Source organism: Zootoca vivipara, chromosome Z1 (assembly GCF_965207765.1).
Source record: "Zootoca vivipara chromosome Z1, rZooViv2.hap1.1, whole genome shotgun sequence".
In the NCBI taxonomy this organism is placed as follows: domain Eukaryota; kingdom Metazoa; phylum Chordata; class Lepidosauria; order Squamata; family Lacertidae; genus Zootoca; species Zootoca vivipara.
Window position 1 is genome coordinate 43,136,631 of NC_142583.1, and position 144,179 is coordinate 43,280,809.

The following is a 144,179-nucleotide window of genomic DNA, read 5'->3' on the forward strand; positions in this document are numbered from 1 at the left end:
TATTATTATTTATAAACAGGGAGAGAGAAAGATCATGAGATCAGTTGGTGATAGTGGTTCTCGCTTTCCATCAAGGCATTTCTGCTTCATTATATGATGCCTACAACTCATCCATTCCATGATACAAACCTAAACCCCTGGATTATTTCCATCCCAGGACTTCTGTTACTCTGGAAAGACAAGAGCCATTCCATTGTTAATTGACATGCTAGTAGGAAGAAGGGACTTTTGAGAAGTCCCTCGCCCCTAGTTTTCATGTGGACAGTGCAACTGCCTAAAGCAATTGGGCCTTTCTCCTCATAGCCAGACTTGCCAAGACTTCCACATGACTTGGAACCCAGATTGTGCAGAGTTCTGGGTCATGATGAAGTCTCCACAAGGACAGTTGCACATGCAAAGGCTCTGATGCTACAGATGGTCATGATTTCCTTCTGAAGGCTAGAAGTTGGGGCTAATTGGCACATCCCCACTCCTGTGCTGAGTGTTAATGAAGACTTGGGCTTAAAGAGATTCTAGAAAGAAGAATAAGAGATGACTCATGGTTGTATGGAGGAAAGGAATCCAAGCATCAAACATTTACATCTGCATTCAGATCTTTATTCCTAACAGTCCCGGGTCCTCTGACTACAGCACATTGTCTACTGTGTCATTTTCTGTGTGCATAATTATTCACACACACACACACACACGGGAAACTTTCCTATTAAAAATACATACTGAATACACTAAAATTACTTGCACTGCAGGGCAGTAGAGAGAGAGATACATTTCCCTAAGTGCTTTGGAAACCAAGAAAAGTGGCAATGCATTCTGAACTGGTATATAAATTGACTGGTTTTTAAGATGCTATATACTGTATTAGGATAGTTTCGGGAGCCTCCCCAACTCTTTTTCAAGCACCTGCCGTTTCGACATTTCAATATTTTCTTTGGAACTGATAATTAGCATGCCAGTGCATAGCAGCAGTGACAGGTAAAATTATCCTTTAAGAGCATTAAAATATTCTCTGGATAAACTATTATATTAAAATATGTCTGAGCAGTATTTTTTTTCCTTCTGGGTCATAAAATTATTACTTTTAGCCAGCAAAAATTACTATGAATTAAGTCATCATTTGTATTTTTTTAAAATTTAGATACAATATAATCTTTGGGAAAGTAAAGTGCTTTAAAATAAAATCCCTTTGCCCTTTGACTGCCCTGCAAGCTTCAAAATATCGGCTGACAGACATACAAATGGAGAAGAAGGATGTTTAGGTTTTTAAGGCATTGCAAAGCCAAGACATCTTCTTAGAATTATGTTTAAGCATGGCTTGGATTTAATAACATGCATAAACAGGCTGCTTTCAGACAGTGACTCTGTTTGCCTCCCCCAATTTAGATTGTTATGTACTCAAAAGATATAGCACAGGAAAACTACTATCCATGAAGGTACTGTGATGCATAAAGCATATTAGAGAGAAGGAAATTCTGAGGCCATGGTGAATTGAGTATTCTTATTTATGATGCTTGATTCTCACAGGACATATGGCACCTGTGCACAACCTCACTCACCTGTCGTCATGATAGACAAGGGGATCATGGCAGGACTAAGACAACATAAGAATTATTGAACCGAATCTACATTATACATTGTTTTCTTAGATGCTGCCTTCCAGCCTTCCTGGCTCAAGTGGGCATACAGGAAACAGGCATGTAGATAAAGTCCATTACCCCAGTCTGACAGCCACAATTGTCCTCTGAACCATTCTGGGCATATTCCTCAAAACCAAAAGCAGAACTAGATGAAAAGTTAGCAGACGATGCCAGATTTCATAGTTTCATGTTACTACTCACTTTGCAAGACAAGTCAGCTAGAACACTCTTCAGACATTGTATCAGGCTAGGATTGGGAATGCTCATCTTCTAGGAATTCATGATAGGTTTTGAACTAGCATGTGTGGATTCAACTGTATGTTTATTATTATTATTATTATTATTATTATTATTATTATTATTATTATTATATTATATTCTGGCTTATATTTCAGCTTAGTCTGAAATATGTGAAATCATTATATAGAGTTTCCCTATATCAGTTAGCCTAGTTTTGTGGCTCTCCAGGGCAGGGGTCATTAGCCATGGTTCTCTTGCATAGGTACCCCAGGCTCTGAGTGTTGGGTTTTTTGTTTTTTTGTTTTTAGTATTTAGCCCTCCTAGAAAGAGAGCTATGGGGGCAAAATGTGAAGGCAACTGATAAGCAATTTTTGTGAAATGAGAGCCAGTGTGGTGTAGTGGTTAAGAGCGGTAGACTCCTAATCTGGGGAACCGGGTTCGCGTCTCCGCTCCTCCACATGCAGCTGCTGGGTAACCTTGGGCTAGTCACACTTCTTTGAAGTCTCTCAGCCCCACTCACCTCGCAGAGTGTTTGTTGTGGGGGAGGAAGGGAAAGGAGAATGTTAGCCGCTTTGAGACTCCTTCGGGTAGTGATAAAGCGGGATATCAAATCCAAACTCCTCCTCCTACTCCTCCCCCTCCTCTCTCTCTCTTTGTGTGTGTGTGTATGTATATATATATATATATATATATATATATATATATATATAATCAGTATTTTGTTATCTCCATAATCACACTGTAAGCCTAAAGTTGTTGGGGCTTGCCACATTTTAAATTTTATGCTATGCCACACACCACACTGCAGCTATTTTGTGACTAGAGTCCCCAGCACCTTTTCAGTATTTGAAATATGCTGCTCTCTTGTCCAAAAAAAAGATCTTGGGTAATGAATGGTGGAACTCTGGCCTTGAACATATTGTTGACTACAATTCCCATCATCCTTAACAATTTGCTATGCTTACTGGCACTGATGTTGAAGTCTGGCAACACATGGAGGCATATAGGTTCTGTATACATGTCTTTGACAGACCTGAGATCTTATAAATGGACTCGTTGGGGATTCAGTCTAGGACTTTTATACATGCTAAGAATATGAGCTCTTTCTGTATCTGTCTGTTGGCCTGAATCTCTCCCTCTCCCTTTCTGAACGATAATATAAATAAGATTGTTTTTCATACAGGATTACATACCACTAGGTCTTATTTTCGGGGTATGGCTTATATTGCGCAAATGCTTAGAAATCCTGCCACGGCTTATTTTATGGGTATGGCTTATTTTAGGAGAAACAGGGTACATGCTCACCAATGAAGCCCTTACCACTGAAGAACCACATTGAATCCTTTCACACCTAGAATTATGGCAACATGCTCCTGCTCACAGAACATGACTTCCAAACAGGTTGACATCTTTGCCTCTCTCATTTTGCAAAATCAATTATTGTTTTGTGTGATTACTACTTGAAGCCACTCCAGCCATTCACTTCTTCTACATAGACAATATCCGACACTGACACATTTTTCAATTTCAGTTTGCAGCATTTCAAGGCATCCTGGTGATTTGAAAGACATAGCACAAGATTAGATTTTTGGCTGTAATGTGCCATTGCCTAGGTGTCAGGGTCACGAAATAGCATGATATGCCTTTCAGAAGCATTGCTATACATCACAAAATGCTGCTGACTTTTTTATGCTGGCTTGCAATACACACAGTTTTTGTTCTACGGTGCACTTTTATACCACAATAGCCCTGAAAATGCTGCTAACATTTAATTAGGTAAGTAAATGATTACTATTGGAAATGGCAATGCAGATGAGAACATCTGGGACTTAGATGATTCAAATGTTCTTAAAGCAAACTTGTAACTCACACAGATTTCTTTATGCGTGCATGCACACACACACGCACACACATATATGAATTTATAGCAACGATTGCTTAATTTATACATAAATTATATAAACTGAACTGGTGATCAGCCTAGACTAATTAATTGTTTTTCTCAACATGAACTGCAAAGTGAGAGCTTGGTTTCTTATGACAACCATATTTTTAATTCCAAACTTAAACAGAGGAACATTAAACAGAGGAAAGGGCAGAAGTAAATGAGATGGCACAGAATTAACAAAACTGCTGAAGGAGGGCCAGTAATGGAACTGTTCATATTTCAGCCTTATATATACACCTGAATCTGCCTTAGAATGAATGAGACCACTCTGAACTGAAGAGACTGACTTAGGGGCCTTTCCTATAACCTCTCACCATACCATTTAGCTGGAGATGTCAGGGATTGACCTCTGGACTTCCTGCATGTGGAGCAGATGCTCTGCCACTGAGCTATGACCCTTTTCCCATCCTCTAAAGCTGCAGGCAACCCTAGGCACAGGTCTCCTGCAGTTGGTTGTGACCTTCCTTCACATGCCTCACAGCCCACCTGGAGACCTGATTGCCACGAAGGCCATATTCACACCATACATTGAAAGCACTATAATACCACTTTAAACACTTAAATTCTGGGAACTTTAACATGTTGAGAGTGCTGAGAGTTGTTAGTATACCTCTTTTCCCCTCCCAGAACTACAATTCCCATAATTCTCTGTAAAGAAGGATTGATTGTTAAACCACATCTATGTAGCTTTCTAGCAAGGATTTTCAGATTTTCAGCTGGTCATAGGCACCCTTAATAAACTGCAGCTCCCATAATTATTTGGGGGAACCTGTACACCGGCTCCCTCAGCATATAGAGTGAGATGAGCACCGCAACCCCAGAGTCTAGGGTTGCCAGACTCAATAGAGGACAGGACTTCTGTGCCTTTAATTGCCCGGCTCTCTTTTGAGTCTGGAAACCTTAAAGAGAAACCAGCAGACCCTTTGTTTAATTTCCAAGCAAAGGGTCTGCTGGTTTCTCTTTAAGGTTTCCAGACTCAAAAGAGAGCAGGGCAATTAAAGGCACAGAAGTCCTGTCCTCTATTGAGTCTGGCAACCCTACCAGAGTCGTCCGCGACTGGACCTAGTGGTCGGGGTTACCTTTACCTTTACCTATGGTGTTTTAAGGTGGTAACATAGTGCTTTTAATGTATGGGGTGAATGTGGCCAAAGTAAGAGAACAGAAGAACTTATGAGAAAACTGCAGAGGGAGAAACACAACAAGGCATGGCTGCCATTCCTCCCCCTTCTGTGCAAGATAGTTAAATGCTAAATGTGGATTCAGGAAAGGCAGCTACATGGAGTGCAGGAAACTGACTCCTTTGATACGTGCAGAACTCTCAATAGAGCTAGTCCATGTACATTCTCTCTTTGATGTGTGGTAATTTTCAAAGGAGAGTTTGCATGGATTTATAGAGATAAGAAAATCAGAACCCTCCACATTTAGTTAGCTACAAATCACATCAGCACCTACAGCTTTCTGTGATTATTTATCTGCAAGCGACAGCATGCATTGTTTATTACAAAGCCTGCTCATGAGGTATATTGCATTTATGAATTATATCCCCAATTAACCAAAGCCATGGAAAGTGCATCAGTAACATATGCATGGTTAAAGCTTCTAATCTTCAGCCACATGGCTGCACAGTATATTTCAGGTCATGCTGAAACCTTGAAAGTACTGCAACTAAGGGATGCTCATTGAAATTGGACAATTCAGAGCTCTGTAATGCACCCAACAATTGGGAACATGGTAATGACTTGTGATTCCTGTACCTGCTGATTCCTCTACTTGTGGTTCCTGTACCTGTTGTCTTTCAGCCTATGACCAGATAGCTGTTGTACATCTGTTTCTGAGCAGAAACTCTGAGTAGTGGAGGCAGAAGGAAACGGAGTGGCCTGATCAGTAATGGTATTCAACCTTTCTGTTGAATAGACAGTGTTTAGTTAATCAGCCTGGGTAAGATTTCCTTAGGCCAATCATAGAGTTGACAGTGGCTTGAACAACTTGCTGATGTAGGAAATCCACTACTACAACATCCTTGATAGAAAGTCATCGAGACTCTGCATAACAATATCTAATGAAAGGGAGACCACCCACCTCTGGGGCATTCTTCCTAATGCTTATTCAAAATCACATTTCTTGTAATTCGAACCCATTGTTTCAGGTTTTACCTTCCAGAGCAGGACAAACCAAATTTGCTCATCGTCTGTGGGACATCCCTTCAAATACCTGAAGATGACTTTCATTTCCCCTCTTAATCACCTCTTTCCGAGGCTAAAAATACCCAGCTCCTTCAACCTTTTCTTTCAGGATTTATCCATTTCCATCTTTGTCACCCTCTTCTGGTCATGTTCTTTGGTCCATATCCTTTTTAAAGTGGACACAGTACTCCAGCCGGGAAAGAAAGATGCCTGTATGCTGATTTCAGGGAACCACATGCAATACAGAGGAGGCCACATTCACAACATATGTTGAAAGCACAAGTATGCTACTATTAATATGCCTGCTGTTGTAAATATTGCCAAAATCTCAATGTATAGCATTGAATATTGTCCTTCTGCCAGCAGCTGAAGACTGTTTTTTTATTCTGACAGACCGTTGGGAACTGTCAGGGGGACCCCCTACAGGGAGCCTCCCCCAGTCATCCTGACCTGCACCTCGCCCAGTGACAGCACAAGCAGCGAGTCGGGAGGAGGGAATGAGGAATGGAGCAGTTTGGAGAGAGGGCTCAGTGAGGTGTCTGAGCCCTGGCAACGCTATGGAGAACAGAGAGTGCAGGAAGGGCTAGGAGACAGGTCAGAGCCCTGGCAGTGCTCTGGTTGAGGGCCAGCGGATGAGGGGCTCAGTGAGACGTCGGAGCCCAGACGCTGCCCCAGCGAGCAAGAGGGGAAACCTCTCCTTCCGGCACCCAAATTGAGGTGCTCGCCCACACGTAGGGCAAAGGGGTGGCATTTTGGGGTGCCCAGGCTCTTATGCTGGCCGAAAAGCAGGCGTCAGCCATTGACGGTTTCTGAATCGGACTAGGGGGTAATGTTTTCTGTTATCTCTGCACTGTAAATAGTATGCACAATAAAACTCTTAAAGACAGTGTGGACTGGAGCGTCTTTACTTGAGAGTAGCCGCAACAATCCCCTGACAGGAAATGACTGGGGGTTTTCAAAAAAAGAAAAAAGAAAATGGCTTTTAATAAAGTTGTTTTACTTTTTATAATCTGTAGTTTAATAGTTTCATTTTATGTTGTTTTAATTTTGTTACAGTTTAATTATTTTTAATGACTGTTATATATTTTTAGCTTTTTGTATTTTATCTATCTGCTTTTAATTTGTGTAAGCTACATTGAGTCCCAATCTAGGAGAATCACACTGAATAAAGAGGAATGTCATTGGCCCCATTTCTGTCGGTCTTCCTATGGAAGTAAAATCCCACAGAAATTCTTTCAGATTGCTAATTTAATATGCACAAGCACTAATTGGTTTGTATTCCAAGAGTGTGGTGAAAAGCTGCAGTTTTGTCCCCCCCCCCCCTTCCATTTTTTTTAAATGTCAAACCTGAATCTTCAGTAGCACCCTTGCTATGTTAACACTTGGCAGAAATTCTGTAGTGTTCAAATAAGGTTTTAAGTCAAATATCTAGAAACAAATGAAAGCTAGAGATGAGCAAACATCCCACTGTTTGCCTTGATAGTTCAGCCGCTTTCCCAATGATAAATGGTTATTCACAGACTAATGATAATTCTCTGAGCATGAGTTCCCAACTTTTCCGCAGTAGAGTGGAAATTATTTTCTATTAACTCTGAAATGGCATCTGTTTCTTTTACGTCAGTTGCAAAGATCTCTAGAGGAGTAGTTTCAATGTCCTGCTGAAAAGACACGGTTCTGTCTCCTGCAGGGCGGCCCTCTGTACAAGTTATTACTCTCCCTGAACACTTTGGGAGTAGGGTGACTTAAAAGTCTAGGGAAATTTTTTGCAGAGAGTAGCAGTTCTGATGCAGAACTGAGGAAGAACAAAGGGATACAGTGAATACTAGGTGACTCTCAGGGGAATCCAGCAGCAGTGAGTAGGCTTAAGTGTAGCTAGTGAAGTACAGATGAGTGAGAAGCAGCAGAAGTTGAGATCTAGCTTCTAGATGCTCTTTTCCTGGATTGCGGGATAAGTTATTGACAGGGAGCTATTATTCCCCTCATTTTCTTAAAGGCTGTAGATTTTTCTATGCAATGGAAACCATTTTAGAAGTTATCATTTTAGATTATTAAAAATCTTAGGCCCACCTTCATGTGCCCCTATTTACAAACATTAGGCAGGTGTGTACCTGAAGAGTCTTTTTGGAGGTGGTGTCCCAGCTTGGTGATGACATCGAGAGCTCACTTTCATATTTTCTTTTGAGGCAAAGCTAGACATGACAATAATTTTCCATTTGCAGTTGCACATGGTTGCTATAAATCCCAGGGGGGAAAGCTCCCATTTACACCAGTAGGGACTTCCTTCCTAGAACTAGTTAAAGTATTTTGGAGAGAGGGAATTTTTATCAAGACCACAGTTCACAAGGGAAGGGTTACTGTCAGGGATTGTGCAAAGGAGGAAAGGTGGAGACCACCTCCCCATCCTGACCCTTCTAGGGAAGAGGAAGACAGTATAGATTTACAACAGGGGTTTGAAGGATGTCACAGCTCAGAGGCAGATGAAGGGGAAAGTTGGGAAATTGTGGGAAAGCCAGAACAGCTGGCTGACACGACATTAGAAAGCATTCCAGACCCACCATCTTCCAGCTGGTCTTAAAAGCAGGAGAGCAAAGAACTCGAAGATAGAGGGCACTTGCAGCACGCATAGGGGAGGTGATGATGATGATGATGATGAATGAGGAAGTGGGAGGGGGGATTCACTCGGCACAACGCCATTATCCAAGAGGCTGGGTTCTATAGCCTCTCTCTGTAAAGATTGAAATAAAAAAGGATGGTAAGAAACTTTTCCTTGTCTTTATACTTTCCTGGGCAACCAGCCAGGAGCTGCTGACAGCATCCTGACAGTTACCCTTCCTCATCATATGCCTCAGTCCTTATGGAAATTGGCCCACACTTACACAGCCAATAAAAGTCATCCAAGCAACTTATGTCATGGTACTTCACCTACAAATCTTCAAAGATTCTGAATCTGAGCAATATGATGCACAGGGGTGGAAGATAGAACTATGTTATGCTCTGTTACCTTCCATCTGTCCTCTTACGTGTCTTCCTCTTGTAGCTATTACCACCTTCCCTTGTTCCCTATATTTTGCTTAGCTTACTTGGACTCACTTTTTGCCTTCTCTTTGGACTATGCAGTTAGTCAAACCCTATGATGGCTGAACTTTCCATTTTGACAGCCCTGCCTCTGTTCCACTGGAGGAACCTGCCAGACCTGCCAGACCTTCCAAGGGGAGAAATGTAGCTAAATCATCTTCTAAATACATCTTCAGGTCAATGTGACATTGAACTGGCTTTTGGACACATAAACATGCAGAGAAAGGATTGTCCAGACAAACATAGTGTTATAAAAGGAGTGAGTTAAAATATGAAGGGAAAGTTGCCTTCTGACCTTTATCTTCATAAGTGATAACTTTCATATAATGACCCAAAGGTTAGCTGAACTGAAAAGGTCATCTGTCAGTTCTCACTATGAAGACCCCTTTTCTAGATATTCAGCTACTGTTCGTTCTAAACACCTTTTCACTGTACTGTGTGTGTGTGTGTGTGTGTGTGTGTGTGTGTGTGTGTGTGTAGTTTATTCCAAAGTAAAATTTCCCATTCTGCTCTTTAAACGGATATTGTTGAATTGACACCTCAATCTCTGAGTGAGGGAAGGACGTTTGCCTGCTCCTCTCCCAAACATGAAGGATCACTGACTTCAGATGGAAGGCAGTAGTCAGCTTTTACAAGAAATGACCAGAAGAAGGCTGCGATGAAGTGGGTAGAAGAAAGGTAAAAGGTCTTCTGGAGATATGCTTTGAAGTGTTGAAAACTCCCTGGGGATAAGTCAGTACTGTGTGTACAAAAATGACATTCCAGAATTAGGCATTCAAAAGAAGAAGAAATAGCTGATGCCTGGGTTAGGAACTGATAGATCACTACAGATGGTTTAGGTTGTTTGGTTTAATGGGCCAAATGTTGCCAGATGGCCAAAGAGATCCATGAAGTGAGACAAATGTTAGTTGTTACAGGGGTGTTCCACTATTCTCTCAATAGCAGTAGGTAATGGAGTGATATTGAACCTAGGAAGAGAAACCAACTGGTTCAATTAGTGTTGCATATAGGAAAGTAATAAAAGCAACATGGCCACGTTTTGCACCAGATGGTTGGTTAGTGGCATATCTAACCTGAAGCCATGTTTCCACATTTTTTTTTATATTAAAAAAAACACCCTCTAATACATGTTATAACTAATGCAGCGCTACAGACTGCATCAATTATTTTTCTCAATGACCAAGGGTTATATTATATTAGTATTAGTATTTGCACAGAAAACAGCTGTAGACTATTGAATTCCAAATTCATTGCACATTGTCCAGGATGAAAAATAAATAGATAAAAAAAAATGAATTCATGACAATTGAAAGCACATCCTTCACTTTACATTGCTGAAAAAAATACTTTATTTTATATGTTACCTGAATTATTTATTCAGTTTCTAGACAACCCAAGTATGCAACAACACAACACAACACAATATGTAAAGGTTGAAATTCAGATAGCTCCTAGATACTGTCCTGTTACAGTTAATTGTTGTAGTGTTCACACTAATAGCTGCCCCCATTCCCACTTTTTTAAAAACCGCTTTCTTAAATTCCTGCTTCTTCAGTGTGGAATTCCTGCTCTTCAGTAGGAATTGATTTAAAAAAATCTGGAGTAAAAATGCCTGTGAGAACATAGCTACAAACATGACTGTACTGTGGCCATAACTGAAGGGGCTGACTACATATTACACACAAATGCATGTCTCAGACCTTAGAAGAAGAGAAATATCTTGGTGGAGATCAATCTGGAACCAAGGAGGAAAGGGATTCCAAGAAGACCATTTCCCTGTTCCTAGCTTCTAAAGCTGCTTTTCTTTCTTTAATATATTCAAGCATCACATAGGTTTCTCTCACATAGGTATGGTATGTGTGCAATGTGCAGTAGCCATGAAACAGTGATGGGTAATGACATTTTGTTTCAAAATGACAAGATAACTGTCAGGGCTGGTGTGCGGCTTCCCACGACCAAAGACCATCAAGACTCAGGGATGGCTTTTCAGAATTTAATACTATATACATATGTACAGTTCAGAGTTCAGAAAGACATGACCGCCTATTCCGAGTCAGAATACGGAACTGGCATGTGTCTTGATCTACGCCAACAAAGCAACTTCGGCCCGCCTCATTTCCTTCTTTGCTCCTGACACTTTCCCTGTCTACGGACCTCAGGGGAGGGAGCGGGACCAGACCCCTCCCCCGAACTGCTAAACAGCCTCCCTGATTCCCCTACTTCCGATACCTCCCCTGCAGAGCCCTTGCACCACCTTCCGGCTCAAGCTCCAGCCAGCCCTCCTCTTGCTCGGATGGTCCCCTTAGTTCCTGTTCCTGGGAGAACCTTCTCCCCTCCCAGGGTCCCTTGACAATGACTAACCTCCTTTCTACACTATTAGTCTGTGCTGTTAAATTGAGGCTTCATATTGAGAAGCAATATCAGTGGTGTGGCCAGAGCTTCAGCCTCAGGACTGAAGAACAGGACCCTGCAGACTAGGGTGCCTCCAAATGGCCATTCAGAGAAGAGCAGGCGATGGGGGAAGTGGCAAACAGGCCTTCTCCTAGACACTTCAGCTGATGCTTCTCACAACACCCTTTCTTCTTATTTGTAAAAGCATGATATAGTTTATGAGTCAGCCGGTTGGGCTTTTACATGGTTTACTTGCTTGTTTGTTTGATCTATGTATGCCAGATGTTGGGAGAAGGGCTTTCATGTCCTCCTTAAGAGCTTCTGGAACCATTTTGCTGGAGACTAATGGGGACAGAATGTTGGACTAGGTAGATCTATGGTCTCATCCAGGAGGGCTCTTCTTATATTCCTACACAAGGACCCTCAGAATAAAAACTGATACAAATTGATAAGACAATGTAACCAACTGATGTTGAAGAAGCTGCCATGTCTGCTATGTTGAAAAGGCTCAGAATGTGTTAGTGGTTCCCTGAAAATATTGCCCGGCCAACACTAGAAAACACTTTTTTGGGAGAAATATTCATCTGTCTGTCTTTACAGCATGCAATGTAATTCTCCTTCTATCTAGAATGTCAATAACACCTTAAATGTGACGGGTAATTGACAGTATGAAAAGCTCTTCTGATCTAAGCGGCAGATTTAGTTTGTTGTGCCACATTAAAGGGCCAAGCCTTAGAAGCAAATGAATTCCTTTCAAAGTAGCAGGCCATGTTTTGTTTTGTTTTCATACCCTTTTTAAAAATATGCCCATGCTCCCATTCAGAAAACACTTCAAAGCATTTGCACTCTGTAGACCGAACAGATGGGTATTGATGGACATGTTTCAGTATATTTTCTAGTGAATGTGAGGTTCAGTTTCATGTTGAAAAGAATTAAATCAATGAAAAGGGGCCCGTTTGGTTGAAGGGCATTGACGAAACAACTTCAGACTGTGCAAAGCCACCGCCACCCACCTTCTTACTTGCAAATAGTCTCAAATAGAAGAGGAGGAGGAGGAGGAGGAGGAGGAGGAGGAGGAGGAGGAGGAGGAGGAGGAGGAGGAGGAGGAGGAGGAGTGTGGATTTGATATCCCGCTTTATCACTCAAAGCGGCTAACATTCTCTTTTCCCTTCCTCCCCCACAACAAACACTCTGTGAGGTGAGTGGGGCTGAGAGACTTCAGAGAAGCGTGACTAGCCCAAGGTCACCCAGCAGCTGCATGTGGAGGAGCAGAGACGCAAACCAGGTTCCCCAGATTACAAGTCTACCGCTCTTAACTACTACACCACACTGGCTGTAGCAACTCCCTACCCAGCCTGTCTCAAAACCTGAGAGTGAATTTCTTGCCTAATGAACCAAAGGTTGATGCATAAGACCAATCTTAGCAGTGGTTACAGGTAGGTAGCCGTGTTGGTCTGACGTAGTCAAAACAAAATTTAAAAGAAATCCTTCCAGTAGCACCTTAGAGACCAACTAAGTTTGTCATAGGTATGAGCTTTCATGTGCATGCACACTTCTTCAGACCTATGACAAACTTTATTTATTTATTTTGTCTTAGCAGTGGTGTAATGGAGGAGGGTGTGTGGTGTGTGTGTGCGTGTGCACGTGCGCGCGTGTGCACACACACACACACTTACTTCTTAGACTTTTTCCAGAACATCTGCCAGAGCACCAGAATAATCAGTGGACCTTGCTTACCCTGAATGAATATGTATCTCTGCAAGATTTCTCTGATGTCTTCTACCTTCCTTCCCTTACACTTAGGGCTGAATCACATCTGCATGCGATGAGACTTTGAATATTACTAAGTTCACTTTCTCACATCACTTGATGACTCACAGACAATTGTTTCATCTGTCTCCACTGATAACCATTGTGTATGAACTAAGATGATGCAGTAGTAATGCCCTATGGCAGTAAAAAGAACATTATTTGACCTCTAGGGATTAACATGCGTATGTGAGCCTGTCGTCAATACAGTAGACCCATATTTCTCACCTTCCCTCCAAACATCAGTGTGTGTGTTTTCTGCTTGTTCCTTTCACTCTCAGGAATAGCAGGTCCTTTGCTCAAGCTACAGGACAGGCCTGTACATTCTGTGGTCTTTCAAGCAAGGAAGCACCAGCTCAGCTGCCATGCCAACTGGGCAGCTATCTCCTTAAAATGGTGTACCTTTAAAAAAAAAAGTGTGACAAATCATCCATAGAGTACAAGTATATTCCTGAAACATCCCACTCAGCTTGGCTCAACATTACCATAGGTAGATAGCAAATGGTCTACAAAATTATGTTCTAATAGCTCAGATTTTCATGGCACCATGGGTTGAAATCCTCTCACTTCATCTCTTTTCATTCCCACAACAGTCCACATATACAGGCTGTTTCAGCTTGCATAGACCCCTATCAGCCCATTTCAGGGGCCAGGCCAACATGTGCAGCTGCATAGCTCTTTTCAAGCTATCAGATTAATTTAGGGGGCTTTTCTCCACAGTGTTTCCCTGCAATCTTACCTGTGTGGTACAGAACAGAACCAAAGAAAGCATGTGGCAAGCTAGTATTAAGAGCATGTGTCCAAGCTCCACTGTGGGGCATTCTGCACAATGACACATGTTTTCAGGAAGACTTCAATTTATAATGGTGGCAAATGGGTGCAGTTACAATACTTGGACATGTCACCTAACTGAGGCAAAGCATAGATGTTCGAACCAGTCTTTAAATGGCATTTTACTGTTTCTCTTGCACCTCTAACCCTGCTTTCTAGATAGAAGTCCTAACACAACTCATAAAAAAGATTCTCATACAGCTAGGGATCAAAATACAGTGTAAACATGGAGTCATTCCTGATCTGTTATTTACCTGCCATTGTGTTTGTGTGGCTTTGGTTCTTGTTAGAAAGAAAACATACAATTCCCCAAAAGGAAAGTACTGTAGTGAATGTGTGTGTGTGTGTGTGTGTGTGTGTGCGTGGTTAAGGGACTTTTAGTCCCAATAGAAACCACTTTACAAGTAGCTGCATTATTGTGTGCAACAACATAGCCATTTTCTGTAAAAATAGAAGCCTGCAGAGAAACCTCTTTAAAGTTATTAAGTGAAGTTACTTTGATCAGACAATTTCAGAATGTTCTGCAAGACAGTTCAGCATGCGGGGAGTCCTGTTCCTTTCAAAAACTGATGTGTGCCTTCCTTTTTTCAAGTGTGTTTGAGCATTCTGGAACTTTCTGTTCTCTCTCTGCATCCAAAGAAAGATGACAACGATGAATTTGGGGAACTAATCCAATGGGTAGTGTGTGTGTGTGTGTGTGTGTGTGTGTGTGTGTGTGTGTGTGTGTCCACACACAGAGGTCTACCCAATGCCTGTTCCACCTGTCTGTGACACCAGAGCAGCTAAGCCAATGACAGCCAGAGGGCTTGTCTGCTAGCCCCGCCTTTGCTTTAACAGACAAAAATGTTGTTGTTGTTGTATGCACAGGCTTTCGGACTATAAACTGATTTGTAACTGAGTTCAGTTAGTTAGATTACAGGTGCAACTTTATATGTATTTGACATAACATAGTTATATTAGAATACTCTCTGAGAAAAAATAGAAACAAACCATAATTACAATAAAACAGTAGTGTATAAAGACATTATTGTATTTAATGATATAAAATTTCTGGTTTGGTTGTTGGGGTCCCACTTCCAGAGGCATTTGGCAAGTACATAACAAATACGCAAGTAAATAATTTGCCGTAAGTTCTGATGAACCGATGTAGGAAGATTTCAAAGAAAATGCAGAATGATTTAGAAACTTCTTTAATTATACAGAAGAAAAGTAGATTAAATATTTTCTCATATTAGACTTTCTCACATCCCATCTGCCTCTCTAGAACCAATGCGGCAATCATGCTTCATGCCAAAGTCTTAATGACTCAGTTACTTCCCTCTTTCATGATGTGAGTCATCACAGGACCAATTCAGTTTCAAGTATTATCAGTCACTAATTGGAGGGTTAGTCTTACAAATGAAGTATAAAGCAACATCTTCAGCATGTGGGTCGTGCAAGACGCTGAACAGAAAGTGCCTTCAAGAAGAAGGACCAGTGCTGCGATATACACAAAGTCGCAGCATCTGTAACAATTAACATTATAGAGTTCCTGTGATGTAGTCTGCAGGCTTCTTTCATTCTATAACTTCAAAACACCACAACATATATTGCCCGTTATTAGCTTTGAGCATAGAGTGACAACTTCTGAACTGGTGAGCCCTGCCACAATATAAATAGGTGGGAAATTATTTCAAGAGCCTGATCTATACTCTGCAGTGCGGTATCAGCAGAGCGTATATTCAATTCAGCAATTGCCAAAGCAGTAGTGGTAAGGCTGTAAGTACTTCTTTTTTGGCAAGACAGAGTTTTAACTGCAGAAAGCAGATGAAATTTCAGAGAATTTGCAATGTGTATATTTTTTGTGTGTGTCCTAATATACATTTGTATATACATTCACATATGGAGAAAGACTGGGGGAATTTGCCAATGCACTTCAAGTTTCAGATTCTCGAAGTATCAGCTATTGGGGGTTAGGCAAATACTTCTGAGAATATCCATGATGTATTAAATGCATTTCACTAGACACGATACTTTCCTAGACACATATCCTATCCTATCCTATCCTATCCTATCCTATCCTATCCTACCCCATCCCATCCCATCCCATCCCATCCCAAACCATTCCATCCTAGAAGCAGTGTTTTCCGATGCCCATTGGGAGTGACAGGGCAGAAAGCATAGAAGCTAACAGCAGATGCAACCTTAGCCAGTGATACACATCTAAGACTATCATTGTACTCCATCTTCGCCCCATGCAGAATTCTATAAAGGTAACTCTGAGATGAAGGAATCATCCAATCATAGAATTGTATAGTTGGAAGGGACCACAAGGTTCATCTAGTTCAACCCCTCGCAATGTAGGAATCTTTTTCCCTAGGGGGGGGGGGCTTGAACCCATTACCCTGAGATTAAAAGTCTCATGCTCTACTAACTAAATTACCCCCGTGAGTAGTTTGGAAGCAGGCAAGTGGGGACTGGCTGATGGCAGACTGAAGTTGGTGGGGCATTGCCCCATTCACCTTAATAGACCAGCTTCCATTAGAAGATGCAATGTGTTGTTGCTTTTTCAAACATTTGCGCATTGCATCATCATCGTCATCGAAATCATTTTCTTTATTTTATGCAAACTTTAACAGTGCTAAAGTAAATTGATATCGAATTCAAAAGTCATAATCATTACCCACACTAGCTTTTCTATGTAAAGTTAACTATACATTGAAATAATTAAATATTTTGCTTTAGTGTTCTTAGTGAGTTCACACTGCTATATAGTTCTTTTTTCTTTTCTATTTTTGCTATTCTTGTTGCATGGATATTTGGATACTTGAGGATTTAATCTGGTCTGTATTTTGAAATGAACCGATCTGATCAACACCTACCGTGTTTCTCCAAAAATAATACACCGTCTTATATTTATTTTTCCTCAAAAAACACACGGTGGCTTATTTTCAGGGGATGTATGATTTTTTAATTACATGTCCAGCCTAGCCTCTTTCTTGGCGCCCTCCAGAACTGCGCCTAACACTACCCGTGTTTCCCCCTTTTTAAGACACCGTCTTATTCTTTTTTTTAACTCAAAAAAACACATGGTGTCTTATTTTCAGGGGATGTCTTGTACCTTAAGGCCTCCTCGGAGGGGCCAGGCAGCTGGCTGGGGTGCTGCTGGGCGCTCTGTGCGACGCTGCTGCAGCAGCTGGTTCCAGGCACCAAGGCAGCAGGCCGCTCCTCTCTGCAGCTGCCAGTTCCGGTGGCGGGGCGGCAGCCAAAAAAAAACCAAAAAGAGGCCAGGCCGCTGCGCTCCGCCCAGCGCTGCAGGGCGCTCCGAGCGCTTGGCGCTGCGGAGCGCTCCTCTTTGCAGCTGCCGGTTCCAGTGGCGGGGTGGCAGGCAAAAAAGAAAAAAAAGAGGCCAGGCCACTGCGCTCCGCCTGGCGCTGCGGAGCGCTCCGCTCTGCAGCCGCCGGTTCCGGTGGCGGGGCGACAGGCCGCATCGGGCAGGCAAAAAAAGAGAGGCCAGGCTGCTGGCTCAGGCGCGCGGAGCACCCCGAGCCTCTGAGAGCCAGCAGGACGAGGAGGAGGCTTGCCGGGTCGTCGCCCAGCAGCGCGCGCAGAGCGCCCCGGGCCTCTGGCAGCCAGCAGCAGCAACAACAATCCCAGAGGCTCAGGGCGCTCCGCGCGCGCTGCTGGGCAACGACCCGGCAAGCCTCCTCCTCGTCCTGCTGGCTCTCAGAGGCTCGGGGTGCTCCGCGCGCACTGCTGGATGCCGACCTGGCAAGCCGCCTCCTGCTCTTGCCGGCTCCCAGAGGCTTGGGGCACTGCACCATGCCTCAGCCCCCACAGCACTGAGCGCGCCTCCTTCTCCTCCTCTTCCCCAGCCTGCGCTCGAGGCCACGGTGCGTGCAGCCGCCTGCTGCCCAGACTTTTTGTTCTCCGCCCCTCCGTCTCGCCCACCTCGAGCCTCACATTGTTCGCCTCTTCGCCCGCAACTCCCTCCCGAGACGCGGAAAGCTGCTTCGCGCGGCAGCATCTGCTGAAAAGCAGTCGACTCTCGCGCCCCCTCGCCTTCCCCCCCCCTCAGGAGTCCAGCGCAAGGTCCGGCACTGAGCTCTGCCTGCGGGGCCCCGAGGATCTGCGCACACCCTTGACTCCCCCTCGGCGGCCCTGCTCAGCGGCAGCCCACGCCGCTTGCCGGACACCCCTCTTCGCTGTGACTTCTTTCTCTGCTTTACTTCTTATTTCTATACTCTTGCCGCGGCCAGCGTGCTGGGTCCCACTGGCTGGCTGGGGCACTCAGCGGTCTCGCTCCTCGGAGGTATGGCTTATTTTCGGGGTATGGCTTATATTTCCTAAACGCTTAAAATCCTGCTATGGCTTATATAATGACTACGTCTTAAAATAGGGGGAAACACGGTATGTCTTATTTTTGGGGTATGGCTTATATTGTGAAAATGCTTATGAATCCTGCCATGGCTTATTTTATAGGTATGTCTTATTTTAGGAGAAACAGGGTACTGGATTAATGGGCAGATTGCACTGCAGCTGTCCTTTGGATATCACACACCACCTTTTTCAGTGAGTTCTCACTTCAAAATATGTATTTTAGATTGATAGATTTAGAAAGGTCTGTTTTGAGAGTAAATGCATTTAGAATCCATATTTTGTGGGGAAATACATTGAAAATATGCATTTGAGTAAAATGGATTTTTTTTATTTCACCTATCCTCCTTAGTGTTTTCCCCCTTTCTTTGTTAAATTTGCTTTAAAAAAACCAAACATTTATTTTCATGTGGATTTAAGCAGAAGCAGTACTGTATAGACATGGACCCATGAAACCAACATAAACAGGAAATCACCCACTCTTAGTTTAAATATCAGCATACCCTCCAATATCTTAATTAGGCTGGGAATTGGTCTTGGGAATGCATTCAACCTATATACCAAATAAGCAATGAAATGTGCTGGTTGAATATATGTGGATACCAATTTATGTATGATTTGCATCTTCACAACCTTTTCTTCCAACCCTGAACAAGGGGAAATGTGTTCTCTGTGATATCGGTTGCCTCCACCATTGCTCACAAGCCGGGAGGCACTTTTATCCACTTATTCACAAGCCAGGAGGGACTTAAGAACTACAGGATATCTTGGGAGGAAAGAAATAAGACTTCTCAAGCCTGCCAGCCCCTGTCACTTCTGCGGCTGTATACCAGGTAAGTCTATCACAGTCTTCCAATTCAAAATATGTACTTGAAAGTTTCAATACAAAGTGAGTAGAGGAAATAGCTGTTACATTAAATACATCATTGACTTTTCTAGATAACACTGTTACAATCCTACAATGCTGGTGTGACTATAGGAGAGTAGCATTGAGAGAAAGAGCAGCAGTGATTTCTGTGGCAATTGTGCACAGTGACAAGCCTAGGAGAAGGAAGTGGGATAAGCCTAAGCAGAGAAAATAGGAGAAGCCCATAGGACAGGGTCTTGTGGTAAACTGGGCTCCTGAATTTAAGAAGAAAGGACCCACTAGGTCTGCTCTGAAGCAAAAGTGGCCTGGCCTTCTGAGGCCTCAAGGGTGGCGGGTTAGAGGGGGAACCAGCTCATTGTGAGGTGTAACAAAGTTGCAAACAGACAATTTATATTTATGTACGCTTAACCCATTAATATAAATTTATATTATAAATTTATATTTATGTACGCTTAACCCATGACCCAGGTGGCTCTGTGGGTTAAACCACTGAGCCTAGGGCTTGCTGATCAGAAGGTCAGCGGTTCGAATCCCTGTGGCGGGGTGAGCTCCCGTTGCTCGGTCCCAGCTCCTGCCAACCTAGCAGTTCGAAAGCACATCAAAATGCAAGTAGATAAATAGGAACCGCTACAGTGGGAAGGTAAACGGCATTTCCGTGTGCTGCTCTGGTTCGCCAGAAGTGGCTTGTCATGCTGGCCACATGACCTGGAAACTATACGCCGGCTCCCTCGGCCAATAATGTGAGATGAGTGCGCAACCCCAGAGTCGGTCACGACTGGACCTAATGGTCAGGGGTCCCTTTACCTTTACCTTACGCTTAACCCATAGGTGGGTAACCAATGATAAGAGCCTGGTTCACATCCCACCAGAAGTGAAAAATTACTGGGACCATTAAAATCTGAATTGGCTGTTTCTTCTTCTGCGATGAAGAATGCAACCTGTGCCAGCCATTTTTCTCTTGACAGGTTTGTGAGGGCCTCTTCAGTTGTGGTGCCTTGTATGTGGACTCCTCCCTCCGAGGTGCCTTGCTTTTCACCAAACCCTTTCTGGCACCAGGAAATGCCTTTTTAGTTGTCCAGGCCTTTCACAACACACATGAAACTGTTTTCAAAGGATGCTTTTTTCTGATCTTGCTTCCGTTGTCCTCTTGATTTTATTGTCTCTTATATTTTTAATGCCTTTTGCAAGCTGCCTTGAGAGTTTTATAAACTCATAAATTGTTTAAATAAATAAATGGTTAGGAGAGGCTTATTTTTTTCATGGCTTGATTTAGGATCTTTATAATTGTCATTTACATTTTTAATGTATTCTGTTATGTGATAGATGTGTTAAAAGAGCAGAACACTGCCAAAATAGACAAGGGAAAGAAAATGGAATGGGCAGTCTGGGAAAATGAGAAAACAAAATATCAGCCAATTCTAAAACGTTTTTGATCAAGATGCCCTTGCTGAGTTTCATGTTATACTATACTTCAAATATCTTCCACGAAATTTGATATTCTAGGTGACTTGAGTTCTGAGTGTGACAACATCTTTAAGACCAATGCAAAATATATCAGTTGAGTCAATATTGTGTGGTGGATAGAGTGCCAGACTACCGTAGGAGTGAGGAGACCCAGGTTCATATCCCCACTCAGATATGAAACTCACTGAGTGACCTTGGCTCAGTCACAAACTCTTAGTCTAACCTGTCTCACAGGTTGTTTTGAGGATGAAATTGTGAGCAGGGAGGTTTGTGTGCCACCTTTTGCTCCTTGGAGGAAGGATGAGGTATAAATGAAATGAATTATTATTATTAATATTATTATTATTATTATTATTATTATTATTATTATTATTATTATTATTATTATTATTATTTGGTTGCCCCAGCCAATCTGGGCAGCTTCCAACAATGTATTAAAAACACAATAAAACATCAGGCATTCAAAGATTCCCTGAATAGGGTTGTCTATAGATAAATAACGCCCTACCTTGGCAAAAGAACTAAAATAACCATTTCTGTTTTCTGTTCAAGACAAAAGATTGTGTTGCAACTCCTCTGAAATCCATAATGCCTGTTTTAGCCATTACAGGAGATAAACTCATATTTAAGGACATGCAGATGTGACGGAAAACCAGTTACAACACCTCAGGGAGCTTGTACATGTTTCAAAATATATGTTTTCCTCCCCCGTTGCAGTTTTGGTGTTGATGTTTCATTATTTTATAAGCATTTCCTTCCTTCCTTCCTTCCTTCCTTCCTTCCTTCCTTCCTTCCTTCCCTCCCTCCCTCCCTCCCTCCCTCCCTCCCTCCCTCCCCCCTCCTTCCTTCCTTCCTTCCTTCCTTCTTTTGAGTGGTGCTTTGTACTCCTCACTCCTCTGCTCCCACAAAAAGTGTTATCATTAAAAATAAGTAAATGTCAGCATTTTTTTCTGGTAACAGCATCAGTTAGAAAGAGGAGGAAAGCACAAATTGTGGGTTAAAAAAGAAGTGTCCAATACATAAAAGGGATGAAGAATTTAAACAGATGGTGTCATTGGACTATATGTGTGTGTGTGTGTGTGTGTGTAAATATATATTTAAACAGCTTCCAACTCGGATATATATATATATATATATATATATATATATATATATATATATAAACGGCTTCCAACTCGGATTGTGAATATGACTCTCAAAGCATAACTGCAGACAGTTATAAAAATAAAGTGACTGTGAAGAACAGTTGCTTGGTTTTCGTTTGGTGATAATGTGCTGTACTGGTCCTTTAAACCTACAATTGGAAGTGAGGAGAGAGCAGAGGAGTTTTTAAACGGGAAGTTGGCCATGGCACAAAGAGCGATAGAAACTTTCATGCTCAGTTTGTCAGCTTGCCAGTCCTGCTAAACTGCAAATGCAGTACAATGCAGTACACCCACTCCAATGTAGTACATCCACAGCAATGTTGGATTTGGGCCATCAGTGTCATGGCAGCTATCCTTTGGAACTTTCTCCCTTTTATATCAGGCAGGAGCCTTCTCTAGTGTCCTTTTGGTGTCTTTTTAACACATTCGTCCTTCTACAAGCCTTCTAAGTGGAGACTTTTAATTCCATTGGGTATATGTATCGGATTTGAATGTAGATATTTAATTGTTTATTGCAGGGATTGAGGACCTGTGGCCCATCAGCCCTAGCCAGCATCTCCAATGACCAGGAACAGCGCCGTCTTAAGCGCCCCCAGTGCCATGGTGCGCCGGATCCCTCCGGCGTCCGCCGGATCCCTCAGGCGCCCTCCCGCCCCATTCCGGCACCCTCCCATCCCGTTTCCCAGCGTGGTGGGCGGGTGGGCGTCGTGCGCAGCGCGGGTACAGCAGGCACTGCTGCGCGGCGGACCGGTTGGCCAGCGGGTGGGCGCAGCTCGCGGCGCCCTGACGGGCCGGCGCCATGGTGCCCTGCGCCACCCAGCCTGCACGTAGGGCCGGCTCTGACCAGGAAGGATGGGAGTTATAGTCCAACAAATATCTGGAGGGCATCATATTGGCTACTCAATCTAGAAGTACATGTGCATAACCTCTTTACATGCTTCTCAGCTTGTAAACGGGAGATATACTCTAACAACTGAAGGGCCAAAGGTTTCCCATCCCTGGTTTTTTTATTGTAGAACTAGCTGGCCCTGCCACGCTTTGCTGTGGGTTATTTGTGTGATTTCCCCTACCCTGTGCCGATCCATGACGTATCCCTGTGATCCCCCCACTCCTCCCCTCACCCCCCAGCTTATCCCTGTGATTTCCCCCCTCTCCTCTCTCCAACCCCCCCCCCCCCCGGGTTATCCCTGTGACCCATTCATTTTGCACACAATCATTCCCCCAATGTGCGTGTTCTGTAAAATTTTGCCCTGTCCCAACCCTGACTACCCACGTGTGTTATGTGAAATAACATTTATTATACCCAAAGGCCCTGTAAAAGGCCCATATTCAGTTGATTCTATGCTGCAGCCTATTCGGTCCCCCCATCCCCCACCCAGGCAAGCCCCTAAATCCACTCAGCCTAGTCTGCAAAGCCGAAGTGAGATACTGTGGAGAGGGCAGGTTTCATCCCAGTGTCTCCCCCCACCCTGTTCTGACCCATTACCTATCCCTGTCCCCTATTTGGCCCCCCCCATCCCCCCGGCAAGCCCCTACCTCCACTTGGCAATGTTGGGCCTTGATGCTGCAAAAGGCCTATTTTCAGTTGCCTGGGCCTTGTTGCTGCAAAAGGCCTGTTTTCAGTTGGTTGCTGTGGAATTTTGTGATGTCATCTGGTGGCGCAGCTTTCGAGGCAGCAGCGGGTGACCTGCCTTTCTATTGGATGCTGCTGGAGTCTTCAGAGCTTCTGCTGGTGACGTCTAATTTGGGCGCCACTTTTTTGTGTTTAATCATTATTTTAGATATGAAAGGTTTGCTTTTTTGAATTTTTTTATGCCAGATCCCTCACTGATGGGCATGGGACGTTGTGGCCAAATTTGTTACATTACAGTTCAGCGGTTACGGAGAAAGGCTGTGACCTCTGTGCACGCAATGCCTACATTTATATATATATATATATAGATTAACCTGTGGCCAAAGTATAATGCTTCTTTCTTGTCTCCAGGGGTTCTCTTTTTGCACATTTTAGAGTGTACAAAACAGAGAGGGTGGTTTCACGGAGAGAGGCAAAACAGATTTCAAAGGAAGGTGTGGGGGTTTAATCTCATAAAATGATAAAATAATTGCTAATCATTGGTGGGAACACTCTGCTCACTCTACTGTTTGGATTAAATTTAGCATATGCCCAGGAGAAATATGGTACTATGGTATATCAGGCAGGGGTAGATGCTTGGTTGTACTTCTGCAGGGCCAGCTCAATGCATTTTGACACCATAAAATGATGGTGTGTGTCCCACCCACCTGCCAAGGAAAATGGGGTGAGTGAAGGTGTACATTGCAAACAAGAACAAAGTGAAGATCTGCATTGGGAACAGGGGAGGGGGAATCACTTCAACCTTACCTGATGATTGAAGTGGGAATCAAAGGCTGTCATGGGGGTGTGGGGAAGAATCCAACTGAATCATGCCAGGCATGTGCAGAGCACAGGAGACACCAGAGAGCAGCCCCTGCCGTTTCCTCCCCAGAGGTGGGAGGAGACCAGCAGCGCCTCCTGTTCACTGTGAGGTTGCTGTAGAGGTGGCATTCTGGGGGATGCGGAGGAGGAGGCAGATCTGACCTCCAAGGAGTGTGCCACAGCTGTCATTGATACAGGGACAGTGGCGGCAGCAGTGCATTCCTTGGAGGCTGGATCTGCTGCCCCTGTGGATCCTGCCACCTGAGGCAGTCACCTCACCTTGCCTCATGGGTGGGATGGTCCTGCACTTCTGAATGCAACAGAAGCTGGAAAGGCAACCGGTGAGGTATAGTTGGCATCGCCAATGATATTTACACAGTAAACAAAAATGACTAACCTACGATTGAGAATGAACCCATGGGGTATATTTCCATTGGGTACTGTCAGGGTTGTTGTGGCTACTCTTGAGTAACGACCTTCCACATGCTTGTCTTTCAGAAGCTTTTATTAGTGCACATTATTTACAGTGTAACGAGCTGCTGGTTTCATGTCTGCTCACTCCGAATCAGATTCCTGCACTGGCGACCGTCGCGTTCTAGACCAACATAAAAGCCTCGGAACTGTGTTCCCTTTTCTCCGCCTCCTCAATTCCGGTGTCGGGGGGGAATGGTCTGCGGACTGACTGACTCCTGTCCCCTCTTTCTCCCTCCCTCCCTCCCTGCCTGTGGAGCAAGGGCTCTTGGATGTTGCTAGAGGGCTGGCACTCCCTTTCCGTTTCCTGGCTCTGCCCATCAGACCCTTCGCTCTCGTGGCTGCTCGGAGACGAGCTGCTCCTGATAGGGGGGGCTGCTCTCTGTAAGCCTTCCCCCTTACAGGTACACATTGGTGTTATGCTATGGATGCAAACTGCATTCTGCCCTATTCCCATCTGCAGTGTGGAGAGGTAAGACTGAAGTATCAGCATTGTGTTTCTTTCTCCCTTTTTAAAGTCATTCAATTTAATTATTTGGCTGTTGACACCTAAAGAAAAATGATGTGGCATTCCCTTTGTTCAATAAAGTGCATATAAGTCTGATTTCTTCCCCACTGACATAGTGATCCCTGAACACTTCATAGTATATTTATGCCTTCATTTCAGCAAACCTGTATGGAAAAACACAGTATGACTCGACATGAGTGGCTACTTTTTAATTGGCATTTATTCAGCTTTCTCTCTTTTCACACCTCTGGTTTATAAGTCTGTGTTAATAATTTCATTCCTTGCATTCAAAACACTTGACTTTGCTCTCAAGCTAACACACCTTGAGTTAATCAGGTTTTTCTCAACACAGGAGGGACCTTCTGGTCTGGATATCACGGGGAAATGATAATAAGCAGCATAATGGTTTCATTCATTATCCAAAGATAAAAAAAATTAAACAGTGAAATGATCAGACTGTCCCCATTCCAGTTTCTATGACACCTGCCCAAATAATACACAGACTCCAGCAAAATATTTATTTATGGCCTTGCTTATTTATTCAGGTCATGCCACTGAGTCCTACGATTGTTAAAACATTCCCTTCGAAAATGTGACACTGGTTCACTTCCCATCAAAACGCATGGGTCTTAGGCAGGCAAAGCATTTTGAAGATCATGACCAAAGCATTTTAAAAGAAAACTGAAGTTAATGTGGGTTATTCTTGGAAAACCAAGCCTGCATTCCTATGCACCCATTCCTTATGAACACAATGGAACTTACTCTGAGTAGACATACTGTAAGCAACAGACCTCTGGCTTTACACATGGTGGTGAGTGACAGCATGTTTCTGATGTGCCTAACCTCCTTCCATCACATGTGAACCAAAGCATCCAAATGCATGCAAAAGCATGTCCCACCTGTGCAATCCATCTGCCTCTTCTTGATAGCCAATGCTTAAGGTTGCAGCCTAGAGCTTATGCATATTATTTTTAATTAAATTTATTTCAAAACATCCATTATGTACTTTAGCTGCTAGGTGGCATTGGACACTGTTGTGTCAGGGTAGAGTCAACTAATCTCTGTCGTTTCACAGAATCATAGAACTGTAGCGTTGGAAGGGACCCAGAAACTTTTCTAGTCCATCCCCCTGCAATGCAGGAATCTCAGCTAGTTCATACATGACAGGTGCCCATCAAACTTCCGGTTAAAAACCTCAAGTGAAGGAGAATTCACCACCTTCCGAGGGAGTCTGTTCCACTGTCGAACAGCTCTTACCTTCAGAAAGCTTTTCCCCTCAATGCTTCTGTAAAAGAGGAATGCAACATTCACCCAGGCTAACCTAAATAGCCAGAACTATTTATGTTTTCAAGAGGCATAAATTGCCTTTGTTGTATTCTGTTCCCTTTTTTATGTTGTTGCAAGTCTGGATGCATTAAACAGATGCTTGATATATGTGACAGCAGAACAACTCTGAGCTGGGGAGCCAGATGTCTGTCATGCGGATCTCAATGGACATGAAGCCTTGGCTCTGGAGTTTCTCTCTCAGTCCCCAGATGGAGGCCCAAGTGGAGATGCCATTCCTTGCTTGACAGTTTAGCTAGATGATTCTATCACCAGACCACCAGGCCTGAATCCCCCCCTGGGGCCAGGGGCCATTCTTAAGGGAAGAAAGCTAAACTTGTGGGAGAGGATCAGAGGGAGTGGACATGATTTATTATTCTTGTTTCACTAAACATCCATTCACCTTCTGGTATATATAAAAAAAGACAAGATAAAAATTGGTAAGGCTATCCATAGGCAGAGGGGTGTTTTCTGTGTGCAAGTGTGTGCTACTCAAGACAACCTTTGTGATTGTATAGCTCCTTCAATAATCTGTCAAAAGCTGCCATCGCTGGGTAAAGAAGAGCTGTTCATTTCTGTATCTCATCTTGGATTGATGCATGTGCCACTCCACACACACACCCCCCAATCCTTCAGCTCAGGATAACATTTGCCCTTTCATGTTCTCAGTTTAAGCCACTGGGAATTGAGAGTATTTCAAAGGATAATTATACCAATCTGCATATAAAAGGCTGGGTGTCCTACAGAGGCTTCAGTCGAAAAGCAAACTCTTCCCAAAGATGAAAATGAGAAATGAGAAGTAAATCCCAAAACTAAAGATTCAATAAAGTTAATGCATTTTTCATCTGATGGGGTGAATGCGGGTTTGTAAAGTGACTGGGAGATTTGCTAAGCCACTGCCTTGAGTCAGTCTTCTGACATAAAAAGGAAGCTGTAATGCCCCCCCCCAACTCAATCTCTCCCTTGGTTTGCGCTAGTTTATTGACCTTCAGGGCATGCTGCAAGGCATATTTGTTTGCACTAGATGAGAAGGAGGATGGAGGGATTCTGTTAGAGGTCCTAAATGGGATTCCTCCCCCTCCCCCTTGGGATATTGTTAGGTCTCCTGAAGGGAGGCTAAATAGTATTGTGATCAAGCTTGAGCTATTTAAGAATTGCTCCATACTAAGGAGCTCTTGTGATTTAAGTCTTGTTGATAATTTTAATAAACAATACATTTTAAACTTGCCTTTACTATATATACACTATCAGAATACAGGAACACCCCACATTTTATAGTTGCAGCTGCAAAATGGCATTCCAGCATATCGGATTGAGAGACAGGCAACCCATACCGGTAGTATGACTTGAGATCCTCATTTTCACCTCTAAATTTGATCCAGGGCCCCAACCTTGCCTTTGGCTTTATTTTATTTTATTTATTTAAAAGCACTTAATATTTCAAAAATCCCTAAGCCAGTTTTTAGTCTGGTCAATGTCATCTAGCATTAGCAAATATTTTCTTTCCATTTCATGTAAAATAAGCAGGCTATGTTTTACATGAACTGAGCTGCTAGGAGGCTATTGCATTCCAAGATTTAAGTCACAGGCTTGGACAGGCGTTGGGCTTGTGTGATCTGCTGTGTGTGTGTGTTTGATACTAAAACCTCAAGATCCACCAATCAGAGCATGGTACAATAGAAGCAAGCTTACGATTAAAGAATTCTCCATCCATGAGTTTGTTACAAGTCCTAGTAGAACTAACCTGACCTCACCATCCTTCTGCACAAAAATCTCCTCCTTGTTACCAGCAAGAATCCTTCATTTCAGCAGTATAATTGAGGGACAGTGGAAATCATTTTCCCCCCAGTCAACTATTGTTAAACAATTAATAATATGAAATCCTTGCCAATCTACTATAAATCTACCAACTAATCTGATCTACCTACTGTTCTCACCTGCTTTCAGATCACCTGCTGAGACCCTCCTTTGTGTGCTGCTGCTGCTGCTTCCAGAAGTAGGGTTGATGCTAGTGGAGGGCCTTTTCAATTTTAGAATTTCCTCCCCAAAGAAACCTGCCTAGAACTAATATTGTTCTTTTCAGTGCCAGGCAAAACCTGGTGACCTTACATTTTAAAATTCAAACATATGGTATATTCTTTTATATTCTTGCTTTTATTCTGCTGAGTACATTACACTGTACTTTATTGTTTAATTGTGGAATGCCCTGGATGTAGATAGAGGTACCTAAGTATTTTAAATCTCTGCATCTGAGAGTCCTGCCCTGTTCTCTGAGCAGAAGAAAATATTAATATAGCAGAAAATAGTAAATTCTCTTCCTCCTCTTTAATAAGAATATGGAAAAGATATTCAAGCTAATTACACTGGCATTGTTTTCAGTGTGGCTGGAGGCAAAAATAGGCAGATCTATAGATGTGGATTTTAGCTTCACATAGTAGGCTACACCCCACCCATTCAAAAGTCAAATGTTTCTATAACCACCTACATCAGGGGTCCCCAGACTTACCGGGCTTTGGGCCGGTTCCCACCGCGCCGATCGCGCGGCGGGCCAGAGGGCGGGGGAGTGTGCGCCCGGGCGCTTACTGGCGCGGTGGCGCGCTTCCAGGTCGGAAAAAGAGCCGGAAATCATTTGTGTGCATGCGTATGGGCCTCCCCCGACCCGGAAGTGCACCAGAAATGACCTCTTCTGGGTCGGGAGAGGCCCATACGCATGCGCACAAAGGATTTTTGGCGCTTTTTTCCGACTGGGAAGAGCGCCGCCGCACTGCGCACCGTAAGAGCGGGCGGCGGCGAGCGGTAGGGATCATCGCAGGCCGGATTGGGAGGCCAATTGGGCCGCATCCGGCCCCCGGGCCGTAGTTTGGGATCCCCTGACCTACATCTTTCCATCCTGCATCCAAGCAACCAAGCAGCATTATCACACCTCAAAGACACATTCCCACAAAGCAAAAGCAGTTAAGGAGGGTGCAGAGCAGGGTGAAGAAGGCATGCAGCCTGGGGAGAATCATAAGGGCAGAATAGAGGGTTTGGCAAACCTGAAAGTCTCTACTCTTGGTAGAAAGTCTGGTCTGTGAATGCAACAGAATAAAGTGGGAATGAAGAGGTAGGATTTTGAGGTATCAGAGTGACAGGTAGAACTTCAGATTGCAAGTACCCTAGTATGACATGCATTTATTTCTTTTTGAGGGGAAAAAAGCAAAACAATTTCCCCTTACCGGTAGAAAACTAGTGCAGTAGGGACTGGGCCCATCTAGTTTCCCCACCTTGCAAATATGCTAGTGTTTTAGTTTTACTCGCAATGATTTTTTTCCCCTTATTGGTAAGGATCATTCAAAACAGCTATTTCTCATTTTTATAGAATTTGAAAGTTTCAGATTGCTCTTGAAGAACGTACCTCTGTTCTGAAATACATTGATGAGCTGTAATAGATATTGATTGTCGTTTTTTGAGAGCTATTTTTGCATTCTTTTTGGGAGGAGCCCCTGAGCCTGTTTTGCAGTTGGTTTATGCCTTGTACAACCCCAGCGGAAGACATCTGTCCGTGACCATGCAAAGGAGAAAGAGCATTAACACTGTCTCTTTTGATGTCTGTTGATTCTGTCTAATTTTGGAGTGATTTTATTATGACCCAAGACCTGGGTCTCTTTCTGGCACGGAACGGAATCTGGCACAGGGGGCATCCAATATTAATTAAGCCTTTGGGGAAGATTATCATCTGAAGCCATTAACCTTTAAACAAGCTTTAAAATGCAAAGTTGAGGAAAAAAATCAAAACCAAGCAAACTAATCTAGTGCTCGGAAAATGTTTATGATGGTTCTATTCCTCATGGGAGGCACAGAATTGTTTTTAGTCTGACCATCAGAAAAGCAGGCTTTGCAAATGAAATATGTTTATATGTCACAAACCTTGTATATTCCAGGAACTATATAACTGAAGGCTGTTAGCACAAAACGTGATGCAGTACATGGTGATCCCAGTCTCCAACATGAAAATGTGCCTGCCTGTGCCAGCTCTTAATTACTACCGGTAGCTCATTAACACTCAGGTGTCAATTGCTGGTGGCAAAGGCAATACCCAAATGGCATGGTTGCTGTCATGCACAATGTAATTAAATTGACCTCAGCGAAAGGAGCCCAGCAGTTCCCTGATACTATTTGGACACTGGTTTCAGGCACTATTCACAATAGTGTAATTTGGTGAATCACAAAGTGTAATGAGGGAATGACTCTGGAGAGCAGAAAATTGTACTTGCATATGTAATAATGACTTTAAGGACAATTAAAGGAATATAATCACTGCTGTGTTTTGTTCCAAGCTAGTAAGTGCAGTAACTAGTTGATTTTGCATTGTTGATTTAAAACTCTCACTGCTATTGGGGAGTCACTTTTTAAAGTCATTTTAAACCCTCAGGATTAACATTAAATGTTTTAACGCTAATTGAAAAAGTCTTTAGTAGTTCCACTATAGGCCCTGGCTTCTACTGGGTTTTCGTGAAGCGCTTTTATTTGCCTATCACCTCCTAATTGATAGTTGTGGTGTGTGTTTTTTCCTGTTCAGACTATGTGCACTGAACTTATTGAGGATGAATTTTTAAAATAAAATAAATGTATTATTGCACACATGCACATCGCTGAGAAACGTTTTCTGTTAAAACACAGTTTATATCAGTCTTCTTTGTCAGGCTGGAAACTGATTCCAGTTACATTCCAGTTAGATCTATGGAGAAACTGCCTTGTGATTTGTGTCCTATAGAGCAGGCAATAACTGACCACCTGGATGAGCCCGAAGCTTATGGGTGGGGCAAACCCAGGGGGAGACTGGAATTAATTCCTGATTCCTTAGTCAGACTGGGCCTTGGCATTATATACAAAGGATGTAGAACTGGCCAAGGAGGAGAAGGATCTTTCACTGCAGCTGTAGCTCTGAGCAGGCAGGCTGAAGCAAGCATACTATTCCTTCCTGTTAGGGATGCTCTGTTAGGGATGGGTAGAAGTCCAGGGCCCCACAATGCAAGGGTGCCAAATGACTATGAGAGGAGGCAACGGCAGAAGCTCATAGGGCAAACAATGTGACATCACCATTGGGATCAGAAAATGGTGCACCAGGGCTGATGTCAATGGCTGGTACATATCTTCCTCAAACATTTAGTCAGGTATGTGCACTACACAGAGACCTGTCTTAAACATACCCAGTGCTGTGGTGCAAAGCTCCCTCCAGCACCCCACCCCCTGTTTCCCATAGTTTTTTAGGGAGGACGGCACTGCCAGCGGGGCTGGAGGAGGTGGGCAGTGGCTGGAGGGTGGCTCCTCCAGTGGGGAAGAGGCGGAGGCTGGGCACAGTGCCTCCCGGCTCAGCTGGACGCTTCATACCGCGGTGGCCACAGCAGACAGAGGCTCCGGGCGCAGCGCTTCTTTGATGCAGCATGGTGGAGGCAGGCGAGCTGATGCCGGGAGGCGCCGCGTCCAGCCTCTGCCTCTTCCCTGGCACCCTCCATAACTTGGCGCCCTGGCTCCCTGCGCCACTAGCCCCTATGGGTAAGACACAGCAAAATGCTGCTGCTGCATGCCAGAGGCACCACAGGTAAAGGAAGGTGTTTGGCACGGCTGGATCCTCAAACAGCAGGCACTTTGCTGAGGAGTGCAGCCTCCCAAATAGCTGTTTCTTGGAGGGGGAAGGGAATATGGACAAAAAGAGTCTGGTTCTCATTTCAAATCACTACCAGGGAAGCTGTGGGAAGGAAGGAAACAGGTGGCAGCAGCAGAGCAGCCAGGGTGGCGCATGATGGGGCAGGAGAGGGTAGAGAGGATGGCAGTGCTTCCAAAGAGCACCTTGCCCACTTTCACTCCAACCCAGCACAGCTATTGACTCCCTGAGTTAATTTCCCTTTGACTTCATGGTGGATGTTTGGGCAACAGGCTCCTCCTTGATCATGCCATGATAGGACTGCATTTACACTAGTATTTATTACTGGATTGATATTGCTACTAGTGTTGTAATTGTTTGCTGACAAAATGAAAGGGGGGGCAGTGAAGTGCTCCCTGAGTGGGGCATACAAATATACTGTGTTGCTGTTGTTTTTATGTGTTTACAGCTGGAGTTCATTACTTCTGTTAGTTGCCTTTTCAGGGTCACTTTTCCCCTTTCACCATGCGGCACTAACCCACTTAGGAAGATTCTAGTCCTCTTGAGATACTATTAAAATGTAGTCATGTTGGAAGGGCTTACAAGCAGTGCTTTTTTCTTTAAAAACGTTGAGGGGTACTCTCATTTTCCTACTCATATTGAAATACTGCCCCTCAATGAGGCCAAACTTAGATTCACAAAATCTTTAGGGGTATGTGTACCCCTGCGTCATCCCTGGAAGAAAAGCACTGCTTACAAGCCTCTCCCTAGGAACTTCCTCCTCCACTGATCTGAGCGGAAAATCCTGCTCCTACAGGAACTCTGTGTATGGTTTGAAACCCCAAAATAATCTGGTTTGGGAGCATGGACTATAAGACATGCTTGGGATTTTACACATTACATTCAACAGGTGTACAATCTGTGGACCTGTGTACACAAGTAGTTGAGCTGTATATACTAATACATTTATTCCCGTGTACTTGGAACCCTAAAAGGCACTTCCAATCATGCTTTGACAGTGGAATGAAGCCTGCTGCACCAGCTGTTCAAGCAAGCTCCTAGGGGAAAAGCAGAAAGCATATTTCTACTACCACCTATCAGCTCTGCCCACCTGTTAAATTTGGACCAGAAGGCTGTGACTGGATAAGGATCTGACCTGCAGAACCAAAAAGGTTTTCTGCCCCTACCATACAATCATTTAAAATTTGGTTCTGCATTTCTCACACCTAAGAAAAGAATTCCTCACTACCGGGTGCAGCATGGCTTGTAGTACCAGAGTCAATGCAAGCAAAAAAAAATATTATCCATGAAAAATGTGCAACCCACCTCATAAAGTGTTTCTGAGCTGGAAAAGAAATAAAAGAGGCTTTGTTTTCCTTGTGAATGATGTAAACAGATTTGCTGACAAGTTTATGCAAAGGGAGAAGTCAATTCCAGAGGCATTACAAAAATCTAATGAATAGATGAAATCATTTTCTTGATTATGTATTTATTAAATATTGAGAAATCGGGGGGGGGGGATGATCTAAAAGAGGGAAGGCAGGGAACAAAAGGAGAGCACTCCCTTGAAGATTGACAAGCAGTCACACAGAGATGGTTTCCACTGAAGTGCTAACAGCTCCTGCAGGTGGGAATGAGCATGCTGAAAGGTAGACAGCCTAAAAACAGGAGGAAATCAACACCTTTTGGTTTTTCCCTGGAGAAAAACTGCTTAGCTTAGCTGCAATAAACAGTGCTAAGGGAGAGAAGCAGAGATGAGAGGAGAAGAGGGGTCAACACACACACACACACACTCAAAGTTAGGATATTATGAAGATGGGAATCTTGTGGGGGTTCTCCCCCACCCACCCATTTCTACAAAAATATACAAATGAGCCCTTTTTCTACCCATCTCAAGGGCTGACATAGTTCTCACCCCCCACCCCTTATGGGAGCATTTGGATCCTATGTACTCACAGCAACTTCTGACATGCCTGCAAAACACCCTCCTTTTTGCCCTCTCCAACATCAAAGCCTGAGACAGCTTTACAGCCGAGGTCTGCAAATTTAGACCTCCCTCTCTAAGAACAGACCTCTTTCTACACCTTCAAAGAGGGAGATCTGAAGAATCTTGTATCCCCTGAGATGCCCTCCTGATGACCACCAGCTTGCAGCCTAATGTATGTTTTTAACAGATGCATGTTGGGGGGACAGGGAAAAATTGTATAGCAATTTTGCTGCCATCATTTAAGATATATTATTTATTTACCTGGTTGTCTACTTCCTTGGTTGTTTGGATGGTTATAGAAATCTGTATTGCTTCCTGGCCAGATTCCCTAAAGCAACTTACAACAAGTCACAAAGGACAATCTCATTGAAATGTTACAATTCAAAAACTGAAATGAAAGGCCTCATTTTGGAAAGATTCTTTAGCAGAAGGATGTGATAAAGTAAACCACTAAATGAGAGCTTCTTCCAAGATTGTCCTGATTTTATTGGATGTATTTACAATGATACAAGGAATGCAGAGAATGTGTGTGTGATTGATTGATTGATTGATTGATTGATTGACTTATAATGGCAAGGACTGAGAAAATGGCAAGGACTAAATGGAAAATGGAAGTAACTCTCTATTGATGATTGGCTGAGGGTAATGTGGGATGCAGGTGACACTGTGGTCTAAACCACTGATACTCTTGGCTCAGAAGGTCAGCAGTTCGAATCCCCACAACGGGGTGAACTCCTGCTGCTCTGTCCCAGCTCCTGCCAACCTAGCAATGCAAGTAAATAAATAGGTACCACTACGGCGGGAAGATAAATGGTGTTTCTGTGCATTCTGGTTTCTATGACGGTGTCGCACCAGAAGCAGTTTAGTCATGCTGGCCACATTACCCAGAAAGCCGTCTGTGGACAAATGCCAGCTCACTCGGCCTGAAAGCGAAATGAGCACCGCAACCCCATAGTTGCCTTTGACTGGACCTAACTGTCCAGGGTTCCTTTATCTTCACCTTTACCCTTACCTAACCTTTTACTGTGGTGCACCATGCATGAAGGCTAGAACTTGATTAACAAATAATGGAAATTTATTTCTGAAATTTTGGAAAAGACAATTTAGTCAAAATAGATCATGTTATATGATATTATATTGGCATTGCTTGGAGATATATTCTAATGGGAAATGTGAAAATAATATAATCATTTATTTATTTAAAAATGGTTTTTCTGTTTTTTAAAAAAATCACTCATAGATAGAAACTGGGGAGCAGAAAAAGAAAGAATGGGTATTTAAAATTAAATGCTGAAACCCAACAGCTACAAAACAAAAGCAAACAAAATCTCATCTGCCTTTAATGTCCGCACTTTCAAAACCGTATATAGCAGTCTAAAGTTCTAAGAGGCCCTCTTTATGGTCATTGCTGTTTTGTCCTCCAGTGGAATATTTTATTGCTTTGCTTTTACTGACTCAGTATCTGTCCATGCTGTTCTAAAAGGTGAAAGTTACTGGAGCTGCATCTGCAATATGGCCTGGAATTATTATTCTCCATGGAAGAGCAATTCCCAATAAGTGGGTCATAAAACAATAATGCTTAAGTATTTTAAAAGAAATATTTCTGTTCCCAAGATTGCATTAGAATTTTGGTCCATGCTACACTCCTCTATTGCAAGCCTCCCCTACCACCTCAAGGTTGCGATTTTATAAATGCTTACATGATGTGAGCAAATCCCACTGAACTCAATAGCACTTACTTTTGAGGAGACATGCATAGGATTGCACTGTTACTACCATTTTGCAATGATCTTTTAGAATGTCTGGACAATTGTCTTTAAGAATAACCTATCGGGATGGTAGTTTGGTATGTTCTCTTGCATTCTGTATTTTATGCAACTGTTTCAAACAGATTGTTTGGTATGCTAAATCTCCCCCCCCCCAAATGTTTTCATTGCTGATAGGCTTTTGCCTATATATGACAGCTAATAGGACCTAGGGAAGTCAACAAAACCCGAACAAATGGTTAACTTCACTTGTTACTACAGTATACAGTTTAGTGCTACATTTGTTTCCACACAGTGAGCTACTATATGGCACCATGCAGTTCCTTGGCCAATTTATCACTATGCCTATATAATTCATGGATTTTAGATTGTCTTCTAATACAGTTCAGGCACAAATAATTGAAACCATTAGAACAGCTAGATCAGTGATGGTGAGGTGGTAGCTTTCAATATGGTGCTGAACTGCAACTCCCATCATCCCTGAGCACTGGGCTTGCTGGATGAGGCCAATGCATAGCTGTCAAGTTTTCCCTTTTCTCACGAGGAAGCCTATTCAGCATAAGGGAATTTCCCTTTTAAAAAGGGAGAACTTGACAGCTACGCGTCAATGGGGGTTGGAATCTAAAGCCACATTCCCCATCCCTGAGCTAGGGTGGAAGAATACTGGTGCTTTGCTTTCCTGATTTCAAAAGCTTTAGTTAGCAGCAGCTGAGAGAAGGATGTATGGACACAATCAGAGGTAGGTATCTGTGGAACTGAAATCTTTTTGAATTCCTGGCCTAAAAAACTGATCATTCCACAACAAACATGGAGAAAGGTAGATTTGTCATAGCACTACCCGAACTAGCTTTACTGGTCTGGTTGTATAAACAATCATGCATCTTTGTGGCAAGACAACTTTATATAATTACCCAACTCAGTTGAATCTTTAGTTTCTAACCCATTGGTAGAAACCTTGGCCTCAGTCTCAAGCCTTGTCCAAAATGTATATTTCAAACTTGCAAATTGTGCTGCCTAGATTGGCTCTGGGCAGATGGCTCTTGCTCAGAACTTCATTGAGGCAATCCAAATGCATTTCTTGTGCATGTCATGACCCTTTCAACCCATTGGATTGATAACTTGGACTTAATTTGCAGTCTGAATCCATATTTTGTCTCAGCCTTCATGGCTGGAATCCTGACAATACCATCATCATAATGTCTCCTATCCATCAGCCATTAGCAGAACTAAACCAGTCACAAGGCTTTTCTCAAACTTGTTCTTGACTCTTACTGTTCCCACATGGAAAAGCATAGTTTAGCTTTGTCTGAGGAAAAAATGATATTCAGTCTCATATATATATATATATATTTACACACACACTATTTTAATCATTTCAGGGAAGGTGAATGAATCTGAATAAAATATGATTGTGGGAATTGCACACTGAACTTGTGTGGTTTTGAGTTTACATATTTTAATAGCACACAGTGCACACGGTATGTTAAATATGCTCTAAGCTCTGAGAAGAATTAGTTAGCAAGTCCCTTTCACATAACTTAAACATTCCTGGGGAGAAGCTTGGGAGCTGCATAAGGTGAGCACCTGCAGAGAGACAGACACTCATTTCTTCCCCTCTGCACATCAACAGACACTTGCCCATTAACACTCACAGTGAGAACAATCCAATCTTAATAAAAAGTTAAAACTGTGCAATCAATCACACCAAGAAATAAAGCTAAAGGTGACGTGACCACAATACATTCAGCTCTATGCTAATTTAAAAGCCAGTGCTCTACTTTAGGCTGCAAGCCTATGCCATTTACCTTGGAGTAATTCCCTTGAAATTCAATAGGACTTCAGCTGGAGCAGACCTGGACTGGATTATGTTGTGAAGAAACCAACAAACAGTACTGTCAAGTCTCAAGAAGCTGTTCATAGTGGATTAATGCTGGCATAATGAAGTGCTTTTATTTCTGGCAACAGCACTTCCACAATGACACAGAGATTTTTATTTTAAAAATACTACTTTAGACAATCTGCAAACTCAGGCAGGTGTGTTTCTATTGGCCCAAATTACTGAGTTTTGAAATTAGTTCCTCTGACCCCAGATCCTAAAAAAATTCCCTGGTGCTTTCTCTCTGAAATATTGGTAACTCATCCCTGCAATGTCAACACATACATAAAATTGGCTTGTGGTATTATCACTGCGCAACTGTCTGAATACCACAGTTCAAACGTTTTGTTCTTTCACTGCAAACCTTAGGGATGCTTCAAACCTAACAGATTTCCTGCACAGATGTTACTCATGTGTAATAAGAAAAATATGCATACATATGTCTTCTCTGATACATGCTATATATGCAGCCAAACAGAGAAATATACAAACATCACACATACTCTTTGCAGGGAATAATCTGTTGCTCATTATAATGTATAGCCAAACCTGCTTCTTCCCACACAGATGTACTTTCCAGTTACTGGTAGTAAATTGATCATGTTTGAAGTAGTCCCTGGGGTCAGGACAGAGATTAATCTAGGGGAGGAAATATTAATATAGAACCAAATAAATGTAATATGGCTTCTGCATGTGCACCGGGACTTCCCACTACCCATCAATTTCCCAGGTGCAGCTCCCTGTGGGTCCAGGAACCTCTCTGGAGCAGCACTGGCATAGCATCAGGAGCTGAAGCCAGAAGCAAAAATAAGCAATATATTGAGAGCATTCAGGAGAACATGCATAGATAGATAGATAGGTAGATAGAGTTTCTATGTGATGCAGGTGAACATTATAAGCAGCCTGAAATTCCTGTGGCCCATTTTAATGTATCTTGAGACTGTTTCTCCCAACATGCAGAAACATACAAAAACTTCTAATTTCTGGAAATGAAAATATAACAGAAACACCCAGTATCTCCCCCCCCCATACATATACACCCTGCACTCTATAGCATAGCTGCCAAGTTATCCCTTTTTTAAAGGGATTTTCCCTTATGCTGAATAGGCTTCCTCACGAGAAAAGGGAAAACTTGGCAGCTATGCTCTATAGTATCAAGAGCTACTCTGGTTATCTGTAGGACCACAGTGAGCTTGCTGGGAGGAAATGATTGTGTGCACAGCCAACATTGCTAGGCAAATGTCAAGAATGCTTTGAGGGTGTTTCTTGCTTGGCAGGGGGTTGGACTGGATGGCCCTTGTGGTCTCTTCCAACTCTATGATTCTATGATTTGTGTTCACTGGATTTCAGAATGCTTAGGTCAGAGACTGGGAACCTGGGTCCCTCCAGATGTTGGACTAGAGTTCCCATCATCCTTGACCATTAGCCATACTGAAGTTGTTGAAGAGAACTGTACACAGAGACCATTGATTTATATCCCCATAAGAGAGTGGCGCTGTGGTTAAACCACTGAGCCTAGGGCTTGCTGATCAAAAGGTTGGTGGTTCGAATCCCTGCGATAGGGTGAGCTCCCGTTGCTCAGTCGCAGCTCCTGCCAACCTAGCAGTTTGAAAGCACGTCAAAGTGCAAGTAGATAAATAGGGACCGCTACAGCGGGAAGGCAAACGATGTTTCCATGTGCTGCTTTGGTTTGCCAGAAGCGGCTTTGTCATGCTGGCCACATGACCTGGAAGCTATATATGCCAATAATGTGAGATGAGTGCGCAACCCCAGAGTCGGTCACGACTGGACCTAATGGTCAGGGGTCCCTTTACCTTTACCTTTAAGAGAGTGATGGCCAAACTTGGCCCTCCAGCTGTTTTAGGACTACAATTCCCACCATCCCTAGCTAACAGGACCAGTGGTCAGGGATGATGGGAATTGTAGTCCTAGAACAGCTGGAGGGCCAAGTTTGGCCATCACTGCCATAAGAAGACACACAGTCTCATGAACTTTATTAACAAACTCAAATTCTAAAACAATTTCAATTTGAGAAAGCTGTCAAAATATGCAATTGCATGTGACACAGAAGAGTATCTACAAAGACACAGATAATTAGGGCCAGCCCAATACATTTGGGCAGATGCTGTGAACGACAAAATGATTCCAGCTTCTGCCAGGGAAGAAGGGGTGAGTGAAGATCTGCATCAGGAACAAGAAGGTAATAAAGATCTGTGTTGGGAAGAAGGGTGGGAGCAGTGTTTCCTATTCACCCAAAGGCTGCTGTACAACAGGGGCTTAGGTTGGGGTGTGGGGGTGCGGTCCGCCCCGGGTGTCATCCCTGAAGGGGTGACAAAATGACACACCATGGGGTGGGCAGTTACTGTGGGGCCTGGCCTGCAGTGTGCCCAAGCCACACGTCTCTCCTGGGAGTGACACGGTGGCTCAGCTCCCGCTCTGCCAGAAATGGCAGCGTGGGGCTTGCGTACGCCAGGTGGACTCTGTGGGCGGCTCGCGCCACCCCTTGTGTGTGGATCACCTTGCCCCTGTGGGTGCTGGAGCAGCTAGTACGACCCTTCTGTACAAATGGCATTGCGGGAGAGAGTTGCTGAGGAAGTGGCAGGTTTGGTACCTAAGGAGCATCCCACAGTTGTTGCTGCCACCATGGAACAGCATCCCTTGGAGGGCGGATGTGCTGCCTCTGTGGATCCTGCCACCTCAGGTGGCTGCCTCTCCTGCTGATAATCAGCAATGGATTTGAACTGTCTGTGAGAGGAAGACAGTATTTATGTGCACACTTCCATTCATACCAGTGGCATATTAGCAGACAAGTGGGGTGCAGGATAAGATGGGAGAGCTCTTGAAAATACTTTCCATCCCTGGTTATATGAAGTCTTATTGGAATACTGGACAGATTAGCCTACACATTTTTTATTCTCCATTTAATCCACAACTCCCAGATACTTTTGGTCCATCCCTGAAGTTTATTATTGATTTCAGAATTGTTAACACAACCCATTAGAAGCTGCTGTTGACCAAGGCACATCAGAATTAATGGGAATCACACATCTTGTGATTCCACTCCCTGGAAGGACCACTCCCTGGAAGGATAGATCGTGAAGCTGAGGCTCCAATACTTTGGCCACCTCATGAGAAGAGAAGAATCCTTGGAAAAGACCCTGATGTTGGGAAAGATTGAGGGCACTAGGAGAAGGGGACGTCAGAGGACAAGATGGTTGGACAGTGTTCTCGAAGCTACGAACATGAGTTTGACCAAACTGCGGGAGGCAGTGCAAGACAGGAGTGCCTGGCGTGCTATGGTCCATGGGGTCACGAAGAGTCGGACACGACTAAACGACAACAACACACATCTTGTTGGGATGTAACAGTATTTCATTTCACTGAGGTTCACATGTAAAGCCTACAACCAGAGTGTTGGGGCCACTTTGATACCCACAGAGCTACAAGACAGACTTCACTGTTCCTTTCAAGAATGGTAGCTATGTTTGCTTGTTGCTTTCACAAGAGTCCTGCAGGTAGACGAATCTGTGTGTGCAACAGGTCACTTGGATAAGAACTGATGGATCAAGGCACTTGGCCAGTAGTGACCTTTGGCAAACTTTGCAAATTTTCCATAGAGTGTTAGAAGACCACCTGCCATGATGGTGTTGCTTTACCTCCAGAGTTGGGATACAATATGCCTATAAATAGCAATTGCTGCGGAACACATGTGGGGAGAGTTTCACTGCACTCAGATCCCAAGTGCAGGCTTTCTAAAATCATCTGGTTGGTCACTGTGAGAACCGTATGCTGGAGAAATGGGCCTTTGACCCAATCTGGCAGAGCCCTTTTGTCGTACCTGTTAAGTTCTTGCCTAAAAAATAAGGGATCGGACTGGAAGTAGCACTGCCGCCATTTTGGAACTGGGCAGAGCATGCTCAGAAGTGACTTTTGATGCTGCTCTGCCCAGTTCCAAAATGGCCGCCACACCAGAAGTCACGCTGCAGCCATTTTGGAACTGGGCAAAGCAGCATCAAAAGTCACTTCTGAGCATGCTCCGCCCAGTTCTAAAATGGCCACCGTGCCAGAATAAACCAGGGGGAAACAACAGCTGGAAAAACAGGGGTTTCCCGGGGAATACAGGAGACTTGGCAGCTATGCCTTATGTTCATGAAATAATGGCAAGGACCAGTTAAATCAGATAATTGGTGCTTCCAGCCCATTACTGTCCACACTGAATGGCAGCATTTTTATAGGGTTTCATACAGGCATATTTCCTGCTGCCAGGGTATGAACCTGGAAACTTTTGTATGCTAAGCATGTGCTCTGCCACCGAGCTAAGATTCTTCCCTATATATGCTGCATGTGTGTGTTTGTGAACCATGAGTGAGGCAGTCCTAATAAGAAAAAGAATTGTAGATGGGCGATAACTAAAATAAATAAATTAAATAAAAGCTTGACTATGCTTAACAAGAAGTATATTGAATTATGTTCAATTGTATTTAGGCTGCAATCCAAACTCCCTGCAACCCCCGACCTCATGCCTTTGGGAGCCACAGCTGCTTCTGAAGTCTCATGGGTAAGGTTGCCACCTTTCTTCTGGCAAAATACGGTACAGGGCAGGGCAGGGCAGGGCGGGGTGGTTGGGGGGCACCTTTTTTTCATCTAGTGCTGAAGTGGCTTCAAAGCAATCCATTAAAGTCTATTGCAGCCTAATAGAACGGCTCCGAATTTGTCACGCACGCATGCACGCATAAACATGAATTTGTAAATCTGTCTGTGCTCAGCTACCCCCTCTTCACTGGTTTCCACTGGTGGGGGGTGCTGCCTGCCCACAGATCTAGAGGCCAACCTGCCTCTGCTCAACCCAATCCTGGCATAGGCGGTAGTGGTGGTGGTTGAATTGTTCTCCATTAACTGAGGTTGCAGTTGCAGCTTAAGCTACACAACAGGAAAGGGCTAAATCTTGTTTTCCATCAACCGTAATGTAAGAACTATTTGTCTGACATTCAAACAAAGTATAGTTTGGAAAATGTTGCGATGAGAACTCTTGCTACTGACTTAAAATTACGGTGAATGACCACAGCTCCGTGTTAACAGCTGGGGCTTTGAAAGCTAAAGGTCCAAGGATCTTTACCTGACATCTCAAGTAGGGCTTGGAAAGGATGAAAACCTAAAGAGCCACTGCAAGTCAGTGTAGACAACACTGAGCTAAATGGACTAATGATTCATTATAAGGCAGCTTTCCAGGGTTCCTAACATGTCAGGCTGCATCTGTTTACAATCTCTGTGACATAACCAAAAGCAATTATAATTTAATTGTGTTGGCCAGGCTCAAGGCAATCTACTCAAGCTTTAAACCTGGACCTGCTCAATTTTTCACAGCTGAAATCTCCGCACATTACATTGGAGGCTTCTGTGAAATTTCTGCCAAGGTGCAGGAGAATCTTGCTGGACAATGCAGATCATATCATGTTGAAAGGAGGAAACTGAGGTTCTGTGCCATATGCAGCTTTGGGGCTGAAATACTAAATGCCCTTTTACATACTTATTCAATATTGGAAAACTTAAACATCATTCAGAAATGCAAGGAATTGTTTAAATTATTTATTTTTCCTCTAGGGAAAGATCCTAAAAGTAAAAACAAAAGAAAAGAAAAAATATTGGCTTTTAAAACCACTCTTCTATTATGGGATTTGGGGCACATTCATATCATTTTGATGAAAAATCCAACCCTTGATATGCTATCTAATAAGTGGATGCAAACTATTCTAAAAGTACCGTAGCTGCATGTTATTATTTCCAATACCCCCCAGGCTGCATTGCTACAAGTCTACCATGCTTGAGAAACTTGCATCCTGTCCTTCCTTCAAAGAGTCCACAACAGACTTTTCTCTTGTACTTAGGTGGTTTCCCATCCCAGCAGCTTACGAGTCTTAAATCTGCTTAGCTTCCGCTGCAGAACTGCATTTGTACAACGTCAGATATTGGACACCTGTGCAGGCATTTGGCATTCAGAAAGCTAGAAGGATCTGTTCTCTTTAAGCAGATTATGTTGGTTTTAGTTGTGTTGGCTAAGTCCTTTAGGATCACACCTGGAACTTCTGTATCTTTCACAGCAACTTCTCATCCTGTATTGGAAGCTGCTGTGAAAGAGTCTTGGGATGAGTGAAAGTACAGAGAATTAGGAGTCTTGAAAGAAAATCAAATTCCACCTTAGATGGTTCACAAAGAAATCAGGGGGGGAAATCCCAGTTGCCTTTATACCTACAACAAAACAAGTCAACAAACTTAGCATTTAAGCTAATTGAATATTTTACACTCTTGTCTATGCAATAGCTAAAGCCGGGGTGGCCAGCATGGTGCTGTGCTGATGAAATTGGACTACGACTTCCTTCTAACCCAACCTGTGCAGCCAATGGTCAAGGATTATTAGAGCTGAAATCCTGTAGATCTGGAAGTCACCACATTGGTTGCTGCTGAGCTAGAGGAATATGCTTAATTTCTCCAGCTGGTCATACTTCTCTAAAATTGTTTCTTCAAAATGAAGAGATTTTACCACATCAGTCTATGTGGTAAATTGTTTCACCTGCATAATGTGCTAATGGTTTAAAAAAAACAAAAAAAAAACATAGGTTTGGGTTTCTGCCAGGCCACAAATACCAGGAGACACTCTGCTAGGGACACATACCAGAAGACACCTTGTGGTAACAAAAGGTAACCACTGACAGTAGTAGATCAGGCTACCCTACAACCAGATGCCCTCCAGTCGCTGTTGGGCTACAAGACTTAGCTTCCATGACAATTGGTCATGCTGGCTTGAGCTGATGGGAGTCCTAGGCCCAAACATCTGTAGGCAACCAGGTTGGGGAAGGAAGTTGTCCTTGAACCATTCCCCTTTGTAGTAGTTAGCATCTTCTGCTTAGGCATCTAAAAGCCCAGCTCGGTCATGTTTCCATCCACAAGTCTCCCACTGACCTCAGTTGCATTGAGCATATACAGAAACAGGAGAATAAGGAAAGGCGAAAGCATGAAATGAATTGATGCATGCCCATGTCTTCTACTCATAATCCATTATAGAGAGAGATTGAATAAATGCACTAGAATAGACAGATGAAACAACAGCATTATGAATACTTTCCCCAAAAAAGTTGCGGGCAAAATGTGAGGGAGATTTTCAGTAAATAAAAACACCTTTAATAGTCTATAAAAAAGAAAAAGAAAAAGTGATATTTTTTTTTCTCCACAGGACTAGAAACAACCCTAATTTACAGTATACACCTCTGTATAGAGAAGCTATAAAAATAAAGCAAAACCAGTTCCAGGAGGGGCATTCCATTTCTTGCCTTAAAAGCACGCTCAAGTTGACAGATTTCTTCAAATGAAATATTCTTCACACATTTCATTATTAATAGCCCATTCCCCCCCTCCCCGCCATAAAACTTAACAAGGCATATAGGTGACCAGAACTCCCATTACCTAAAGCTAAAGAAGAATTTACGGCTGTGTTTGTTCGCTCAAATTAATAGTTAATTTGTGTGCTTTCTTCTTCTTCTGTGATTCATATATAATACACATTGTTAAATGGATCCCAAGAAATCCCTGTCAATATATAAATAATTTAGAAATATGCACGAAAAGTATTTAGCAGGAATATTTCTTTCTTTTTTGTTTTGTTACGAGTTTGGAAACTAACATTGCTTATAAGTCAACAACTTTTGTACACACAGTTCCCATTCACACAATGGGAATACAGCAGAAAATAATTGATGGGGTAAATTCTGGTAGCTACTACTGGTGTCAGTCTGCTCTGCAACAATTTGCAGCTCTTGGGACTCTGATGCACTTACACACCTGGAAGTACAAAGATATGCTTGCAAACAGTTACCCCCACCACAGAAGTGAATGGGGAAGTCTGCCTTCAGGGAAGCTTCATGTGTGCATTGCTGTATACACAGACTCCAGAATAATAATAATAATAATAATAATAATAATAATAGTGTAATAGTATTTTCACTCCCCACCCCTCCACCCTTACTTATACCGAGTCATATATACCCTGTGAACAGAATTCATTGTCAGCAAGGAAGCAATTTTATGGTCATAGGGTATGAACTAAAAGCTTCCAAAATAAAAAGAAGGGATTCTTATCCTTCATTCAAAAGGGCACTGCATCCATTACCTCCAACTGAAACACAAGACATGCTTTTATGGTTGTTGTTTTCCTGAACATTTGACAGGTAGTCATCAGAAAGAAAAAGACAGTAGCATTAGGACAGAAAGAACAAACGAAAAACCTCACTGCATTTGACCTTTCTTTTTTCCAATGGTACTTGTAATCAGAGGCCATGAAAGTAAAGGAAGCCTTTACTTTGTAACATTTTGAATTTTTGACCATTTATTCTTTTTCTGATAAAAAAATATCCTTTCTGAGACGCTTCAAACCATCGGAACTACAAAACGAGAACACAGGCAGGACTAACCTGCTTACCACTGAAGCTGGTTCTGACTACTCCTAACTTCAAATCGCTTTTATGTTAAAGAGAAATTAATCAAATTAATGGCTTGCCAACGTGTATGACTTTGTGGTTGGTTCTTTCTTTGAAAACCACTGCGAGTCAGCATGAAAAGATGTATTTGTGCAAAACAAGATTAAAGGGTGATATATGTTGTCAGCTACGAGTCTGGTGGCGCATGTGTGTGTGGGGGGGGGGGAGATTGCCTTAAAATAGTTATCTTCACTTAACATCATATCTTACATTGCAAAATGTACAGACACCCAGTGTACTCTTTAACAACATATACATGTGAGTTTATAGAGCCTTTATAAAAAGTTTTTTGATTCCAAATTAAAAACCATAGAAATAGAATCAAAATAATGGAGGTTGATATATATACTTCGATAGTACATAGTCAGTGCTCATTTTCATAATTATTGACAGCTGTATCTTTGGCATTGAAAATTCAGTACAACTTTCAGGAAAAAAAATGTTGTTGCTTACAGCTTTTTTTTTTTTTAACAAGGACAAACAGGATTGACCAAAGTACAAAAATTTGGGAAGTATTATTAAAGATTTATTTTATTTTTAGGCAAGGATAATTTAAGGACCCTGAATTACCTTCTCACTTTAGTGTATGGTGCGGATTGTATGAATTCATTTAAAAATCAACTAAATGGTACCACGTTTCCCGGAAAATTATATGTAATATAATATATATATTTTATATTTATTTAGAAGCTTTGAAATAGTACAGTAAACACTTTGCAACACGGTGTATAAACTACAGAATGTCTTTGATATTTTGTGGGTCTGCAGATTAACAACATTTCCATGACCCACGGGTGAAAAGAACATGATTCACAATTTCTTTTGTAAAGTTGGAATAGTCTGGGGGACACTTGATCACACAAAAATAATATAAAACAGTCAAGTTTAAAACAGTGATATTGCATTTATAATGCACGTTTCCTTTTTTAAAATCTGTACGATTGGCTTCTTGTGGCGAATATAAACATCTAAAGGGCTCAGTGACATTTTGGAGAGAGAAAGAGAAACAGAGAGCGATATAGTGCTGTAAACAGGCACACACTGATCAGGGAGGCAAAGTCAGTTGCCCCTTGAAGTTTCTACAGTTCCATACATTTCAACTCATTTCTCAGGCCTGCTGAGAGCAATTAGGTCCTATTATTGGCCAAGATGTCTCCAACAGCACAGTAAATCTTCAGTTTTACACAGAATTGGATGGCCAAGATAATGACGTTGAAAAGTTGATGCTTTTGTTGGTCGACTTTTGTGCAAATCATGCTGCTTCAGGTAAGTCCCGTAGAATTGACTAGCATATCCTTTTCCGTGCTGTGGAGGGAAAGAAAGAAACTTCTGAGAAAACAAAGAATAATTCTGTGGCATGTTAACACATAGTTGGTGCTCTATATTAAACAGAAGAAATAGCAGTGATCAGAGTTCAGTAAGCCATAGGTAGCTGTGATAACTGGGCTTTAATGTTCCATTTTAGTAGTTATTTTGATAGGCAAATAGTAAAGTTGTTACAACAAAGTGGATGTAGTTAAGCAAAAATACAGTTGTTTTTTAAGCCCCATTTGTTATACTGAACATATTTGAGCATGTGCTTTATTCTTCCCTACTGAAATCAATAGATCATGCAGCATAAATCTAGGTAAATTATGTCCAATTTCCATAGGGGTTTGCTCCTAAGTATATTTAAGCATGGCAAATTTCTTGATTTGTATAGGATCAAGTTGAATTATAGATTTAGGAGAGGAGAATTACTGTGATTTTACATTACTGAAACCCAACTTCTTGTTATGACTTCTCTGGTAGCCATGGTTATAGCTATCTATGTAGAATTGTAACCTGGACTGAAGAACATGGACAATCTATACAATGTATTGTTCCAATCACAATCTATTTCTGCATGATAGTTCTACTATTTCTAGAGCAGCTTGCCTCATCAATCAATCATATTCAGAGCTGGTAGTGCCAAAATTGCACACCAGAGAGACAAGGGGAGAGTGGCCTGGTTCACACAGGCTCTTGCTTATCTCAAGATTGCATTATTGTATTCCAGCTGCTTTTGTTTCATGCCTTTATAGCTTGGTTATATGTCTGGGATGGGGTGGCCTAACATACTATGGTTAAGGATGTGTACTGGGTTTGCACAAAGCACCAAGAAATAGTTAAAGCGAACTACGCTCTGTATGCCAGCAACAAACCATGGCTTCATACTGTGGTTTGTTCACAGTAAAGAAACCCTAGTTAAGCTGCTGGACAGGGCTTGGACAATCAAACAAACCATAGTTTAAAGAAACAAAGTTTAGCATTATGTCCAAACCAGGCTAGTGAAAGCTTTTACAGTGGTATCTCCGGTTACGAACTTCATTCGTTCCGGAGGTCCGTTCTTAAGCTGAACCGCTCATAATATGAGGCGTGATTTTGCTAATGGTGCCTCCTACTGCTGCCGTGCTGCCGGAGCACGACTTCTGCTCACATCCTGCGACAAAAACTACTTTTTAACCCAGGAAAATCTTCTCAAAAGTTGGGGGTCGTCTTATATGCCGGGTTGTATTTCTTATACTGTGAGTATATCCCAAACTCTATATTTTAACTGGAAAAGTTGGGGGTCATCTTATGTGCCCAGTTGTCTTATACACTGGAATATACGGTACTTCCAGGTTAGCGAAGCTCGTAACCCGAAGTGTTCGCAACAAGGACTGTACGTAATACGAGGTTCCACTGTACATCAACCACATTCACCTTGAAGACACTAAAAATAAAATTTCAATGAAAACACCAATTCAAGTGATATCAGGTATATGTATAGGAACCTACCCTGGACCTAGGATTGACTGGCTAATCAATAGCAGCTCTCTAGATTTATGAGTCAAACTTTTCCAAGAACTGCTATCTCAGGTACTTGGAGTCACCTGGGTTCAATAGTGGGATACTATAACTTCAGAGCCTGTGAGCCACTGCCTCTCCTAAACCTACAATTGTTTTAGTTACAGGTAGGTAGCCGTGTTGGTCTGTTGTAGTCGAAACAAAATAAAAAATTTAAAAAAATCCTTCCAGTAGCACCTTAGAGACCAACTAAGTTTGTCGTTAGTATGAGCTGCAGTATCTGAAGAAGTGTGCATGCACGAAAGCTCATGCCAATGACAAACTTGGTTGGTCTCTAAGGTGCTACGGGAATGAATTCTTTTATTTTTTATTTTGCTTTGACTACAATCGTTTGTTTAGGAAATGACTGCTGGAATCCTAGTGAAATGGCCAGAAGGATTATAAGGGGATTCAAATGAAACAACTGGACTTGAGGAACAAACTCCACTTGTTGTAGGCTCTGTCGTACTCTGTTTTTTGATAAATAATCTGGTAGGCCATGGCAAGGATTCAATAATGCTTTTTGTGCATTTTAGATGACGAAGAAGCACACTTTCACTTCAATATAGCACTTTGAAACCAATTTGCTTTCTCCTTTCTCCTATTTGCTAAAGCTAAAGATCCCACAACAATCTTAAACTGGTTTTTCCTTCCCTTTCTAACTGAACCATTATCGTAGTCACCAACAGATATATGTATTTTCTGGGACTGACAGAAAACGAAAATATGTTGCACTAATCCCACCATTCAAATCCAGGCATTTACTGTCATGCTGAAAATTGACCTTCTTTTTTGTGGGTGAAAAGGGCCAGCGCATTAGCCGACGGGTATCCAAATCTGCCAGCTATGCTAGCCGTGTGTTGTTAGCACTAGACATCAGCTATTTTGACTGTAATTGGGAGCAAAGGTAACAAACAATTTGTAGCGGCATTCAGAAAAGACACCAAATCAAATTCTCATCTGAGTCGCATGCCTGCAGCTAAGATGAGAAAGAAACTTGTTCTCTTGAAGTGTTCTTTTTGAAAATATTACACTTGTGTCAATACACGGTTTGCCATCAAACTAACAAAGGCCACATGGAAGAATCATCATTAGCATGTTTATGGGTTGAAATTTAACCTTCAAGGTTTCAGTATCTTCAGATTATAAGGTGTGGGTTTTTTATTATTTAAAAAAAAGCTTCATTGTGAGGGAAGGAAATACACAGAAATCTCTAAAACTGCTTTAATGAAACATTGCTAAATTAAAACTTTTTTTCAGAAATATTGTTGAACACTCTAGTTTGTTTTAGACCTAAATTGCTTTGAACCTTAACTTGTTTCAAACACATTTTGATCTTGTGTTTTAATTGTTGTAACGTACCCTGGGACCTTGGGGTGAAAGGCAGGTAATAAATTGTAATAATAATAAATAAATAAAACAAATATGATATTATCAATATTTTTAAAAGAAACTATGGCAAAATCATACAAAACACACCAAAAGGTTGGGATAATATTTAGTATTATTATGCAGCTTTAGTATCTATTATGTTTATACTTGTTTATTTACTTCATTTTACCTATATCTTTATTTATTTATTTGCATTTTACTTTTATGTAGCCTGTGATTTTTTTTTCCTGAAGGGCAGTATAAAAAAATTACATATATGCATATTTATATTTATTTTAAAAAAGCAACAAATTTACATACATCCTTCTCCCTCAAAGGCTTACAATATATTTTACAATCTAAATAAAAAACTAAAAATAAACAACAAAAAGCAGTAAACTCAAACTGATATAGGATGCTCTATCAAGGTTTATCACTTGATAAACTTGACACTTTATGGATTGTAGGTGAAAGAATGAAACTCTTCCACTGAAAAGCAATAGGATGAAGATTCCCTTCCTTCAACAGGAGCTTTCTGGCTATTTTGGAAGGCATGACTGGATGTAGTGGAGACACCATTAGGCTTTCAAAAAGGCATTGTTTAAACATTTTATATTAAATTTTAAATGAACAAAATACATGATGATTCTAACTGCCTAGAACCCAATGAAATCAGTTCCATGAGGACAAGACTATTAACAACAACCATCCCACATGGTAGCAAGTTTTGAAAGTAAGGGGAGTTTTTAAAGGAGTTTGTGATGTGGTGTGAGGATCAGTTGCTCAAAGAAAAAAATCCCACTGAACTTCTTGCAGAACTGTAAACTGCAGTTCGGATTTCAGTACTATGCGGTAAGCTACTGGTACTAGAATAGGAAAACTGAAAGTACGTAGACTCTGTTCATTATGTATTGGAATACAAAGCAAGAAGCGAACTGAGATACTGTTTCCTCTTTAGTGTGGCTTTACTTTACATTTAAAAAAAGAAAGAGAATGCCTATTTTCTTGAAGTGTTGCTTTTTGCAACATCCTACAGCTAGTGTTGACATCACAGTAGCCAAAGCCATATGGTGAATCTGTTGTTTAGGTAGTTTGTGGGATAGAGGTGTTGGGATCAAAGTGAAATGTGTTTTCATAACCCACAGCTGAATTAATACATGCAAATCATGTATTTGCAGAAGCAGAGACATCAAGAAATCAAGTTGTCAGTGAATGTTATTGTTGTGTCCAGTTGTGGCCCTCCCACTCACCCACACCTCATGGAAAGCACTTTGATCCTGGAAAGGCTAGAAAGTGATTTTTTTTCCAATTTCCCCCTTTCTCTTCCATCCTACCTCACACTGTGCCAGTTGGTCTCTGGTCTACAGTCTATGCAGCAGGGTTTTGGGGGGTATGAGTGCAGGAGCCTGAGAAGGGAAATTAGCAAAAAATAAAATAAAAAATCCTTCCCCCTCCAGAAGAGGAGAGCCAGGGAAGGATGTAGCCTATAATGTCTGATCCATGCAAAATAAAACATGAGGAGATCCATGATCTCCTTTTTAAAGAAAACTATTAAAAATACTAATGCAGGAGAAAAAGAATCAGGGCATTGGGAGTAGGAGGTGTGAAACCATTCCTCCAGATGCTTGCTTACTGAAGCTCATACTGTGCCCCCTGGAATGATACGTAACAGGTTCCATACAGGAATATATGTCTTTTCCTCATTGGGGAAATTAGCAGCTTGTAGGGGGGGGGATTATATTGGGAAAACAACACAAGTTCTAAAAGCTTCTGCAGCCCTGAACAATGAAGTCTCTTCTGCCATGTCAAAGACTGACAGTAATTATGGCACAAGCATTTAAGGATTAACCCTCACCTAGTCTGAGGAAGTGGACTCTACTTCATGAAAACTTGTGCTGTAATTAGTTTTTAAAGTGCCACAAGACCATTTTGTTTATGTTGCAACAGATTAACAGCTATCTTGCCGGAAACTGCACCCCTGAACTGATTTACCACCCTGGCTGCTTTTAAGATTAAAAAACAAGAAAAACAAGAAAAAGAGAGGCACTCACAAATAAATAGTACGGAGACTTTGATGCAGTCTCTGTACAACTTTCCTTGTGGCCACTTTTATCCTCTTCTAGTCCAGCTGCTGCTGTAAAGCTAAGGCTCATTCTAAGCAAACCACAAGCTGTAACCAAGGTTTGTTTTATATCTTAACTCTCTTAATTTGTCTTGGGGAGACAAACCATGATCTTGGGTTTGGATGGGATGGTTTAGTTTATGGAAGCACAGTGGCAGCAGGACAAGAGGAAGAGAAACACAGTTTGATCCTCTTTCTGGAAGACTCACTTTTGCTAAGTTATGGTTTTGCTTAGTGTTTTGTGCAAACTGGACAGCTATTTACTGTTGGGGAAGCCACCTATAAAGCACTGACCAAATCAAGCTTTATATCTATTTATTTATCTACCTACCTACCTACTCACACAATTTCATTACAGCGGTGTCATGACAATGCTGAATATCCCTTTCCAGGGGGCACTATCAATTAAAAACCAATTTAAACACTCATTAGAGTATGCTGTTATTAAACTAACAGACTGTAGGCCTACTTGATTAGATCCTGGGACAACAATTCTTGAACTCACTTAATCCTCTGGAATTTAACAAAGTTACCATGCAATCCAAGGGCGGAGACTCTACGGCTCTACAAATATTGCTGAAGTCCCATCATCCCTGAGCACTGGGCATGCAGGCTGGAGCTGATGGCCGCTATAGGTTCTCTATCCCTGTTATAAATCATTGCTTGCGTAGAGTTGAAAGACAGACAATAATCCCAACAAGAACACTCCCTTAACATGATGGGATGAAGATAGTGTTAAAATGATAATGTGGACAAACAGTAGGGTCAGTACCACTTGAAGGGATGGGGATGGAGTTAGCATTTTCTATAAAGAAACACACTGAATTGTGAATCACTCAAGACAGCCAGAAAAGGTGCATAGCCTCAGAATTCTTTGCTCGCTGAGACAAAGGTATCTATTACGGACAATATTATCCAATCCCTGTGGGAACTGCTTTATGGTTCAGAGAATGATTAAAAAGTGTCTTGAAACCAGCCTGACCATATGGATGGGGCCTGATTGTATGGGTCTTTCCAATGAAAATTGGTATCATGGAAGAAGAGAGATGCTGAAAGTCTCATGTAGTTGAACCCTGCCCACAAGGTTAGGGCATTTAAACATTCTGCCAGTCTGCAAGAGCTGCTCATAAATAAACAGTTCCCCCACAACTGGGAGAATCTCTAAAGATTCAGAAACTCTACGTATGAATCCTGACTGTGTGAAACAATATCTGATTTATTATGAGACAGAGACAGACAGACAGAGAATTTATTATATAGTTAAAAACCAGCATACTCTATTTAATACTACAAGTACCAATAGGGACAAAATAAAGTAAAACAAAATGGTAAGTAAAACTGAAGGCTTAATAATTTAAAAGAGAGATAGGAAGCATATATATATATCCAGTAGGTAAGAGTGACTGATTTTATAGGCTGACATGCAAAATTTTGTGACTAATGTTGTAATCTCTGGTTTTCCATCTTCTAGAAGTAAACTAGACAATTCCAAATTAGAACTTCTGGACATTCTTCTAAGAAATGTGGCAATAATCTTTCTATGAGCATCCTGGTAGTAGGGGCAGTGTAAAATGATATGGTCTCCATTAATTACGTGAATGTTCTTAATTACTTATGTGGTCTTAATTAATTACATGAAATGCCAGTATCTGTATAATTCTGATTAAAGACTAGTACAAGCTACACATGTGTTTTCATCTTGCATGTTTTTGCTGTGAACCACCCTGAGAATATAAATGGGGAACGGGAGTTGGGAATCAGTTTTGGATCTCTAATGCCAATAACAAACCCAGTCAACAACCCACCACCACCTGAGGTTTTGCACTTAGCTCGTAATGGGCTTGGCTGTCATCATTTAAGTCAATTACTGCTGCTCATTTCTTTCTCTAAGCAAGCTTACCAAATAATGCAGGGAAGGAATTGCATCTGAGTCTCCACGTTGGCCTTAATGGCTAATGCACCTACAGCCACCAGGAAGCAAGGAAGTAATTGCCTCTGTATCTTTAGTGGAAGTGCAATGAATGCACCTGGCCATGTCTGCGCACCCATTCTGCAATACTATGCAGGTTTGGTTTGGAAAGGGAAGAGATAAGACCAAAGGCTATATGGGTAGGGATTAGTGGCAGAGAACATTCTGGGTCCTGGTGGTAATGAAGTCCAAATGAAGGTGTTTTTGTGAAGTGCAGATTGAACTAAGTCTGGGGATACAAATAGTTTGAGAATGTCAAATCACAATAAGGCAATTAACAAGTATTTCCTTACAATTGCAAGAAATAGATGTCAATGGTATGCATTTTGAATATTATCACTATCTCAAAACGAACTGGATTCCAGGAAACATGATGTTTACCATTCATTTAGGTGCTGCATGTATACATAGGCAACAACTGCTAAATATTGGAGTGTTTTGGCAGTCAGAGCCATACACACAATTTGGTTTTACCGAACTAAACTAATGAAGGATGAGTAGAGGGATTCACACAACAAATGGAGTTGAAGTATGCACATTTAAGTCCATTTACTCTGATGGGAATAAACTGGCATTAATCTAAGGATTTTGATTCATCTTTATCATCATAACCATCATAACAAACACCACCACCCCTGCAGATCTTGGGGATTCATGGAGAAGAGATTCTTAGACATAAGCTGTTGTAAGAAAAGTCCCTTCTGAGTCTAATCAATATTGATTTTTTTTCCCTCGAGTAATAACACACTTCTACTGGTATTTTATTTTCCTTTTTGCTTGGTCTCTGAGAGCTCACTGTTTGCCTGTGTTCCATATAGGTAAAAATGCTCTTTGGAATCTTGATTAAACTGCCTAAATTTAACTGCCTAAATTTATCTATATAAAAATATGATGCATGTTCATCTGTTGTAAACTCCTTCACTGCTTCATTAGTTTGGTCATCAATGGGATGATTCTGAACAGTTATTTATATTGAAAGAAAAAAACACACCTGTATTTAAATTCTTCTAGTTTCGGAAATTCAGCAGTTCAGAGTACAACGATGCCTTTATCTGACAGTTTCTAAATCACCCCATAAAAATAATTATGGCATTTTAAAAACTCTTAATTCACCATACAACGAAAGTTAGCAAATATCCTGCTGAATTAATTCCTTTCCACAAAATTTAAGAGAGCTTTTTTTCCACTCCAAACTTCAAGTGGAAGAATATGACCAGCCTCAAAGGTGGGGTCAGACCTAAATGTCTCACTTTTCGGCAGGCATAGAAATGTGCCTGCACGAATCTCTGTCTGAACCTGTATTATTATCCTTACTTTACAGTTGGGGAAATAGAGTCAGAGAGGTTATGTGGAAAGAAGGATTGCCATGTGGTTAAAGCAGGAGATAGGAAGACAATATATCTGAGCTATTTCTGGCTTTGTCTTGAGGTTGGGGGAGGAAATCATCACTAAACCTCTCTGTCCATGATTCCCCCATCTGTAAAATGAGAATAATAATGCTTACCTATCTCACAGAGGATCTGCTGGCCTTAAATCACTATTCTTTTATAATCCACTTTGAGATCCACAAATGGCAAGGCCTAGAGAGGCGGAAAGCATAACGGTTATTGCAAGAGTTCACATCAAAAATAAAGAATTCTAGGTCTCGAGCTCACACTATACTGAAGCTTTTTACAGTATCCCCATTATGGTTCACCGAAAAAGAATCGAGAGGATAGCTTTCTGTTTATCCCTTGAGTCTGATGCCTCTTTTGCTTCATTTCTTATTATTAAATCATTAGCAAAGTTAAATAAAATTGCTACCATATTTGCACAAGAAACTAGGTCCTGTAATATGCGTCTAGGGGGACAAGGGATTAACAATCAGTTACACAGAAGAAGCAGGAGGAGAAAAGGCTTCTAAAATCTGTTCAGGCTTTTTCCACCTTAACACATTTATTCCGAGAAGAGTTCGGATATTTTAAAGGCACAAATCACAGTATGGTATATAAAGCAGTTTCTATCCCAAAAGGTGATGGGTTTTGAGAATTACATAGAGAGGGCAGGATGTAATATAATACAGTAACCACCAAAAACATAGCAAATGTGTCTATATAACAATGTGTGCATTTATTTCTATGAATGTGAGAGTCTGTAAAAAGGCAGTGACAATACGGATAGGAGAAAACTAATGAATCCCATTATCAACAGGGAAATGGGGAACCCTACTTTTTATTTAAATGCTTGTATATAGTGATCTGCCAGATCAAAGCTTCATCCCTAGGTACTTACTGGATGTAAGCTTCATTGAACATAGTAGCTGTTCAGATGTTTGGCCATGGCTCCATAAACCACGGTTTATGATGCATGGCCACATGCCATGGCAGCATATTCCTCACTATCTTTGATACAGAAATCCTGGCTTGCTTTGGAGCAGAGTTACCCATTGCATCTGAATCAGGAAACTCTCATTTAATGTTGTTAAACAAATCAGAATATGAAGCCAAGATCTGATTTTCAACAGGTCCTGCATGCAGCTTGTTCACAACCTGTGGTCCAGAGCTGTGATGCTTCATAAATAGACATTTCAATGTCTGGAAAAATAGCCATAGGGATTATTTGATGGAAATTGGTAAGAGAAAAATGCAGCCCTACTTATGGTAAATGTTACCAGCTTGTGGCTGTCCTCATCTCAGTAGGTTAGATCAGGCAAAGGCAGAAGATTCTTCCTGCCTTTGTAGAGTTTTCATACAGCCCATGTTCTAAGCACAGCATGTACAAAAATCAGCTGCTGCAGCTCAAGGGAGTCCATGACTCATAATTAAGTATTTATTCCTGTTCAGATCTGACAGTGCAGTGATGGAGTATTTGGGTCATCCTTTGGGGGCTCCTGGCTGATACTAGCAGGAAAGAACGTTGCAACCATCTCTTCCAAACACCGAAGCAGACAACTTGCTACTTGTGCGGAGCCAGCAGCCGACAAGCAGCAGAGAAAGGCTGCTTCAAACCATATTTAAGATCAAATAAAGAGCACCTTTCTCTTTTAAAAATGTTGAAAATGTACAATGGTAAAAGGAAAAGTTAAGCTCCTTTGTACATTCAGGAGTCCTAGGGGACTTGTACCCAGGCTAGGGAGATGCATATTCAATTGTGAATCCAGGTGAAGGACTTTTGAAGAAATCTCAGTGTATTGAAACCCCAAGGATTTTGCAACAAATGGCAAAAGCCCCCTATCCCTTAGCCAATGTCCATTTAAAGTGGGGTCATAATTTCCTCTGAGAAGGCAGATCTGCTGGTCACACAAAGAGCTCTCTCTTTCTGTTCCCCACACCCTGGTATTTTCCTTATATGGCAAACTTGGGGAGAAACATTTCATTTTTGGCAGACACGCTGTCTGCAGTGTTGTGGGATGTGTGTGTGTGTGTGTGTGTGTGTGTGTGTGTGTTAACATCTGAGCTTTTAAAGCATCACACAGCATTTTGGAGGCCCCCACTTCAGTTCATGACACATAGGAGAGATCTTGCTTCATTTCAAATAAGTCCCAGAACTGTCTTAAATAGCCCACTTTGGTTCAGGATTTGCCAGAATCCAATGCAACCCTGATCCCATCCCAAAACAGATCAGGGCAAAGATAGGGAGTGACTTGGAAGATGTAACCTCTACTTGACAAAACACTAGAAGCAGCAGCCATTCCACAAACTCACTCTTCATTCCTCTTCAAAAGCAGCACAAAGGAAAGCAGTCCAGCCATTTTAAAAGCATTCTGTAGCCAGACACAACAAGACAAGACAAGGCCACCCTTTAAGAGAGCATGCAAAAATGTGGAAATGTTTATAACAAGAGGGGAATTTTGTCAGCTAAAGGAGCACAGTTCCAAATGTTCAAAAGAAAGATATTTTGCTATCATGTGTTAGGAACACCAGAAGCTGCCTTATAGCGAGGCAGATCATTGGTCCATTTAGTTCAATATTGTCTACACTGACCTGCAGTGACTCTAGGATTTCAGTCAAGAGTCGCTCCCAGTTGTACCTGGAGACTGAACCTAGGAAGCATGTTCTACCACTGAGCTACTGACCTACATGATGCAAGTGGACAGCCAAATTTTCTTGGATGCCAGTGGTGGTCACTATAGAATAGATTTCTGGGACAACTGATTTCTATTTTTTTAAAAAAAGATTCAGGAGCTGATGTCACAGTTATTTCAAAAGAGACTTACAAAGGATCTCCTGAGATCTGCATATGGCAGGGATTGTTTTGTAGAGACAAGAGGATATTCTAAATTGCCTTGGATGCTTTTACATACAACCAAACTGCATAGAAGAGCAGCTTGTGTATACTATGTACGTGATATGAAGTCAAAACCTGGATAATCTCCTCAAATGTGGAGCAACTGCAGAATGGGATTGCGTGAAACAGTGGGATAAATTTAAGGAGGGTTTAGACACCCTGGTCTAATAAAAAGAAATCCTATGGACGTTTTAAGACCTGACACCAAACCATACAGCATGCAAACAGCTTGCAGAACACCCATTCCCTTACTCCACAAGGTGGAAATGGAGCTGGAAAGGATGGAGGAACATGGCATAATTAAGGAAATCAAGCCTACCTTGTGGTGTGCACCAAAGTTCCTAGTCATCAGGGGAGAGGTGGGAAAAAGAAGAAGATCCGAATTGATCTTTAAAAGCTGAATGAAGACGCACTCTAATAAAAAAATATGTACTTCCAACACTAGTATCTTTCCCAAAAGTGACAGGAATTTGTATACCTCAAGTGATTTCTGGCAAATACCTTTGACAAACTAGAGTGCTAAATTGATTACATTCATCACACTCTTTTTGAAGGCTTGCCATTTGGTACAACAAATGCTTCCAAAAGTTTTCAAAGAAAGGTGGCAAAACTCCTTAAGAGATTTCAAAGGAGCCGTTGTCCAATGAATGGGATCCTAATACATGGCACATCAATGGAAGACTATGGCAAAATCCTGGCAATTGTTTAGAATTAGATGCATGAATCCTAGCTAGGAGAAACACATTATTTTGCAAGATGAAAGAAGAGTCTATAGAGAAGCTGTGCTTACAGGTACCATATAGGGTAGGCTAGTTTTAAAAATCCTTTTAAGAGATTTCTGCCACCATCTCTTCTCTGCATAGATTCAGCAGACCTGGATGGTCAAAAGAGGTGAAAAGGAATAGGGTGATCATATTCCATCTTTGAGATGTTTAGCTTGAGGGGCCATAAATGACAAACAGGTGGGCTCAACCAATTAGATGAGCACCATGTGGCCAGAAAGACACTCTTGGCACCTTGTGGGGAGCTAGCAAATGAGGTCAAAAAGGTGTTAATTAAAATGAGATTGCTCAGGCTATTCTCTCATACTCTGGCATATCAAAGGAGCTCTCATATCAAAGGAGGTCATTTATTTGAAAGTGTCAAGAAATACATTCATCTACAACAGCACTGACTCACAAAACCTTTCTAGGAATGGAATACTCATTAGGCCATTATTTGCAAGCCATCTCAACAGAGGACTAGCCACCAATCTATTACTGAAATCTGTAGCATCCTAGTTTTTGAACCAGATTAGGAAATATAAAGGAAACAACCTCCAAGTATGTTCCAGGATTTATTCAAGCAGACACCTTCAACATCATTTGGTGGGGAAGCAGGATATACATTTAACAAACAAATAAATATAGTCATGAAGTCTCAAAATGCAAGTAGACACTTTAAAAGTCATTCTGCGCCAATCAAACACTAGTTCTTTTTTCCATCTAGCTTTTAACAGTGCTACTCAGCAGCATAACTACTAAATCTGTGTCTATTGCTTCCTTGCAGTTTAGTAAACAGTATGTCCTAAACAGACTCACTTAGCTTGCTAGTACAATTTGGAAAGGGAAATACCCAATGCCTAATTTTGGGACTATAGATGATCACTCTTAGCTACAGCAATAAGGCCAGACTGTAAGCAAAACCTAACCTTACATTTCACTACCAGAGAACAGCAAAGTACCCAAGCCAGCTAAGTTAGTTTGGCAGTTGAGACAGCAAACACCATAAGCTCCCAAGGCTTATGATTGCCTGAGGTTACCACCTTCCTGAAGCTAAGCAGGTCTGGGTCAGGTCAGTGCCTGGATGGGTGACCTCCTGGGAGCAACATGTACACCACCTTGGGTTCCATGAAGAAAGGATCCATAAATGGAAAAAATAAATAGAAATGTAATAAAGTGAAATATTAAAATAATGAAACAATATAATAATCAATCAATAACAAATTTCTGTGTTTCATGTCACACAAAATCAACTGCCCTGATCCTGAAGCTGAGGCTCCAGTACTTTGGCCACCTCATGAGAAGAGAAGACTCCCTGGAAAAGACCCTGATGTTGGGAAAGATGGAGGGCACAAGGAGAAGGGGACGACAGAGGACGAGATGGTTGGACAGTGTTCTCGAAGCTACCAACATGAGTCTGACCAAACTGCGGGAGGCACTGGAAGACAGGAGTGCCTGGCGTGCTATGGTCCATGGGGTCACGAAGAGTCGGACACGACTAAACAACAACAATGGTAACATTCACACCATCTGAACCTTTCCATTATCTAACTACAGTTCCTAGGGTTCCTTGGGGAAATCTGTAACTGTTAAGGTGGTACAAGAGTGATCTAAATGTATGGGTGTGGATGTGACCTTTGCCTAAAGGTAGCGCTGCCTCTGTCCGTTGATACCATTCCCATCCAAATAGCAACCTCAGCATTAATCATTACGTGCTTTACAACTAAAGCACCAAGCAATCAATGACCCACTACATTACTGTTTCCCAGCATGATGTCCTCGACTATTGGGTACCTGCTTTTCAAATAGATTTTAAAATCAGCTACCCCCAACATTGCCAACAAACAGATTCCCATTAGTGTTAAGACGTGGGAAAGGAAAATAAAATAATACTAGCTACTTATTTCTCTCAGGACAGTGAAGTACACCATGACAAAGGGAAGGCAATGCAGAGCCTCACTTGTCTCCAAAAACAAAAATTAATGTCCAGCATCCAAAGACCTGTCCAGGCTTTCACAGGCAGAGAAGCTGTTTCCCTTTTGAACACCACTCAATGAAATGATGTGGCTCAAGCCGCATCAAAACATCTCTTCCGATTTTTTTTTTGTAAATATACGTTAGGTGTATTACTTTAGGACAGGGGTCAGCAACCTTTTTCAGCAGGGGGCCGGTCCACCGTCCCTCAGACCATGTGGGGGACCAGACTATATTTTGATGAAGAAGAAAAAGAACAAATTCCTATGCCCCACGAATAACCCAGAGATCCATTTTAAATAAAAGCACACATTCTACTCATGTAAAAACCCACTCATTCCCAGAATATCCATGGGCCAGATTGAGAAGGCGATTGGGCCACATCTAGCCCATGGGCCTTAGGTTGCCTACTCCTGGTTTAGGACATGCCAAGGTGAACATTCAGAACTGTATGAGTGGCATCGATCTTCAACTTGTTTGTGTACTTTCTTGATGGCCCAGAACCCCTACCCAGAGGGTGGGGGGCTGCAGTGGAGAATGAAAGGAAGTAGGATGGTATCAACATGGATGGTTGTAAAAGAGGGTTAGACAAATTCATGGAGGATAAGGCTATAAACGGCTCCTAGCCATAATGGCTAAGGTCTACATCCACTGGCAGAGACAGCATGTGGAATGTCTTAATTGAGTTGATACAGCAATCGAGAAATTTCATTGTTCCCACAAGGGGATATGACAATAAAGATTTATTCTATTCTATTCTCTGAATATCAGTTGCTGGGAATTACAGGTGGGCAGAGAAATGGTGATGCTGGAATACGTATACAATGTTGGTCCTTATAGCAACATTATTCAGTGTTTAAAAAGCAGCTAAATGTAGCAGTGAAGAGCCATTTCAAGCCTTTTCTTACTGTGACCGCTATGTGCACTGTCACAATGCTAGTTATTTAACAATACATTTCCTGCTACAGTTCAAATGAAGAGCAGGAAGGAATTTCTACTTTTTGGCTCATGCTCTGAAGACAAGGGTGAAGTTAAAAATAGGCATGTTGCCACACTTTGCAGAGTTGGTTTTATATGTATTCTGGGGCGGGGGCTGAAACACACACAAGCACAAAACAAATTAGCAGAAAAATGAAGCATGATGAGGAAAGAAACGAGAAAGGCATCAAGGATGGCTGAATGGTGTCAAACACCACAAGATCAGAGCTGACTATATGCACACACGCTAACCATGAGATCCATTGTTGTGCAGAGGTTAAAGTGTAAGACTTAAGACTGGAGAGACATAAGTTCAAATTCTTGGTTCATTGAGTTACTGACAGCATAAAGAAATACTAGATAGAGAAGGCAAAGAAGAGCCTTTAGAAATATGCAATAGGAAAACCTCTCAGGCTGTGATCCTGGGTGAACTGAAATATTAAATACCAAAGAAAATTCTTAGTTTTCATCTGGTAAGGCATGAATTTTATGTGTATTGAAGAAGAAGCTATGATACACTTCAGTTTAAATGTATTCATAAATGCTAATGCATGCTGGAATGTGGGCATGCTAGAATTAAGTTTGTTCTGGTATAAGCTTCTGTGTGCATGCACACTTCTTCAGATACGTGCGCATACATGCACACGAAAGCTTATACCAGAACAAACTTAGTTGGTCTATAAGGTGCTACTGGACAATTTTTTAATTTTTATTTTTTATTTCGACTGCATCAGAGCAACATGGTTACCTACCTGAATTTAGAAGCATAAGAGAAAAGACAGGGTATAAAGTATTTTGTTTTGTTTTTAATTAATTAATTATTATTATTAGGTAACTAGCCTTAGGAAGCATAAACACACACTTCAAAAATGGTTCTGGGGGCATGCTAGAATTAGTATATTAACAGTTTTCAATGCCTTCCACGTTTCGTTTCTTCTTCTTAAAATGTATGTGAAGTATAAGCTGCTAAGGTAAGGTGCCATGTCTTAAAATATACTCTGAGTATGGCTTATATTGCCTCAACAAAAAGTAATTTTGAGCAGCTCTGAATTTTAATATTAATTTGTTTTTTTAAACTAGCTTCCAATATGTTTGTTTTTTTAATATGCTCATACTTGATTGTTCTATTGTTTTCACTGTGGTTCTGACATTACATGGTATTTTACACTGATTTTTCACCCCATTGTATTGATTAGTAGTGTCTTTTCATTATATTGATTAGTACCAGAAAAGGAATAACCATTGGGAGGAGCAGAGAGAAGAAACGACATGGTGCACCTTTAGTAGCAAACCTGGATGCTTTCCTCTGACCCACTTGTACTAAAACATGTCTCTCCCGATCGGTCTCTACAGCCACAGCAGGCGCTGTAACTCTCCAATGGTTTGACTTTTCCATTGTCTCCTGTGAAAGATGGATGCCAACAACGGTGTATTTTGTGATTAGCTGCTTTGGGGATTTTTAATGTCTCTGCATATGACATTGCATTGAACAATGTTCATTCGTAAGATTATTGCCCTCATCAAAAGCTCTAATTTTGTTTGTTTGTTTTGAAAAACAACAACTTTGAGAATTAACATTCTGCAGTTCAGTGGTAAGACACATGCTTTTGTAAGCAAAAGGTCACAGATTTCCTGACATCTCTAGTAGAGCAGGAAAAGACTCCTGTTTGAGAGCCACTGTCAGTACTAAGATAGATGGTCCAAGGGGGCATCCTATGTTCCTCTGAGCATGTGAGCTATCCATATAACCAATACTCCTTGCCATCACCTATACTCAAGTTTTCTAACATTCAAGGCACCTACATGGCTCTGCCTGTTACACACCATTGGCATAGCATAGGGTTCAAACTAAACATTTGATATACGTACAGCATGCAACTATGTATTTTTTTCATTATTTAATTATAGGTAGTGGGGACTGAGATACTTACTGGAAAGGCTGCATACGGGGAGTGAGGATATTGCATCCTTCCTCCATGTAATTGGAGTTAAACTGTTTACCCACCTAAACAGTTAGGAGCAGGGCCATCTCTAGGCCTGGGCTGGGTGGCGCAATACGCCAGGGCGCCTGGCCACCAGGGGCGCTGCTGCGCCCGCCAGACAGCTGATGTCTGTGAGAAGGACTTTCCTTCCTTCCGTTCTGTGCCGCACCCGGAGCCTCCATTCCGCTGCCCGTCCGGAGGGCTGCCTCTCGCCTTTCCCGTCTCCCCCCTCAGCAAAGGGGCCCTCAGGGCATGGCGTCGGGAGCTGCCGAAGTGCCAAGGTGCACCGCGACGCGCATGCTTTGCTAGACCCTCACAGCGCGCGAGGGCTGCCAGGAGGTGGCCGCCCGCCGAGTGCAAGCCCCGGAGCTGCTGTCTCTTCCTCACCGCCAGGAGCCTGCGCCTGTCCTGAGCGCAGCAGCAGCAGTGCCGAGGAAGGGAAGCATGGCACTGGCTCTCTTGGGCGCCGTACGGCGCACAACTTACTTTGGAGTATCCCCCTCCTTAAAAAAGGTCAGAAACTCTGGGAAATGGGGGCCGCTGGAGGGACCTTTGCACCACAGCGCCGGATGGGCTCAAGACAGCCCTGGTTAGGAGCCTTAAAAGTAAAGGTCCCCACTGACACAAAGGGGAACATTATTATTAAGGCTCCTAGTTACGTGTAGTGGGGTGGAGGTTCACTCTAATTATGCTGAGGTGGTGAGATATAAGCCTTATCCTCCCTAGGAGCTGCCTTCCCCATAAGTGTTGACCCACCGTGTCTGTAATTAAGTAAGAAAAAAAACTAGGTGCTTAGCAGCCGGATGCATCTAGTTTGCCACGTGGCTTCCAGAGTAAAGGTAAAGGTAAAGGGAACCCTGACCGTTAGGTCCAGTCGCAAATGACTCTGGGGTTGCGGCACTCATCTCGCTTTACTGATCGAGGGAGCCGGCGTACAGCTTCCAGGTCATGTGGCCAGCATGATTAAGCCACTTTTGGTGAACCAGAGCAGTGCACGGAAACGCCGTTTACCTTCCTGCCGGAGCAGCACCTATTTATCTACTTGCACTTTGACATGCTTTCAAACTGCTAGGTTGGCAGGAGCAGGGACCAAGCAACGGGAGCTCACCCCGTCGCAAGGATTCAAACTGCTGACCTTCTGATCAGCAAGCCCTAGACACTGTGGTTTAGACCAGAGTAGCTGGGAATAAAGTCCAAGAGTCACTTTTGAAACTCTAAGGTAAGCTGGCAATGCTCACCTTGACATGTACAATTATTTATAAACTGTGTAAAAATCAAATGAGAGCTGTGAGCATCAGCTCTCTGGGTTGTGCAATAAAATAATGATTGCAGTAATTGCTGTTTTCTCCCCCTTTGCAACAAACATCGTTGCTTTCATCTAAATAAATAAATAAATGCAACAGATCATTTCATCTCTATTCACTTTACCAGTGGTTTTGTCCATACTCAAGAGGTCAAAAGAAGAAGAAGAAAACACACACCCAAAAGCTATCTTGCCCGCAGCAGAAATAAAACCCCATCCTTCATCTTGCTGCATGTAAGTGCATGTGTAATATTGCTGCCCAAATTAACTCAAATCCATTTTGGTGACACTGATACAAACATAAGCAGGGATGCGAATGGCACTGATGGACATGGCACTAACCATCCAGAGCTTTTTATCCATCAAAATGACTTTGATGCTGATGCTGTTACCTCCACCATCAAAATGGGGCAGATGGCTCATCTAAATGCAAATAGGTCACTTTTTCTGTCAGAGCACATTTGTGGATACTGGACCAGCAATCAAGTGAATTTGCTAAAAAGGGTTACGAGCCAAATTCTGCAGACAGACAGACAGACAGTTTCGTCAATTCCAGCACAGAATATGTCCTAGCAGTCTAGATGAGTGTGGTAGTCTAGGCTATTCAGGCAATCTAGTAGAATTCTGATAAAAGGACAAGAAGTCCTCTTTATGTTAGCCTTTTTGTAAGAACTACATTCTGGGTCTAAAATCTAATCTACACTTACCGGTACCTGCAACTAAGCATCACTGAACTTGCTACTGAGTTAATATTCATTTGTCTATGCTGTTCATATGCACTCATTTCAAACACTTAGTACCACTAATTTCCCTTAGGAGAGCTCTTGACAATTAAGCAAGCATTTAATGTTTAAAATCTAATTTTTGTGTTTGCATGTCACACACACACACACACAGTCATACCTCTGGTTGCGTTCACTTCATGTTGCGGATATTCGGGTTGCAAATTGCCCCGTGTGCATGCACAGAAGCAATGTGCGCACTTCACACATGCGCAGAAGCGCTCTATCATGATTCGCGCACGTGCAGTAGCGCCACTCTACTGATGGACTTTTGAGGGTGCAAACAGCACCCCAAAATGGATTGTGTTTGTAAGTAGAGGTATCACTGTATGCATGTGTGTGTGTGTGTGTGTGTGTGTGTGTGTGTGTGTGTGTGTGTTTGTATAGATAGATGAGAGAGAGAGAGAGAGAGATGAGAAGAATCTCATCCTGATATTCCAGATGCAGCATAAAATGTTGTGGTCAGTAATGTGAAGTAATGTACTTCAGCTGGTTCCTAAATTTTCAACACCCGGGGGATGGGAAAAGTTGTGTAAAGAAATACATAAACAATTATCCTGACCATGACCATGCCACACATTCCATAAAGCACATCACAAACTCAACAGTATATCACAAATAATTACTGCACACTGATATATTACTGTACATTCATATTTGACATGTAGCCTCTGATGTTGATTATCTTGCGACAGCTATCCCATGCTTTCAGAGGCTTTAACTGATTATTCAGTGCTTCTGTTATGGTGACTCTTTTAAGCACAGTGCTTCTGTTATGGTGACTCCTTTTAGCACATACAGTATTCAAGATCTCTCTAACTAGCGGCAACATTTAACTAATTGCCAAGCTTGCATAGAACTGCTCGAAATACCTGTTAAAAGAAAACCTTAAAGAAACTTTCTAGAAATGAGATTAATGTGACTGCAATTAATTTGGAGTGCAATCTTATGAATATCTATTCAGAATTAAGTCCCACTAAGTTTGATGGGGCTTACTCTCAGATAGGTGGGTATAGGATTGAAATCAAAATGTATTAACACAGCTTTTCTACATCTTCATGTAGCACCATCCCTATCCTTTTCCTAAATGCAGATCTTCCACTTTATTCCCCCAATGTAAACAATACAAGTTATATGCAACCAACCTGCCCAACCTTCACCACATCCCCATCATGTTCCCAGATCTTACAACCCCATGTTCTACCATCTCAGCAGCCTGTCCAGCTGGGGTGATGCATCTTATTTTTCTGCCTGAGGTAAAACAAGAACGTGCTGCTGTACCGCTTCTGCAGCCTCCCTTACCTGGATTGCAATGCCTGTGAAACAGTGATGACGTATTCTGACAAAATCTCGTGAGACCTTGTGCGAGTTCTCATGAGATTTCTGCCACCCAAGGCAGCTGCTTCACGTTGACTCATGGGCAGACCAGCCCTGCTGCCCATATTTCAAGCCAACATGCCTGCATGACACTTTCCCTTCTGGGCCCTTAAGATTCTTCACTTCAGTCTATCATCTCTCATTGAAGATGCCAAAGGGCATACAACTACAGTTCTGCCCCTTGGAATTATCAGTCCATCACATATTTGGGGGGAGGGAAACAAACCCTCATTATTTATAAAGTTGTTGCTATTAATAATATTATTGACTTGGCTCACAAAAGTGACTCAAAGTGACTTACAACACAGTATGAACATGAAAACAAATCAAAACTTTAAAAATTCATGCATATAAATAAAAGACGGGTTTTACAGGACCTGCCCATTAAAAGAGGCCACAAATACTCAAAAACATGTATTAAATTGTGTCTGCTGTTCCTGCTTGTGACCCATGACACACATTGCAGCTACTAAGCACCCTCTTCAACTTCTTCCAGTTATGAAGCCACCATCCTACCGTATTCTTCTTTATAAATCCTCCAATTGGGGCTATGTGGTGACCGCCTTACATTTTTATGTATATAGGGATACACATATACAATATAAAACTCCAGTTTGTCCAATAAACATATCATCTCTGCTTTATTTATTTTATGCCATTTATTAAATATAGATGATTTTGGTCAAAGCGCACAATATTAGCCACAATATTAGCCACAAGGATGCAGAAGAATGTTGAGGTACCAATGAAATTAGTACTTCTTTAGCCTCCATTTGACATGGGCAGCTGAAAAAAAAGGCCCTCCAGCTATTCCATCTAATCAATCTAAGGTGGTGATCCGGAAAGGTACCACCAGGGCCAACAGTATTCTGATGTGGTTAACTAGCAGACTCAAGGGAGCTAATAGAGGAAAGAAGGCTTCCTTCAGAAAACGGAAGTTGTGTCCAAATGAGAAAATGTATACAAATTTTGGCAAAAGAAATGTAAGCAGTCAATGAGGGGAAAGAAAGACGGAAGGAAGGAAGGAAGGAAGGAAGGAAGGAAGGAAGGAAGGAAGGAAGGAAGGAAGGAAGGAAGGAATTTAAATACCGTACATTAAAGCAGGAAATTGGCTAAGGATGTGGTTGGACCTTTGGATGACAAGGCAGTTGAAAGAGGTAAGGTTAACTTACATCCCTGCCCCACCAACTGCTCCACTCTGTCACATAGGAGTGAGACCACCTACAAGCAATAACTCATGGAAAGTGTCCTTACCCTTGTCACATCCGAAAGAAGCAACCCAAAGGGATATCATTCCCTTCGGAGTTGGTCCTCTGGACTTGGGTTGTCAGTGGGTGTTCTCCAAATAGACTTGTATCCTGAAAAGCATCTACAGCAATGGAAGTTCTTCCTCTTCATGGGTAGGGCTAGCTCGCCAAACCATCTGATTACTCCACCAAGCTGTTCTCCAGATGCAGTAGAAAAGTTCTGGAAAAGCTAACATTCATAGCCATCTCCTGTCCAGCCATAGTCCTGCTACTGCTACCTATATTCTTAGTGAACCCCACTGCATTTTACAATGGAAATGCAACATTTTCCTTGAAGCACTAAGTTTGCCACTCGGTAACAGTGAAAATATATCCCATAGGGCTAGCTGAATACTATATGCACATCAAAAGACGAATCTCTCATTTTTTCCTATATTTTGCTGCATCATGGATCCAACATACCATTGCAGTCATGCCAGAGAAGACCAAAACATACCCTCCAACATTTCTCAATCTCTCCCCCTCCCCACAAGCACACACACATCTGGCCACATAAAAATCCTCCCCCAGGCAACCTGAAGCGTCAATAGACATTCAAGTGCAGCTCTGCAGAGATACATGGACTACAGTGCTATAAAAGCCCAATTTCAAACCAAATGTGATAAAAGTCCTAACAAATCCATTCTCAGCCTATTCAATTATCAACTTAAAATGCAATTTCTGAAATAAACATGGGGGGAATGACATGAAAAAGCAAAGAGTAGATCTACATATTTGGGGAAAACAGGTTGTGCAGTCCTCCAAGAACAGTAACCAATTTAAAATGCAACTGGTACTGATGGTGTCAGTGATTTCAATGCTTTTTAAAAATCTCCGTGTATGGAAAGTTAACATGGCAAAGAGAATGTTTTAGCAAATCCTTCTGTCTAGCACCCAAGTTTTATTCGTGCTGCAAGTTCCTTTTTTCTTCTTTTAATCTGCAGGAAACATCAACCCTGTTCAGGCATGGTGCCTGAAGGACGTTATATGCCAGCCCTTCTTGCAATGCTCCTGCCTGACCTTCCCATATTATGAAGAAGTTTGAAGGCTCCCATACTCAACACAGGAAGGTCTCTGGCAGGGATGCTGCAGGTGGGACCTGCATGCACCCTTTGCTTAAAGGTACAAAGTGCGTTCACATATCCACAATGATGCTTTCCATCCATGCTGGCTGCTATTTATTACAGCGCAGATCTTCAGATAACAGCATTATCATAATCCAACCAGTGATTCCTTAGACTTCTGCACATTTGAGTTACTCGTCCTTCTTTTCTTCTTTTTTCCTGTCACTTCTTTATCCGCTTTGGTCTTTGATTTTGTGTTCAAAAGCAAAGCAATTATATCGTGTTTTGAAGTGCTATCCGATCAAATTTCAGCCCGTCCTTCTAATTTATCAAGATTATAGAGTACTTAATTGCATTCCGCAAAAGATTTGCAATCCTTTCCAAGCTTGTATTGTTTAAATATGTGATTAGCATACTCTTCACTGCAATGTCTAAGTCACTGATGAGTCATATTATGCCTGAAATAGGCCACTTGTTATCCTCTTCATTGCTGACACTAGGCCATCATAACAACAATTAGTGTGCTTTGTTACCGCAAGCTATATTTCTGAGCTCTTGTTTTATTTAACTACAAAAAGGTACTGACACAATGACTTTGATTTGGAATTCGGCAAACTTAATGCTTTAGATTTCTGTGCCCCACACAGGTAGGCCTAACAAAATGTTTACTGCCTCCTGGGTTTAAGATGGCAAAAGGGGCCAGACAGCTCTGAATCTTTGTTAAAGGACATGCTACTACAAATATAAACAACTCAATTCTTCTTATAATTTATAATTTAAAGGCAGTTTACATAAAAGAAATCAATTCATTTTGCTTCTTGTAAAATCACAAATGAGGAAAAGAGGCTACTGAGTACCAAGAAGAAAAGGAAAACATAACCACCTGGCATATTTAAACCATTTTATGTACATTCTGTCCAAGCTAAATTCTGCTATATACATTAAATTCTGTAGTAAATTAAGAAATGATGTGCAGGTTGTAGCTAGCTAAGTTGCTGTGTTCGCTTGAGAAACTGGACAGGCTAAATCTGTGGTAAAATATTTATTAAATTTATATCCCACTCTTCCACTCAAAGGAATGCCCATCACCCCCTCCCTCACCTGGTATTTGTTGGTTTAACAAAAATGATGCAATTGCTAATCACATAATTAATGCAACACAAGGTGCTTGATATTTTAAAATTTTACCTGAGGGCAACTTTCACTTTTAGCCAGCTTTGCATGGGGTCAAATGCTAACTATGGATTGGGGGGCACACACAGAAAGGCATATAGCCTCTCCTCTCTTTTTCTGATCCATGCAGATAAACTGTAGATGGGACAACTGTCTCCACCCTGCTCATCATATGGTCAATCTGATGACTGAGGAGGTGACAATTTGCATCTCCATTAGAATCACCAAGTGCTGTGTCTACTTTGACTTTTTATGCCAGTTTCTGCCCAAATTGGTGTGCTCTGGGTGGGTGGGTGAAAAAAGTGCTTGGAGTGCCAGATCAGAGCCAGGAATTAACCACATCAAATGCAATGTATAGTATGCTATGTAAAGTTGTCAGTTTCAGTTGGTTCAGAACATGGCAGCTGGAGTGCTAACTCATTCAACTCTTGGGAGTCCCCTAATACAATGGCTGAATTGGCTTCTGGGCCACTTCTGGGGACATGCTGAAGTGCTGAATACGTAGCAGTAATAATAGTAGTAGTTATTAATTAAATTTGTACAATGCCATTCATCGAAAGATCCCCAGGGCAGTTCACAATAGAAAAACGTAAAATGAGAATACAAACACAATGCAACAAAAACCAAAACAAACCAATAACCCCCCTCCCAAAAAACACATTCAAACAGTCCCTCCTGCCTTTTAATTTGATTCTGCTTTAATTCCTGATGTATTCCAGATAGATTGATTAAAATGTTTTGCTGTAGAATCAGAGAAATGGAGGGAATCCAGTAGCCCTTCTAGTCCATCTCTGTGCAGGATGAAGGCAATCCAGAGCTAGAGAGAATTCCCAGCAAATGGCTGCACGGTCTCCATTTGAATTTTCCTTTCAACAGAGCCCACCACTGCCCTCAGTAATCTGCTTCCATCATTGAACTGCTCTTACCATTTCTCCTAGTACTCAACTGAAAACCATCCTCCTGTAAATTCAATCCACTGAATCTAGTCCTTCCCCCGAGGCAGCAGCAAACAACCCGTTTGACTTCACCTAGGTGTGACAGCCTTTCAGGTATTTGAAGATTGCCATCTGTTGCAGCCAGCAGAGAGGGGCATGGCCATACAACTGACCTACCCACAGCAAGATTGCTGCAGCTTAGCAGGAGGGAGAGAGAAATGGGTGCAGTGGTGGGTTTATTAAGAGTGCCGGCTTGGCTTGGCTGATGTGCTCACACAGTGCAGACATCTCCACCACCTCATTCCCACTCAAGCTGCTGCTGCTGCGTGGTCTGGTCAACTTTGCCTTTCTCATTCATTCCCCACCCCTCACCTCTCCTGGTCTTCTCTTCCTCACGATAAACCTATGCAGTTCCTTCCATTTTCCCTTCACAGAAACAAAGTTGCCATGAGAATCTTCGGCTTTAAAAGAAATCAAAATGCCAGTTCAAGCATGCAAATATGTTTGCCAAGAAACTGCAATGTGTGTGAATATTTAATTCCAATTATGGGAAGAAGTTGCTGATGATACAAGCCATGTGGGTGGATAGGGCACAAAAACGTATCTTTGGTTGTGACAATGTCCCTGAAAGTACCCCAGATCTAAAATACATTTAACTCAGGCACAATCGCCTGCATAACATGCTCATCACAACAGCCCACATGCCAGTCATGAGAGTGAGGCTTTAATGTGGATCAGAAGCAAGCCACAGAGTAGAAAATGCATGGTAGATGAATGACAAATGTAATGCATGCTAAACCTAACAACTTTGTTATACTGAAGACTTTAGTCCTGACTTATTCATGTTCTTCATTATATAATGTAGCACTTAACTATTTTCGTTCTTACTAAAGTAGCTTCGGCAGTCATTTAGATAGATAAGCTTCATTTTCTCCTTTTTAGTTTCGACACTACATACATCCTTTTCCATTTTTCTCTATAGGTACATAAATTAAATACACACTTATGGCAAAGTGAATGTTATTTTCATTTGTGCTTTTAACCCCGCAGATAAATCTTCTGCTTCACATTTTGAGAAGGCTGTTCTCCATCACTTTGCCTCAAATATTATTGTGTGTTCCCCACCACTACCTTCCCGCAGATGAGCAGAAGCATAGCACTATATGATTTACTGCAGAACATTATAAACCAAAACTAACACAAGTATTTTCTATGGTGATTACATAGGAAACTGACTTTGACATGGTTAGACTATTTGCCCATTTGGCTGAGCATTGGTTAATGCAGCCTTTGCCATACTGATGCCCTGCAGCAGTTTTGGTCTACAACTCCCATCAGCTCCAAGAAGCCCTACTGGGTGAGCTGAGGGAAGTTTTAGTCCAAACCATCTGTGGGGATCAGCGTGACAAAGCCTGGTCTAATCTGACTGACAGCAGCTTTTCAGGTTCTTCCAGAGATTTTTCACATTTATTGTTAATAAATGTCCTTAAAAAACAAAAGGAATTCTAGGAATTTAACCTATGCAAAGCACATGTTCTACCACCATGATAACATTCCTTTCTAATTAAGTTTGTGTAACTATTATCTTTGGTATAAAACGGAAATCTAGTTTTGAATAACAGAAACAGGGGAAGAAGGTTTGGATTCAGATTTAGGACACCTAAATCTCTTTGATTACAAATCATAATCCATTCACAGTATTTTTTCTCTCAACCGATTTGTCCAATGCAAGCTTGTATTCCTATGCATGCATAAACAGGGGCCTCTCCAAGACCTAGTTTAATTCTCTGCTCTTCAAACGGTTGCTTCTTCTGCAGGACGAAGGTAGTTGAAAGGAAGTCTTCTTAAATGAAGGTGGATGTTTTGGAACCAGGGACCTTAAGATATTAGTGGCAGAGTATTAGAAAAAACATAGCAAATTAAACAAATAAAAAATATGATACCTAGAAAATATTGCTGAGAGATAAATTGACTACTAACAGCTGGGTTTCCTGCCTATCACACAGATCCAAAAAACAAGAAAAACATTTCAATTGGAAGCTCTACTGTACGCCTCCTTGAGATCAACAGATTTCATACTCCATGGAAGGTGTTCCAAGCAGAAAGGACAAATAAAGATGGTATTTATGGGGTTGGGGAATGCTCAGTAAGAATCAGTAATGCTAATGCTTAAAATTTCTAGCTGTGTACCCTGTTAACTCATGTACTCCCAAATTAAGAGCAACTATTCCATATCCTTGTTAAGATCTCCACTGCTTGAATTATAGTAAATGAAATCCTTATGACAGCCTCATTTTAGTACTGTGGTGCAGTGTCGTTTTTCAGTAAGATATATACCTGAAATTCTGAAAAATACCCATAACAACCCATAATATGCTAAAATCATTCTTGCCAATTTACAGAGGTGATGGTAAGCTGTCAGACCAAGAGTTATGGAGAATGTGGAAGCTTGCATGCTATTTTGTGATATTTCTGGTATGCCTAATACAGTTGTTAATTTATCTGTTTCTTTGTGCAGCTAAATGGTTTCTTGAACTATTAGCACATATATAATTTGTCCACCTTTTGGTGATGAACTAACATTATCTATTCTTGGTTTTGCAAAGAAGCTTATAGTCGTTGTGGTTGAAAGTACTAGCAAATGGCACTGAATCACCTCTGTCCTTGCTGCATTTTATAGAGACATCATACTGCAAACTTCTCTTCAGCATCTTTACCACACAAAGCAGCTCCTGCAATAACTGCATAAAATAGCTGCATGAAACAGGAAGGGAAATATATCCACCTTGCTAGTTTTAAATATATGATTATTTAAAACTAGAAAGGTGGATATATTCCCCTTCCTGTTTTTCTTGATTTTTCTTGTTCTTTTTTAAGCAGAATTCAAAATATGGAATAAATGCCCTGTTATTTGTATGTAATTTTATTCCCAAAATGAAATTAATTTTCAGGATATTTCAACATAACTATTTCCTCACTGCCTGTTATTCCAACCATCCCATGGCTATGACCCTCTGAGAGGGCAAATAACTGCTTCCTTAAGATTACTAACAAGAGATAAAATATGAGATAGAATATCTTTTCATACATTATAACAGTTTAATAAATGATTTCTACAAGATCACATTATTACAACCCATAAAAATGAACAACAATACTAGTTTGGTATGGGATGTAATTTTTCAGTTTGTTTGCTTGCTTTTTTTAAAAAAAAGACTTAGTTTATTTATTTAAAAGCAGTGATTTTTAGAACTGCAGGCAGTCCTATGCATGTTTATTGAGAAGAACATCTCAGCATGGTCAATGGGGCTTGCTTCTGCTAGGTATGGTATGCATAGAATTATAGGTTTAATATCTCAAAATGCAGATGGACTAAATGTGGGAAATTCTGCACATGGTATATCTGGCATAGTAAAGGTCTCTTTTACATCCTGATATGGTCCAGACACTTACATGAGTTGTTATTTTGAAGCTTGTCTTCTGAAGTTTTTTCTGACCATGCCATTATCCATGGCCAAATTACAGGCTACAGTTATAACATCTGAATAATGTGGTTTCGTCTGAGTAGCATAATAGTCCCACTGAAGTTAGCAAGGGTTTTGTTCAAATATAGAGGATCTTTAAAAGCCCTGTCTGGATTCTGGATTCTGGATTCTGCTTGTTGCCATCACAAATTATAAAAGACTTTCTTTATCCTCACTTTTAACTGCAGCCTCTTAAACTGCAGAGGGGCACTGACCTTCAGGAGTGGCTTTCAAAACATGTTGCTGCTGTGAGACAGGCAATCTGGAAAGACTCAGCCTATGCTAAACTCAAAGTTCCCCAACCTGGTGCCCTCCACTATTTTGGACTGCAACTGCAGTCACTCCTGACCAATGGCCATGCTAGCTAGGGCTGACTGGAGTTGTAGTTCAATAACACCTGGAGTGCAAACTTTCCTATCTCTTCAGCTGGAGAAGAAGAAAAAAGGCTTTTCAATATATGATTAAATTCTACCTGACTTGGAACAGACCAGAGCCAAGGCTGTATCAAATGCTCAGTTCCTCATCTCAAATTTTATAGGCAGATGCCAATGTGAGATTAATAAATCGCCCTTTGGTCACTTTTCTGAAAGGCTGGACTAGCAACCTGAAAACCTTTTTTAGCCAGCTATCGATCAGCACATCTAGTCTCAAGTCTTTGCCATGATTAATTATCTCTTTCAGTGACTGTAGAAAGTCCCATCCCATAGGACTTGCTTCTGAGGTAAGTTCATAGAACTTCCATTTTGGTCTCGGTCCAATCTTAGAATCCCATGACTTGGTTTTTGACTCTTTAATATCATTAAAGAACTCCAAAAGACTAAAGATCATATTTGCTCTTTTTTTAAGGCTTCAGACAGGAGAGATTCATAACCCTAGCTGGAGATGTTGGAACTGATTGCACACCACTGAGCTACAGAGCTTCCACAACATACTGTTATTATCTAGATACTTACAATCTGGGGCTAAAATTATATGTAACAGTCTCAAGATTCTTTCTGCCCATATGGGAGAAGGGGACAACTTTGCTGCCATTTATATACTCATTCCCATCTGGTTTTCCACTTCATGTCCCTTAACCCTCTCTGCTGTCTGTCCTCTCTGCTTCAAAAGACTTTATCATCCCTACCATTGCAGGAATTGTGCTTTGTATCTGTATGACCCAGAACCCATTTGCCCACGTTTTGTCTTTACAAATGTTGCCAGATAGAGAAAGGACTACTCCTCTCTCAGACGTTCCACGTCTCTCAATCCTTATGACGTCTCCTGAATTTTTAGTAGTGCCATTCTAAATGGATGAGATTTGATAACCACAGCAGTTATAAAGTATTGCAAACCGAAACATTTTTTCCAAGTTTAATTTATCTAGAACAAGGGACAGGACTATTTCTGTTGGAAATAAAGTCAACTTCCCCCCCTGAAAATCATGTGCAACTGTTGGATGAATACCATCTGGTACAAGCAACTTATTTTTATTTAACGTGTTAGTATGTTCCAGCACTTTGTCACTTGACTTCTCATTCTCAGATGCGGCCTCTTAATTACCTGGCATGAACAGATAAAATGAATGCAACTGTCATAACAGCTACTTTGGAATCTGCTTAGTCTTATGAGTTGATCTCTGCTAAACTAAATTATTTTTATGCTGTTCCCACTACCTTTTAAACACTCGACTGCTGGGCTTAGGCATTTATTAGTTATGTGAGATATATGCTATATTTTATTGAGTTAGCTGTAATTTTCACAAACCCACTTCATATTCGTGACTTACTCTGTGAAGCTCTATTTAGCATCTTGAAGTTTTGCGGTGCAGAATGTATATGCCACTTTTACATTTCTGGTTAAGTATACATTCTTTGGCTATCACAGGAGTGCGGAAACCATGGGCCAAATGTGGTCCCTCAAACCTCTCTATATGGCCCTACAGCTCTCCTTATGCCACACAACCTCTTCAACAGCAAACACTCTTGCCAGGCCATTCATCAGCTCTGTTTCACATATCCCTGAGCTTTCATGATGGGATTAAGTCTGCAGCTGCTGCCTTTTGCACTGCCCCCCTCCCCCTCCCCTGTTACCATTTCCCCAAATGTGTGCTTCCCATATCAAAGGCTGATCGGGGAAAGATTTTCAAGCACACCCAGGGGTGTGAGTTGGGGGGCAGCTCTCCCTCAATCCTAGGAACTGGCTTCTTGGGAAATTAATAGAGTCAAAAGTCCCAGTGGAAATACAGGCTGAAGTTCTGGACTTTGTCCATTCTGTTTCTGGGATTGCTTTGTTCTGTCTCCTTGGAATAAACTTGTTTAATAATATGCAAATAATATATTTCTCTCGTCCCACCCTGAAGCTAAGAAATAACACAATTTAAACAATAGGCATTTTATTTCTAGGGTCAAGTATGGCTGCCCCCCCCAGCTGCAGACATGGGTAGCATACCTTGCTCTGTAAAGAGTTTTCTAAATTAGCTTTTGTTTGTTTTAAATCCCCTTTGTAGCTTTCAACAGCCCCTTGATACTTTTTTTTTGGGGGGGGCACAATTTGCCCCAAGAGAATGTTAAACTTAATTAGCCTGTGGTCACTATAGCTCGACTCTAGTTACCACTTGAATAAACTCGGTTGCTTCCCTTAGAATTGCAACTGAGAATAGGCTCTCTCTCTGCTGTGTTCAAAAAATAAATTATTCATTGTAAAATATTTTCTCAACTCTATGAAACATCGTGCTCTTCAGTAGCTGGTTTCTTCTCCTTCACCTACCTCTTTCTCTCTCTCTAAAATAACTCTTGCTTGTTATGAAGTTCAAAGCCTAACTTTATACTAAAGAAAACATTAATTGCAGGTAGGGGAAAACCCATCTGATTTTAGATTTAATACAGCTTTAGCCTGAAGTCTAGATGCAAAAAACCAGCCCTGAATCCCTATTCCCCTTAAAAATGTCTTTCAGATACCACGAACACATTACGCAGGCTTAAAATTGTACATCACAACTTATGAGAAAATAAACAAACTAGAGGGGCAGCTATGCTTTAAAAAGGCAGAAGGAACAGGCTGAATTTGGATGATAAACCTCTTATAGCTGTTTGGCACTGCAAAGGTGCTGTTCATTTTCAGCCATTAGAAGAAAAAAGATACACTACCTTAACTGAACAAGCTCAGGCATCACCTTAAAGAAATGCACAATGTTATGGGTCTGAAACATATGACCTAAAATCATGAAAAGGTTATTAGGAATGCATGGCTGAAGTAGTATCTCTAGAGTGAAGGGTGCACTTGCAATGGATGATCTGCTGAACAGTGAAAAAAAAAGATCTGTCAATACTCCTCTAGATCATTAAGTTCAAAGGTAACCCAGCAGGTACAAGACGTACAACCAGATGGTGTTTGGGCTTTTTCCTTTTTCTTTTTTGGAACAAGTGATGTGCTTTAACATCAGCTGCTAGAAACTAAAATATACAAAATCGCAAAGCAGGAATCGGAAGCTTCTGCTCTGTCTGGCTTCTTAGTCTAAAAGCTAAAATAAGCATAAATAAAGCATAAATTCCCACTTTAAGATGGGATCCCTCCAGGACAGAACTGGGGAGGGAAGGGCAGAACTGAGAAAAGGAAGCACTTCTGTATTGTATTTCAATGGTGACATTACCACTCTCATCAATTAGATTTGCTTTCCTTTCTTTCAGAAAGATCCCTGCAACCTTTGCAGCCGCTGCATTTCCTAAATGAAGGCACTGGTTTTCTTCAGTTCCAGACACACAGACTCATCCTAAGCACTTATAATCAAGGGAAGACTTTTACGATTTCCTAATAAAACATAATGGGCCGGTAAGCATCGCAATGTAGAATCTCGGGCCAAAGAGTAACTTCAAGGCACTCCACTTGGCACGGAAATGAATAAGGAATTCTCCTCTTTCACCTAACGCTATGCACCATCTTCCATATCACACACAAGCACCATCATACTTACAATGGTCTCAAGAATTCAGAAAGCTCCAGAAAAGATTGTTAAAAGTTCATCCCATGAAGGATGGTCAAGAGAATAAAAGGGGATGGCAGCACAGCAGCAGCAGAGAAATATGAGTCGGAGAATGAACACCAAGCCTTGCTCAAAGAGGAACAAAGCAGCTGTTGGGTACAAAACAAGTTTGGTACCACAAGTAGTCCCAATGAAGAAGCACCATAGCCAGCTTACAAATGTGAGGAAATACTTGTCTTGCTAACTGTTTACTTTTTAAAAAAATTCATTAGGGCATCAGTTCCAAAAACAGCATTTTAAAAAACAAATCCATCTTCAACAAGGTCCTAGAAGTTACAAACTTAAAATGCCATAGGCATTTCCTTTAAAAATTATAATAATAATATATCAACATTGTTCTCTTCAGTGGTTCTTAATCCAAAGGGATTTAGGGCTTCTTCCCCCCCATTGCCTCTGGTATACTGTTCTATTCCTAGCAAGCACCCTGGGGAATGAAGTTTTATTCCCACCAAGGGAAAACTCTCTAGCAGCCTTTTGAACAGTACTTACTCAAATATGGTGGTTTGTAAGGCGCTCGTGTATTAGACAGCAGTCCATCCAGTTCCTTCCTCTCCAGGGTGCTGTGAAGGGCCTTCTCTTTGCCAAAGGTGGAGAAGGACCTCTCTGCCCCTGGCTGGGCTTCTGGTGTTTCAAACACTTCAGTGTCTGGAACAGAGTCCATACCGGGCACATGAAGATTGCTGCGGTAATCCGCAGCTTGGCGTCCATCAGAAGGGACAAAAGAGGGCATCCAGCACCGATCCGAGTGGCCCAAGGCTTTACATTCCTCCGTGCAATTAGAGAAGAGATCCATGCCTACAAGCAGGAAAGAGAGAAAAACTGTAGATATAATCTTCAGCATCATGACCAGCTGCTGATAGATGTATGGTGATCAAAAAGGAGTTGGGTTTTTTTTTTCTCATCACCTTCATTCTCCCAATAAAGAATCTGATCATTCAGTCTTCAAAAGACAGCACCTTCATTTAAAAAGAAAGGAAGTGCTAGAACGCTCCACAAATGGCAAAGCAAGCATAAGATGACAGGAAAGATGGTGTGTTTGTGTGTGTGTGTGTGTGTGTGTGTGTAAATATAAAATAAAATCTTGTGAACTTCCTCCATCAAGCTATCTGGGAGCTGATCCCACTGTGTTTGATGGCAATGGCATCAGCTTGATGCCCAACAATTGTCAACAGGGGGTTAGTATGATACGAAAGGGGTGGCATAGTGGGGGGGGAGAGATGAGAAGGGGGTGGAACAAAGTCGAATGAAATTCCACTTGTTCGGCTAGTGGAAAATGTCAATATGCAGGTAGGCTAAAGATTAAGCACTTTATTTTGAAGGAAGGAACATGACCTAAAAGAGCCAGCCTTTGGCACCGTATTTTCCAAGTTATTTTTCTGCTACCATCTCCTTTACGGTCCCTTAAGCCACATTAGTAGCTTTTTTTAAAAAAAAGACTATTGTGAAATTACTCTAATTAGTGGCACTAAGGGTAGCTGAAGCCTGATGCGACAGAGATCCAGATACTATTGACAAATGTGTTAATGCTTACTCTATACCAGCAAACACTGGTCCCTGCCAACAAGAAACTGTTTGCTTACAAATCCTTTAAAGCTATTAGAATTCTAAATGACAAGTGAGACTACCTTCCGATAGGCATTTCAAAAGACTGATTCCTTTAAGGCACTAGGACAGGTTTCTCGAAGGAGCAGTGATGGCTGAAGTCGTTAAGAGTGGAATGGAATAACCAATGTTTGCTCAAGAGTGATATTACTGCATGCTTAAGAATTCAGTGGTCAAAGGTTGTTTTTGGAGAAAGAACTGAAAGGTTTTAGAACTGAATTTGTACATATAAAAGCGGAAGAAAGCCTCGTGTTGACTTGGCCGGACAACAGCAGCAATAAAATCAACCCCCTTCCCTAACACAAAGCCTACCCCTCCAACAAAAGACCGAAACTCATTAACACTAAGGATACTGTTCAACACCAACAATATGATCTGCACAGCCTGGCCACCATCAGATGTTCATCACTGTAAGCCGCAGGTCGTCATTTCCCAAACCTTGAGCCAAGACTCACTGGCGTTGCATCATGGCAGCCTTGCAAGTCAGTTGGCAGGCTGCTGACTGCAGAGAAAGGAATAATCTGCCACAAGACCTTTAAAGTGTACAGCTCCTCTATGTCAGGATTCGAGAATGGCAGCTGGTTCCTACAGATTACATTTTCCTCATGAGAAATGTCTACTATTTTTTTATGCATAGAAAAGACTATGTAGCCACTGTCCTAAGTCAGTATCAGCTATCCCCACCCACACTACCCTCCAAGCAAAGATTCATATGGAGAATTCTGCTGCAGCTTTTATAAGTAGAAGCAGTGTCTTAGCAAATTTTCTGCAAATAAGGTATCCCACCCAATTACCAACAAGTGCTTGATAACTAGAGAAACACAAGGGGATTTGTCTCAAGATTAATCTCACTTTATAATGACAGTTTTATTTTAAATTAAGCTTTGTGCAATACAAAGTCTGGATTTGACTGTAACCTTCTACTGATAATTGCTATGTAGAAGTCTGGAAGTAAATTACTAATCGGTGAGCTGTTGAGGAATGCAAACGTGAACGGCAGCTGGGATTAAAGATTTAGGGGAGGAATAGCATCCGAGACATACAAATGGTTTGTGAAATAAATGGCTAGCTTATTTCTTTGCTGATCCACAATGGTAAAGAAAGGGGGTAGACAGAAAAGGCATTCTGAGACACGTTCAACATTTCTCCAGCTAAAATTCTTCTCTTTATATAATAAATCCGACTAGTAACTTTCCAGCAGATATTGTAATTTCAAAGCTGATTTTTAAAACATAGCTTAACATTTATATTTCATAAAAAATGAAGCAAATATAAAGAAATAAGTCATAATATTATCCAGAAGGGTTTCAAGTTTCGCAATCACTGTATTTGTTCAAAAAGGCTTCTGAAAATAAATTTCAGTTTTGGGAACTGATACAAAGACATGAGAAAACAAGTAAAAATATATTATATTACTTGTCTAGGTCATTCTTCCCCCAATTCAAAACTACCTGTTTGCAGTTGTGAAACATCTATGAAATTGTAAACTCTTTTGATTTCTGCTGACAAATGCAGTGAATTAAACATGTTGTACAATGCTGTGCAATAATATAATATAATGCAAAATAGGAAACTATACAATAGCTACTATAAATAGGTATAATCCAACCCTTGTGAAGCACTTTAAATTTCCATGTCATCAGATAACTCTAATAATAACAGGGGCTATCCAACCAAGTGACATTCAGAATAGACCCATTGAAAAAATGGACTGAAGTTACTTTCGTGCATTGATTTCAATGGGTCTGCCCAGAACATGACTAATGTTGGATATCAGCCACAGGAACTTTTAAAATGCAGCTCTGCTCAGGAAAAAATACCATGATTTCAATGGGCCCTACTCCCGGGGGTATAATGTTTGTGATTCAGGTGCTAAACTTTGCCTTCGTCACATCCTAACACACACACGCACACACACACACAACATAAGCAGGGCCGCCTTAAGGGTATCCAGCGCCGTGGTGCAAAATCCCTCCGGCGCACCCCCCACTTGCTAGGCGCCGTTGGAACAGCAGCTAGCAAGCCTGCTGTTGCGAGGGGACGTGGCGGGAACAGTGCACCGAAAGGAGCCCTTTCGGGCACTGCTCCCGCCACCCTGAACATGAGCAGCGCGCGGGGCTGCTGGGCGCCCCAGCCCAGCGCCCCTGATGGGGAGGCACCCCGGCGCACCACGCCACTAACCCAAATGGAAAGGACGGCCCTGAACATAAGGTAAGCAAGCATGGATTTAAGGGTTGTAGCCAATAGTGTTTCTTCAAGACCCGGTTTTCACCAACTTCTACTGCCAAATCCAGTGGTGAAAACTGAGTGGCTCGCCTTGTGCTAGCAAATGTGTTTTTGCTAGCATAAAGCCAACAAAATCCCATTTGTTTAGCAATAGGAGAAACAAAATGTCTCTCCCACCCAGACCTTGAAGACTGAAATGATCAGACCATTACATCCTAGAATACAATAACGAGAAATGAAGATTCTGGTTTAGAAATTGCACTAGCAAAAATGCAGACTTTAATTCAAGTTGTGCCTTCTCCCATTTTTAAACAGTCTATAACAGGGTGACATTTCACCAAATGGTTTCTAACAGGTGTTTCTTCATGGTGTCATAATGACCTAGAATTGGAGCAATAGAAGCACAGCTGGTGATGCATAGATTCAGTAAACAGAGAGGTTGTGAATGGCTCAGTGTCTGGGAACTGAATTGGCTCCGGGGTTGTTGTTGTCCCTCCCCCCCCCCCCGCCGCCGATCACATTGCAATGTAGTTTTATGGCAAGCTAGCAATCTTATGCACGTTTACTCTGAAGCATGTCACACTGTATTCAATGAGACCTATACCCTAACTGGTGTGTTTAGGATTGCACATTCTGTCACTCTCATGTAATATTTAATAATGAAAACCTTTTAGAGGAAGAAACAAGATTTGGCTTTATGCTCAACTTTACAGAAAGAGAGACCGTATCTACTCTCAGGGAATGTCTGCTTCCACCTGCTATGCCCCATTCTCCTGCCTTAGGAGGCTTTATCAGAAGATGACAGAAGTTGGGGGGGGGTGGCTAGCTACTAATCTCATTGCCTTAGGGTTACTTTCAGACATTGTCATATGCCTCTTTGTAATTTACGCCAGGAATGTGGAATCTTCTTGCAACCCAAGGGCCACAATATCTCAATGGTGACCTTCTGGGAGCCACATACCAGTGGGGTGTGCGGCAATACATGCCACTCTCCATCTTCCATCTAGGCAAGCAAGACGTATTGTCACAGGTGAAACCACTAGAGGAAGGTGCAGAGAAGGTTCAGTGAAGGGTAGAACTGGGGTAAGGGGTGTGGCCTGAGTCCCAAGGACCACCTACAGAGGCCTGGTGGGCCGCATTTGGCTCCCAGGCACCTGCTTTGAAGGAATATTATAATTGTGTTGAAGGAATATTATAATTGCACCATGTCTATTGTATTATTGCATTGTAAGTTGTTGTTTTTCTGCAACAGCTCTGAAGACAGATGTAGAAACAATCATTCATAAAACTGACAGATTTTTAAGCACAGTGGCTTCAAATAAGTGATTTAAAACCACCAAGCACAAAACCTGTTTCTTTAAGTTTTCTTTAAGTTTTATAATACCATTTTCCATTTATGCAATGTCACCAAAAGTAAGGCCTGGGGACAAGAAGAGTGTATTTAGGATAGAGGGCAACTGCCACTGTGTTAGGTTGGGTTTCATATACCATCTATTTTGTTACATTTATAGCCTGTACCACCCCAAAAGACTGAATGTGGGTAACTTCTCCTCTTGCAAACAAACAAAAACCCAGTAAAACCAAATACTGTAAACATTTTTGTGGCATATGATGATCCGGAAATCATAGCAATTATACATTTCTTTAGACTCGGAGAGCTAGCTATTTTGCAAGAAATAAACAACTTGTCAATGAATGGCTGGTGTTATCACTAACATTTATTGATTCACCACTAAAACACAGCTTGTTCACTATTTGGTAAACTTTGGTGCAAAAGAGCCCTGCTAAGGACAGACGAAGTGGTTGCTTCCTCTGAACTTCTCAATAAACCAAGAATCCTATTATTGATTTATATATTAAGGAAATGTTCAGTCACTCAAACACTTCCATCTCAACTTTGTCATAAATCTAACATGATGTGCAGTCTCTCTCTCTGCTAACTTACCGGTATCTATTATTACTGCCAAATCTACAATGGGGGAGATTGAATTAAAAATGATAATTGAATTTGAAAAAAAATGAAAAATTTACATTGCATGTTAAACTGGGATTTTAAAAGTAAATGAGAGTTATGGATTTTCAATGACTGTGCCAAAAAGGTTCTTCTGACAACTAGTACAATATCCCTCACTATATCTCATATCTCATATGGTATCTGAAGAAGTGTGCATGCACACGAAAGCTCATACCAAAATAAAAACTTAGTTGGTCTTTAAGGTGCTACTGAAGGAATTTTTTTATTTTACTTCGTCCCAGACCAACACGGCTACCTACCTGTAACTATATCTCATTTGTTATACACAAAAAACACGAGCAAACAAACACTCCATCTATATTTCTGAACAATTTCCAGTGCCACTAGCCATATCATGGGGCATAAACTAGGGAAACCAAAAAGGCCATGATTACAAAGACTATGGTCAACAGTAATATTGACTGAAGTAACAAAGGGATACGCTTGAAACTCCTCTTGCAGTCAACACCCAGTTTGCAAGAGAAGTTAAACAGGGAAGTAGGTTTCAACTATTTGTGGAAGTGCAATCCCATTGAATTCAATGGGGCTAAAGCAGTCTAACTATTCACAATAACGAAGCCTTTATAAGGCATTCAAGTTTACATGAAATAACATGATTTGTTCTCAAACGTTAGGCATTTTTGAGATTTGTTCCTTCTTGATTAAATTAAATTAAGAGGAGAAAGAGAAAAGTATGCACAGAAAGCCTCTAGAGATTTTGAATAATCTTCAAAGTATCAGTCTCTAATTATCCAATTAAAAATTGCAACTGTAAGTAATAAGTATGCCAGACTTTCTTTCCTCCTTCCCTCCTCCCACCCACCAACTGCACCTACTTTCTCCAAAACAGTTACATTTTTAAATAATAAAAGGCACTTCCCAGCTCTTTGGCAGCGAAAGTAGTCTTCAAAGTTTGCTTTCAACTACATGCATGTTTTTCCATCTGTGCTCTATGTCACCGTAAGGTTTTCTAGATATTAATGTCATGACAGAATCTAGACCAGTGGATTGTGAACAATCTTAAGGATAGCATCTACAGGAAAACAACTAAAAGATACAAAAGTCTTCCCAGAAAATAAAAGCACCAAAACAATATTCAAATCAAGGAACAACCTGGGATGAAAAATAAGAAATTGCTATCTATGCTCCTTTGGAATTTTTGCATTTTCATTTCTCATTCTCCACACAGTAACAGCCATGCAATTCTCTTTCCAATTCCTAGAATTGAACCCTGTTGGTTCTTATCTGAGCAGCTAAGAATTGTTTCTCAAATCCCTTGTCAAGAGAATCCTGTGAAATTACACACACACACACACACACACACACACACACACACACACACACCCTTGGTCATTGGCTTTTTAATGGCAATTCCCTTAAGATGCTCAGATGCAAGCAAAGATTTAAAAACAAAAAATTAAACATAAATCCTTGCAGTACAGCCAATCACACACTGGACACTCACTCTATCCCTGTTCCATTCGCATCTGTGCCCAAAAGAAAAGCCATCAATCAAAGTCCATTTTTGTATTATTCTGTACTGCAACTACCGTATGTTCAAGTTTGAGAAAATCCCTTGCCTTCTTCTTGCCCTATGAAAAATCTAGCCTTCTTAAATCAGCATAATCTTTGTATTTTTATTTCGTGAACCATCTAGAAGCAATGAGGTGGTGGCTGAGGTCCAAGTCCTGGCAGACAGGTGCTCATATCACACAACATAAATGCAAACAAACACAGAGAGTGGTACTTAGCACCTATGCTGGAAGTCTCAGAAGGGAAGCCAAGAACTTAATTACTCATAGATTAACACACACACACACACACACACACACACACCAAGAGAGAGGCATGCACACACCACTAGCTGCACTCCTGAAAAGATTTATCTTCAGGGGGTAATTCTACATGCAGAAAGTATTTCTTAAATGGAGCACATCCTGCCAAAAGCTACCGCAATTTTTATCACCTTAAGTCACAATCTAGCACCCTTACTTTGCGTCAGATTTATTGTCCACACTAAAATTACTGCATGAGGATTCATTTGTTGACTTTGGGGTCTTTCCCCCCAACCCTCTCTCTCCTTTTGTTGTATTCTTCCTGTTGATTTTTTTTTCTTTTTATTTTACACTCTTGAGATTCCTCCCCCCTCTAAAACCCTAATAAAAAACATTTTCATTCTTTTTTTAAAAAAAAAAATCATTAAGTGTGGGGAATATACTGAACAGTCCAATGATTTTCCTGAGCTGTAATTGATCTCAATCAAATAACTAGTCCACAATACTTCAGTGAGTTACAGCAAGGAATTGGACCCTTCTGTTTAGATCATATACCATTCCATCTTTCAGGAAACAAAAAAAAATATATAATATTATGTCGTACTGGTATAAAGCCATTGGTGCCCATTATGCTTTACAGAGTACAAGAAGGCAAAGCCATGTCCAATGTGTTTAAAACCTGTAATTCAACACAGAGGGATGGAAATTCAGGCAGTGTGAACAGAACGTAAGAAAATAAGAGAAGCCCTGCTGGATGACACATTCTGTTCTCATAGTGGCTAATCAGATGTCTATGAAGCCCATAAGCAGGACATAAACACACTAGGAAGATGCTGGTCCTACTCAACATAGACCCTTTCAAGTTAATGGCTATAACTAAGACTCATTAATTTCCCTGAGTCTACTTTGAGTAGGAATTACTTAAATACAACCGAACAGCACTCTCCTATAGCACAAGATCCCTAGCAACTGGTGTTCAGTAGAACAAGTGGCAAGTAGTCACTGATAGTCTTATCTTCCTTGTGGTTGGCATCCTCCTTGAATATGACTAATAGCCTTATCCTCTGCAAATTCCTCCCTTTTCAAGCTGTCCAAATCCAGACTGGTGGCCATCACTACATCTTGCAGTAGCACATGCCATCGTTCAACTATGGGATGTGTGAAGAAGTGCTTCCTTTTGGCTCTCCCAAGTACGGTTTTCCAAAATTCAGGTTTGTTGAAGGGGAATGGGTTCCAGCAGTATAAGAGAGTGAGAAAAAAATTTATCCACTTTCTTCCCACCATAAATAATTTCATACCACAAAATCATGTTCCCCGCTGACTCCCCCCCCCAAAAAAAAAATTTAAAAGCCCCCAACTTTGAAGCCTGGCTTCATAGGAAGGTTGTTTCAGACGGCTTTCGCTTTCGACATAGGGAAATAATATGGGATTCTTTCAATTACATGTATTAAGGAGGCAATCATAGACCCACTTATCTGGAAGTAAGCTTCATTTAACTCAATGACTATACATCTATAGGACGGCACTGTTAAGCTTAGTCGCATTAGGTAATGTGCGGTTGTGCTGAAACACTTAATGAAAAAGGGGGGATCTGGGTATATTTAGTAGCTGTATATAGCACATTCTAAGGGTGGTATTCTAAGGATACCAATTGGTATACATCAGCTAACAGAAGGCATCTGTCAGTGGAATGGGGAAGGAGATAATTTTTGGCCCCCATTTCTCTCCGAATCTGCTTCAGGGTTTTGGTGGACCCTGTAGAGAAGACCTGTGGACACAGGGAGCTACAGTAGGAATCACCTCCCTCTTTGGTCCACTAACTGACTTCCATCAACTGCAGTTAGTATACACCAGGGGTCAACAAACTTTTTCAGCAGACAGTCCACTGTCCCTCAGACCTTGTGGGGGGCCGGACTATAGTTTGGAAAAAAATTGAACGAATTCCTATGCCCCACAAATAACCCAGAGATGCATTTTAAATAAAAGGGCACATTCTACTCATGTAAAAACACCAGGCAGGCCCCACAAATAACCCAGAGATGCATTTTAAATAAAAGGACACATTATTCTCATGTAAAAACATGCTGATTCCCAGACCATCCGCGGGCCGGATTTAGAAGGCGATTGGGCCGCATCCGGCCCCTGGGCCTTAGTTTGGGGACCCCTGGTATACACCAACTGTATACAACCTTAAATATTTGTATATTATTTTCCAATGTTTCCAGCACTTCACAAGGATTATCTTGCTGCAACACTTTTACAGCAATCCTACAGTGTACCTAAGTATACTGTGTGCATATTTGAAGATAAAGGGGTTAGATGCTGTGAATGGCTTGCCTAAGGCTACCTAGTGAATTCATAGTGCAAGAGGCAGGATTCACACCAGGTCCATTGTTGCTATGCATCGCTGCTGACGTTACCCTAAGAACCATTTTCTCCAAGCTTGCCACAAACACCTGACATCTCTAAAGTGAACACTACAGCATTTTCTTCTACCTGATGCTAGACACAGGGCATAAATGAAAAGGGCTTGAGAGCAATGTATTTATTAATTAATTAATTTGCAGGTGACTTCATTTATTAGCAGTTTTAGATCACTGATGTAGTGCTATTATGCAAGCACTCCTGGAATGAAATGAAACTAAACAGAATCAGTAAAACAAGCAAAATGTGAAGGCGAGAGAGCAGCATTAGGAGACATGTAGTAATAATGTTAAGAGTGAAAATGAACTATTTTTAAAAGCAAAAGTGGAAGCTGGCATTAGAAAGACATTGTGGTCATTTGCTGCGGCTAGAACAACTTCTACATCCACAAATAAATAATGCAAGCACACACACCTGTCTATGTAAACAAGTGGATAATAAGACAGAGATAGTTAAATATTCCAGCTTTAGCCTCTTATTTTTTTATATTTAGAATACTGATGAAGTTGGAGCCTGAAACAACTAAATTCATTTATTTACATATTACTATTTGGCTGCATCATATATAGAGCCTTTTTCAATGCATTATAATTTTGTTGTTTTTCATTCATATACATATGCATATACATATACATGCACATATATATATATATATATATATATATATATATATATATATATATGAGAAAATATACAGTGCCCTTGAACACTCCTCTAGATCGTTGTTAGCTACTGAAGTTCTAAGACAACTAGTTCCCTCTCCTTCATAGAATAAACCAGGCAAAATGGACGGGAGTGAGAGTGAAAGCAGGATTCACTTGATAGAACGGGTGCTAGGGAAAATGTGACCTATGTGAAGAAAATGAAAGTCTTGCATTTATCAAAGAGCTTAATATATGTATCCCAAAGACACAGGAGTAAGGTGAGGTGTTCCAGGACACTCCATGAATACGGATTCACACAGTGTCAGTATTCCACAAAAATCCTTATGCAAACCGATAGCCATAAATGCCTAGCAGTGATTTCTCAAAACTGGTTATTTCAATTATTATTTTAAGTCAAAGTTTCGATTCAAAATGTTAAATCTAATTAGACTCAAAAGAAATTGTTCAATATAATTTATTCCTCTCCACTTTATTTGTGCAAGCCTGTAATTTAACAGGCAAGTCTACAAATCAAGAATACCACAGACCATGCGGGGTTTTTTTTTAAGTAAATGGATCAGAATTGGTTTTAATTCAAGCATTTTAGCTCGTTGGGTTTTAGTGTTGAAATCACAAATAACTAGATTAAAACAAAACCAAGCCTTTAAAGTTTGGACCCTATGTTGTGAAATAAATAGCATCAATGCATTAGGGCAATGCAAGAACAGATAAAAAGTCTCAGGTCATCATAAATATCCTAATTTCAGATAATCCATTAAAAACACACACAGAACAGCAACAACAAAAAGCTAAGTGTTGTACACTGGTAGATGCTTCTCAACTAAAATGGCTTTTTGCTTGATGTGCATTACGATGATTATATTCGCGCATTCTGCCTCTCCATTCCAGGCCTTTGTACAGATGTTTATTCTTTTCTCTCCTATTTGGTTATTATGGTTCATTATGTTGAGAGAATAAACTGATTGAAATGTTCAGAGAGATGAGTACCGCAATAAAATGTGTGTTGGGAGGGGGTGGGAAGGGGTTGGGGAGGAAGCAGGCAGGGAGATGAGGGCAAAGGGGGATTTTAACATGCTTGAGCACTGCTGCCTCTGAAATGATGCAAAGAAACCAGGGCTAGCTTGGAGGAGGAAGGAGCCTGAAATGCACATATTTGGAAGTCGGGGGGGGGGAGGGGGATCCATATCCCAGATATATATAGAGAAAAGAGGGGCGGGAGGGGGAGAGAGCGGCTCTGTGTTCCAATGTAAACTTCTGGCAAGAGCTGTTTTGTTGTCAGGTTCCCAGACACAAAATAGATGCTCTGTTCACTAAGCATGAAGCCCTGCAAGGAGCAGGGAGCTCAGAGGCTCTTGGCTTTCCTCAAGTCTCATTAGGTCTGCATATTAATGACTTGCAGTAATATAAAGCAGCCCTTGAACAGGCTTTCCTCTCTCCCCCCCACCCAACCCTGTCTTACAACGCACCCAGGCTTCTCGTAGCAAAAGAAACAACACACTTGGAAGAGCAAAGGGCTGAAAAACCAACCAGCCAGCCTCCACCCAGTCTCTCACTGCTTCTGAGGAAATTGAGTAGGGTGGGATTCACCTTCATGTCTTTTAGGGCAGCCTTCCCCAGATGGGTCCTCTCTCCAGATGGTTTGGACTACAGCTCCCTAGCCAGCACTGGCTGGTGCTCATGGGAGATGTAGTCCAAAACATTTGGAAGCGACCCAGCTGAGGAAGGCTGTTCTAGCAAGAGAGACATACACACTTCCTCAGAGGATCACCTTGCAAGGTATGGCTGTAACAACCAACAGGAAGCCCCTTTGACTTTTATGACTTGACCTTTATTAATACAAATATTGGATTCCAAGACCTCAGCTGATGACCATTCAGAAACAGCTGGCACTGAATCCTGTAGGGTGTGCATGACACCCACGTAAATGCCAAAAGAATCATTGCCTCCTCTCAAACTGGTGGAAGCAGCTCCACCACAAGACTATGCTCTCTTTTCATCCAGAAGCCGGTGAAGATCAAATCACCATGTACCACACAATCATGAATCCAAATATCACAATTAGATGCACCCCCACTTATTGGCTTATAAAAGCCAGGTTAACGAGATAGAAAGTGCAAGGCATCACATATTCAAGATACCCTGTGAGACGCTACTGATCACCACACACACACACACACACACACACACACACACACACACACACAAACTTTCACCACCCAACTGTCATTCAATCATGACTCTTTTGCTGCCTCGCTCTTTCTCATTCAAACCCCTAGGGGCACACTCCTTGTGCATCACTCCTTGTGCATCACTCAACAAAGCCTGCTATCCAGTTGATGCTGCAAACTGCTTTGAAATCTTCTCAACAGCTTTTCAGAGGATCTTTTTCTGCCAGCTCCCAAATGTGTCAGTACCTCTGTACCTCTAACAGGCAAGGAAAGTCCACCACACAGTTCAACACACCAAAACTCTGTAGCTCTCGAGAGCAAGCCAAGGTTGTGGTGTCTTCTTTTTCAAATCACACACACACATAAATATGTATTAAATAGAATACTCTTCAAACCCATCCATGCATCTGCAGAAAAAGACAACAAACACTCTGTATCCCATTACTTTCGGGCCTATTATTTATTTATCTATCTGTAATTGCCCTTGCTGCCTTGCTTATTAAAAGATCAAATATTTAGATTCCCCCTTATCAGACTTACCAGAGGATTGACCTCGATTAGTGGCGTCATGATCGCTGTCTCCTTGCTCACTGTCTCCATGACCACTGTCCTTAGAGCTTACTATGTCTGCTTCCTGGAATGCAGAACTAGAAACATAAAAAAGCGCTTAATATTTGAACACCCAGGAAAAAGGGAAAGTCATAAAACATTCTTCTGCCATCACATGGCCACATGTGGAGCTGCACTCAGCCAGACCTCCCGCTCACAGCACTGCTGCTGCTGTTGCTGTTGCTGTTGAGAAGCTCTTTCCATCAGAAACAAAACTTGTACTTCCAGGCATTAATAATCCATCTGGGCAGTCAGTAGCCATTATTACACTGCCTGTGCTACAGAGTTGTTATGAATAATTTGGCTGAATTTGCTTAAACTGGGAAGCTAATTTCTGCACAGAGAAGTCAATACAATATGCCAGTTCTTGAAGAGAGGCTCATAAGTATTTGAAGCACGTTTCAGACCAGCACAAAATGAGATTCCACTCTCTTTTCAGGTAATCTCTGCAAGACCCACCAAAAGCCATAATTCAAAGGTGTTCATTCAGTGCCGATTTATTTTGCTTTATGTTCCTGTCTGAACAAATTCATTTTTATATTCCCCAGCTATTATTCGACATCTGCAGTAAACACATTTCCACGTCCTCCTTCATACTTGCTGAAATACATCTCAGGTTGTGCAAAATTAGGGCCATAATTTAGGAAATCAGGAGGTCCTACCTGTTTACCCGCCGTGGTCTATCAACTAGATAACTGAGCTCTGCACGCTGGTGTTTAGTCTAGAAAAATAATTAGAAAAAATAATTGAACTCCCAGTGTGTTTTTTGCAGGCAAAACCAGTTTATGTATCTATAATTATTATAATGGATCTATAAGTGCATTATAGTTAAGCCATTTAATACACAAGAAACAAGTATCGCTGGTGTATCTGAGTTCCTTACTTCCCTTACATTGGCACGGTCTGAAATATTAGCCCTAAGGCAAATAAAAAAATATTACTCTTGAATTCCATGCCTATATTGAATAGCAATGGGTGTAAAATGTCAAATGAGCTACTATTTATTCTGAATAATAAACCCACAATTTGAACACCACTGTGTATTTCATTGCAGCATATGGAAAGAAGAAATACAAATTTATTTATTTTTTTAAAAGGTGAACAAGGAGAATATTTCTTCCTAAGTTCTAGAAGAACAATTTTTCAAATATTATCAAAAATTCTTCATTGGTTTCTCCAAGGTGCAAAACACTGTTTTCTCTCAGTAATAGACACGAAGAGTATACACTCAATTAAATACCCAGCAGACCACATTTTAATCGAAGAATGTTAAGTCCAGATTATGTAATCTGCAAAAATTCTTTACACACCAGGGTAACACAAAACATGCATAATATGGCAGAATGTTAAGCTTTGATAGAAGCTTTCAGTTGCATTCTTTTGAGTTGGCTCTTTTATAACAAAAAATGCTTCATATGGAACCACTCTGCTAGAGTCATGAAAAGTTAATTAATAAATCCTTAATTCTTGAATTAATTGAAATCACTGCCTGATAGTTAGATTTTCATAACCACCACAAGAAATCCCACCCCTCCCCCCACAACCGTAATCATACATGCAGGCACTTTGAGATGTAAATGGCAGCTTTTTAATTAAAACACACACACTTTACTGCATTGAATAGAAGCATCATTACAGAAACTATTTCAGATTTGCTGTTCCTGAAAGGAGTAATAAAATAACTAAAGGACCAAACGGACAGCAAAAAAATTTCCCTGACATGCATGGATTGGTCTGCACAGAGGGAAAATGAAAACTGGCAGCTGACCCAGGGCTGTGTTGCTTTGATATAGAAAAGGAAGAAGCTAGGCTAGCTTCATTCAAATGCACATAGTGTGGGCGCTTGGCTGCAACCATTTCTAAGATGCTCCCCAGTGCACAATTGCTTCTGCCTCTGAAAAGAAGCTACCGGTACTTACTGGCTGAAACCAAAAGGTGCCAAGTAGCCTGCCCTGCATCAGGATGGAGCAAGATGGCTATTTAGAAGGGTGTGTGAGAGAGGGGGGGAGGGAGAGATAGAGATAAGGTGGACAAGGCATGTCTACACAAAAGTAAGTCCCCTTATGTTCAGTGGAACTTTTCCCCAGGTAACTGCACATCATTACAGCCTAAATACAGTAACAGGGAAGGAATTAGAGATGGTGCAGATGAAGGAAAGCTGCACTGCAGTTTGATGGCAGTCCAGTGGCTAGAAATGCATGTGTTGCTGGAGAGAGGGCATAAATCAGCTGACTACTCATTTGCTACTACTTGCCACAACTGTAGTAGTAATCTACAGTCCACTGAAGGGAACTTACTGAACTGAGCAGCAGGTTGATAGTGCCAATTAATAAATGACAGTCTGGAGACCTGTAAGCATTTGAGCAGGGAGATTATAAGGCAAGTCAGTACTAGTAACTCTTAATACCAGTAGTAATACCAGTAGTAACATTAATAATAAGGAAAAAATATGCAACCAGTTAAGTGAGAGTTCTATGTGCAGCTGCTCAGGAGTAAGCCCCCCCCCCCTAGAAGGCAATGTGACTTAGTTATGAGTAAATATTTGTTTACTCTTCACTTGACCACCTTGGAACTTCCACCTGATTTAAGTGCATCAGGTTCCAATACTGATAGTTTGTAACTGTTACAGCTCAAGAGCCAGTAGGATATATAAGGGTATCAGACTAGGAGCAGGTGAGACCTAGATTTAAAACTCTTTTTACCCATGAAGCTCATTTGGTGATTATCATTCAGCCTGGTCTACCTCAAAAGGTTGTTGTGAGGATAAAATGGGTATGGAGAACAACATATGCCACCTGCAGTTCCAGGGAGGAAAGGCAGGCATGTTGTAAATCTAGCAAAAAGATAGTGAGGGCTACAGCAAAGGGGGAGGGGGAGAGTAGTGCCCTTGTAGTAAGTGGCTCCTGAGGTTGTGAGAAGCCCGGAGAAGCCCGGAGGGCAGCCAGCCGCCTTACCTCGCTGGACAATATACTGCCATTGGAGATGATGTCGGGCTGCTGGTCGGTGTATCCCGTGACGATGGCCCCGCAAGGGTTGTGCTCGGCGTCGGTGCTGCGGGAAGGGCTGCAGGGCTTGAGGAACATCAGGTCGGTCTTGGCCGACTCGGGGGTGAGGCAGACCTGGTAGCAGTAGTTCTGGTTGTGGTGGTGGGAGCCGAAGCTGGCCGACTCCTCGACGGGCACCTGGGCCGGGTTGCTGGGCACGTTGGAGCTCTGCACGAGCATGATATCGGACTTGCTGAGCTTCTTCTTGCGCGCCCGCGCTTGGCGGCTACAGCAGGGGCAGCAGCAGCAGCAGCTGAGGCAGCAGTCGCTGGCCAGGCACGTGTAGATGTTGAGCTTCTTCTCCTTCTGGCAGCGCACGGCCAGCACGATCATGGCCAGCAGGAAGATGAAGGAGACCGAGCCCAGCGCGATGATGAGGATCAGAGTCAGGTCCAGGGATGTCTCGCCACCGGCGCCGCCCCCCGAGCGGCTGGGCCGGTGCTCTCCTCCGGGACCCCCAGCGCCCCCGGGACCCAGCCCCCCGCCGGCCCCTGCGCCGCCTCCGCCGCCTCCCGCACCCTGCCTCTCCACGGCGCTGTCCACCAAGACCACGTGCAGGGCGGCGGTGGAGGAGAGCGGCGGCTGCCCGTGGTCGCGAACCTCGATGACCAGCTCGTAGGGGCGCTGCGCGTCGCGCTTGGCGGGCACCTTGCGCGCGGTGCGCAGCTCGCCCGTGCGCCAGTCCATGCGGAACAGGCTGGCCTCGTTGCCGCGCGCGATGCTGTAGGTGAGGCGCGCGTTCTCGCCGTCGTCCGCGTCCACGGCCGCCACGCGGGTCACCAGATAGCCCGGCTCGGCGCCGCGGGGAAGCACCTCCCGCGCCGGTGTGCCATTGCGCCCGGGCAGCGGGCTGACGATGGCGGGCGCGTTGTCGTTCTGGTCCACCACTACGATGTTGACTGTCGCGTTGCCGGCCAGAGCTTGCTCAACGTCGGGGTCGTCGGGTCCTCCGCCTCCGCCCGCCGCGTCGCGGGCTTCCACCTGGAAGCTGAACTCCTTGAGCTGCTCGTAGTCGAAGGAGCGCAAGGCGTACAGGAAGCCGTTCTCGGAGTTGATAGACACGTAGGTGAACACCGACATGCCCTGGATCTGGCTGTCGAGGATGGAGTAGGCCAGCTGCGCGTTGGCGCCCTGGTCGCGGTCAGTGGCGCTCACAGCGTAGATGTACGCGCCAGGCACGTTGTTCTCGCTCACGTAGACCTGGTAGACAGGCTGCGAAAAGCGCGGCGCGTTGTCGTTCACGTCGCTGATGCGCACCTGGATGGACTTGCTGGTGCTCAGCGCCGGCTCGCCCAGGTCCCGGGCTACCACCGTCAGCGTGTACGCGTCTCCCCCGGGCTGCTCGCGGTCCAGGGGGCCTTCGGTGACAATGGTGTAGTAGTTCTTGAAGGAGCTCTTCAGACGGAAAGGCGCGTCGCCCTGCAGCAACTCGCACTGCACTTGCCCGTTCTCCTCAGAGTCGCGGTCGGACACGCTGAACAGAGCCACCACGGTGCCCGGCGCGGCCGCCTCGCTCACGGCCTCCTTGACGGTGGAGAAGCTGATCTCGGGCGCGTTGTCGTTGGCGTCGAGCACCCGCACCAGCACTTTGCAGTGGGCGGGCACGGCGTTGGGGCCCAGGTCCTTGGCTTGCACGTACACCTGGTACACGCTGCTCTCCTCGAAGTCCAGCTCGCCGTTCACCTCGAGGCGGCCCGTGCGCGGCGAGATGCCGAAGAGCTCGCGCGCGCGGGCCGAGATGTGGCTGCTGAAAGAGTAGATGATCTCGCCATTCTGGCCCTCATCCGGGTCGCTGGCGTTGAGCTGCAGCACCAGCGTGCCCGGCGGCGAGTTCTCGGGCAAGGCGACCGTGTAGACGGGTTGCTCGAAGGCGGGCACGTTGTCGTTAGAGTCCAGCACGCGGATGGTGAGCAGGGCTGTGCCTGTGCGCTGCTGGGGCTGCCCGCCATCCACGGCCGTCAGCACGTAGCGGTGCACCGCCTGCTGCTCGCGGTCCAGCGGCTTGGAGAGCACCAGCTCGGCGAAGCGGTTGCCGTCGGGCTGCGTCTGTACGTCCAGCGAGAAGTAGCCGTTGGGGGTGATCTCGTAGGTGCGCAACGAGTTGGTGCCCACATCCGGGTCGAAGGCGCTCTCCAAGGGGAAGCGGGTGCCTGGCGTGGCGCTCTCCGAGATCTCCACCGTCAGGTCGGGCTCCGGGAAGGCGGGCGGGTTGTCGTTGATGTCCAGCACTTCGATCTCGACGCGGAAGAGCTCCAGCGGGTTCTCCAGGAAGACTTCGAGGTGCAGCTGGCACGACGGGCTCTGCTTACAGATCTGCTCGCGGTCGATCTTCTCGTTCACGTACAGCACCCCGGTCTCCAGGTTGAGGTCCAGGTAAGGGCTCCGCGAATTGGGCACCGTCTGGAAGCGGCGAGCGGAAAGTTTTGTAATGTCCAAGCCCAGATCTTCGGCGATATTCCCCACGAAAGTGCCATGCTCTTGCTCCTCCTGCACCGTGTAGTGAAGCTGCGAAAGGGCTCCCTGCACCATCCAGATTAAGGCAAAGACGAATAGCACGACCATCTCCAAAAGGGGAAAAGAGATTTCCCCCCTCCCCGACGCTAACACTTCCCCCTTCTCCAGGAAAAGGAGAAAAAAAACCCTCCTCCTTCGAGAAACACCGTGTCTGTGCGGGGAGGGAGGGGAGGGAGCGCCAGAGATTGATGGGAGCTTTAGAAAGGATTTATTATTCCTTTCCCTTCATGTTCTCTTTCCTCCCCCATCGCCTTTCTTTAAAATAAATTTAAAAATTGAGGTGGGGGTAGCTGGGGGGGGGAGGAGGAGGAGAAATATCACCCAAGATGGGCACGGGAGGGAGCCAAGCCGAGCTCCCACCTCATCGGTGATCTTCGCAAGAAATGACCAACTGGAGGCAATAGGTAGGTGGCTATATAGACACAGGAGCCCGCTTTAATTTATTCCCAGAGTCCGGGCACTGCACCGCGGCAGCCGGAGAGGCGCTGGAGGCAGCGGTAGCCACGGCAAATCCCGAGGAACTGGTCGGTTTCAAGATTGTCCTCCGTTGGGCTTCCTGGTCGGAGCGGGAGCGCGGAAGACTGCGGGAAGAAGCGATGGGCATGCCCCCTTCCGATGAAGAAAAAAGCATGAGAGACTGGAAAGGTCCTCTCTCTCTCGTTTTCTTAAGAGAGCCACAAAAATATGACAGCCAGCGGAAGGATGGGGAGAAAAGCGGCAGCCCCAAACTTTAAATTCCCTGAATTTCCCCGGGGCTTTGCTGAGATGCTCTTAAATCCCCAGCTCTTCCTTGCATGCCTTTGCGCTCAGTTTCCTTCCGCCGTCTCCTCCTCGGCTGCTTTGCCTCTTTCTCGCTGGCTTGCAAGCACATTCACTGCAGCTCCTCGCGCTAGCTCGCTCGCTCGCCCGCCTCCTGTCCCGAGCACCAGCTCCCGCGATCTCGGCAGGCAGTTTCTGAGCTCGGAGCGCTCGGCTTTTCTGTTTTTGCGCAGCGACCTGCTCCTGCCAACCAATCGCCTCGCCGTCACAGCCCCAGGCCGTCAGCCCATTGGATGTGCCGCACGTCCAGCAGGCGTCGTCACGGAGCAAAGAGGGAGGAGGAGGAGGGAGGGAGGGAGCCCGGGAGAACCCGGCGCTCCAGTCTACTCGGCGCGAGGGCGCGCGTGCGCGCGTGCGCGCCGGTCTCTGGCAGAGAGAAGAGCCCTTCCACTCCCGAGGCGCTTGCCGGGGAATCTCTGCCTCGGAAAGTTACTATTCCCCTGTCGCGGCTCCTGAGCGAGGAGATCACCTCTCGTCATCAATGCAAACCATGACGCTAATAAACAAGCTGCTCCGTGGAGATGGAATTTCCACCTGCTGCCGACTTTCCCTTTCGCCTTTGCCTATTTCGGTACCTTTCTGCTCTGGAAAGCATCGCCAACAAGGAAAACTTGACAAATATTTCCCTTTACAGTACTTATTTTTATTTTCCCCGCGGTTTGATTTTCCTTTGCCGGATCGTCTTTGACACGCAATGGAGAGCCACTTGGAGTTTCCACCAACTGCCTGCTGTGACTTTTTTTGGGGGGGAGGGGTGTCCCTCAACAGCAAGCATTTATCTTCTAATCGATTTCACAAAACAAGCGCTCGCAGAGAGATGATGACACTGAAAAACAATATATGGTGAACGAATTTATCCACGGGCCACCTATGCCACTATGAACATCGTACCTGCTACGGCTCAGTGGCAGGGCAGAACAGAAGGTTGCAGGTTCAATCCCCACCGCACCCAGGTCCAGCTGGGGAAGTTTCCTGTCTGAAATTCTGCAGAGGCGCTGCCAGTCAGTAGAGATCATCCTGAGCTAGATAGACCAATAGTCTGACTCTGTTTCTATGTCTAGCCAAGAATTTGATGGGATGTGGTTTTGTTGTTGCTTTAAAAAAATAATAATTGTGGATTAGAGAGTCCATCCTATGCAAGGCAATATTCAAACATATTACTACGAAAGCATACTGCAAGGGTAGCCAACATGGTGCCCTCCGGATGTTATGGACTCCAACTCCCATCAGCCTCAGCCAGCTTTGCCAGTGAGCAAGGCTGATGGGAACTGTAGTCCTTAACTCCTGGAGGGCACCAGCGTTGGTTATCCTGTGTGCCCGAGTTTAAATATAAGTGCTTAAATGGTTAGTGAGTTTGATTATAACCAGTGTCCCTTGCTAGAATTGTGGAAGTGGGGAGCAGGGGTGCCAACTTGAATAAAATATTGGGGGTCCCCCATTTAAGCCCCACCCTGCATAATCGATCACATGACCCAGTGCGCGCACGCACACACGCACACCCCATTTGAATGTCAATGCTCATCAACTTGAAGGGACACCCTCAAATATTTTATGGGGGTGCAATGACCCATAGGAGTTGGCTCCTGTGGCTCATTACCTTGTTAACAGCCTTCCTAGCTACTGATGAAAGAAGACTATGGGGCGACATGCTTTGGCTAAAATTTGGGGTGGGAGGGGTGAAACTTGTGAATGGACAGACTACCAAACTTTTTCTCCCACTGTCGACGACTCTAGCCTATACTCAGAAGTTTTGCCGAGTTGAGCATCTTTCCGAGTTGGGATTTCTTTTTTGTTTTTTTAAAAGTGCTTTGGAGGCAGTGATGGTGGAAGAGATTACGATCAGCAGGGCTAAAAAAAGCGAACTGGTGAAATCCCCCGTTCGACGCCCCGCGGGACAGTGTCTGTTTACTACGATTGGCTCTCCTGCCTTCGCGCAATGACTAAAGGCTCCTTTACGCAGAGGAATTGCACTATAGCAACTGAACGTAGGTGCTCCCTTGGCGCAACGCTGCTTTGCCTTTGCGCCTTATTGTTGCACGTTAATCTTTTAACTTCCCGGAGCCGGGAGAGGCTCCCGCTCGCCTCCCTAAGAGCATCTTCGCGCTGGAAGGAAAGGACGTTCCCGGGTCGTTGTTGTGTCTAACACCCCAGCCCCCGTCCACTCGCAGAGCGTCATAATTTATTACATTTGAGGAGCGGAATCAAAGAGAAGGGGGGCCAGCGGTAGGAAGTGGCCTGTCAAAGTGCAAAATGCAGCTCAGGAACTAAATGCTCTCACGTCATTTTTATGGTACGATCTTCTATTACTCGGAAGTAAGCTACACCAGCCCTATGCTTCCCTTACCTGGAAGGGAGCCCTATTGAACTCAACGCGCTTACTTGCAAGTAGGCGTGCATAGGCTTACACACTGGGTAGTGCTTCAGCGAAGCTCCTCTGTCTGAAGCAAAGGGTTTAGGATTGCAGGGGATGGTTTGACGTCACAAGATGGGAAATGTACCCACAAGTCATTCCTCCAAGTTGCCCTCACGTCTAAAATCAATGCAGAGTCAATCGGAAATGGCCACCGAAACTAGTGCTCTCGGGCTACAAGTGGGTGGCCGCTACCTGATTGCTCCGGAGTAAGTGGCTCGTAAACGGCAGCCTCTGTAGACCATTCCCACAGTGCTTCCAGAACTACTGTATCTTGCTTTCTAAATACACATGCGGGGGCGGGGGCAATGGATCCGTGTGTACGGATTCTAACGTTCGGCATCTCTCTCGAAGACGATTCGAATCAGCTTCTCGGTCCCCAGCCGCAGACGCGGAACAGAGGCGGGCGCTTTTCTTTATGATGCATTATAATTTGGGGCTGGTTACTTGAAAATGTACAAGCGAGCCCTTTGGCAAAGCATAGCACACATTATCGAATGCCTGGTGTCCCCTGGAGGAGGATAGCCTTTTGATTTGCAGCCGCTTTATGCCTTGGCTCTAAGCCCGCTCAGTAATTCGGGCTGAGGGTCCATTTGGCCAAGATGGTGTAAAAGCGCAAGAAAGGATTTCGGAAAGGATATTTAAGAAGCAATTGCAATATTCGATTGGGGACGGGGCTGGTAGTAGAAGAGGCATGACCCTAGATCTGTACAAGCATGACTTCCCCGTGTATAATAGTCCGTCTCCGACTCCAATAGCCCCAGCCTCCCGGGGAATCTTTCTTCTCGCGAAAACGGCTGCCGCCGCCACGGCCGTCTCCCTCTCCTCCTCTCCCCGCCTCGTCTGCCTCTCGCCGCCAGCCACCCATTTTTAAGCATCCTTCCCTGCCTAGCTGCGCGCATCCTTCTCTTCACTGTAGGCTGCTCTCCTCCTCCTCCTCCTCCTCCGCTTCTTTTCACGTGAATGGGTCCTCCTGTCTTTGAGCAGTTAAAACCCTGGGTTGCCTCTCTGCCAGCAAAAAAAGGGGGGTGGAGGGGAGCGACAGACAAAATGGCTAGTCCTTTCACAGCTGCAGTAAATTTACGGGCGGCCAGACAGAGCCAAAAGGAAAACCGCGGCAGCGTCACACGCTGGCAGCAGGGGAGGAGGGACCCGGGGGGGGGCGGCTGAAAAGAGACCTGTGGCTTAGCCGGAGAGGCTGGTGGGGTGAGAAGGGAGCCTGCAGGGTGCCTATTTTGAACCTCCCCACCGGATCAGAGACCCTGCTGCACCCTCAGCCTCCGTTATGTACTTAACGGGAAAGAAATCGCCGTCGATTTCAACACCGGGCTGGCAAGGGACGCGCGTGAGCGTCTGGTGGCGAATGCTTATCCGGTTTCCTCCGCCCTGGTTTTAAAACGCTGTCTTAGTGTGGCACCTTGGCTGCCCCGAAGAGAACACCCGAGCCGCCCCTGCCTGTGTGTCAGTGTTACACACGCGAGCGCGCGCGGACAAGCACGCTCGAAAAAAATCTCATTGTCGTTGACTCCGACGCTTAAAAGGAGAGGAAAGCGGGATGCGCCGCCGAGAGATAGATTGGACGGGTCTGGTGGTAAATAATCCACGATATCTACCGCCACGACGTTTTAAGTTTCCTCCAGCTCCGCAGGGGAAGCGGCGCGCGCTTGGCAAATGTAAGCAGCAGGCTCCTCCTAGCGGCCAGAGCGAGCCACTGCTGCAGACGTGACGTTTCGTCGAAAGAGTTGTGAGTAGTAGCAGCAGCAGCAGCAGCAGCGTGGCTCCTCCGTCCGTTTGTGTGAGCAGCTCCCCTGCAACAACCCTCCTCTCTTCGAAAGAGCCCATTCGTATTTGTAGCCTCGCCTCTTTAGCGGAGAAGCGAACTGCTGCGAAAGGCTCCTCCGCGGAGGAGGCAGCACTGCATGCGATTTAGTCCCTATGGGCTATAAAAAGCATCGCTTTGCCTTGGCTCTGTCTCCCTGTCTGAGCGTCGTTACCTCCCCCCTGCCCCATCCCTCTCGCCTGGATGTGACTCTTCCCCCTGTCCTCCTTCCTTCCTTCTTTTCGCGGGAGGCGCCAGCCGATTTACGTCGAAAGGGGTTACATAAACCAGCGGCTCGGGTGGGATAAGGACGGCTATAAAGCGTCGTGGTGTACTGTATATTATAAACAGTGCGGTGCCACTCGAAGGCAGTTGTGGCCACAGCACAACTGTCCACCCCACGCCCCGGCGGCTCATCAGCATCGTATTCTTCAGTTATTACATAACGAGGGAGGAAGGACGACCCTACAAAAACAGGGGCAGTCTACCGTCCCGATCACAGCTGAGGCTTGAGGTGCTGCTCAGCTTCACTCGCCTTCTTCAGAACAGGGTAACAGAGTTACTGCGTCACACATGTCCGGACTCCGGGTCACTTTTGGGTCTTATTATTTTTTTGCCTTGATTGATTGTCATTCTCTCTCTCTCTCTCTCTCTCTCTCTCTCTCTCTCTCTCTCTCTCTCTCTGTGTGTGTCTGTGTCTGTGTCTGTGTCTGTGTCTGTGTCTGTGTCTGTGTCTGTGTCTGTGTCTGTGTCTGTGTGTGTTTTAATACTGCCCCAAATGTTCCTTTTCCTTTTCAGAGTTCTGGCAAAGTGGTGAGGTGGGCTGAAGAACGGACTTTCTATCTTCTGCACCCTTTGGGAGAAGGAGGGAGGGGGCCAGTTTGTTAACATCTGGATAAATGGCTGCTTGTGGTGATTTAACATGACTTGAAAGCAATCTGTTCCTAAATCCTCTTATTATTGTGGCATGGCTCGGGGCTTGGCGAGAGGTGTTTTTTCCGAGCAATTGAGGAAAATAGGAAATCCAGATGGGATAATAAAAACAGGCATTTTCCAAAGCAAGAAAAAGGAAGAAAGGGGCGGGGGGGGGAGAGATAGTCCAACTAGAATAATTAACCAATAAAGAAGGGACAAGGAAAACACACAAGCATCTCTTCAGGGAAAATCATGTGGGTAAGGAAAATAAGAAATGTTAGAGTGAAAGGTAAGAAAAAGCCTGGAAAGCATATTGCTCATTGACAAAAACTGCATCTCCCATCGCCCTAGACCCATGGTTCCCAATGTGGGGCAAACGCCCCATGGGGGGGCAATTTGATTTTTAAGGGGGGTAATTTGAGAATGAGTTATTAACAATCAACGGCCTTTTAGGCTTTCTCCACGTGAATAGGAGTTCACTTTTTGAATACTAAGAATTATATGTCAGGGGGCGGCACATCAGGGTTTTAGAGCTGCTTAGGTGGAGCATGGCCAAATAAAGGTTGGGAACCACTGCCCTAGCCCCATTGGGCATTCTCATGGCTGGTGCTGATGGGAGCTGGGAGTCCAGCAACATCTAGAGCAGGCATGTCAAACCTGCGGCCCTCCAGATGTTTTGGACTACAATTCCCATCTTCCCCAACCACTGGTCCTGCTAGCTTGGGATCATGGGAGTTGTAGGCCAAAACATCTGGAGGGCCGCAGGTTTGACATGCCTGATCTAGAGGTTCCCCATCCCTGGTAAAGAGACTCCTGCAGACGTTCTCACTATAATTGCCTCTTCCCTGTTAGGTTGAGGGTGCACAGAGGCAATGTGCACCACAGGGCCGTCTTAAGCATGCCTGGCGCCCTGGCGCTGTGGTGCGACGGATCCCTCCGGTGCCCCTACCCCGTTTCCCAGCATGGCGGGCGGGTGGGCGCAGTGCGCAGTGGGGCTGCTGCCTGGAGGGACGGAGCCCTGCACAACCCAGCCTGGCGTAGGGCTGGCCCTGGGCCAGGGGGCGCTGCCCGCCCCCTGTTGCGATGCCCCTGCACGCGGCGGAGGTGGCCCCAGGCCCGCGCACCTCCGGAGAGCGGCCTGAAGCCACTGGACAGCTGAGAGGCGTGCCTGGGGCCGCCTCCGTCGCGCCTCTCAGCGGGCGCAGCGGCGCCCCGCGCCACCAGACCCAGGCCTAGAGATGGCCCTGGTGCACCATATTTGAGCTACAGCCCCTCCCCAAGTACTATTCATTCATTCATTTTATATGTATGTCACTTTTACACACACACACACACACACACACACACACACACACCATGCTCAAAGTGGCATGCCACACCAAAGAAACGAGATATTTTAAACAAACATTACAAAATAATTTCATTATAACAGAGCAAAACATAACAGTAACGATGTCATAACATAGCAAAATAACTAGGTACTTCATAATAACATAGTAAAACAATAGCAAATATAATAACATACAAAAACATATTTCAGTACTATAAATATAACAAGATTACTTAAACCACATGCAGCATGCAATAGCAAAAATAACAAGGGAGCGTCACAGTTTCACCTTAGTCCATAGCTGCCAAGTCTCCCGCTGAAAAATGCGGGATCAGCAGTGGCGCGGCACCAGAAGTCACTTCTATGCATTTCTGAACATGCGTAGAAGCAACTTCCGGTGCCGCTCTGCCCGATTTCCGGTGCCCAGACATGGCCAGAGCGGCACCTGAAATGGAGCCTCCCTGGCAGGTAGGAAATCCGGCGGATTTCCATGTTTTTTTTTCTATTCGGGAAAACAGCAGGAAACGGATTAAAATCTGGGGGTTTCCCGCGAAAAACGGGAGACTTGGCAGATATGCCTTAGTCCTAGAAATGTCCCTCCCATGATGTTGCTCACAGTCCCTCTCTTTTGGCAGATTCTTATAATCCCATGATTATAGATGTAGTGCAATTGTTTTTTTATGTTTTGTAAGCAATTTAGAAGCCATCTGGCCACTAAGCGGTAGATAAATTAATTAGTATACTGTACTGTAGTAATCACAATCCCTTCACAGGTATGCTATAGATCAGGCATAGGCAAACTCAGCCTCCAGATGTTTTTGGACTACAACTCCCATCATCCCTAGCTAACAGGACCAGTGGTCAGGGATGATGGGAATTGTAGTCTCAGAACATCTGGAGCAGGCATAGGCAACCTTGGCTCTCCAGATGTTTTGGAACTACAACTCGCATGATCCCTGGCCACTGGCCCTGTTAGCTAAGGATCATGGGAGTTGTAGTTCCAAAACATCTGGACAGCCAAGGTTGCCTATGCCTGGTCTGGAGGGCTGAGTTTGCCTATGCCTGCTATTGGTCTTGTAGTTGTTGGCATCTGTCTGTCATGGAGACAATGGAAGCGTGTGCCTTCAGGGATGAATTTGAACCACTGGAGAGTTACAGCGGCCGATATGGGAGAGGCATGTGGGCAGGAAGGCTAAACCATATTAATGCAGGGGTGAGGAACCTCAGCCACTGGCCCCAGCCTCTCTGTCTGGCTTAAAGGATACTCCCCACACCACATTCCCTACTCCAGGCTTCGGCAAACACAGCCCTCCAGATGTTTTGAGACTACAATTCCCATCATCCCTGACCAGTTGTCCTGTTAGCTAAGGATGATGGGAGTTGTAGGCCCAAAACATCTGGAGGGCTGAGTTTGCCTATGCCTGCCCTACTCAGCCACACCCACTTGCACCAGGCCCCTTACTAGCCCTGCTTTGCACACTCCCTCGCCTGGCTGGAAACTGCCCTTGAAATCTGAATGTGCTTTTGCTTGCTTGCTTGGATGAGGAGATGTGTGTGTGTGTGTGTGTGTGTGTGTGTAGAAAGGTTTTAAAAAATACAGTTTTTCTCTCTCCATCTATTTTTTGCCTCTCATGCCACCTACCACAGGCTCGTGGCCACCAGAAGGTTAGCCAGAAGATGGCCTTCAGGTTGATAAAGGGTTCCTTATCCCTGTATGAAAGAATGCAGTGGCCTTGTGTCCCCCGAGGGCATGTTTGGCCATTAGTACTTGGATGCCATCCTGAAGTGAGTGGAGGGTAATTTGTGGGATGGAGGATTTTATTTTTTATTTTATATCTAAAAAAGCTGGGTGTTGTAGGCAGAGAAAATTGAGTCACTTTATCTTTCACTGTACTTTTCTAGATCGTTATAGTGAATTATGTCCTCCAGGTAGTTGTCACCGTATCTGCATCTTCGTCATTATTATTATTATTCTAATTCTCCATAGGAAAGATCTCATTATGCCATGATTCAAATTTTATTGATGATGGAGATAGGTTGGAAAGCTTATAGGTTTAAAACTCACAAACAAAGTTCTCGTATATGAGCATTTTGTAAGAAGTCACACAATCTTGTGCGCATTGCACCTAAACACCCAAACTATGGTCTTGCGCAATTCCCTGTCATTTCCATGTAGTTCCAGGGGAGAGTAAGATCTCAGTAGATTACACCTAATATGCATAAACAAGGCTTCGGGGTACACAAAGACTCTGGAACTGCAAAGGGCATCCTGTGCATCTCTTATCTTTATTTGTCCAAGCTCCATGGTTGGGCACTTGATTCTCATATAGTCTCAGTTGTCAGACAGGGCTGGGCAGCATTTTGTTAAGCTTTAAATAGTGAATTAGAAGCACTGATGATCTGAAGCAGCCCCCTAATGCAAAATGACAAATTGCACTTAGGCAATACATGAACAAGAAAATGATTTATGGATTTTCACGATGGTCTGAGCAAATGAAGGCAATATGAATTATACATCCTAATGCTCACTATATCATTTTCTAATAATACTGTTGCAGCTGCGAGGCTGTACATGGCTCTCTTCAATAGGGGCTATTGATTAATAAGAAGTCCAGGCCTAGTTTTACAGCACATATGCCTTTTCTCCTCTCTCTCTCTCTCTCTCTCAAATGCCAGCACCAAATGAGTTTTTCTATTTTATTTTATTTATTTCTTCATTTCTGAGGCAAGTGACGAAAATCGACCCCACCGCCACAGTTCCTGTCAGCTCCTCCATATGTCATCGTTTTAGGCAGCAATTACTTCGACAAATGAAGACTAATCTTTTGCAAAACCACATTTTGCTCCATGCTGCCACTTAGAAATGCAAATAAATGGTTCCAGGCTGGTAAATCCACCTTTCAGATTGAAATGGAAAATTAGCAACAGATTCCTCCCTCCCTTGTAAAGTGCCTTGGTCTTCTTGATCATCATTTATCTCCTTTGCCTCCAGAAAAAAATGTTTTCTTTGCAATTATCTAAGACTTTGGCATCAGGAAAAGATGATTTCAGCACATGGTGTTATTCAACTACCCTTTGTTTTTGTAATGGAACATGTGTGCCAGCCAATAGGATTTCCTCTCCCCTTTATTTTCTGGGAATCATCAATGTCCACAAGACCTAAATATCCATGTTTTCTGATTATTATCAATGATCTGAAGAACAACAGGTGGAAAATGTTACAATATCTCCTGACCTTGGACTTTACTTTCAGGGGTCTTAAAAATGAAAGCAATTGATTGATATACCACTGCATTCATTTTCCCACTTCAACAAATGAGTTTATCCATAGAAGATAGCATCCTTGACTAATTTATATATCCCTGTATGAAAAAACGTCTTTTGAATACGTGGTGTTTAGAGAACTTTATTCATACCTTACCATTTTCTTTTTTCAGGAGTCAGCAGTTACTCTGCCTTTATGGAGCCTGGAATGGATGCATCAAACAGATTTAAGTGTGAATACAAAGTAATTCACACCACTATTTTCCAACTGCAACATGACCCTTTGGCAATCTTATTCTGGAGGACAGCCACATGGAACCCATTTTGTGACTGAATCAAAATAAGCCCAGCAGCCTGTGCAAACGAGATGTCACACAAACTGGACAGAAATCACTTCAAAGTGAGAAAGCAGTTGTAACTAGCTGAAGAATAGTGGCACTGTGGCAGCTAGAGAACACTCTCTTAATCAACGTTTCACATCCCTTTCATGGGAAAATCTAATTTGTATTAAATCATTGATTCTGAGTTGAGACAAGGCAATAGTAATTTGTAATTGTGACTAGTATTAGTGAAAGGATATAAATCCCCATGCCCCCGAGAGACAAAAATATTTAAGCTTAACCCAAATATTTTGAAATAGATTTTGTTTAAATGGGATGGAAGACAGATAGTATTTTACATCTGTGTATCTTTTGTTGTTAAGATAGCTATTCCAATGAATATCTTTTGTGTGGAGAAAAGGCAAGGGCCGCAAGTAAATCGTACTCAAATGGTTTATTAGTTGCCTAGACATGTTTAATTTGTATTATTTTGTAGCTCTCCTTTCTTCTGGCAGAGCTTTGGAAGAAGCATAAATTCAAGCAGGTAATGGAGATGGTGTGATGGAGAACATTTCACATGATGGAAGATGATATCTACTAGATCAGACTAAAGGTGTATTTAGTCCAGCACCCTGTTTTCTGCAGGGGCTAGCCAAATGGCTATGGGAAGCCAACAGACAAAAGCCCTCTCATGTTCTTTCTCAGGAACTGGAACGCAGAGGCATGCCTCTGCTATATAACTATCATGTCTAGAAACCATTTACCTGTTGTATTTATGCCTATCAGATAAAGACAGGGATGATCTGACTTTACTCTTGCATGGATGATGATAATGATTTTACTAGAATCTCCAATGTCTTTCAAATACTGTTACCATGATGCTCTTGGTTAAGCATAACCAAAGAACTCTATTAGGGGTAACAAACTGTCAGTGATCTTCTCTTTTTATGAACTTCAACTTTACCTGCAAAGCAGACCTGACCGGAATCACTGTGAAAATTGGATTGTAAGAAATGATAATACTGAAACTATTTGGCTGTCAAAAGATCGCTAAATGCAGAGACTTTCTCTGCTTGAAAGATCACAAGCAGGCTAATAAAGTTTGCACCAATCATCCTTGAATTTGGACTTTGAAAGCTATGGCAAATACTTTCCCCCTAGTACCTTCTTTTTAGTTACACAAGAATATTGACCAGAGGAGGAAATTACTTGAATTCCCCAGGTGACCATGATGCACAAAAACATAGCAATTCAATTTCAGACTCATGCAACAACTCAGGGGTTGTTTGTTTTAGTCCTTACAATTTACAGAAATATTGCAGATTATTACTCCGTTAGGTTCAAGACAGGTTCTGATTCATTTGACTGAATAAGTAAATGTTTCTTAGGTTTCTCTTTTTAGTCTGACCTGACAGTATAGCATGCTACATAAAGTAAGGATTTCAAACTAGAATCTTACTGAATACTCTTTGAAGCATACATGCTCTCAGTTACAATGGGAAATTCTGCTCTAGCTGTAGTTTCTCCATTAACATTAGATGTGGTCTTCCTAGCAGTTCTAAGAGAAATCTCTAGGGTGTCATTACTCAGCTTAATTTTAATTATCTAGGCTTACAAAACAAACAAACAAACACCCTGGTCCTGTTTCAAGAGGATTAATAACTGCTCTTAGTGCAGGAAAGATTACCAAAATCAATGATGTGATTAGGATTGTAAATAAGAAGAACAAGCTGTTGCCATATTTTAAGAAGTTGCCTTCATGTCTAACAGCTCAGTCTACATTTTGCTGATGGGGTAGGGTGATTGGGTGGGCTTAGGCAAAAAACAAAACAAAACCTTGGTTCAAACCTTGTGGACTGACTGAACAGGAAAATACCTGGAAGGCCAAATTTAAGGTTAATTGTATGAGATGGAAAAGGTTAACTACACCTGTTACCACCTATTCTCCTAAAGTGTTCTTAATTGCCAGTGATGAGACAAAAAAAAAAGGAAATCTACATTCCTCTGCAGTCTTCCAAGGAGGTAGGCCTCATTGACCTGTATGAAGTTTACTTCTGCATAAACAGGCTTACTCAGACTGTACAGCTCAGTTGATTGTAAGGAACTCTATGGTATATATAGCACAGGGTGGGCCGATGTCAATCTTGTCTGTACTTGAGACTGGTCCATTAGGATGATTGGGGAATTGCCCTATCAAGCACATCTGCCCACTGCCTCCTGACATCAGGAGGCAACATGTGGGTCCAGACGGGAAAACGGTGCCACTGGCAGCCAGCCAGTGGTGAGTGACTCAGGGTCATAGCTGCCAAGTTATCCCTTTTTTAATGGGATTTTCCCTTATGCTGAATAGGCTTCCTTGCGAGAAAAGGGAAAACTTGGCAGCTATGCTCAGGGTAGGGGACTTCATTGCACTGCTCCTCTCCCCATCAGCCACCTGAGGCAAAAGTCTCACATTGCCTTTTGATAAATCTGGCCCTAACCCATAGTCGCATAATTTAATACTGGTCTGGAGTAAGTGTTTCAACTTAAAAAAAAATCCCCTTCTACCTCTGATTCCTTAATGTCTTGCCCTAAAACCTGTCACAATTATAGGGAGTGGAATGAGATAACACTTGTTTCATGAGTGGGATGTGTTCGAGAAGTGCAAATACATTTTCTTCTCTTGAACTTCTAATTAGTGCATGTGTTACTTTAAACCACATAAGGAGACTGTTTGTCTAGTAATCTTGCCAGCTCTTGCTTGTAGCCTCTTTGTCCAATTTAACTCCACCACTAAACCTGAGCCATTTTTTGGTTCTCTTTCCCAACATGTTGATACCAGATATCTGTCTTTTCTCTCTCTCTCCTCTACACATCCTGTAAATAGTTCCTGTATGAATAAAACCCTTGTACTCCAGAAGCTACAAGCAATTATTTCAATCTGATTTACCCAAGATGGTATGTTTTTTGTCCTTACTATTGTGGCCTAGGCAGAAACACTGTTAGGTTCAAATTTTGGTAGCTTAGGTTTGTGATCTATCTCCTGCTTTAATAGCAAGGCCTGGCAAGCCCTACCTTAAGGAAGAGCAAGGTGGCTGTCTCAGCCAGCCAGTGCTGAGCACAGGACAGCGGCAGTGAGGTGTTGAAGGACATACAAGGGTTAAGCTAGCTTTCTTCCCCTGGGAATGGTGGAGGACACTGCCCTGGCGTCAGCATTAAAGTAAGATTCAACAGCCAGCCCAGTTGGCTTCTGTATATCAACTGGGGGATGAGACACCCTTTATCCTTTACCTCAGGTAATAAAACACCTTGTCTGATCCTGCTTGTGAACTCTGTATACACAGGGAGACTCTCAAAATAGGACTGGAAAGGAACCTTAATTCCATGCTACAGATTAAATGTTAGTTAAATGAAGTTAATGATGCTTATATTTCTCCAAACAGGGGAGTGTGTAAGAGTGCACAATCATGTGTGTGTGTGTGTGTGTGTGTGTGTGTGTGAAAGAGGATGTTCTGGGATGTGTGCATCAATATAAATAAGAGCGACAGAACTGGGTTATATCTTTAGTATTCCAAATGACATTTTGACGATGCCTGATGACAAGGTGACAAAGGTTTTCCAAAGTGACTAGTCATTTCAGGTTTTGCATTGTTTGAGTGCCTCAACTGAGTCCAGCTCGCCTAGGAATACCTTTTCTTTTCTTTTCTCTCTAGACGAGAGCCTGAATGGTTAGTTATTATTAAAATAGCACTGTAAATACAAAATAATGAGGCTGATGACGTTCAGCCACCTGAGTTTTGTAGAAACCCAGCCAGTTGGGTGGGCTTTAATATATTATTATTATTATTATTATTATTATTATTATTATTATGACTACACTGATCAAAACACAAAGGTGTATATATATATATATCATATATATATATATATATATATATATATATATATATATATATATATGAATCATGGAGTTGGAAAAGATCACGAGGATCATCTAGTCCAACCCCCTGCAATGCAGGAATCTATTGCCCAACATGGGGTTCTACACAACAACTAAAGATGCAAGAGCTCTGCCCCCTTTTGCATCTGATCACTCTAATCACACAACTGTAGTATCAAATCATAATAGATCAGAAATGTATGTTGTCAAAACACTTCATTCCCCCCTATACATCTGCTTTTCAAAATCCCTTCCTCTCTCTCTCTCTCTCTCTCTCTCTCTCTCTCTCTCTCTCTCTCTCTCTCTCATTGGTGAATTTATAAGGAGAGGAGAAATGAGAGCAATAGAAAAACAAGAATAGGATCATTGCATTAATGTTTTTCTCTTGTATGAAAGTGTTCTCTAACAACAAAATGTTTCTTACATGTCTGTTTAATTAATGCAAATAAGTAATAAAGGAACCTGACTTAGCATGTATCACTGTTTGCCTAATGAACGAGTTTTCCCTTGTGAACCTTGTCTGCCCTGCAGCTAAGTGGCCTAACATGGTGAATATAACTTTATCCTCGGCAATTAGAGTCCATTCTTTCATTTTCATTTTAATCTTTAGGGTTAATTCATTTTTAATCAGGAAATACTTAACTAAAACACAAAAGCGCTTGGACCTGCTCTAGCTTAGTACATGTCACAGCATGGCTTTTATAACCTAATTTAGTTTTGTAGATCCGAGGCAGTATCCTTGCAGCAAAGGGTGTGTCGAGGTCAAGGAGTCAGCAGACAGCAAGAACTGATATCTTTGTTGCCAAGATTGGTGAACTAACCTGACCCAGAAGATCTAACAAAGGTCAGGATGAACCATTTGTCCTGTGGATTTCCTTGGCTGGTGATCTTTTTTGCCTGCAATTAGGGATGCTTGAGGAACTTTTGATCTTTGCAAATTACAGGAGGAACGGATCTAATGTGCACCTCCCAGACTAATGTGCAGATAGTGACAAAGCTATCCATTGGATTTCTCATTTTTCTGAAGGTTGCAACACATGTTTTGGCTCAAAAACACACCAGATATGTAGTTAATATGTGTATTTTGAGATAACATACATTTCAAAATACCTATGTAACTGTGAATTGTTGTGTGTTTAGTGAAGAAACAAGATGGGATGCATGCACGGCCCATCCTTTCTCAACCTTACTTCCCCAGATGTTGTTGGACTACAACTCCCATCATCCCTGATCGCTGGGCCTGCTAGCTAGGAATGATGGGAGTTGTGATCCAACAATATTTGGAGACACAAGGTTGAGAAAGGCTCTTCTAGCGTGTGCTTCATTGGTTCTTAGGGTGGGCTACAGTATAAAACATATGCAACAATTACACAAAGAGTGAAAGACAAGTATTAAAATATAAAGCATCAGACAAAGATGTGAAACAGTCAGTGATGGAAGAAGCTGGAAAGCCAGTTATTTAACAACCAGTCTTGCAAGAATGCATGGGTGAATGGTATGGCTTCAGTCTGTACAGAGAAGCAAATGGCATCAGTGCCAGATGCACTTCAGGGGGGGGCATTCAATAATCAGGGTGCCACTGTTATACTGTGTTCCAGGACTCCAGACATAGACCAGATGAAAAACTTCAGGCAGCAAAGTTTCAAAGTTCTAAGAACAATTTTATTGTTTCTGTCAGACAAAAAGCAATAAGGTGCAGCGAGAATAAAGCTTCTCTACTTGCACAAAAACCATGTGCATGTAGAGAGTATTAAATACAATTTCATACAGTAAAGCTCTGCCCCTTACCCACCCCTCTGCAGTATCCCTTTAACCAATCAGCTGCCTTCTTAGTTTCAAGCTGCATTGCTGTTTTGTTCTCCCCAGGGGGTGCTGAATAACTATTACAGTATCTAAGTAGCTGGCAGTTATCTACTTTCCATCTACATCTGAATTTAGATCTTTTTGTGGTTAGCCAGTTTCTTAGGGAATTTCCAGCAGCCAGCATAACAACAGGTGTTGGGCTGATGCATGACGAGTTTCGGTTTCAAGCTTGAACAATCATAGCTATTTCTGAACCTTGCAAAGCTACACATATAGATTGCCCTTTGCTAAGAAGAAAGATGCACAGCAAAATGGGGTTTTTCAGCTAACATTGAGTTCTCCAAACTTTGGTCAAGCCTAGCACTGTCCAGTGTTGGTCAGATGCCTCAGCATGGCTAGGATTGTTCTGGCTCAGTAAAGGCCCAATGCCTCACCACCACAGAGGTGCCAGCACTGTACTGTATGGTTCACTCAGGGCCAGCCGCACCATAACACTTGCTGAGGCAGTCACCTAAGTGGCAGGCTCAGGAGAGTGGCAGCCATGACAGACCTGAAAAGTTTACCTTTTCTACTCCTTCAGTTGCAGATGCAGTGCTGCAGGGATCTTGCCACTGCCCGCCTGGGGCAGGATCTGGGCCTGGTGGCTCCACAGGCTTTCTCCAGTTGTCTCAAGCTGCGGCTTCCCACAGAGGCCACCACAGGTCAGAGGAGGAGAAGACACACGAGGAACCTAGCTGCCCCCATTCCTGTCACTCTCATCTGTACCAGCCCCCAGCATTGGCCCCAGCCAATGAGCGAGGGGCTTTCCTGCCGCTGAGTCACCTCAAGTGGCAAGATGTCTTGGAACTGGCCCTGGCTCCACCCAAAGGTGCATCAACAAGTAGGGTCTGGGCCAGATATGGAGTGATATTTGAATGTGGCATAGAGTGATATATGTATTGCTATGGTGGTTCACTCCAGGTAGGCTATACAGGGTAAGTTTCTCCTGTTTATAACTCAGGCAACCACTTTAGTGTCTGTACAGCCTAATACACATTTCTTTTTCTTTCCCACCCACCACCCAATTATGATTGAAATCTGAAAATTCAGGTTACTTCATTGAACGTGGAGAGTGCAAATGCGGCTCAAAGGCTCATAGAACATTTCAATTGCTTGCTTTTCTTTCAGGGTTCACATTACTCTGTCAAAGATAGCACAAATGAACTCTCATTATTTATCATTATGAAAATTGTACTCATGGCTGCGACAGTGTAGGTAGCTCAGGTGCTGATGCAGATCCCTTATGTCAGAAAGAAGTGCAGTGCTTGTTTAAGAACCGCTAAGGAGGGGTGGATCATGATATATTGTGGCCATAAGTCCCAAATCCACATCTTCCTACCGGTATATCTGCTGCTCCCCAGATATCCATCTTCTCCAGGAGTGACCATCTATTCCAGAAGTTGGGAACTATAATCTCCCCATCTCCCTCTGAACTCTTCCTAGCTCACTCCTATACCAGGACACCCCCCTTTCACCATACCATACCCCTCAGTGGTCCTGATTGACACTCTCTTCAAGGGTTCCTTCTTGGTCGAAATGTGTCCATCAACTGCATTAACGCCTCTGGCTTGGCTGGATGAAGAGAGGCATGTGTTGTGTGTGGGTGTAAAAACCTCTGACTTCTGACTGCCTGGAAGCTAGCCCACGCTACAAAAGTTGGAGACACATTCATTACTTTGCCCACCTTTGCCCTCTGGCCCCACCAGCATGTGGCCTCTGGAAGAGAATGTGGTCCTCTGGCTGCAAAAGGTGATATATTCAGTGGGTGCTTGTTGATGTCTGTGAAGTTGTTTGGATTGAATTTCCTGAGAAAATCCCTGAGAACGGTTTAAATGCAGGCTGATAGTTGCAACAAGTAAAAAACATGTAGGAAATGGTTGTGGTAATGGAAAAGGATGTTGATGTGTCAGTTTCTTAATTCTTACTGAGAAGAAGCCCACCGCTTACATGCCGCCTTTTTGCCATGTCATATTTTTTACCTCTTCACATATTACCACACAAGGCCTTGTATGTTTTGTTCCTAAGAGTATTGCCTGAAAGCCAAGTTACCAGCAGCAGTGAAATGGAAATCAATATGGTAAAGGTGTAAAACGGAAAATATGCCTGACAGCATCCTTCACAATGTAGAAACTGATCTGTAGAAGCTGTAACTTGAAAAAAAGACATTGCACATACGTTTGTAAACCAAGAAATCTTTAATAAAAATACGTTAAAAATAAAATACCTGTAAAATGTTTTAACCACTAGGAAAAAACTTCAAAATTTGAAGTTAATTTTGGTAATAGGCCCTTTCCCTGTTTTCTTGTACTGTATATTCTATGGCTAGCTTCCTCAGCCTCGGCCCTCCAGATGTTTTTGGCCTACAATTCCCATGATGCATAGCTAGCACGACCAGTGATCAGGTATGATGGCAATTGTAGTCTCAAAACATCTGGAGGGCCGAGGTTGAGGAAGCCTGTTCTATGGCTTGTATTTCTGCTAATACAGAAGTGTCCTTCATGTGCTATAAATGTCAAGGCGGATTCATGTGATTAAAAGGAAGTGGGGCGACATTGATCCCCTTGTCCTGAGCTCATGAGCTTCCTTGCCCCCAGACTTCTGTAAGTTGAGCGCAGATGCCTAAAAAGAAGAACTCTAGGTGCAAAAGCTTCTGTGTGGTCTCTTCTCCTATTCAACTATCCACAGTCAATTCGCAGACGTTGGAAGGTAGGGGGCAAGGAGAGACATTCTGGGTTGGAGATGGCATACGCAGTTCCACCTCCCCTTAATTGTGTGGCATTCCCTGCATGAGTGCAATTGTGGCTAAGAAGCCACAGAATAAGCATGAGAGAAGCAAGGACCAGTTAGAGGTGGACAGTTCAATAGAGTGCCTAGACGTTGCTGGTGGTGTGTTGTCTGGGAGCAAAGAAAGCAGGGACTCTATCCTGACCAGAGAGTGTTACATGGCAGCACCGATGCTACAGTGACACTTTGATGCTTTTTGTTATTGTTTCATTCAATTGTTTTTGCATTGAGCCTTTCTGAAAGTGGTGGCGAAGGCTCATCAATTCCTATTTTGTTTTTCGTCCCAGTTCCTGGTACACAAATGTGCTTAAAGACTGTATTTATTTTAAAAACACACACACACACACGCACACACACACGAACAGTTAACTAAAGAATAAGAAATATATAATATGGATGCATGCATTGTTAGTTCTACTCTTTCCCCTCTGGTATGCACCCAGAATTGTTTTGAAATACGTAGTTCTAACAGAATTGCTTCTCTCCATTCACTGTCATTGGTGGCTGAGTTAATGGGACTGCTGCGGAGTGGACTCAAATCAATAGAAAACTCCCATTCACACCAATGGGCTTTTGATCAGCCTCTCATTCTTCTCCAAACTGCTGACTGCAACTGTAGCATGGTATGCCTGGTGCTGACTATGCAGGGTGTTTGTTCTTTCGCTTAAATGGGGAGAAGGTGGAGATTTACCAACAGATTGTTTCTTTGGAAATTTTCTTTTACTCTCCCTGCAGCTGTTTATATAAAGAGGATATAAAAATAATCACACATATATTCCTTAAAACATAAAATGGTGATTTTGCATTAAGGCATCTCAAAGCTGAGGGTAGTGCAATTCTTGATGAAAGACGATCAGCTATCTGAAGAAGTGTGCATGTACACAAAAGCTCATACCGATGACAAACTCAGTTGGTCTCTAAGGCGCTACTGGAAGGATTTTTTTTATTTTGTTTCGATCAGCTAGGGCTTATTCTGCAGTAAACATCCATTTATCTGCCGTGAATAGGGAGTTTGCATAAAGTGATCACAAGTTGGCAATAAACCAGGGCTTATCCTCTCTTTAACATACAGGTCATATGTTTAAAATGGAATTGGAATATTACCATCTTTTCTTAAATTGACAAATCACTCTCCTGTGTTAATCTTCCATATATTAAAAAGTTGTTTGGTTGGTTATTTACTCACATAATTTAACATACCCCCCTTCAGTTTAAATTGAGGATAGCATACAATTAAAGAGATAAAAGAGACTGAAACATCAATTAAAGCAAAAACTAAAGGATAAAAACAGAAGCAAACTAAAAAGGTAAGGCAACAGCAATTTCCAGTAAAAGCAGATGAGATATTTAAAAATCTGGATAAGGAAAGATCTAGGTGTAGCTGGGTAAATTGAAAGGTCTTTGCCAGGTATCCAAAAGATTTGGCTCCTTGATCTTGTGGGAAAGAGCTGCCACTACTGAAAAGGCCTTTCGCTAATAGCCACTTTCCTCACTATACCCAGAGAAGTGTCTCTGCACGTGATATTAGTACATGGGCAATTTGTGTGTGTGTGTGTGTGTGGGGAGGGGGGTTAGGCAGACCTTTAGATGTTGGAGCTCCTAGATGCACAAGCTTCAAATGTTAAGACCAGTATTTTGAATTTTTCTGTGAAATGGACTGATAGCCGGTAAAACTATTTAAATAGTGCAGTCGTGTGTTCTGTCTTACTGTTAACTATCAATGATCTATCAGCAGTGTTCAGGACCAACTGAAATATCCAAGTAGTTCCGAAATGCAGCACCACACATATAATGAATCTCAGTTGTCTAAACAGGATCATAGGTAAAGGTAAAGGAACCCCTGACCATTAGGTCCAGCAGTCGTGACCGACTCTGGAGTTGCGGCGCTCATCTTGCATTATTGGCCCAGGGAGCCGGCGTACAGCTTCCAGGTCATGTGGCCAGCATGACTAAGCTGCTTCTGGCGAACCAGAGCAGCACATGGAAACCCCATTTACCTTCCCGCTGTAGCGGTACCTATTTATCTGCTTGCACTTTGACGTGCTTTCGGACTACTAGGTTGGCAGGAGCTGGGACTGAGCAACGGGAGCTCACCCCGTCGTGGGGATTCGAACCGCCGACCTTCTGATCGGCAAGCCCTAGGCTCTGTGGTTTAACCCACAGCACCCACAGTGCCACAGATGCCAGTTGGGCATCCAAAAACAGGACTCCCATACCTGAAATTTCATCATTTAGGGAAGTGTACAACCCAATCCAGAATAAGTTGAACACCCCTTCCTTGGTTCACTACCAACCTTACCTCAATCCTGTCTGAAATGAGCTTCTTTTTTTGCCCATTTTTGAAGGCATTGTGCATATTGGATCTGATGTAATGCTTCAAGTGAATCAGATAAAAAGAAACAGAGCTGGGTGTCATTCCCGGATGTTCTCACTCACTGGTTTCATGTAGATCAGGCACCCCCAAACTTCAGCCCTCCAGATGTTTTGGACTACAATTCCCATCATCCCTGACCACTGGTCCTCTTAGCTAGGGATCATGGGAGTTGTAGGCCAAAACATCTGGAGGGCTGCAGTTTGGGGATGTCTGGTGTAGATGAATGAGATATGAAGTAGAACCCAGTGGAATACAGCAGCAGAAGTATCATGGGCAGATCAGTGAAATTATAGAACCACTTCCTGGAACTGGCTGTCAGTGTGCAACCAATCGCCATCCACTACAACTTGTTCAGAACGGTGGGGGGCATGGCCAATAGTATTAAAAGCTGCCAAGAGGCCCAGGAGAATTTTCAGGGCTGCATGTTTTGGTTCTTCTAACCTAGGTTATCAGGATTACTAATTATCAGTACCAAACCGGGGATCCATATAATCCAAGAATGTCTTGGATTATGGTTGGCAATTAAGGGTACATGCACTATTGATTAGGTGTTTGGGCATCAAACCAGAAGCTGGGGGAATGTATAGGAAGACTTCACCCGTAAACAAAGTGACCTTTTCCCAGGAGGTTCTTTGATATGGCAGGAAGTAGGTCATGCAGATTTCACAGTCACGTTGAGTTGTAAGTGGCTTTCACTTAACATTTCAGAAAAAGGACTAATAAGCCCAATAAATAATAAAGTACCAATAATGAGCAGACTCTCCTGCTTCAGTGGGTCACCAGCAACAGGCAGAAAACAAGCATAGTATTGACAGCTTGATGGGTGGTAGTGTTCTGTATAACGGGGTACAAAATGTTTCCAGGAAGTGCTTCCAATCATTTCAAAAAGCAATCAATCTCAGAATGCAGAGGTAAGGACACCTACTATTCAGTACTACTAGAGAGGAAGCCACTTTGAATTCTAAGTAAACTGAAGTGCTAAGGCAACTCCTAGTAACTGATACAAGAATTGGACTAATGCATTGCGAAGGACCAAGGTTTGTTATGCTAAAGAGGAACAAAAATGTTTTGCATAGAAACATGGAAATGGACTGCCTTCAGGTTCAAAGCATAACAACTGGGAATGCAGATTACTAGCGACTGTGTGGAAAAGTTTAATTTGCACCTGTAAACTTATGAAATCAGGTGAAATTTAACTTTGCTGTGAATATTTTTCCAGTTCCATAAAACACAGACACACTCAGGCATTCACCCTCACTAACACTGGGCCAAGTGTTTAAGTGAACAAACATAAGCACGTTGTCACAGGCGCGGTAGCGGCTACTCTAGAGTAACGACTCCTCACGATGTTCCATTTTCATGCTTTTATTATGTGCAGACTATTTACAGTGTAGAGCCAGTACTATGTACATGTTGTCAGTCTGGTTCAGAACCTCCGAATGGAGATTCCTGCGTTTTCCTCCAACAAAGTAGCCTGGGAATACTGAATCTTCTTGCGCAATTCCGGGGGTCGGCGGGAGCGGTCTTCTTGCCGTGCTTTCCCTGCTTCCCCCTTCCTTCCTTAAGCGGAGCAGTGGCTCTGCTACCCTGCCTGAGCCATGGCCTCTACTTCCCGATTCCCCGCTGGAGTCATCCCCCTCCCCGCTCCCACTGGCGCTGGGAGAAGAGCTTGTGCTTAAGATGGGAGGAGGCTGCCTGTAGCTTCTGTCCCTCACACACGTCATCCTTAAAGCATCCACCAACCAACCAACCAACTAAACATTGTGGCGATACACAATGTGATACACAATTTACAGCTTTGTAATGGGAAGGGGGGAGAGAGAGAGTGCTGAGAAGATTTCCAAACTCTCCCATTTTTCCCCCACCCAAAAGTCAACTTTACACACAAAAGCACCATTGACAATTAATCTCACTCTTTTTCTCAATGTCCTCACCACCCCAGAACAAAATAACATAGTAATGGATCTATTCAGTAAACATTTACTTAAACTAGACTTCCTGCATTTCCACAACATCAAGAAATATATAAGTTTTAATTATTTGTTTTGTTTTGTTATGGTACTGTCTTTGTTTGTTGTTGCTAACTGCCTTGGGCACTGTGTGCAGGAAGGGAGAAAACAAACAAACAATAATAACAAACTAACTCTTCAAAATAATTTATGTAATAACTTTGACAATCACTCCAAAAGATCACAGATATATTCGCTGCACAGATAACATCTGCTTCCTGGCCCCCAGTCTGGATTCAGACTTAGTCACGATTAGAGTGGGACTACTCAGACTCCAACCTGAGATTAAGCCCCACTCAATTCAGTGCACTTGAGTAGACATGGTTGGCCTAGCAGTATAAGTCTGGATCCAATTGATTAACTGTAGTATCAGCTGGGGATCCTATCCTGAGAATCATCATCGTCGTCGTCATCATCATCATAGATTTTTACACCACCCTTCATAAAAAAAATCTCAGAATGATTCACAATATAAAAGCACAAATAAATAGTTAAACCTTTCCTCCACAAAGGAAACAAAAAGTACAAAAAAGGAACAACTGTGTCCCTTTTGCAATAGAATTTCATCCAGTATCTTCTAACTAAACTTTTGCAATTACAGAAAACTACCCCTTGGCAGCCAATTCACAACATCTTTAAAAAGCTATTGGTATGCTTCCTTCCCCTGCATTCTCCTTGTCTCCAAATCTATGCAAATGACTTGTTAGAGCTGAAGCAAATCTGCCTATCATAAATTCTGAATGGCATCATTACAAATCCGATGGGCAAATTCATCTTAGGGGGAACTTATCTTAGGAAAACGGTCACCTTCAAAAGCAGAATGGCTGGCAAGACCTATTACATCACCTGCAAGCCCAGCGTTGTAATATATGTTGCAGAGTGCAAATGCCCTGGATGTCGCATGCAGTATGCTAGGAAAACATCTATGGACCTTTGCCCCATCCGGAAATCACAAGTCAGCAATCACAGCATAAATGCTTGAATAGCCTATTGCAAGATGTTTTTAATATAGGTGGCTGTACCCTTTCGGATATATAAAAAAAAACATTCCTAATCGAAAAGTCATCCAGTCTTGGACTAGTGACAAATGCGGGGCAGGGGGCACATTCCTTAAACACCCAGGGCCCTAAGCTAGAGAATAATACTTCAACTTTCACATTTTTATTTTTATTTTTTTAAAAAAACTATTGTGCATGCACACACACACACAATTTTCTATCCAAGTTGCTCCAGGTGGGTTACACATTAATCCCTCTCCATTTTACCCTCACAACAACCCTCTAGGGTAGATTAGGTGGAAAGGTCGTGACTGGCCCAAGTTCACCCAGCAAGCTTTATGTCTGAGTGGGGGATTTGAACTCTGGTCTCCCAGGAACTCTAGCCACCACATCACATATGGCAGATATCACTATCCTGGGGATTATCTCCAGGATGATTCTTAGAAGTATCACCTTGGTTGCCGCCAGTGCTCAGTTTGAAATCCAACTCTAACCCTATTTACATATTATATGCATGTGGTCGTGGGACACCTATCTCAGGGGCCAAATGCAGTTTTACAGGAAGACTTTTATATTTGGTCTTAGAGACCCTGCCCACATGTCAGGAGTCCAGTCCCTGGCTTGATAACACAGTGAACGTAATTCATAAAAAGGATGATTTATTGTCAAAACAAACAGATAACTCCAGACGGCTCTAACACAGCCTGTGCCATCATCAATCATGATGACCCTTCTAAAGAGTCCTTCCTAAACAGAACCTATGACCCTTACATTTCTGATTCTGTTTCCTGTAATACACCCTCCCCAGCAACGACTCTGAGGGCTCATTGGATCCCCTCCAATTTCTTCCTGAGAAGACAGACTGTCAATCTTCTCTTCTGCACCTTTTCCCTCCCCCTGAGAGCAGGCGCGTACAGAGCCTCTCTGCTGCCCAGGGCAGCAACCCGCTCCATCGTGATGTAATGTCGCTACGTCATGACGCATGCACACGACACAGCGGGTTCCTCGCGCGTGCACACTACGGAGCGTATTGCCGGGGGTGGTGCTCCAGCGCCTGGATCTGAGGATTCCGATGCTAGAGCAGCGCCGGTGGCAACCTGATCCATAGCTCGCTTTGCTGCTTCTTCCTGCTCAGGCGGAGTGGCGAGGGGCATCTCTGCTGACGCCCCTTGCCACTCCGCCTGAGTAGGAAGAAGCACAAAGCGCACGGCAACCTGATCCATAGCACGCTTTGTGCTTCTTCCTACTCAAGCGGAGCAGTGAGGGGCATCAGCGGCTGCCGCTGCTCTCTGGCCCACCCCTTGCCTCCGCCCCACCAGGAAGAAGCGAGGGGCGAGGCCAGCAACATCGGGGCCTCCGCGATGGCCGCCGCGCCGCCGTTGCATTAGCAGCGGCCGTTGGTGGAGGTGGTGAGGTGGCGCTGCGCTGCCCCCCGGAGAGTGAAGCCCGGGATGACCCGCCCCCATCGCCCCCCTATTGCGATGCCCCTGCCTGAGAGACCTGGCTGAGATCCTGCTACTCAAGATAGTTCCCTTGCCAACCTGCATTCAAAGGGGTGGTGGAGTTACCCTGTCTGATGTGAACTCTGCTCAGCCTGTGTGTGATTTGGCTCTCTCTGTTCTTCAGCAGGCTGCAACCTTTTGATTAGAGCTTTCTCAGTCCTGACACCATGCCGTGCCCCTCCCCATGGGTCATGCCATCCTTGAGTACTGTACTTTCCCCGGCTGGAGTATGCCCTTGAACTCTTGCTTGCCTGTGTTAACGGAAAATCTGAGGGCTCCCTTGGACAAAACAAGACTCCAGCCAAAATATCAGAGCAAAACAGCAGCCAGTAGGCTTGGTCTTTATTAAAAGATAGACTGTCGCGACAGGGCCCCACCTGCAATGAAGTGAAGCAAGATGGAGACCCTGAACGAAAGGGGTTCCTTTTTATGTGCTCCCCATCACCAAGATACACCCCTTATGATACACTAACATGTCACTAATACATCATCAATACATCACAAGAACGAGGGGTCCAGAGGTAGTAATTTGAGCACCTGGCCAGGTACTTCTGGCTCCTCACCCCTCCCTTCTACATTCCACAGGTCAAAGAGAAGTTTCACAGTCATCAGGAGGGTGATGGTTGTCCATTGACTTGGACTTGATCCGAATCCACACTGGGAGGAAAATCCATTGTATAGAAGATGGTCGGCTGTCTGGCACAGTTGGAGGCTGAAAGGGGAGAGATGGGGAGCATGTGTGCAGAAGCCTCCAACCTACTGTACAAAGCTAAGAGAGTCACATCCATTGGCCTTCCCACCTGCGCCCAACCTTGGCCACCACTGATATGTAGACTCCAGAAAAAGGTTCTCTGTCTCTGATGCTAAGCTTCTGTGTCAATAATGAGAAGGTAGATTGTGGTGCTGGTTCTGCTCCCAGTCTCACAAGCTTTGTTTTATCAGCCACTTATTTACAGATGCATTTCAGAGCAGGTGTGTGTGTGATTGCATCCCACGAGGATTTAAAATCTAGGTGGATGCAGCACTATTTCATTGTTTTTTCACATCATGTATGCATCTATTAGCACATACACACTTTTCTATATTCTCCACTGCACTTGTTATGTGATCATGAATAAGCAGCAAAGCAGTCCCTGCAACTGGAATGGAGTCAGCCAGCTGCTAAGATGGGTGTTTGAGTTTTTATTAAACCGGAGCACAGCCAGCAGCTGAATCCTAATTGTAGCAATTCACATTCATGGAGTTTAAAAACCTTTCCGGTTTTCTTCTGAACAGGTGGATTTTCCACTACCGAGGGAGGCTGAGCAGAAATTAACTAGAGCTCAGAAACAGTTGCATTCTTTTGCTATATTGTATTTTCCTATTGTCTGCAGCGTTTTGATCCAGGAAAAAGCATTATGCCTATGAAGTGGTGATGTGCTTCAATTACAGTCTCTTCTCATCGGCAAATATTGGAAATAATGATTCTTTAAAGAAATAGTTTGCCTTCTCATGTGAAACTCTCTCAAACATAGTCAGATCCAGAGCCAACCCTACACTACATTAGGCAGAGTGAGGAGCACAACTCATGTGGCAAATGCAGAGTGGTTGTGAATTGTTAAAAGACAGAGCTGGGTGTGCAACTTGTTCTGAGCCACCCAAGCTAGCCTGCTGTCGTTGGGTGTGGTGAAGAATGATCCCATTGCCAGAGCTGAAGCATGTTTCAACTACCAGTCTGGTCAGCTTTTGAACACAGAACAGAATATGTTCTATATTATCCTTTGGCCCAGGCAGCAAAATATCTTGGGCTAGCCCTGGTGAGGTCCATCTAATCTAGCAGTGTCTGCTCCAAGATCTCAGATGGAAGACCTTGGTGAAGGAAGATGCTGAAGACTGAACCTGGGACCTTCCATATATAAATGTGTCCATGGCAGAAATCCTTTCAGAACCAGGCGTGAGGCGATGTCATGTTATGCTCTCCAAGGTTTTTATAAGCATTAAGAAAGGTTAAGAAAAGTGGAGAGAAGTAGCAGCCAGTCTTGTTCTACTGGATAGGAAAAACATCCCTTATTCATTTTAAGTGTGTGTAGTCAATATGCAGACTCTAAAATAAGATAATTAGTACGGCATTTTACTACTTACTTGGTACAAAAATATACATGAAACTCTTTCATTCTGGACACACCTTGATAGCTGAAACTGTGCAAAATGGGAGTGTATAACATAAGGTAAGATTCTGGGAGTGTATAACATAAGGTAAGTTCCTGGTCTGATAGGACCCTTTACTCTATACATCCAGAACTTTTATTTTCCTTCTAATATCCCTTGATTTGATGGTTGCTCTCAAGCAAGGATGGGAAATCTGTGGCCCTCCAGAAGGTGATGGGTTACAACTTCCACCATCCCTGATCATTGACCACGCTGACTGGAGCTGATGGGAGTTGTAGTCTCCATCTCTGTTCTATAGGATATCATTCTAAGTCAGATAAGTTGTGTCTATGAGAAAAGTCTTAAAACAGCTTGCACACATGTGTGCACCACACACACACACACACACACACTTTATATACACGGACATATACCCCCTTGTGGTATCTAAACCATGTATAAATGCCTACTATTGTTTTAGCAATGTATTGGGCAGGGTACCCATGGAACATAGATTTAACAACACTATAGTATTAATATCATAGTTAGATGTACAGACAGACAGAAAGTATGTGTACCTACCTGCCCATTCTATCCCCTTCTGCTAGTTTGTACAATTGGGTTTGTACTCCTGACAATAGAATCATAATGATTCAAAATCTGAAATATGGAATTGATATGAGGGGGAAATGCAATTCCTTCTACTTTGGAAAATTCAAAGGGAGAATAACATTTTTACTTTTTATTTTTTGAGAGAGAAATTAAGTCAGGTCATGTCATTTTACAATGGTGGTATGGAACAAACAGAGCAAAAGAACAGCTGCCATTTTAGTTCAATAGACCTTGAACCCCCTTGTGATACTGTTTGGAGCCTGCAGCGTAGGAAGAGTTGAAAGGTCTATTGTAAACGACTCAAAATTCTATTTATTAATTAGACTAGTCAGAGGCTGCTTTGTATCTGAAACAATGGCTAACCTTTATTCCTGGGGTGTAGCTAAGCCCTTAAGCTAATTTGATTTCCTGCTTTTGCTTATATTTAACAATACTTTACCTTTATTTAGTTATTGCTCTGGATTGAACTTTCAGTGTTTAGATTTTCCTTTTATGTTTCAGATTGCCTGCTCTTTGAAGAAAGAGGGGAGGAAACCCATCTCATTGTAATGGCATTAAGGGTTTGACCAGATGGTTCCAGCCAGGTACACCCCAGAGAGCTATCCAATAAACACATTTCTCTCCATGCCTGTGTTTATCTCAGGTCATTGAAACAGGAGAGGGGAAACAGTTGCATAGCTAACTTACAGGCTGGAGAACAGTTTTTTGTTTTTGTTTTGTGAAGTCCTATCCCACCATTTATTCCCCTTCTGCCAGCTTTTTCTTTCTTTCTGCATTTCTTCCAGCTGGATTGAAGAACAGAAATAAACCACCAGGAGGGAGGATTTTAGGGGTGAATTGTGTGTGGTAGGGAAAGGGTTAAGCACTCCTTATTACCTGTTGGTTTGCTCCTATAAATGGCCTGTTGTATTACCATTTTCCAGCAAAGTTGTGGTGAAACACATGTCTGCCAAGTTAATGGGATGTTCAGTACAAAGTGTCAATATGGGGTGTTGTCAGGACGTGCTGGGGTTCACAGCATCCTAGGTTGTTTTAGGGTCACCTGCTTCTTCAAAGTGGCTGCAGTCCACCTGGGATGCAGAAGAGCAAGAGGTGGTGTGAGGCTTTTTCTCACACTCTTCCGGTTGGACATGGACCAGCTGCAGCCATAAAGATCTAATAAAAGGTTCCTGGAGTCAATGGGCTTACATTGTCCTGTGAAAATAGACGAGGGGGGAAAGAAAGGAGTATGAAGGTATCATGAGTCACAGGAGAGACTGATCCTAAATATCCATTTCAGGAGAGACTGATCCTACACATCAGACTCCTTTCTCCTCTCTCCTTGTCCCCACAAAAGCCCATAGAAAGAAGCTTTAAGAAGACCAACTGAGGACATTCAAGCCAGAGGCAACACAGAGTTTGAAGTTATTGCTCCAGATCTCTTTCCAAAGACAATATGGAAGAAGACTGCACCTCTTGAGAAAGCTTGCCCAAGAGATGAGACCAGATCTACAGCATTCCTCACAGCTACTAGGGCAAGAGTGGGCAAGCTGGTCACCACTCTGTGACTGTTGGGTAGGCCCACCTACTTGACAATCAACTGATATCATAATTGCATCAGGTGGATCTGAACCCACCGGAAAGCAGCAGGACTTGCAAGGGGTGATGGATTTAAATGGTGTTGAATGCAAATAGTGCACTCCTGAGAGTTCCTTAGCAGCAAAGCCAAATGTGAGCCCTGCTACTTTCAGCAGGGATCAGATCCACTCAGGTGGACACCCTGCTTCCAACCAGGTTGCAGCTCCCTTGACCTGCCACCCTCCATGTGTTTTGAAGTCCAATTCTCATCATCCCTGGCCGTGTCTCACTATAGTTGTAGTCCAAAATATTTGGAGGCATCAAGTTGGAGAAGGCTACTCTAGAGCTTGTTTGTACCAATGCAGAGTAGGCTGTCCAGGTAAGGTTGCTATGCTAATGTTGGAGAGGTGAAGAACACCCCAGAAATATTCACTTGGGTAACTTTTTCATTCGTTTATGCATACACAAGTTGGTGATCGTACTGTGCTTTGTTTGCCTTTTCTATTCTATTCCACAATTGCCTTTTTAATTATTGTTTGTTGTGCCAATGAGATCTCATTTCTGCCTTGAATTTGTTACCACAGAATACACACACAAACCTCCTACAGATAGAGCGAGCATGCATACACAATACCAGCAAGGCAGAATACAAAATGTTTTAAAGCTAAAAAGCAATGTTAGAAATGTGTGCTGGTGTGTGTGTGTGTGTGTGTGTGTGTGTGTGTGTGTGTGGATCCCATGAGGACATTGGAAGTAAGGAAAAAGGCTAAAGATACTGTTGGTCCCTTGACTGCTAGAAAAGGTTAGGTTTTTTTTTTATATAATTATTAGTTCTGTGCCACAACCTGGCCTCCAATTTCCCCAAAGTTTTCTTCATCTGTGGAAGAGGCTTTTGTTTTTCTGATGCAGTCCCAGGGTGCTTCTGAATTATTTTAGAATTCTAGTGGGTGTGGGGTTGAGCTTGCATTTTCCTTGCAAGATGCCTAAGGCCACATTGACATCATACATTTAAAGTGCTATGATGCCACTTTAAATAATCATGGTTTTCCCTAAAGAATTCTGGGAGCTATCGTTCATTAAGGTTGCTGAGAGTTGCTAGGAGACCCCCATTTCTCTCACAGTACCCAAATTCTCAGAGTTACTACGAAGAGGGGTCGATTGTTAAGCCAGCCTGAGAAATGTAGCTCTGGGAGGGGAATTGGGATTTCCAAACAACTCTCAGTACCCTTAATAAAATACAGCTCCCATAATTCTTTGGCGGAAGCTATGACTGTCTGAATTGGTATAATTGTGCTTAAAATACACATTGTAAATGTGGCCTAAGAGAGGTATAAGTGTCTCTGGCCAGAATAGATAAAGAAGAGGCAAGACTCAAGTAAGTGGGGTTGAACCAGGGTCATTTTTTATTCAATTGTCATCGGAAGGTAAACCATGTGTGGGAGCAAGTCTAATTCCATGGAATTTGGGCAAGGCCACGGCTTGATCATAGCCCCTTACACAGGGCCCAGCCTCAATAGGGAGACTTTCCAGCCCTAGCCCAGCAGCACATAACTCCTGGTAAGGCCTAGTATGTCCCTCAGATCCAAAGATGCTCACCTGTTCATCTTACCATCCTCCCATCTCCACCTACCTGCAAAAATATGACCAATTTAGCCTGTTTAGCAACACTCACTTCTAACACACTTAAGTCCATGATGTAACCACAAAGGAAGCATAAATTTCCTTTCCACATGTGCCAAATTGCTGATAAACAAAGAATTCCTATTCAGCCTCAATTGGCATGGATGATGGGCGTTGTACTCCAAAACATCTAGAAGATGCCTTGTTTGCTACTCCTAACTCGGCACAACAAATACTCTCGCCCCAGCCATGAGCACTTTTTCTCCTTTGTTATTTTTAATGCAACCTCTTTTCTCATTTATTGATGGGATATGATGAAAAGCACAAAGAAGAAATCAGCAGATATAGAAAAGACACGGCTGCCCAAAAATTTGCTTGAGATGATGAGCAGAATTGGTGTACATATTAAAGATGGGTCAAGAATCATGATAGGAAAATTCTGTCACATAACATGTGGCTACCTTGCATGAGAAGTCATGATAAATCAATCCATCTTTCTAACTCCTGATATGCAATGCATCAACTGCCTTGGGGATATGTGTTCAAAAAGCAAAATATCAATCTAAAAATAAATAGCTACATCCCCACCTCCCTACCTAACCATCCTTGCATGCTGGTGGATGTAGAAATCCCAGAGCCACTAAAACAGCAAATTTAAGCAGATTGAGAATTTGGCTCTCAGGGATACTGAAAATCATCAGCATAAATTAACCAAGTTATTTGTGAGAGATGAGTAAGATGAAGAGCTTTTAGTAAGTAAAGCATCACTTCAGTTTGAGGGCTTTAAATTTTTTTAAAATGTGTTAGTAATGAAATGAGTGATGTAAGAGATTCTTTTCATATGTTATGATTCTATGGAAACCCACGGTGGGGCAGAAAGGGCGGAAATGGGGAATTAACTTTAAAAATGGTGAGCAAGGCTTGTGAATGAAAGATTTGTAAGCATTTATTAAAAAAAAGGAATGCTAATGATCTTATCAAGATGGGGAGAAACAGATAGATATACTAGATGCAGCTACATTTCATATTAGCAGGGATGAGTGATTATGTCAACTTCCGCCTTTCTGTTTCTTCTTTTCCCCCTGAACTTAAGTTCTGTTTTCATATTTTTGTATCAGTTTGTGATTCATTTTTTAAAAATCATCATAAAAATTTACCAACATTTTAGTGTGATTTTCTCCTAAACTGCCCATTTTGGTTATGCAATTTTGCCTAACAGACATATCTTTGCAAAGCAATTTCTCCTAATGGAACACATGATTGCATGTTATTTTCACTGATTTATGTATTTCCATGCACATTTACCCTAATATATGTGGGAAATCCAGCCTCATATAACCAGCATGCTTGGCTCTAGTTAATGCAAAAAGGGGTTAAGACCATAGAGTAAACTGTTTTGCCAAACTTGACTAGGTTGACCATGCCCCCTCTCCTTGAGTGAGGAAGGATCAGCTTGTTTAGAAACATTTTACCAACTAATGTTTTCTGCTTGAGCTCTGTTGCATGGGGAAACACATTAAGCTGACCTTTGACAAGTTTGTAAGTAAATCAGTTTGATAGCTTACCAAACTGTTGGTCTTTTCTATGCTACAGAGGGAGAAAGGGGAAGTCTTGTAAGTGACTTAAAGAGGGGATCTTTTAAAGGTTGAAGAGCCTACATTTTCATGCTTTGCTGCATGTTTTGTGCTTTTTAAATCTCTGCTGGGGCTCTCACCAGAGAGTGCTTGCCCCATGTCTGGGGCAAATTCTTTTGTTAGCCAAAACCAACCATAACCGACAATATGCAGTATGTACTTTTGTACACATTACTTGGCTGGACAACTGCCTTGCAAAATTCAGAGAAGTTTGAATGTCAAAGAACACCAGTTGTTGTTGTTGTTGTTTTTTAAATGCATTTTGTTTTAGAAAGTGTGCATCAGGTAAATTCACCTTTGCATGTGAAGTGAATCAAATCCCTCCCCAATTCCTACATGTTAGCATATGTAACCATGGTCTAATACCTTAAAAAGGCAAATATCATTTGGGGGATGGATTTGTATTAGTCGAGGTGCTTAACACTTCCACTATCCTGATTCTCACTTCTAATCTACCAGTGGTTCCCCTGCATCTGGTTTGTAAGGACAAGTTCAGAGTTACTGTAAGGTTCCTTATGGCCTTCACCAGTACAACATAAAAGCATCCATGTTCTTCCTAGTATATATTAATTGAACCAGCTACTCCAGCAATATATGAATAGTATGGGAGACTATAGAACACTGCACTCCTGTCTAGATTAATGGGCTACAGAAGATTAATTAATAGATAAGAATTTTTTTTGAGAAACAGGTTTGGGTTTTTTGCTGAGCTTGTAGTGATTTTTAACAGATGTTGGTCTCCTTTAATATCTTGCACAACAGCTTATTTCTTTCCTAACCACTCAGTAAGACTAAATGAAATTCCCCATCTGTATTTTATTTTTTTGTTCTCATGCAGAATTGTCAAGAATCTAAGCTCATGTTCTCTTCTCAGTATTGCTGGATGTAAATCTGCTAATATTTCCAACTCCAGGTCAGCAATCTTTAGGTGGTGTCCTGTCCCGACCCTTTGTTTTTCATCTCTTACTCTGTGACACTTACAAGCCAGCCTGGTATAATTTATTTGAAGTCTGATGTATATAAAAAACAAAACATGAAACTTAAACTAAACAAAAAAATATGCACCTCCCCATGTTTGGCACTATGTAGGTCTTTCAAGACTGATACACGTAGGCACCAAAAAGAAGAATGATACACGTAGGCGGCAGGTGACCTGCTGTCCTTCTCACTTGGCAAGATGATACAAAAGGCTTACCAAGAAGCTACATGATCATCTTATTAACTTATTATTTACCACTTGTTAAATAATTGTCCAGCCACCTATTGGCACACCTGAAGGATATTGGCATATCTGAACAATGCCGTATTTGACCCAATTAGCTATAATTGCAGAGATCACAAATGATAGTGGAACATCCTTAGGATATGATCCCATATGCCACAGAAGAAGCCTAGTTTCTGCATCGTTAGAGAAATCTGAATATTGAATGGATTCTGCAGCCATGCTTAGAAGACGAAACCATATTGACTTATGAGATGGATGTGGCTTCCTGGCAGATGTTTATCTGAAAAGTTTTCTTGTTGCATTGACTCTGTTGATTCATCTAACGTGCGTACATGTCACTCTTCAGATAAAAGGTTCCAGGGCACCTCATACAATCACATAAAAACAATATAACAATAATAAATACAAAATAAAACCTAGTAATGAATGCCATAGAAATAAACAGAAGCACAGCTGGGTGATAAAACAGAACAGAACCAATAAAACTGTAAACTTAAACCATCTATGGCAGAAGTATGGCTGGATCTGTGTCCTCCAGCTCTCCTTAGCCCCAGTCAGTGTGGCCCATGACCAGGGACGGCCAGAGTTGTACTCTTGAGTACATACATACGGTATTCAGTTTATCTACAGTGATATGCTGAACACAAATAAAAAAAGGCATTGCCTGGCAGTGGAAATATATTAGATTTGAAACCAGGCAAACCTCCCTGAGGATGAAGCGCCACATATGAAGCATCAGAACTGAGAAAGTACTCTTGTAAGTCACTGCCTGGCAAACTTCAAAGGGCTTGAAGAAGAAGAAAAAGATTGGATTATCATCCAGTGATAACCATAAAGTTCAAGCATGATTCTGAAGAAGATAGACCTTTAGATAGCTAAAGCCCTAAGCTATTTAAGGAATTAAAGGTAATTGCCAGCACTTTGAATAACAGAAAAATGAATCACCAGCCAGTACAAATGTTTAAAAACTGGTGAAAGATACCATCCCAGTTAGCAGTCTGCAGCTACCTGAAGTTGATGAGAAGTCTTCAAAGACAATCTTGCATATGTTGCAGTAGTCTAATCTGGAGGTTGCCAAGACATAGGTAAATTGTGGGCTGGCTATCTCTGTGTAGAAGTGGTCACTACTGGTGCACCAGTATTGACTGGTAGAAGATGCTGAGTACCAGAGATTTGATTTGGGCCTCCAGTGGTAGTGCTGGAATTAAAAGCACCCCACAATCTGTGAATCCAACATTTATTTATTTATTACATTCATGGGATAGTCCAACTTCATTTCCGAACAAGTTGAACACCAGCTCAATGGTCAGATGAACTACCCACCAACAGAACCCCCATCTTGTTTGGGTTGTGTTTGAGTTATCTAGTCCATTGGTGTTCTAATACATACATCAATCTAGCATCCCCACCACCTCACTTGAGTCTATGAAAATGGTGTCATGTATTGAAGTCTGTGCATAGTATACTCTAGTGTCAACATGTTGAGAAGCAAATTGCTATATGGATTAATGTGCATTAGAAAGCAACATGCCTGCAAAATGGGAGGAAAATAGCTTTTGGTGTAAAAATGTAATTACTTCACTTCAATTTAATATTTGAATTTGAGAAGATCTGTTTAGTCACCACTGCTGCTTAAATCATAGCTGCCAAGTTTTCCCTTTTCTCGTGAGGAAGCCTATTCAGCATAAGGGAAAATCCCTTTAAAAAAGGGATAACTTGGCAGCTATGGCTTAAATGTGGAGTATCGTTGAAATGGAATACTTTTGTGTGCATGTGTTCCATGCAACTGATGTATAATATAATATGCTGTTGTTTTTCTAGCAAAAATAATAATAAAGAAAATCCCTTAGAGCCAATAATAATGTGCTGTCAAGGAAAACACTGTCTTTTTCTTTTTCTTTTTAAAAAAGGAAATGTTTGGAGTTCCTGTTACAGTAAGCCATTTCAGGCAATCCAGGAAAACAAGTTTTGGAGAGTCATGTGCTTGCTCATGTAACCTTGTAGCCAATTGCCTGATAGGGTCACTCTTCATTGCATGCCTGAATAAGCCCATTAGGTTTGAAGAGACTGCAGAGAAGTTTTTTAAAAAAAAATGCACCAGCAATTCAGCATGAGGAAGCACTGAAAATATTTTCTAATGCAGAAGCTACTGGAGATGTTTTAGACTGAATTTGATCAACACATTGTCACTAACTCTAAGCAAGTGCTAATTTTGGGAATGGAGGAGGAAAATCCACATTACCCAGAGTGAATAGTGATGTTCAGCTTAGTTATCTGGCTATTTTGCAAAAAGTCCAGAACAGATTTTGCTCTGTGGAGCTCTCTCATTGCCCTACATGATCTTTGGCAGGGTCAGGGATTTAGGAATACTTTGAACAAGCAAGACCTAGCAGTGCTGTTATCACAGGGCAAGAGCCGGCTAGCTAGACAAATACAGAATTCCAACATGGGTGAACAACACCCTCTTCCTTGATATCCTAATTCACTGTATAATAATTCTATAAAATTATGAAGCAAACAGCACAGAGTGTACAGACCATGTTTTCAGTTCAGAGCACCAATGGCTGCGAGGAAGTTTGTTTACCTGCTCTATCAGTTGTCCTAGGATGAAGCCTATTTTTACTTGCAAGTGATAAATCAGGAGCACCGCACTGGTTAGATCTGCACATGGGAAGCATCTGCCTGTGGCAGGTAAGGACACTGCAAACCTAGCCAAGAACAATGGAAAAGGGGAAAGTGCTGTAAATTAAATTCCTGCTGGAGCTGCCAACACTTGAAATATTTTTGTTTTTAAAGCGTACCTGAACAGGGCACAGTGGGGTGGTTCTATAGCAGGATGGGGAACCTGTAGCCCACCAGATGCTGTTGGTTCCAACTCCTTTCATGCCTGGTCATTGAACATACTGTTGATGAAAACTGGCATCCAATAACATTTGGAGGGATGCAGGTTCCTCATTCTTTATAAAAAATGGGGCTGCACTGTATTGATTAGAAGGTGAAATACAGAAGAGGCTTAGCATTATTTCCAGGTGGTTGAGCTTAGGAATTTCAAACAATTTTTAGCATGGTCATGTGATGTGTACAGCCTTTAAAAAATGGCTGTTAGAGGAGAAACAGTCTTGCCCTTACTTATCTAGCAAATTATCACAAAGCCTCCCCCCCCCCCGGTCTGGAAAATGCTTCTGCTGGTTGCCCCGCCCCCCTTTCAGTAGGTGAATTTGGTGCCAGTGTGATAATGGATTTTCTCCTTTATTTTGCAATATTCAGCTCAAATTTTGTGCATGAACCATCAGCTCTATTTGTCATTGACACCCCCATCAGTGATGAGTATCCATTTTACTTGGAAATTATACATGCTCTCAAGATTATAATCAGCTAAATTTTCAAATGCATAACTATAACATTATTGCACTGAACATAATGCCCACTCTTTTCATAGTACAGTACCTGATCTTTTCCTTTTATTTTGTCTACTAATTGTGGTGTTCCTCCAACTCTTTAGAAATCAATTATGTTTCCTGATTTAGAGCAGCTGCTAGATTTATAAACCAGTTCCTCTCTAATAAGATTACAAAAACTTCTTTCAAGCTGGCTTTAGCTGAGCACGGTAGACATCAAAGGTCACTTGAGTGCAATTTCTGTACTACATTGAAACCATATGCTACATTGTGACCCAACAGCCGTAAATTTTATCCAAATGGGCTATTTATTACTGAATGCCCAAACATTTTCTATGTGATCAGAAAAGTATTAATCTTTCATGTTTTCCATGGTCAGATAAGACAAAATTCCTGCACATGTAAGTATTTCAAAGGGTTATGCTAAACTGCTTATATATGGCAGGTTAGTTTTCTGTAAGTAGGAAATAAAACATGGACCTTTGACCAAATTGGTAAACTACAGTGGAAAGCAGAGCATATCCCCAAAGCTGGAGTTTGGAGAAAAGCCTATGGCCCCTTTCTGGTTTATTAAGGAATTGTCCTGATTTGCTTGCACAAAACTTTCATGTAGGTGAGATTATATCTGGTCTTTATTGAGCATACACTCCTGTTTGTTTGCAGGGCAATTATAGGACACTGAGCATTCGCCCTGCATCCCTCCTAATTTGCTTCAAAGGGCGTTTAGACATCTTCCTGTCGCTTATTCAACCAACACTTTTCAATGCATTTCCTCATCACTTTCCAAACTGCAAAATGCCCAATTCTTTCCACAGCAGATTTGTTGCACTAGGGATGCAGAACCTTTTAATTCAGGTTGGCTGCAGAAACCCAACTTTCCAGCTTGCTTGAATTCCTCCCACAAAATCTGGGAGGGATGCACCCTTAGAAATCTGAATACACCCTTAGAAAGTACTTGAGAAAGGCGTAGCTCAGTGGTAGAGCCTCTGCTTTGCATGGACAAGGTCCCAGGCTCAGTTCCTGCCATTTCGAGGTAAGGCTGGGAGAAATGGCTGATTGAAATCCTGGAGAGTTACTGTCAGTCAGTGTAGGCAAATCTGAGCGGGATGGATGGATGGTCCTCTTCTCCCACAACATGCTCTTCTTGGGAGGGGGGTGATCCTCCTGACCCCGAGAGCTGATTTAGGGCACATTGGGCATGTATGGGGGGAGCAGAGAGGGGGAAACTCTGTTGCAGTAGCAGGACTTGTTTTGCCACTCATTTGTGTGATTATTTAGATGAATCCTGCTCAATGAACCAAAGTTAGTCATGTATATTACCCAAAGAGTGAGTAGGACCAGCATTGGCTACAGCCCTAAGTACATTTACTTGTGTGTGTGAATCTATTTGCTGTTTAGTCTCAGGCAGCAAAATGACTTGGGTTTTCCCTGGATGGATAGTTCAAATTGGTTCAGTTTCATGTATTTGCTGCCAAGGAAACAAAATTATATTTCCTGGAGATTTTGTTTGGGGGTGGGAAACCCTTTATTTTTATACAAAAGAGGGAGGGGGAGAGAGAAATCAAATTACTTTTGTTCCCATTGATTTGTGATCTGGAGCCAGACATAATTACCATAAGCACACTAAAGCAAAGTCTCGAAAAAATCAATGCATAGCATAATACATCCCGATGTATTTATATTCTCCATAAGGGGAATTTATTGCACTCTATGATTCCTTGTTAGCTCTTCAAAGGGTAGAACCAAGATGAGGTCCCTATTTAATACTCTGCATGTAAGGAAATTACAGATAGGAAATTGCTAGATGGCTGCTTTCTAATGCTGCAAAAGTCCATTTATATCACCTGTTTGTTTCAGCATTTTTCATTGCCTCCTAAAGTTTTTTGGTTTTTTTTAAGGTATCAAAGGAAATTAGTGTAATGATTGTTATGCGATTAGACAGAAATCCTGAAAATACTAAGCGAAATGGAAAGCTGCTGTGCTTATAACAGCCACACAATATTACATCACTCCATTTTGGTAAACAGGTATTATTTCCCATATATATGTATATGAAATTATGAACAGCATAATAAAGGAAATAGAAAATTTAATGCACAAAGGAATGGTGGCAATTTGCTTTTATTGTATGGGTTGCTGTCATACAGAAATTGGATCAGGGGAAAATAATTGAACTCAGAGGTTTGTAATTAAAAAAAAAAAACCCACATACAAATGTGAGACTTTATGTAGCCTTTCTGAACAGGTTTTTAAATGACTAATGCGTGCCAGGAAATGAATGGAATTCATCAAACATAAATATATCCGAAGCAGAAACCATATCAGAGACTCCTGCAGAAATACTGAATTTTTAGGTGTCTTTGTGTGAGGGAGGAGCACTTTAAGACAACATGATTGTGTGGCATGGTTTATGCATGTCCACATTTTACATTGTTTCACAGTGGTGTACAGTCATTTATAAATATGTGCATGCCAAATGTTGAAATCATAGCACCAAATAAATTTCAGTTCGTAATCCAGGGCAGAGTTAAAATTATAAACATCTGTGGGAATTAAGCACCAGTTTAAGGCCTGGTTCCAATTAATTTCACTGGGCCTTGTACAAAAGTGTTTGACATTTGTGTATTTCACTTCGCTCTTCACCAAGCAAAGTCTCTGAGTTGAGGTATAGTAGAAGCGGTGAGAATACATATATCACTAGGGTCCAAAGATTTCTGTTTGATGTAGCTGCCTTTCATGATTGCCACAGCCAAATCAATGGCCTAAACCGGGTCCCCAAACTAAGGCCCGGGGGCCAGATGCAGCCCAATCGCCTTCTAAATCCGACCCGCGGATGGTCCGGGAATCAGCATATTTTTACATGAGTAGAATGTGTTCTTTTATTTAAAATGCATCTCTGGGTTATTTGTGGGGACTGCCTGGTGTTTTTACATGAGTAGAATGTGTCCTTTTATTTAAAATGCATCTCTGGGTTATTTGTGGGGCATAGGAATTCATTCATATCTTTTTTTCAATATATAGTCCGGCCCCCCACAAGGTCTGAGGGACAGTGGACTGGCCCCCGGCTGAAAAAGTTTGCTGACCCCTGGCCTAAACTGATAATCTTGTCTGCACTTTCCAAGCTGTTTACGGTACTACACCTCAGTTATATGACAGGTGGGGTCCCTCATTACCTCAGGGCAAGATGGTTTATAGACAGCCCTGTAGTGGTAGGTCAAGGAAGAAGGCACCTTCTCTGTTGGAGTAAGTAGGAGCTAGACCAGGGAGTCTCCCTTAGCTGGCTTGGGAAGGCAATGTAAGGACTGGGTGGTGGTGGTCAAATGTAGTTGAGGATCACCCAAAAAGGCCTTGATGGCCTTGTTGAACCACCCTGAGCTGGACCCTGGGCATCTGACAGGCTGCCCTGTTTGGGTTTGAACCTAAGTAGAGCAGGAAATTCAGAGGGGAAATTGGATGGTTATGGGGCAAAAAATCACCCACCCGTTTACCTTAATTTTCATTCCTTCAGTGGATGTTCACAGTCACAGCAATCATATCCATTCTGAATTTTCTCATTGTGCTGGAGGCAGCCACCCAATTGCCCAGGCTCTCCTGATCTTCTGGTGTTTCATTCAACACAGTGGAGACTTACAGGAAAGTGCAGCTAGATATCTCTCGCTTGGACTACTGCAATGCGCTCTATGTGGGGCTACCTTTGAAGGTGACCCAGAAACTACAATTAATCCAGAATGCGGCAGCTAGACTGGTGACTGGGAACGGCCGCTGAGACCACATAACACCCCTCCTGAAAGACCTACATTGGCTCCCAGTACGTTTCCGAGCACAATTCAAAGCGTTGGTGCTGACCTTTAAAGCCCTAAACAGCTTTGGTCCAGTATACCTGAAGGAGCGTCTCCACCTCCATTGTTCTGCCCAGACACTGAGGTCCAGTGCCGAGGGCCTTCTGGCGGTTCCCTCATTGCGAGAAGCCAAGTTGCAGGGAACTAGGCAGAGGGCCTTCTCGGTAGTGGCACCCACCCTGTGGAACGCCCTCCCATCAGAGGTCAAAGAGAACAACAATTACCAGACCTTTAGAAGGCATCTTAAGGCAGCCCTGTTTAGGGAAGCTTTTAATGTTTGATGAATTTCTGTATTTTAATGTTTTGTTGGAAGCCGCCCAGAGTGGCTGGGGGAACCCAGCCAGATGGGCGGGGTATTATTATTATTATTATTATTATTATTATTATTATTATTATTATTATAGCTAGGCAAACTCTTTCCTAAATTCTTTTCTCATGCTCAGATCCAATTTAAAATGGATGTGCTCATCATGATAAGAAAATAAAAAGAATCATAAGATAAAAGTGGATGGACGCTGCAGTGCTTCATGTCCCAGATATAGTTTGCTTTGCCCTCTTGTGTGCACACCGGTATAAACCACACATGCATTTCAAACATTTCTTACAATGTCCATTGTTCACCAACCTTTACAATCAAAAGATGTTATGCTTGTTCCAATTTTTTTTAAAAAATATTTTTTTATTAAAGATTTTCTTGGTTTACAAAATTATGTGCATTGTCTCTTTTTCAGGTTGTAAAATCTTTTCTACAGGTCAGTTACATTTGTTATGAGACATTAGTGTTGAGTACAGTATAAGGTGGGGGAAGAGGAGGGGTGGGGTGGTGGAACTTATATTCTTTTATGTAGTGTACATGTGGGATTGGGTGTCAGCGTCAACTGGATCTCTTTCTATTCGCTTATTACATTTCCTTGGCCGTGGGAGGTATTGGGGGCAGGGTGTGGTTGGTTGTCTGTGGTTGGCTGCAGTGAGGTTGGTTTGCATTTGTGAGGGGGCGGGGAGCTTGTTGGGTCAAGTAAGCCAGATCAGTTCATATGCCATCGGTGGGTTCTTGCTGTTGTCTTGTTGTTTCAATATTGAATAAACATTATCCAGAATTTGATTAATTTATCTCTCTGGACGTGTCCATTTCTCATTCTAACACTGCTACTTTGATTTACCAGTCCTATAATCTGCCTCTTTTTAAAATAGCATTTCTCATATCCAAATAATGTATCCTGCCCTTTCACTCCAAATTGCAATCTAACTGTAGACTAAGTCAAGATACTGTCAACTGTGGGAGACTGTATTTATTCTTGCTTTTCATTTACTCTGTGTAATTTACTTAACATTTGTCTTATCTTCCTGAATACTGACAGTGTTATTGTTCATTTGCAATTATTTAGTAATATTGTTGAAGACTGGGGAGAGATTATTTAAGACCAGGCAGCATCAGAAACAAACAACTGGCCTCTGTTGGGAACTTCTCCCTACAGATGCAGATATTAGAAGGTTTGATTAAATGAGGGAATCTGGAATAAAGTACATCTCCAGTCTACAGTCTTGTTATAGTGAAGTACGTTAGAGTTAAGTCAGCGTTTGTTAAGATAACTTAACCATCAGGTCAGTTACATGTCTACCAACATGTGTAATGTCAGACAAAGTGTCCCTCTCCAAGTAGCTACAGTTGGGACTTCTGTGAGCCAGCAACTTGTACTTCTTGAACCAGTTTTTAATCTTATTCACATTAAGAAATAGAAGTACACCACTTAGCGGGGGGTGTTGATCAGGCTGCCCATAGCCATTTGGCTCTGTGTGTAGGCAGAGAACCTCCTGGAATTTTGATAAATGATATCCCTAAAGAAATCCCTGTGTGTTCATATGCAACTGTTAAAACAGTGTTAATAGCTGTTTGGCCATGTCTTGCCTTCATATATTCTTGGCAGAGGCTAATATCTGGATGTAAATGCGTGGTCCCTTCCAGAAACAACAGCCACCTATCTAGATTACTTCTGCAATGTTTGGTAGAACTTAAAACTTAGCCACACTTACCTTTCCTATGTGCTTTACCAGTACTGTCCACACTTTAAACCTCCAGTTCAGAGTGCCTGTTTGTTTGTTTGTTTGTTTGTTTTTCTCCAGAGCTTTCCCCATGAAAAGCCACTCTTTAAAGCTGAATCAGAGCAAACAGCAATCAACATAAAACCCGAATAGCCACTTCCTCCAATTCAGCTTTAAAGTGTGGGGGGTTTTGTGGGGGGAAAAAGTGCACTCAGACATGGTGCTGTCTTAATATGTGTCCAGACATCACCACATTCTGCAACTCCTGCTACCAGAAGCAACCAATTGTACGAGGGAGTGGCATAAATTCATAGTAGAGCATGAAGGTCCCAGGCTTATCTTCCGGCATCTCCAGGTGGGGCTTGGAGAGACCCCACCTGAAAACCCGGAGAGCTGCTGCCAGTCAGTGGAGGCAACACTGAGCTACACAATGAACCCAAAGGGGGAACATGGGGTTCATACATTGATGTCAGAAGGAAGGCTAGATGTATATTCTCCTTCTGTTTAGTGCACAGAAGGAAAACTTCATAGTTAAAAAACTTTATTTGAAGTTTAGGGTTAACAAATGAACACCTTTCTCCTTTGT

General features: G+C 42.6%; 1 protein-coding gene across 7 annotated transcripts; it reads right to left on the reverse strand.

Annotated features, from left to right (window-relative positions):
- Window positions 1-46,291: 46,291 nt before the first annotated feature.
- PCDH10 (protocadherin 10) lies at window positions 46,292-100,185 on the reverse strand. 7 transcript variants are annotated; one of them, XM_088660309.1, is made up of 7 exons: window positions 96,633-100,185; window positions 94,341-94,399; window positions 93,610-93,716; window positions 80,685-80,990; window positions 59,355-59,376; window positions 56,274-56,349; window positions 46,292-47,765 (listed from the first exon to the last, which is right to left on the reverse strand). In XM_088660309.1, the coding sequence occupies exons 1-6, from the start codon at window positions 99,282-99,284 to the stop codon at window positions 56,307-56,309; spliced, it is 3,189 nt and encodes a 1,062-aa protein (XP_088516435.1). In that variant the 5' UTR covers window positions 99,285-100,185; the 3' UTR covers window positions 46,292-47,765; window positions 56,274-56,306. The 7 variants fall into 7 exon arrangements, with proteins under 7 accessions (XP_088516435.1, XP_034968283.2, XP_088516436.1 ...); XM_035112392.3 differs by lacking the exon at window positions 59,355-59,376; XM_088660310.1 differs by lacking the exon at window positions 56,274-56,349.
- Window positions 100,186-144,179: the final 43,994 nt, after the last annotated feature.

Excerpts from the sequence above, each read along its gene's own strand:
- PCDH10 (XM_035112390.3), bottom strand. The coding sequence starts at position 99,284 with ATGGTCGTGCTATTCGTCTTTGCCTTAATCTGGATGGTGCAGGGAGCC. Across the intron at positions 93,717-94,340 it reads AGACCACGGCGGGTAAACAG|TTCTGCATTCCAGGAAGCAG; the intron begins GTAGGACCTCCT and ends TTATGTTTCTAG. Across the intron at positions 80,991-93,609 it reads TAATCGAGGTCAATCCTCTG|GCATGGATCTCTTCTCTAAT; the intron begins GTAAGTCTGATA and ends TCCTGCTTGTAG.